At 43.0% G+C, this 130,495-nt stretch overlaps 9 protein-coding genes and 2 pseudogenes across 22 annotated transcripts; 7 read left to right on the top strand and 4 right to left on the bottom strand.

Moving 5' to 3' along the window:
* The first annotated feature begins 2,170 nt into the window (after positions 1-2,170).
* Positions 2,171-15,213, top strand: LOC149753522 (uncharacterized). 7 transcript variants are annotated; one of them, XM_089930803.1, is made up of 9 exons: positions 2,171-2,377; positions 2,492-2,558; positions 2,692-2,763; positions 10,165-10,892; positions 10,979-11,125; positions 11,197-11,320; positions 12,119-12,370; positions 12,454-12,540; positions 12,620-14,204. In XM_089930803.1, exons 6-9 carry the CDS (start codon positions 11,303-11,305, stop codon positions 12,782-12,784), a joined length of 522 nt encoding a protein of 173 aa, XP_089786929.1. In that variant the 5' UTR covers positions 2,171-2,377; positions 2,492-2,558; positions 2,692-2,763; positions 10,165-10,892; positions 10,979-11,125; positions 11,197-11,302; the 3' UTR covers positions 12,785-14,204. The 7 variants fall into 7 exon arrangements, 6 of the variants coding, with proteins under 6 accessions (XP_089786929.1, XP_089786932.1, XP_089786927.1 ...); XR_016413252.1 differs by lacking the exon at positions 2,492-2,558 and adding an exon at positions 14,804-15,213 and having other exon boundaries at positions 2,172-2,377; positions 12,620-12,919; XM_089930806.1 differs by lacking the exon at positions 2,492-2,558 and having other exon boundaries at positions 11,197-11,300.
* On the bottom strand, positions 5,253-6,943 carry LOC149753523 (uncharacterized). Its single transcript, XM_089930799.1, has 2 exons — positions 6,615-6,943; positions 5,253-6,233 (listed from the first exon to the last, which is right to left on the bottom strand). The coding sequence occupies exons 1-2, from the start codon at positions 6,849-6,851 to the stop codon at positions 5,490-5,492; spliced, it is 981 nt and encodes a 326-aa protein (XP_089786925.1). The 5' UTR covers positions 6,852-6,943; the 3' UTR covers positions 5,253-5,489.
* Positions 15,214-28,687: 13,474 nt separating the features above from the next.
* Positions 28,688-31,325, top strand: LOC103722862 (protein DETOXIFICATION 16-like; annotated as a pseudogene). Its single transcript, XR_016395579.1, has 6 exons — positions 28,688-28,815; positions 28,951-29,037; positions 29,279-29,335; positions 29,414-29,668; positions 29,822-29,930; positions 30,064-31,325. The product of XR_016395579.1 is annotated as a protein DETOXIFICATION 16-like (transcript).
* Positions 31,326-32,992: 1,667 nt separating this feature from the next.
* On the top strand, positions 32,993-37,721 carry LOC103722861 (protein DETOXIFICATION 16-like; annotated as a pseudogene). The gene is made up of 8 exons (XR_016413242.1): positions 32,993-33,354; positions 34,315-34,859; positions 35,019-35,105; positions 35,322-35,378; positions 35,457-35,695; positions 35,853-35,971; positions 36,108-36,192; positions 37,543-37,721. The product of XR_016413242.1 is annotated as a protein DETOXIFICATION 16-like (transcript).
* A 711-nt stretch (positions 37,722-38,432) lies between these two features.
* LOC149753521 (uncharacterized) lies at positions 38,433-40,829 on the bottom strand. The gene is made up of 2 exons (XM_089923545.1): positions 39,164-40,829; positions 38,433-38,884 (listed from the first exon to the last, which is right to left on the bottom strand). The coding sequence occupies exons 1-2, from the start codon at positions 40,827-40,829 to the stop codon at positions 38,433-38,435; spliced, it is 2,118 nt and encodes a 705-aa protein (XP_089779671.1).
* Positions 40,830-52,068: 11,239 nt separating this feature from the next.
* Positions 52,069-59,569, top strand: LOC103722864 (protein DETOXIFICATION 16-like). Its single transcript, XM_039128642.3, has 8 exons — positions 52,069-52,305; positions 57,162-57,706; positions 57,980-58,066; positions 58,214-58,270; positions 58,369-58,607; positions 58,772-58,890; positions 59,001-59,087; positions 59,422-59,569. The coding sequence occupies exons 1-8, from the start codon at positions 52,114-52,116 to the stop codon at positions 59,488-59,490; spliced, it is 1,395 nt and encodes a 464-aa protein (XP_038984570.3). The 5' UTR covers positions 52,069-52,113; the 3' UTR covers positions 59,491-59,569.
* Positions 59,570-60,486: 917 nt separating this feature from the next.
* LOC103722863 (microbial collagenase) lies at positions 60,487-64,075 on the bottom strand. The gene is made up of 4 exons (XM_008813562.5): positions 63,808-64,075; positions 63,550-63,732; positions 63,405-63,464; positions 60,487-61,069 (listed from the first exon to the last, which is right to left on the bottom strand). Exons 1-4 carry the CDS (start codon positions 64,009-64,011, stop codon positions 60,788-60,790), a joined length of 729 nt encoding a protein of 242 aa, XP_008811784.4. The 5' UTR covers positions 64,012-64,075; the 3' UTR covers positions 60,487-60,787.
* A 10,060-nt stretch (positions 64,076-74,135) lies between these two features.
* On the top strand, positions 74,136-78,698 carry LOC103722866 (ATP synthase subunit beta, mitochondrial-like). Its single transcript, XM_008813564.6, has 9 exons — positions 74,136-75,049; positions 75,807-75,882; positions 76,002-76,090; positions 76,267-76,384; positions 76,469-76,572; positions 76,675-76,833; positions 76,932-77,156; positions 77,257-77,568; positions 78,366-78,698. The coding sequence occupies exons 1-9, from the start codon at positions 74,582-74,584 to the stop codon at positions 78,477-78,479; spliced, it is 1,665 nt and encodes a 554-aa protein (XP_008811786.4). The 5' UTR covers positions 74,136-74,581; the 3' UTR covers positions 78,480-78,698.
* Positions 78,699-78,840: 142 nt separating this feature from the next.
* Positions 78,841-95,182, top strand: LOC103722867 (FAD/NAD(P)-binding oxidoreductase). Of its 2 annotated transcripts, none has more exons than XM_008813565.6 (5): positions 78,841-82,529; positions 89,949-90,048; positions 90,169-90,264; positions 90,360-90,440; positions 93,070-95,182. In XM_008813565.6, exons 1-5 carry the CDS (start codon positions 81,973-81,975, stop codon positions 93,130-93,132), a joined length of 897 nt encoding a protein of 298 aa, XP_008811787.2. In that variant the 5' UTR covers positions 78,841-81,972; the 3' UTR covers positions 93,133-95,182. The 2 variants fall into 2 exon arrangements, with proteins under 2 accessions (XP_008811787.2, XP_088578179.1); XM_088722053.2 differs by lacking the exon at positions 93,070-95,182 and adding an exon at positions 90,835-90,986 and having other exon boundaries at positions 81,841-82,529.
* A 977-nt stretch (positions 95,183-96,159) lies between these two features.
* Positions 96,160-106,097, bottom strand: LOC103722868 (FAM133-like protein). Of its 5 annotated transcripts, none has more exons than XM_008813566.6 (3): positions 105,985-106,092; positions 101,849-101,928; positions 96,160-97,499 (listed from the first exon to the last, which is right to left on the bottom strand). In XM_008813566.6, the coding sequence occupies exon 3, from the start codon at positions 97,435-97,437 to the stop codon at positions 96,580-96,582; it is 858 nt and encodes a 285-aa protein (XP_008811788.1). In that variant the 5' UTR covers positions 97,438-97,499; positions 101,849-101,928; positions 105,985-106,092; the 3' UTR covers positions 96,160-96,579. The 5 variants fall into 5 exon arrangements, with proteins under 5 accessions (XP_008811788.1, XP_008811789.1, XP_088578180.1 ...); XM_008813567.6 differs by having other exon boundaries at positions 96,160-97,465; XM_088722054.2 differs by having other exon boundaries at positions 101,849-102,530; positions 105,985-106,075.
* A 20,934-nt stretch (positions 106,098-127,031) lies between these two features.
* LOC103722870 (DUF4228 domain protein) lies at positions 127,032-128,044 on the top strand. Its single transcript, XM_008813568.5, has one exon. The coding sequence runs from the start codon at positions 127,182-127,184 to the stop codon at positions 127,671-127,673; it is 492 nt and encodes a 163-aa protein (XP_008811790.4). The 5' UTR covers positions 127,032-127,181; the 3' UTR covers positions 127,674-128,044.
* Positions 128,045-130,495: the final 2,451 nt, after the last annotated feature.

Here is a 130,495-nt window from a genome sequence, read left to right as displayed (position 1 = left end):
CTTTGAAGGTATTAATGATAGAAGTTTCTGCACGAAAGCTCAACTTGTTTAGAGTCTTCCATACACCATGAAGGCACTGCTATTAATAGTGTCGATATTAGTTAGGGGTGGCAATCGAATCAGATCGGGTTGGGTTAAAAATTTGTCAACCCGAATCCAATCTATTTATTAAATAGGTTAAAATTTCAAATTTGAATCCGACCTGTTTCTTAAATAGGCAATCTGACCCAACTCATATAACCCATTTATTAAACATGCTAAGTTATGTTTAAATAGTTCTTTAATGGATTAAATGGATTTAAATAGGTTAAACGGGTCGGGTTAGACATGTCAAAATAAATAAAGCAAGTTTTAAAGAAGTTAAATAGATTTTAAACAGGCTAAATGGGTTGGGTTATTATTAAACGTGTCAAAATGGGTTAAACGGATCAAAGAGAGGAGGAGACTTGGTTTCTCCATCATACCGCGTGCATCATGCATATTATATGCTAGTTCTATTTAACATCAATGTCTATTTGTAGAGAACTGCTCTCTCTCTCTCTCTCTCTCTCTCTCTCTCTCTCTCTCTCTCCTCTCATCGATCCCATCTCATCCTTGGGAGAGAGCAAAGGGAGGTGAGGAAGATGGAGAAACCAAGCCTGGAGAGGTCTTAGCTGAGGTTAAGCTGCCACCATGGTTATTACTAATGATTCTCCAAGTGATACAGTGATGTTTGTTGGACATTTTGGAAAGCTTACTCTCTCGGGTACCTCCATGGCCACTTCCTTTGCCAGGGTCACCGGTTTCAACTTCTTGGTGTGTGGTTTCTTCCTCGCTGTTCTCTTACTTACAAGTGTGCATTAAGAACTAACCATCTTATTGGAATTTGTCAGTGTATCACGTACCATTGTATGTAGTTCTGTCCTTGAGGTGACAAAAGGTTTTTGTCATTATTTGTATATTGTCCGGTGTTGGTGCTCCTTTCGAGTTGTCCGAGCATACCATGGGATCTATTGGCAGAGCCTCATCTAAGTATGGTAGAAAAGAGTGGTGACAAGCCAACTAGTAAAAATAAATGTGCGCGAGCGTGCCACCAATGTTGAATCAATCGGAGAGGTGATGATGATCAAAGGATGGACAGTAGTGTAGATCCAGGTGCTTTAATTTTCAAGAACTTTCGTCACTATTATACCACCATTCAAAGGAGATAGATAGTGGTATAGCACTGAGCTACAGTAGAGAGGTATAATGCTAAGCTACAATAGGAATATAGCATCAGGCTATGATCATAAAAGTTAAGTTACTCCTACTTTTAAGGTACAAATTATGGTAGACTAAGATAAGATAAAATTCATTGAATTGATTGTTGAAAGATCCTCTTATTTATACTAAGATAAGATAAAATATAATTTTTTATTTATTTACACTAACAGATAATAACTGCATACTTTGGTAGTCGCCACCATATCCGGCCTTTATTCTTGATAGTTTTGATATACTGATGCCAATTATCCTCTATCATACACGATCATCAGTTAGATTGCTTTGCATTTGTCGCCGATACTTGCAACCGGTCATAACAATCTTTAAAAATTTTGTAAATCTGGTCACTTAATGTGAATGGAGCTTAATCATAACAATCTTTAAACATTTCAGGAGGTACAAATAGATGCCAGAATCATATAAAAGATGCGATCAACTGATTACAAACGACATATCTAAATGTTTCACGCAGAGAGAGTTTCTCAGCTTGGGTCAGCTACGTATGAAACTTGCGAGCGTACCAAGAAAATTGTGAGCTTATGGCTAATAATGGCAGTGGCGAATGCAAGCCCTTGCATCAAAATTTAGGATTATGATGGCATGGGGAAACAAAGTAATAAAGATTTATACGTATACAAGGTTTGCAAAAGATGTTAAATAGAATTAGATTTGCAATACCGATCAAGTGGCAAGTGGGTTCCCATTTATAGGTAATGCTGGCTTACAAAAAAAGAGAAATATACAAATAAAAAGAGAATTTATGGATGTTATTTTCTTCAGAAATGTACCAAATGAAAGGAACTCCTCTTAGCAGCCTTGTGCTCATATGGGCTGGGCTGAGTAGTCTCCGCGAGCTACTCAGTCCAATGAAACTGTAACGGCGTGAGAATGCCGCTGCTGGCCGTTACACGGTATTCAAAACAAAAAGTAGAAAAAGAGGAGGCTAGGTTAAAAAGTGATGCCAGCCAGAAATTAGGGTTTTACGTACGTCGATGTTTCTCTTTGCCCTCTTCTTCGCCCTAACCTCGCAAAAGAACTCCCGGGCGCCGGCTCGTCTCTCACTTTCCCTCTTCCAAACCAAAGAAATTTTCCAGCCACCGGAAGATCCGCCGCCGTCCGACACCATGTCGTACAGGTAGGGCTCTCCGCCTCTGCCCCTCACAAGCCCTAGCTCTGCTAGCTGATCTGTTCAGTTCGACAAAGATCTGGACTGGGATTCGAGAGATCCTAACGATCTATCGAATATCAGCTTGTCTTTTTGCCCCCAAACTAACGGCTCAGATTTGGATGGTTCTTGATATGTCTATTTCTAGCCGGTATCCTCTTCCCTTCCTCCTCTATTCCATCCCATTTCTTCTCTTTCCATCTCCCATGGTCTCACCTTGTTTGTACGAAGCCCAAGGTTTCATGCCAGTGCTGATGACCATGGATCTGGTTTTTCAATGGCAGGTTCGCCCACCACAGGAGAAACTTCGAATTAGCTACTACTTGATTTGGCTTGGGAGGTATTGGAAAAAAAAGGTATGGTTGATTTTCTTTTTCAATTTTGTGATATATTTTAGGGAACTTTATGAGAAAAGATAAAGATAATGCAAAACAAAATGATGAAAGTAAAAAGTTTTTTTTGTTCAACGGAAAGAAGATGTTCATATCTCAGGCTTCTTGTGGCTTGAATGTGTTTACAGAAGATCCATTATAAATGAATGAAAATATTGAGAAAAAAGTTAGGGGAAATTAACGGCCGGTCCATCCTTGAACCGGACTCTAATTTGGGGAAATTACTGGACGGTCATGGACTCTAATTTGGGGAAATTACTGGATGGTCCAAACTTAGACCCGGCTGTAACGTTTAGTCCCTGTTGACTGCTTTTATAACAAGCGGTTCAGTGGGGTGGTTCTATATACACCCCCCCCTATTGCTCAGGACACCCCCCAAAAATTAAAAAAAAATTAAATACTCTCTACACCCCCCCATTTGCTAAGGACACCCCTAAAAAATTAAAAATTCCTAAATTACCCCCCACCCTCCCCACCCCCTCACCTAAATTGCTCTCTACACCCCCCAACCCCCCCCACCCCGCTCTTCCCCTCCAAAACACCCGCCGGCTTCTCCCTTCCGCCCAAAAAACCTCGCCTCAAGCACCTCGCCGGCGGCCAAACCCCCTCCGTCTCCCTTTGAACTGTTCCGCCCAAAGCACCTCGCCAACGCCCAAAACCCCCCCGTTTCCCCTTCTCCCTCTCGTCGCCGGCATTCTCCCGATCTCCGACCACCTCCCCGGCCATCTCCCGAGCAACGAGCACCTCGCCGGCGCCTCTACGACCACCTCGAGGTAGCTCCCCCCCGCCTCCCCAAATCGTTCGGCACTGGTTCTTTGAACCAGTGCCTTTGGTTCGGCCCCATGGGGCCGACCAAAATACATTGGTTCGGCCCCATGGGGCCGACCCAATGTATCTTGGTCCCCATGGGGCCGAATCCAATTTTTTTTTTTTTTTCTGTTGCTAGACTAAGAATTATTTTTATTCCCAAATTTTAGCCTAGATCACGTCCTTAGGGTGAATTGGATACCCAACATCAAGGACAAGTTTTTCATTACTAGATTAGATAGTAATTTGAGAAGTAGGGATAATTTAGAATCATTATCATATAGCATTAACATGGTGCATCCAAATATGATGATCTTGTTACCTTCATCGATGTCATTCTTGATCTTGGAATGATTATCTCATATCAAATGCTCTATCAAATAATAAAACCACAACATTAGTTAACGAACAAAAACTAAAAACAAAAACTAAGAACTGCGGCATAGTTTTAGGTAAAGTCTATTATTGAGTTATGTCTTGAGTTTACGAGTCGTATACTTTTGAATTATCATTTATGTATGCAATTGAAGTAACATTGAATTATTTATCACAAAACCCAATCATGTAGATTCCAAGAAGTAACTTGTTTCTTTTTTGGCTTGTTTTATCATTTATCATTTATGTATGCAATTGAATTATTTTCTTTGATATAGCCTAACATTGAATTTCTATATTTTCAGACATGGATCCCGGTCCCTCCAGAGTTAGACCTACGGCGTCAGCTAGGAGACGTCGTGCTAGGATTGCTTCTCCCGAGCCTGCTCATATGCCATCGCCCTCTCCTGAGTCAGAGCATGATGATATGCCCGCTAGGGGCGAAGACGATGAGTCCGTTAGACCATGTCCAGGAGGTCCAGAGGATGAGTCCGTCCTGATCAGTTTCAGGACGCATATAGCAGCTTCCATCTGGAGGCAACAGGTATTGTTTATTTGTTATAGCATTATATTTTGTTTATTGATGTTTTATAAAGTAGTAGTAATTATACATTTATATTACAGGAACGGGCTCCACTAAAGTGCATGAACCATACTGCTAAGGTTGGTGAATGGAAGTGGTGGTCTTCAAACCAACCAAATACCAGGTTCAAAGCACTATTGAGGCAGTCGGGCCTCATAGAGTTAGTACAGTGCTCTTATCGATTCACCGATAAGATTCTGATTTCGGGCTTCGTAGAGAGATGGCAGCCCGAGACGAACAGGAGCAGGAGCGGTGGGAGGACCACGTGCTGAGCCAGGCGAGCAGGAGCCACCCAGTTACCCGGCCATCAGACAGCATACCGGGATACATGGAGTGGTATCTCCGTATCACGCACGTTGCAGTTCAGCCTCCTCATCTGCGCTCGAGTACTCATTCTGGAGCTAGGGGAGGTCATGATGATGCTGACATGCACCGGCGGCGTATTGCAGATGCGCTCGGTATCAGTACCGACATTGTACGGATGGGTCCCTCAGAGGCTACGTCACTAGGTGCCGGGCACCTATTTCATGCTATTTGTCAGATGCATCAGTTACTTCTGGGTGATGAGCCTGGCCCGAGTACAGCACCCTCTCATTCGGACGTACAGCAGTACACGCGTCGACGACGGCGTCATAGGGATTGATGATGGAGCCTTTATTTTGATTATGTAGCTTCGACTTTTTTTTTGTGTAATTTGAAACTGTTGATATTAATGAAAAATATATATTTTTGGTACATTTACGTGTAATCTTTGTAAAGCCTGACCCGTTCTATTTTACACAAATATAACAGTGCACATAACAATCAATCTAACAATGCGAAGACAGATATTTTTTGATTTATATTGATAATGGAGTTTCACAGTACATGACTCTAAGAGCCCAAAAAAATTTACAACTTTCAAAAATTGTACATATATAAACAATCAATCTAACTCTACTATCTCGCTAATTATAACATTAGGTGAAGTGCTCTCTTTGAACTGTTGAATCCGGGCTTCATATGAATTTTCCCATCCGGTAGCACAAGGAAGATGATATTTTCGCCAGTTGGTCGCTACTGGCGGAACGGGATGTCCCGGCAACAAGAATACCTTCAAAATTAGAAATAAGAAAATATTAATAGCTACAAAATTATAAATAAGCAAAATTAAATAAGCAAAATTAAATATTCGCAAGTGTTGTGAACGTAGTACCTCAACAAAATGATTTCCATTTACGAATCCGATAGCGATATCTTTGCGGGATAGAAGAGGTACTGGCACAGAACGGAGAGGTAGGAAGGTCAGACATTGTTGCAACGAGAGATGGTATAGGACAACATTATAGCAGGATGCTATAAGATGACCCATGTCCGGCATAGTCATCCATCTGTCATATGGTGGACAATCATCATAATATGATAATGCATGAGTGATCTCAGCAATCGTCCCTTCCACACCATATAATGTGCGATAGTGGTCCGAATGACATTGCAACTCTTGCAATAAATCCTTCCTAACACGCACCCAGTCATCTTCTCCAAATCCCAGTAAGTCAGCTATTGCCCTAAATCCGCAATTCCCATCAGCTTTTACATCCTTGATATGCTGGATGTATGGTCTCAAGGCAGAAGGAATAGCATCAATATAGATAATGGGCGTATGTGACTGGGCTCTAGTACGAAAAACCTGCAAATAATATCAAATGATAGAAAATATGTAACAATGGCAGAAATATCCAAATAGTTATCCGTCTCAGCACATCCCGTACCGGCACGGCACGGCACGTCCCGACATGTCCCGTATCGGCACATCTCGGCACGGCACGTACCGACATGTCCCGTATCGGCACATCTCGGCACGGCACATCCCGTATCGGCACATCTCGGCACGGCACATCCCGTATCGGCACATCTCGGCACGGCACGTCCCGACATGTCCCGTATCGGCACATCTCGGCACGGCACGTCCCGACATGTCCCGTATCGGCACATCACATACCGGCACGGCACGGACCGTCCCGTAGACGTTGTGATACCTATTGTAAGGAAATAAATATTTGGTACTTACCTTTTGCTTGGGCCGCCTCTTTTGAATCTGAGTAGATGGATTGCGGATGGTAACTTTCTCAACACCAGGTGAATAACTATCCTGTCCAGATAGAACCAACTCAAACGCAGACGGGTCACGTCGAGTAGACGTATCAACCTTCATTGAAGCGCGCCCACGTGAACCGGTCTTCCGTTTTGCAGGCTCTAAAAGAGGTGTACTATCTGGACTTGCAATCTCTCGTAACTTCTTGATCATCTGCAATTGAGAAGCCCCATCTAACTTCTTGAATCGTAGCGCAATCAAATCTAACTCTGCATCACAACTCAACTGAATTGGCTGCACGGGGGGGGGGGGGGGGGTGTAGGCACAATATCAAGTTTCCTCCAATGAGGATCTATGCAGTCGAGAGGAATGGGCCGACCTTCCACCCTGTACCGCGCAATCTGGTGAGCACATGGTATACCATGTGTGCGTCGAATAGCGCACCCACAATTTGAATCATCAAACCCAACTGAATTGGCTCGTTTCGATTGGGCGAGGACATGATTTAACGCACTTATAGATATGAAACCTCGCAACTCTTTGAATTCAGCTGGCTTGAAGTTGTGCTGCACTACCAATAAACTCTTCTCCAATGAGGCTTTAACGGAGCTGTGCTGCAACTCAATCAATCCATGTATTCTAGTCCAAGATGACTCGAAACTTCCTTGGCTTGATCCAAGCTGCTTTTTGAGCTTTGCATGTGCACTCTCGACCCTAGTAAACAAATGAAAGTTAGATATAACAATTGAGGCAAATTAAAATTAAATGAGTCTTTATTTGTGATACCTATTTGTCGTCACATTTCCGTAGTGCCTGCATGTATCCGTCCACGCCGCAACAAATCTTTCCTTGTATTTGCTCAGCCAAGTATCTGACACATACTGTAGTGCATCTGGATAGGTACCGAACTCTCTCTGCAGTGCACTCCAGCGATCATTATACTCGTCTTCCGTGGAGGACAGCACTAGTACATTCCAACTCATAATAAATTTATCCCATTTCTCCTTCAATTCGAAAATTTTTTTGCACTTGGCCAAAACATTCCTACTAATATGTCATCTACATAATAAATGTCTAGCAGTAGGAAATACTCTATGAATTGCATTCATCAAAGCCAAGTCTCTATCTGTAACAATCAACTCAGGCAAAACATCATCAGCTATGACACTGCGCAATCTCTCTAATGCCCAAGTATAGCTTTCTTCCCGCTCAGAATTTAAGTATACAAAAGCAATTGAAAATGTCATGTCAGTAGATGTCACCCCCACAATCTCTAAGAGCGGAAGACGATACCTATTCGTCTTGTACGTGCAATCCATTATCAACACACGGGGAAATGCACGGAACAAATCAATGCTGCCAGGGTGTGCCCAAAATAAGTCATGCACAACATCCGTATTAGTACAATTCCTATGCCACTCAATATATTTAGCCTCTAATAATTTACCTAATAGATGTTGCATTTCAGACCTCCCGGCTTTCTCTACAACCTTAAACCGTTGACGTACATTGTAGATAGTCTTGATAGTCGTAACATTGAGGGCATCTCTTTCCTTCAATGTGGATAATATGTCCTTTGGACGAACCAAACTCTTCGACATATCCACTAACAATTTCGTCTCCTGCTCAGATAATCTCCCTGCATATGAGTGCCCCTCCAGATTCTCTGCAGCGGGATGATTGTGCACTCCACATACGACCAGTAATATCCAATCATCCGCAGTATCCAATTTCTTTCCTCTTAATGCAAAAGGGCATCTACACTTCTTTGTCCCACAGGCAGTCTTTATTCGCTTTTCTTTTTTGGTTCGGTACGTCCCACCCCTCTCACAACCTAACGTAATTCTAGGTTTCTTAGAAATGGTACCTGCATCGGATGATTTGATTACAACAACAAAACCATTTCGCCTCCCAGCTTCACGACACCAATTACACAAGTCCTCTCTACTCTTGAAGATCTATACATTAAACAATTTATGTAAGTACACAGTTGTAAAAATAGCTCGCTAAACTAATACAAAATTGCACAATACATTATAATACCTCGTAAGTTGTAAATTCGCTTGTGTAATCCAGTACAAATTCTGATCCAATTATACTCGATTCGGTTGTAGCATAGCCCTACATATAAAATAATTTATCACCAAGAATTAATGAATCAGAGGATCTGTTCGGCACAAAATTCAGCACGGCACGCGATTTGGCACCAGAAGCCTTCTGTTCGGCTGCACAGTGCCGAACAGAAGGCTTCTGTTCGGCTGCACAGAGCCGGACAGAACCCTTCTGTTCGGCTGCACAGTGCCGGACAGAAGCCTTCTGTTCGGCACTGTGCAGCCGAACAGAAGGCTTCTGTTCGGTTGAGGGTTGCCGAACAGAAGGCTTCTGTTCGGCACTGTTCAGCCGAACAGAAGCCTTTTGTTCGGCGATCCAGTGCCGAACGGAGCACGAACCGTGAAAAAAAAAAATTCGAAACAAGGTGGAACACGTACCTTTGCGGCCGATTCTTCGTCCCAAATCACTAGTTGCTTGTCCATGCTTCGAATGGGGCTTAAATCTCCTTCAAAGATCGCCTAAACGATGTAAATGGATCGAGGGGTTTAAGGGGGGTTTGAGGGGTGTTTTTTTTTTTCTTTTCAAAACGAAACGGAGGAGGAGGAAGGGGGGGTGTACTGAGAAAATTTCAAGGGCAATATGGTAATTACACTAAAGGTTAGTTTGGGTATTTTTTTTTTGGTTTTTGGGGGGTGTCCTTAGCAATAGGGGGGTGTATATAGAACCCCCCGGTTCAGTGACATTTCGAAATGTCATTATGAGACCAAAATACCCCTGACCTTTTCGCTCTTTCGCTTGGATGATTTCGCTTACTCTGTTCATTTGAACAAAAATCCTATTTCTTTTCATCTATTCTGGCCCTTGTTTTGTCTCAAAAGTTCTTTTTGTAATCCTCTCTTAGAACGAAAAAAATCCTCTTCTTCTTGCTCGATTCCGCTTGATTTTTACTCCCCTGTTTCAAACCCTACAACTGCAAACCGTATCCCACCGATATTCGATCTTCCTTTCTTCCCCAGTTAAGTCGTTATCCTCATCAAAAAAGAGAACTCTTCTTACCTAATTTTTCAGAGCAAGCAGATATTTTCTGTCCGACCTCGGAGTCGACTTTCGAATCGACTTCGCCCTGTTCGTTTGTAGCGGAAACTTCGGTCGACATTGCTCTTTCCATCCTTCCTTGAGGCTTCTCTACATTCCTTCAACAGATTTGTCAACCGTTGCCGCATATTTTGTTCAATTATTTTTTTAAACACCAACATGTTATGTAGTATTGTTGGGCATTAGTTTTTAAATTGTAGGAATGGTTAGGATTTGCTCAATTAATGGACAGAGAGGTTGTGCTAGCACATTTGAGATATTTGTTATGGAAAAAATATGACAATTCTATGCTAATTGTGTTCTTTGTTATAGTTTTTAAGATTATTCATTTTGAGTTGATATTATTCAAATTTTTTTTGTGAATATATTTGTGATGCAGATAGCTTAGATGGCCCCAAAGCAGAGTAGAGACAAAGCACCTGCTGTTGGCCCTACTAATATGGTCAACGGAAGGTGTTACTTCAGCCACTTTGTCAATTTTATGGTCACCTTAATCCGGTCTACGTATCGTGATCAGAAAGAAAGGATTAGTGGTACTCCTTTTGAGCATATGCTAGGTCTACCATATATAAAACAAAGTAGGCCTGTGTTGGACACATTGCTCTCCTTTTGGGATGATGTTGAGAAGGATTTTTGGTTTGGTAGAGTTCTAGTGCCTTTTATAGGGATTGATTTGGCACTGATCCTTGGTTTGAGTGCGTCGGGTGATGGGGTCGAATTGCATAGAAAGGGGAGGGTTACGTCTGACCTCATCATCCGATTTTTTGAGGGTGACCACAAAAAGGCCGATAGAGATGTAGTTAAAAATAGATTGCAATTCCTTGTTGGTAAGTCTGGATGACAAGATGTAGAGGATTTCATGAAATTATGGGTTCTATATCTCTTTGGGACTATCCTCTTTCCAACCGTACAATACTATGTTCCTAAGGCATTATGTTCATATTTTGATGATTTAGACTGCTTAGGTTCATATAGTTGGAGTTTTGTCGTTTTCTCTTTTCTTCGCCAGCAGATATCTAGTCTAGCCGACTGTTTGAGGACAAGAAACATCACCGGCGAAAGATAAGATCTGATAGATATATGGATGACTGCACGGTCGCTCTGGTGGTAAGCATCTTAATGTTTTTTTTAAATTTCATTATTACGATATATATATTTACTTGTAATTTGATGTTTATAATGGTTTTTGTCAGGTATGGGCTGTTAAGCATGCGAATAGTATTGTTGGAAGCCACCGGCCACCGTTTATGTATCCACGTCTCCTACGTTGGAACAATACCCCATTCCCTCGCAAGGTGGATGTGATTGCCGATGTTACGAAGAACTTAAAACGATTTGAGGTTTGAATGTTAATTTCCTGGATTGCAAATATTTTAACTTATTGCAAAACTTAAGTGTTCGCTTGCTTTAGGTGATCGAGAAGCTACAACCTAGAAAGGAGGAGTTGCACCTTCTCTCGCAAGGAAGGCTACAACTAGTTCGTCCGATAGAGAAGAGTTAAAGAACTGCAAAAAGGTATGCATGTTGGAACTCAGGTATCCGCATACTGTGACTTAGCATTTCTGAAACTTACAACCACTTTTGATTTGGCATGCACTTTTCACATTTTTTTTTTGCTACGCAACTTTCACTTGCCGGCACATAGTTAACTCCATATGACACATTCCTATCTACTATGTACACTTTATCAGTTCATGGTAGAACACATTAACAAGCAATTGGCACACATTTATTCTCATTTGCCACGCACCTATTAGGAACACACTTATTAAATCATGGCACACATTTAGGTATTATCCAGTCACACATTTCAGACTTATTTTTACACAATAAGCTGTGCTTGGAACACACTTTCAGTTATTATCTACACACAGTTAAGTATGTTTCGAAGACACTTTATAAATCCTAGCACACATTTCAAAGTTCTATGCATACATTTCACACAATAGAGTATGCTCCGAACACACTTCTTAAAGCATGGCACACATTTAGTTATAGACTGCACACAGTAAAGTATGCTTGGAACATACTTGTTATAGTTTGGCACACATTTAGTTCTGATCTGCACACAGTTAAGTATGCTTCGAAGACAATATAAATCCAGAGCTGGGTTTCATACTTCTATGCACACATTTCACACAATATAGAATGCTTCGAAGACACCTATGATTTCTTGGCAGCATACATTTACAACTACTTGGCACACACATATCATATATCCACACTAATGGAATTTTTGCTAGCACACACATTTAGTTCTTATCTACACACAGTTAAGTATGCCTACACTTAGTTAAATGCATACACGAAGTTGGATAATTGTGTTGTTTTAGGTTCCGTCATCCAGCTATAGTGATCGACATCCAATGGAAAGCGTACAGACACGTATCACAGTGCTTGAGAGGTGTTTGATAGAACATGACTTTAGTTTACCAGACCCTCAAACTTTTGGGGATGTCGAAGGGAAGGACGATAGTTGCATAGAACTGATCAATAAAAGGGTGTCGCGAATAGAGAAGGTCCTACGAGATAAAAGCCTTCTGGTGGATGACAAACCTAGTGAGCATGCTACAGTTTCCGTTGAGGTAAGTAAAGTTGGACGAATTATTAAATGAACTATCAGTTCAAGTATGTAGTAATGTATGAATTAAATACGACAAATTATTAGGTGAAGGAGCATACTGCAGCTGGTGAAGCTATGGACCAAGCTGCTGTTGAGAAAGATGATATGCAGCATAGTGCAGATTCAGTAGAGGTATGTAATTATTTGGTTTGTATTGTATATGCTTTTAGAATGGTAGTATAAATCGTTATAAAATGCATTTTTCTATTAGGTTATTTGGTCTACTGATGCTGAGGCCAAGAAGGAACATGGAGCTCTGACCAAATATGTTTCCTCCGTATGCAAGCGCGTCAAGTTGGGAGCATGCAAGCGGAAGGCAACAGAAAAAGCTAGGGCCATATCAGAGCTTCCAAAGGCTTATTGGCAAAATAGGTGAAGGTAGTATGACAATTACCATTAAAAAGGAGGATTTGCCCGCTCGGTCAAGTAACTTATTGGAGCCTATCACTATTGCATTAATGGAGCTCCACAAGTCAATTCCAGCAAGGGAGGAAACATCCTCCTGAGAGCGGTATAGAAATGTCGTCTCGTCCTTACGTGATTTTGTGTCCGTATGCAATTTGGTTCCTCTATAAAGTTAACTTTGCTAACTAATAAGTTACTTGTCTTCACCATTTATTCAACTTAGCATTTAGCACTATTCACTAAAGTGGTAGATGTTAAGAGACCAGTGTCGCTAGAGAGGCCAAGAGTGGCACCAAAATATACCTATCACGAAGAGGGGGAAGGTATAGTCCTTATTTACTACGAAGAAGCTATTAATTTTTTCCTTCAAGAATCAGTTTGCGTAAGTTAATTATATTAACTTTTAATACCTCACATTTATCACATTGAAACTAGCTTAAACATTTGAATTATGTAGGGACATAATTGGAAGGACGAAGATACTACCAAACCATCGTGCATCGGTGATGCCTTAGTGCAGCTCCTACATGACAAGCCACTATGCAGTAGGTCTGTTAATGAGCCAAGCCCGAGCCTGGGAGGTGCGGGCTCGGCTCGTTTCACAGAATCTCGGGCTTGGTATCGAGCTCTGCTCGGTCTTGCTTGACAAAGCAAAAGCTCGGGCTTGAGCTTGTAAAGCTCGTTTCAGTTACGAGCCTGAGTCCGGGTTTGCTCTTCCTCCTGTTTCAAATAAAAAGCCTTTCCAGTTAACTGCTTTTGTTTGCGGACACTGTGCTTCTTGAGGCCGCCCTGTATCACTAAGAAAGTTCTCTGATAGGGCTATGAGCAACAAAAATCAAAGAAAAGTATAGGTGCTAATACTAGTACTAGTATTAGTAGTAGTAGGTAGGTAGGGACTGCAAAAGATATAATGGAGGCCCTTTGGGACCAGCCGTATCTGGATCTGGATCTAGAGATAGAGAGAGCGGCTGTGGTGACAACCCCCACAAGAAATGAACAGTCACGTCGCTGTCGCCACTGCCTTTTTTGTGCTTACGGCCTTCGCCTCCCTGCGCCTTTTTCGTTTCGGCCGGGTGGTGACGCCGTCGCATGTTAGGAAGGAGAAACAGAGTTGCTTTGGTTTTCGCTGTGTTCGTCTTTTAAGAGGGGGTTTGATTGCTTTTTGCTACGGCGAGTAACAGTGGCAGATCTTTTGCTTGTGGAAAGAGAAGAGCGCCCGAGTTTCCATCAACATGAATATTGAAGCACTTGTCCTATACGGCAACTGGGTGTGAAAAAAAGCTGGCAAGTGCGCGAGGGGGGAGAGAAGGGGAAAAAAAAGGCAAGGTCCAATGCCAGAACCAAATTCAAAGCGGTGGGACACTGGCTCGGCCTGCACCATGCTTGATACTAGAGAGTTTTAACTTCTACCTCACATAACAGTATATAATTTGGTATTTTGATATGTTTTATTACGTACAGGTAATGAATGTCTACTTTCGCATGTTGGAACTTTTTTCTCGAGCGTATACTGAGATCATTGACAATCCGTGTTTATTTTTCGCTGCGAGATTCAGGTTTTGACTTACTGCTCATCATGAATTTTGTTTATTTTGTTGAAAAAATTCATATACATTTTCCGCCCTAATAAATTGTGCCGGCTGCTGTGGTTCAGCATTTACCGTTGGATTTAGGGATAACCACTGATGTTACGAAAACTATCGTAGATTCATTGCAACCTAGTCTTCAAAAATGGTTACGTGAATTCAGTGTTGCCGATCTCGAAAGGTGTAGATATCTATTCATTCTGATGAATACGGGATGACATTGGTATCTACTTTCTTTTGATTTGAAGGAGCAGCGTTTTGATTGCTACAACTCATTGTGGAGTTTCGACGTTGGGGATGATGCTGTTAGATATGTTGGTATCACTTGTACAATATGTTACACTGATTTTTTTTTTGTAATCATGGGTTTTCCTAAAAATAATCTATTCTTGACATTATTGCAGGCATCTTTTGTGCGATCATGGCTAAACGACTGCGTCGGATACCATATCCTTGAATTAACCTATTATGAAATTTGAGAATGCGCACAACAAAAGCTCGATAGTGTCGATTGCGGGGCATACGTGCTTATGTTTGCAGAGGCATTGACGCGAGGCACCTCGAGACCATTGCAGGAACAATTCAAGGATCCTTTTTTATACAAGAGTTGGTTTGTAGGGACTATTCTGTTAAATTTCCGCTGCATTGCATTTGATAGGTTTTGGTCAATGTACGGACTGAAGTCAAGTAGAAAGAGAGGTTAGACTATATGTTGTAAAAGATGATTGTAAGATGAGTGCATTTTCATTTTTTATGTAATATAACATTTTAACAGAAAAGATGATTATGTTAATTATGTTCATATGATTGGCCAAATTTTCTGCTTCATGTTGTGCTCATTGCTGAAATGCTGAAATGGTAACTTATTATAGGTTCTGAAACAATGACTAAACTGTGCCGGCACACACTTTCAATAGTGTGCCGGTTAACTTTAAACGTAGTTATGCCTTCATAAACTAAAAAAAGTGATTAAATTGTTTCAATACTATTGCGGTAAACTTGAATGTGTGCAGTGTGCCATTTTGGAAATTTAGTTAGGTCCCGCTATCATTTTGGAAATCAATAATTATAGTTTTAGAATTTTAGAAATTGCAGCGTGCCATTTTGCTTAAAAGTGTACCTGAGTTTCATAAAATTCAGCATGCCAATTTTGGTCCATTTCTAAATTTTTGAAATTTCTGAATTTCTAAATTTTGGTCCAATTAACAGTGTTCCGAAATTTCTTAATAATAATCTAGTACAAAAATTTCTGAATAACAATCTTTTACAACAATTTGGGGAATTACATTAAATTTAGTGTGCACAGTTTAATTAACTGTGTTCGCAGTTAATTTAACTGTGTTCTCAAATAAATAAACTGTGTATAGAGTAGGATAAAATGTGTGTACAGTTGAACTGTGTTTCAGGGTAGAATAACAGTCTTCAAACATTGCAATTTTCAAACTTCAACATTTCGAAGCCTTAGGATGAGACCGCACTTGCTTGCAAGCCTCCTCCACATGTATGGTTACGGTGCATTTTTTTAATTGCAAACTTTTTACCATTCCTAAGTCGAGAAGCATCGATACGTCATTCGTAATCTTCATATGCACATTCTACAGTAACTCGCTCACGATCATTCTTCACGAACACAAAATCTTTGCAATTTGCGATGCAGTAGTTGCGAATGGTGTCACGAAAAGTTTCCATATTCATGAACTCTTGACCAACGCCCTCTATACAGCTTTTTCAAGCATCCAACGAATTTGTTTGACTTGGTTCTTCTTCAATTGCAGCTCTTGTTTCTTCAACAACTTGACCAAAATTACTTGAGCTACCCCTGGAAAAATTTTTAGATCTCCAACTAATTTCAGCACAATAGAATGAGCCATTGTCCATACAATAGGATAAATATAATTTTAGCACACTTATTAAAGTCCTTTGTGCTTAAATTGCACAAAATAAAATTTCAAATAGGGAATACTTTTCGATTACCACAACATCACCTTCGATCAAGGTTGGAGAATGAGTAAAAATCATCTCGATCACCGCCGCATTTAAGTTGACGGGTATTTGATGCATGTTACGAACATCCTTATCGCTCATTATCGTAACACGCATTCTAGACTTGTTTAGAATATAAAACTTAATTTCTATCATTGTAGAAGATAAATGTCTCCAGCTTTCAACTATTTTCTTAAAAATTTGATCAAGAATTGTGTCCTCTGAGATGGAAATAATAACAGCTTCGCTACCATAATCAAATGGCCATGAAAATAGGGCTAGTAGTGTTCTTTGAAGCCATGACAATGGAAAAAAGAGGGGGCAATGAACAAGTGATTCCGAATTGCAAACAGAGTTAGGATAGAGTGGAGCAGAGTCTCACAGCACAGAGGAAGAGGGACTCTCAGCGTTCTGTCACATAGGGAACAGGTGGACTCTCAACATTTTTAGGTCAACACAAAGGCTTAACATGCTCTCTCCCTATCCCTCTAGCATCCATCTTAATGGGTGTCTGTCTCTTCCTTGATCAAAGAATCTCCCATGGCAAGGATAAAACAGAGAAGAATAGAGACAAAATGAATAAGATATGCGGGCTATTTTTTCCCCTGTTTTTCCACTTCAAAATCTTCTCCCAAAGGCATCTTTAGTAAACACCTTCCGTGGGATCACCTGGGGGCATCTTCGGTTAACACCTTCTGTTGGGGTCACCTGGGAGCATCTTCGGTAGAGAAGAAACGAGAGAAAACGGATAGGTGGGCTATTTTTTCTCCTGTTTTTCTGCTTCAAACATCTTCTATTTTAAGATCTTCAGTAAATACCTACCGTGGGGTCACTTGGGGGCATTTTCGATACTGTATTTTAAAAGAAATGGTGACTCAGGGACCGAAAATTAAAGAACCCTTTAGTCCTAGACTGGAAGTGCTACATTTGGTCAACGGGGACTTCCTGTTACAAGAGTCATTTGAAGGATGGGGAAGTAATTTCCCTCTCTAATTTTAAGTCTTTGTTGACCAGTTGGTTTTATAACAACCGGTCCAGCATTGTGCCAATATGTAACTAGCTTTATTCTTGAGATGAAAATACCCCTTCATCTTGTGCCCTTCTGGTCTTCCTCTCTTTTCTTGTTTCCAACCCTAAGTCTGACTCTCTAACCCATCGGCAATCCGTTCTCTATTTTTCCACCGTTAATCTGTTTCCCTAATTGGAAGAGAAAACTCTTTCCTAATCAGAAGAGAAAATCCTTCCACTCTCCCGCACATCTACTCTTCCACTCTTCTCGTATTTTCTAGTTTCCAACCCCAATTTTGTGAGTTCGACTCTATTTTTTCTTCATTGTCCGACTGAGAATTAGGACTATATGGCATTCCATCGATGGCTGTTCTAGAAGCTTTCCTTAACGTTCTCGACTTCGCCCGACTCGGTGGTAGCCGAAGCTTCACTCGATATTACTTCCAATTTCGTCCCTGAGTCGTCTCTAGAGCCCTTCAATAGGTTTGTCAACCGTTGTAGCATAATTTTTCCAATTTTTTATCGAACACCAAACTGTTATATAGTATTCTAGGGCATTTGTTTTTAAATTGCAGGAATGGTTAGGATTTGAGAAATTAATAGATAGAGAGGTTAAGATAACATATTTGACATATTTGTGATGGAAAAATCATGAATATCTTTCATTGATAGCTATTCAGTGCTATTTCTATTCTTTGTTATAGTTTTTAAAATCATTCACTAATGCAAGATGGTTTACTCAATTCTGTGTTTCTAATTTTGAGTTGATATTATTAAAAATTATTGTTTGAATATATTTGTGATGCAGACATCTTAGATGACACCAATTCACTTAAGTCTATATCATTTTCTATTTTAACATGTTGTTTCATTAAGTACAGGTCATGAACGTATACTTTCGTATCACAGAGCTTTTTTAGCTAGAGTATACTGAGGCCATTGAGAATCCAGCTTTATTCTTGCGTTGCGAGTTACAGGTTCTGAATTATTGTGAATCATGAAGTTTGTTAACTGTGTTCAAAAAAATGTTAATTGTGTGCCATTATAAATTGTGTAGGCTACTGTGCTTCCACGTCTATCGTGCATTCTTGAGGTAACCATTGATGTTACCAAACGTATTCTAGATTCATTCCTGCCTAGTATTCAGAAATGGTTAGGGGATATACAAGTTGCCGATCTTGAACATTGTAGATATCTATTCATTCTGATGAATATGGAATGACATTGGTATCGAATTGCTTTGGACTTGAAGGAGCAGCGTTTTGAATGCTACAATTCAATGTGGAGTTTTAATGTTGCAAACAACGCTATTAGATATGTGGGTATCACTTGTACAATATGTTACATTATTTTTTTTAATCATAGATACACAAAAAATAATCTATTCTCGACATTCATGCAGGCATCATTTGTGCGATATTGGCTAAACGACTGCGCCGGATACTATATCCCTAAATGTGTCGTTCGTGAAATTCGAGAGTGTGCACAATAGACGCCCGATAGTATGGACTACGGGGCATACGTGTTCATGTTTGCAAAAGTACTGACACTAGGCACATCAGGACCATTGTAGGAAGAGTTCAAGGATCCCTCTTTATACAGGAGCTGGATTGTAGGCAATATTTTGTTAAATGACCTCTGCATTACATATGATAGGTTCTGGTCATGGTACGATGAGAAGTTATATAGGAAGGGAGATTAGAGCATGTAATGTAAAATAGCTTTCTAACATTTTTATTTTGTGTGATATAACATTGAAACAAATAAGATGATTACATTGATTTTTTTGAGATGATCGGCCAAATTATGTCTTTGATGTCGTGCTCTTAACTGGATGTCATGTTGTATCAACTGTGTACTTTGCTAAATTAACTACACCAGGCTAAATTAGACTTCAAAATATATAGATGCTTGCCCTACTGGGGATATTAATTGTGGTTAAACAATCTTTAACAACATCCATGGCACTAGCAGGCCCGCGCGCAGCTCAGCGTCCATGGGCCAGTGCACATCTAGCAGACCCACACATAGGCCAGCATTGAGTGCTGAGTTAACTTAACTGTGTGCAGAGAAGACTTAATTGTGTACCAGTTTCATTTAATTGTATGTAGGTTAACTTAAATATGTGCTATGCTATATTACCTATATACCAAGCTTACTTACCTAATTGCAATGGTGAGTTAACTATGTTCGAGGCTAAATTAGAATATGAGCAACGAGAACACATCTCAAATGAACCACAAATTAAAAAAAAAAGGTTTGTATCGGACCATAGCTTTAGATATTCCAACATGTCGGTGGAACAGTTTACTCCATTTATAACTTCAGCAACAGAAACTTAAAATGTTTACTTGTTGGGAGTTGAGTTTGGAAATTTGTTTCAAAGCCAATGCAATCTTCAGAATTGTACACCAGCGAGGAAAACAAGAACATATGCTTACGTCAAGCTATATTAAGTATGCACCACGTTTTATTAACTGTTTTTAAACCTTTTATAACATTGTGTAGGGTTACATAACTATGTACCAAGCTGAATTGACTAATTGCAATAGTAACTAATAATTGGTATAGAGATAATGTAACATCTGCAGAGAATTTATTATGAAGCTATTGTTATCTTATTAAAGGTACGCCATATCAGACATATATATATGATCCCTAAAGTTCTGTATGATTGTGGCTTCCTACCTGCACCAACAGCAAGAATAAAAACACAAGTATTCCTATTGGTACACGAAAACGATACACCTAAATCTGATGGGAAGAAAGAGAGATAAAGGATAAGTGAGAGGGTGCATGGAAACATAAGCAGCACGCGGACTTCAAAATATGCGGCAGGCTTTTGGCTTTTGTAGCCATACTCTTGACTGCAACTGGACTCTTTTTTTTTTTTTTTTGCTGAAAACGGATGCTTCATACAGTACGGGTACGAATACACCTAATAAGATCAAAATACAATACCTCACGGAGTGCCAATGGCAGCTCCGCCTCCTCCGACCAGAGGGCATACCCCGAGTGGTGGGCTGCATGGGCAGCCACCCAATTGGCTGCCCCATTGGCCTCCCTGAATACATGCTTGGCCAGAAAGGCCCCCTCCTCACACATCATCACAATATCGCGAATCAAGGGATGGTCTGTGCCCTCACCCCCCAATCCCCTCTGTATCCACCGGACGACAGTGGCCGAGTCACCCTCCAAAATAATCGAGCTGGCTCGCAATACTATCCGCGCATGTCGAAGGCCTGCCCAGGCTGCACGCAGCTCTGCTCCAGGAACTGCAACTGGACTCTTTTTTTTTTTGCTAAAACAGGTGATTCATATTAGACGGGTACGAATACACCCAGAAGCGTCTGCAAACAAAATGTCCCGAAAAGCACCGGGTAAGTCATCCTCACCAACCCATAGGGTATCTCCCGAGTGGCGAGCCACATATGCCGCCACCCAGTCCACGGCCCCATTGGCCTCCCGATATATATGCATAGCCCGAAAGGTGATCCCCTCCCCTACTATCGACCCTATATCACGAAGCAGAGGATGCACCCCTCCTCCGTCCCTGTGAGGGCCCTGCTGGGCCCATCTGATGACCGTGGACGAGTCGCCCTCCAGAAGGATAGCGTTCGCCCGAAGCACACGCCGCGCATGTCGCAATCCCAGCCAAGCCGCTCGCAGCTCAGCCCCTGGTACCGAAGTATCAAAGATCTGACACCCCCCTGCTGCCACCATGGTAGAGCTCGGCCCTCTGATAATAAAACCTGCCCCTCCTCTCCTGCCTCCATCCAGGACCGAACCGTCGAAGTTGACCTTGAGGAAACTCGGGGGTGGGGGCTCCCAGGTGAAAAACACCGTATGAGAAGCTGCCGTAGCAGTATGGGGGCCCCAGATGTCCCGGGCTATCAAAGGTCTATCATCCAACCCTGCAGAGAGAAGCTCTGCTGCCTGTGTCCGAGCCCGCTCCATCACGAATCGTGGGGACGGGCGGAGCTCGCCAAATACTCGAGCGTTCCTGGCCAGCCAGATCTGGTACGCTGTGCAGGACGCTCGAATAGCCGCAAGGCGCATCTGAGGGGAGCTAGACCACTGCCGAACCTCCTCCAAAAAACAATCCCTCCGGCTCCAGGCACTCTCCGGAATCTCGGACAGCCTCCAAGTCCGCCTCGCCCAAACGCACTGGAATAGAGCATGATCCACTGACTCGTCCACCTCACAAGATAGGCACACAGGTGGAATGCTGACCCCACGTCGGCTCAAAATCCAGCTCGTCGGTAGACGATCCCAGGCTACCTTCCAGAGAAAAAGTGCAACTCTCTGGTGTAGCCCAAATCTCCAGACCCAGCCACAGTCCCTGCCCCGCTCTGATCCCTGCTGAAGGACCCGAGCAACATCGCCCACCCTGACTCTGACACTGCAGGTGGTGCTCCATACCCTGACATCTGGCCCTGCTGATCCCGGAACAGGAAGGGCCTGTACTCGCTCGGCTAGGTGCTCCCCAAATAACTGGCCCAGCCTATCCACATCCCACTCTGCCTCCCCCGGCATCATAAGGTCGCAGACCCGTAGTCCCTCCGCCCCCTCACCGCTGATCATCGTCGGCCACAAACTCAATGGAAGTGCATCCACCCATGGCTCCTCCATCACGTCAATGCTCCGACCGTCACCAATCAGCCATCTAGTGTGCGCCAGGGCCATAGGCAGATACCTCCCAACCTCCCGCCACATAACAGAGGTCCTACGTCTCCCCACCGCCGGGCCAGCAGGGCCTGCCCGGCCATATCTCGCTATCATAACCTGACTCCACAGTCCCTGGGGCTCCAGAACAATCTGCACTGCCCGCCGCGCCAGGAGCGCCTCCCGCCTCACCAGCAGTGACTGCACCCCCAAGCCACCCTCGCCCAGAGGCGAACAAACTCTCCCCCAGGCCACCAAATGTACCCCATGGCCTCTCCCCAAGGAGCCCCACAGGAAGCCACGCATAAGCCGCTCTATCCCCATCAAAATCGTCTTCGGCACAACAGTATGGGCCATAAGGTAAATAGGCATGGAAGAGAGAACAGACCTGACCAGCGTCAGCCTACCCATCATAGAAAGTGATGAGGCCCTCCAGCCCTCAAGTCTGCTCTGCATCCTCTGCACCAAAGTAGAGCACTCCGCCACTCGCAATCTCCTCCCAGTGATGGGGACCCCAAGGTAGTCCAGAGCTCCCTCCTGCTCCTGCATCCCCAATATCACCCTGATCTCTCGGCGTACCCTCCGCTCCGTGCGTGGGCTGAAATGTATAGATGACTTCCGGAGATTGATCCTCTGTCCGGACGCCCCACAGTACTCAGTCAATACTCTCTGGAGAGCTCGTGCATCCCTCACCCTTGCCCTGGCAAGTAGCAGGCAATCATCTGCAAAAAGCAAGTGAGAAATGGGGCGAGCAGCCGGGGCTGGACTATAGGCATCCAACTCCCGGTTCTCGCAAGCTACACGTAGTGCACGGGAAAGGGCATCAGAGCATAGGATAAAAAGATATGGGGACAAAGGGCATCCCTGGCGGAGCCCCATAGTGGCCCGAAAAAAAGGCGAAGGCGTACCATTGACCAATATGGAGAACCTAGGTCCCTGCACAACGCCAGAAACCCAGTCAATCCAGGTCGGGTGGAAGCCAAAACTCTCCAGTGCCCATCTAAGGAAGGCCCAGCGGATCCGGTCATAGGCACGCTCCATGTCCACTTTCACTGCCATCAAACCCCTCCTCCTCGGGGCTCTCTGTAGGTCACCCATCATCTCCTGTGCCAACAAGATGTTATCTGATATGCTTCTCCCTCCCACAAATGCTCCCTGCTCCTGACTAATAATGCTAGGCAACACAGTCTTCATTCTCCCAACCATAAGCCTCGTCACTATCTTATACAAAGTGGTGCACAAGCTAATGGGCCTATAGTGGCCCGGTTCCGATGCATCCTGACGCTTCGGTATCAGAGTGATATAAGTAGCCTGCCAGTCATCTGTCATCACCGCCCGACTGAAAAATAGCTGCACTGCCTCTACCACCGACCTCCGTATAATACTCCAATATCTCCGAAAAAAGAAGGGTGGAAACCCGTCCGGACCTGGGGCCTTATCCTCTGCTAGAGCCCATACCACCTCTTGTACTTCTTTATCAGACACAGGTCGAATCAATGCTTCATTTTCTGCCTCCTCAACTCTGACCGCCGGCCTGGGAAGCCGGCCAAGCTCCAAGGGCTCCTCTACCTCCGTCCATCTAGTCCTGAAGAAATCAAACAACAACTGTCTCACTGCAGAGTCCTCCTCCACCCGCTGTCCCACTCCCACTCTCAGTGATCGTATCATATTCCTTTGCCTCCTGATGACCGTCGATCGGTGGAAAAAGCTGGTGTTTCGATCTCCCTCTTTGACCCACTGAACTCTCGACTTCTGCCTCCAGAAAATCTCCTGCTGATGCAACAATGAGTGATGGGATGACAGATGTCGTCGTAAGTCTGCCATCTCCTCCTCCTCCAGCTCCCCCTCACGATCCTCCCTTCCTTGGAGATTCGCAATCAACCCCTCCACCTCCTCCAATCTCCGGAACACATTACCCACAACATCCCGATTCCATCTTCGAAGGCGACGCTTAGTAAGCTCCAAACTACGCGACACCCTCTGCATAGCATTTTCCTGTACTGGCACTCCCCAAGCCCCCCTGACCACTTCCCAAGATTGTGGGTATGACAACCACAGCTTCTCGAACCGGAAAGGGCTATAATGACTGGATGTCGAAGCTGTAGAAATCAAAAGAGGGCAGTGATCTGAAGCAATACGAGGAAGATGACTAACCTGGTAAGATGGAAAACGCTGAATCCAATCCGGGGATGCAATAGCTCTGTCAAGTCGCTCCCATACTCTCCCTCCTCCAGACTGATTGTTGCACCAAGTGAACCGCGATCCGGTGAAGCCGAGGTCCACCAATCCATTTGCATCCAGAAACTCCCGAAACTCCCTCCTATCCACTGAGTCAGAGTAGGTCCTCCCACCTCGTTTCTCATTAGGGCCTAATACACAGTTAAAATCACCCACTACCAATGTCGGCACCCCTTGAGTCAGTAAACATGACAGCTCACCCCAAAGGACTCTCCTAGTCCGGTAATCAGTGCTGGCATAGACACCACACAAGACCCACGGGGGTTCATTTGGTTCCGATATAACCATCACCACCTGCTGAGTACAATGGCGGAAAACATCAATAGAGGCAACACCTCGCTTCCACAACATCAAAATTCCTCCAGACAATCCCTGGGATTCAACCTCAAATGAATCCCAATCAGCTGCTAAACGTCGCTGCACCCGACGTAGCCCATCTCCGGACACCCGTGTCTCACATAGGAAGCAAATATCGGGGCAATGAAGCTGAGCTAGTCTTTTGAAGGACGACAAAAAAGAAGGCTTGGCCGCCCCCCCTGCAATTCCATGCTATTATCTTCATTTAACACTAACAGTTAAAGTTTGGCCCAGGCCTCGTGGGCTGCTCACTGGCCACTTCCCCTAGCTTCTCCACCCCTTCCTGAATCACCGCCCGCAGCAGACTCACAACCCGCCCATGATCCTGTATAGGGGAATTAGGACCCTGTCCCGAGCCCCCATGAACTCCTCTCATCACCACAGGGGAGTTTCTGGTAGTCGCTGGCAGGGAACCTTCCCCCATTTCCGATTTCCCCAACCTTCTCAGGCCTGCTGAGGGGTCCTCCACATGTGCCAAGACCACCTCCCGCGGTTGAAAGGTAGACGTCTGCACCTCCTTCGGTCCCTTTCCCTTGGCCAGAGCCGGCTCGCCGCCAGTGGCCACGGCCACCCCCGACCGCTGGGTCCCGCCCTCCGTCACCAGCCTGCACGGCCTGTCTGCACCGCCCTCAACAAGCGGAACCCCGGCCGTCCGGTCAGCAGCGTGAGCACGGCCTGCCCCGGGCCGGGTGGGGGCTCTCGCCGGCGGCAAGGATGCACTCCGGAAGTGCCGTCGTCCCTCCTCTCGCCGGCGTAGATGCGAATCCTCGAGTGAAGCCGACGACGCCGAACGGAGGAGCTGAGTCGGCTCAGTCACCCCCGAGCCCCGTCTCGCCTTGGCCGGGCTTCTGGCCCTCTTCATCGGGCTAGAGCCCAGTCCATGGGCCGTCCCCTTGGCCCCAGTCAGGCCCGTTCCCTCTTGGCCCGGCCCTCGTTGGGATATAAGGTTCGGGCTTGGGCCCGGATCCATTCCCACCGTCTTGGCCCGCCCTGGCACGGCCCGATCCAGCTGGCCCACCTGCACTGTCTGGCCCATTCCCTCAGCAGACACCGTGTCCGACCCGGCGTCTGCTCCGAGTTGAGCCTTCCCAGCGTTCACCGCCGATGAAACTTGCTCCGGTGACCTCCTCCTTGCCAACTTGGTTGGCTTCTGCCATCCATCCGTGTCTAACGGCGACACGGAAGGATTCGGTGAAGCCTTGGGAGATCGCGGCCCCGACCCGCCAGGCTCCCGCACCGGCGTGTGATCAGCCTTCACCTCGACCGGCTTCTTCACCGGTTTGTTGACCTTGGGAGGCCGAATCTTGGTAGTCGACAGCCATGGACCAAAAGGGAGTCGGCACCCCGACGCATTCTCCTCCTCCGACTCAGAGATCGGTGCCTGGGAAGATGCATCCCCTTCGGTCCGCTGGACTTCGGACATCGCCGGAGTCGTGGGGTAGGGACAGGTCCCCTCCCCGTGCCCCAGCCGAGCACATTTGAAGCAAAACCCAGGTAGGTTTTCATCGCGAAATATTTGCCAGTGGAGTTCAGAACTTACTTGGATGAAAGTCCCAGGTCTGATCGGGCTGCCGGCGTCCAGCTCCACCTTGACGCGAGCATATCCCAGCTTCCGGCCCTGGTCGGTGACCGTGTCCAGAGCCAGAGGTCGCCCAGCTTTTGCTGCTATCTCCCAAATTAGTTCCTTTTTCCAGTATTCCGTCGGAAGATTGGGCAGCCTCAACCACACAACAGCTCGGCGTAGTTGGTTGGTCCCCGGAACGAAATTCGGCCGCCAGCGCTCCATGGCTAGGAGCTGGCCAGCCACCAGCCACGGACCAGCCTCCATTACCGCCTCCCGATCCCTCTCACTCTGGAATCGAAACACAACCGTCTCCTCTGCCAACAGGAAGTCCTCAGCATCATAATCAAGTTTCCCGGCCACCCGCAGCTCCTTCTTGATCCAGTCCACCGGCACGCGGCGGCCCAAACTCCGCATGATAACTGCCGTATCTCGCCACGCCGCCCTGGCCGCTTCCATCTTCTCCGGCGAGAACTCCACCACGTCCGTGAACCGCCGCTTCAGGGCCTCGAGCTCCGCCGCCGAGATCTGGTGATTTGTCCAGGACGGCACCCTCGACGGGCCCTTTGCCACATCCGCCCATGTCCGGGCCTTCTCGGCCGCCTTCAGGTGAGGTTGCGTCCCTTTCTCCCCCATCCCCACCTCCGTCGTCTCCGATTCAGCAGGGCCCCGTGCCGCCATACTCCACTGTCACCAAGGTTAACAAGTAACAATTGCAACTGGACTCTTCATGCAGCTGGATTTTAATATATAGATATATATAATTTAGTGTGCTAAAGTTTCATCATTGATCCGACACTATCTCTTTGGCTACGTTTTTTGGCTTATCTCTTGAGTTACCCTTTTTTGTTTTTAGTTTATTTCTTTTAAGCTCGTTGAGTTTAAAGGAAAGCTATAAAAAAGCTGCTACATTTGCACGAAAGTCTCCCCGAACGGGTGTAAACCCTGTAGCACCATGCACCTAGTTAATTAGGGGATAAAATACCAATTATACCCCTCATGGATTAGAGCAAATGCGGCTAAGCATGTCTTGGAAAGATTTTGCAGTAGGATAAAAGTGAACGGGATAATATTTTTTGATCTATTTTTCTATTCAAATTTATTGAATATAAGTAAAAATTTGATCATTCAATTAATATTCATATTCATATTCGTAAAAAAAAAGAGATATAAATTTGGATAGATAACTACTTGATCCGAATTTATTTATAATCCTATTTAATCTTATATAGTATTCATAATTTTTTTAAAAAAAATAAATAATCACATTAATATATTATTAACTTATTTTATCTCATGCTCAGTAATATTTTTGATTTTTATGATTATAAAGTATTTATATCTATATTTTTAGTATTTAATTTGTATAAGAAAATATAAAATATATAAATAAATCTACCTCATCCTATTAGCTTAAGCTTTTAGGACAAGTGGTGATTTCAACATGGTATCAGAGCAAAAGTTCTGAGTTCTAACTCTATCTCTGCACTCTTTAACCCTATTATTAAAAAAATTTTATATGTTGGGCTCATCCATTAAAAGAAAAGTCCGGTCCACATATGAGGAAGAGTGTGAAAAAGAATAAATATATAAATAAATCTACCTTATTTTATTAGCTTAAGCTTTTAGGACAAGTGGTGATTTCAACTATTTGTATATTCATATCCATTTAAAATAAATATGGATATAAATTTTTATGTTTAACTAACATATATATACTATGTGTTTATTAAACAAAATAAATATAAATATTAATATACTAGACAAAGCATTTTGATTCATGCCTCCAATTGAATATAGATATTCAAGTTTGATTGCTCGGATTAGTGTGCTCTCTCTCTCTATATATATATATATATATATATTCTCATTCGGGCAAGCGCCAGGGAGGTAAGGACAAGGTGCAAGTTGGCAGGCCAAAATCTTGGCGTCTTACTTGTGGTCCAAGTCGAGAAAATGTCAGGTACATGCGCAGAAAATTCCATGCCGGCCATGGGACTGATGCACGTTCATGGGCACAATTACATCTTCAATTATAAACATATTACAAGTTCCTTTAAACTAGTGTCGCATGACGACAAATTCCTTATTCCAACATGTCATCGATTCAAAAAGTGGGAGTCAGATTTGAAGTCAAAGAAGTGCCTAAGAACGTATACTCAAAACAAAGGCTACGTCATTTTCTCAAAAATTTCCTAGCCTACCATCTATTTGGCCAAATCAAGCCTCCTTCCTATTTAACGTGCACATCCATTTGTGGACGACTCTCTCTCTCTCTCTCATCTCATGCATCCCATCTCATCAGCAAAGGGAGGTGAGAAAGAGATGGAGAAACCAAGTGTGGGGTCTCCTCTGCTCCTAAGTTCTGAAAAGGGAGGAGGAGAGGTCTTGGCTGAGGTTAAGAAGCAGCTATGGTTGGCAGGGCCTTTGATAGCAACAAACTTGTTACAGAAGAGCCTCCAAGTGACATCAGTGATGTTCGTTGGCACTTTTTGTGAAGCTATCCCCTGATTGCAAGAAGACTTGGACTGGCTTTTCAAAAGAAGCCTTGCATGACATCATCAACTTCATTAGACTAGCTGTTCCATCAGCGGTGATGGTTTGGTAAGCGCAGCGTTCTCGCTTAGCAATTCTAAAATATCTGTATACCTTTTTCTTGCTTTGCGTTTGGTAATTGAAATACCTCTCCCATTAGAAGGTCTTTTATTGCTTTCATTATGCAATTTTTTTTTCGAACAGCTTGGAATTGTGGTCAGTCGAATTGGTTGTACTTCTTTCTGGTCTTCTTCCAAATCCACAGCTAGAGACATCAGTGTTGTCAATCAGGTGAGCATAGGTTTCAAGCTTTTGCATGTTCTTTTTCATTGATGGCACAGACTTATTTGAACTAGGATATTTATTGCATAGTGTTGAAACATTGAATCGATATTTGAGAGCAAACAAGATAGACTAAGAATCAAGTGGTCGATGATAACATATAGAATTTATCTACTAGCACATGTGGCTTTGCTCTTTATAAACTCTCTAATATTCTGCATATCAATACTGAAAAATTTCATTTCCTCAGCCTCAACACTATCTCAATAGTATTCATGGTTCCTTTCGGCTGCGGTGCTGCAGTAAGGTTCGTTGAGCCCAGAGTTTATTCTATCCCCCCATGCATTATCACCTGCATCGTTAGCTTGCTCTAATTTCCTAATAGCACACGCGTTTCCAATGAACTTGGGGCTGGGCGTCCACAAGCTGCTCGGTTAGCAGTACGTGTGGTGGTGTTTATGGCCATTGCACAAGGCTTGGTTGTAGGATCGACCATGGTCTTTGTGCGCAAGCTCTGGGGGTATGCATATAGCAATGAAGAGGAAGTGGTGAACTACGTGGCAGTTATGATGCCAATTCTTGCAGCCTCCAACATCATGGATGGGGTGCAATGCGTGCTCTCAGGTACATAATTTTTCTTGTTCAACATCTATAATCGGTTTTCTTTCTTTTTAATTCTGTGTTACTTGGGCTCCTTCAAAAATTATCGACTCATATTTACACTCCTAGTTTTATATGATGTTAAATGCATGATATTTGGAGGCAATGCTGGTAACATGTAGGGGTTGCTTAGAGGATGCGGTTGGCAGAAGATTGGTGCTGTTGTTAACCTTGGAGCCTATACGTTGGTTTGCATTCCTTCAGCTATTCTTCTAGCATTTGTCCTCCATGTTGGAGGAAAGGTGGGCTTTTCCTCTTCCTCTTCCCCTTTGTTATTCTTACCAGCATAACTGTGGCCAAAGAAAAAGAAAAAAAAAAGGTGCTGTAAATGTTCTCAGCTTATATATGAATGGATGTATGTATGACAAATGACAGGGTCTCTGGATGGGAATCATATGTGGCATCACTGTGCAAGCATTGTTGCTTTCGACAATTACTCTCTGCACCAACTGGGAAAAAGAGGTAATGCTGAGGATACCAATCATCATGAAAATGTGCTTCTTCCAGCAAATTCTCGTTGTATATACAAATGCATTCATCAAGATAGAATTCTGATAAGATATGCCCTCCAATATGTAGTATTGCACCAGCCACGAAATCCTATAGCACCAAGCCTAGTATCAACTAATTGACCCTTCTAACTTGCTCTTCAATTGAGTATCTTCAAGTTCTACCATGTTCTAATTCCCTGTTTAAAGTAAATTTAGCTGTTGATTGCCGAATGTCTGCCTACTTCACACTGACCCCTATTTCATAGAAACCCATACTTCTGCTACCAAGCTAGAAGACCAGGGAACCATAATAGAAGTGAACCTCTATAGCTCGGAAGAAGAAACATAATCCGATGTAGGCAAACTCTGTTAGGTGTTAATATTTGATATCCACTTAGAGTCATTTCAATACATAATTCCAGCTAGTTTTTATCTTGCTTTACAATTTCTATTTTGAGTGCAGTAGAAACATTCTGATATCTACTTTGCTCTTCATTGCCCCGGCAACTAAGCCGATTTTAAAAAGGAAGTGTATTTCCCTCTCTCAAGTACCAGGATATGAAAAAAGATAAATATGAAGCTGCCTATAGAAGGAACTTCATTATATTTTTCCTACAACTTAATTTAATGATGAAAGTTGGAGAGATGACGAGGAAAATTGTTGTCTGAATGTGTTTTATTATGGCACTTTCAGCTTATAAATCAAAACTATTCCCCAGAAGAGTCGCAACAATTCCATATATACGTTTCCTAAAAAGTATCTATATTATGTGAGGACGTATGCGGGCGTATGTTTAGTCCCACATCAGCTATGCATTGATAGATCTTGGATACTTATGTAGGACCAATGAACCTAAAAAAAACCTTTCGACTAGTCTTTATTGGGTGAAGTTTTGAATTGTGACAAGTGGTATCAGAGTGGATCCGGCCCATGATTTATATAGATTAGGGGATACTGTAATATAGGTTCATGGAGGCTGACCAGAAGCTAATCGTAGTGTTAGTGACTAGAGTTGAATTGATTTGGATACTTAGTCTGGCAAAAGGAAAGTATGTGAGGACCCGTGCCACGTCGGCTATACACTGGGTAGATCTTGAGTACTTATAGAAAAGCAAGAAACTAAAATAATATTTTTTTGCTAGCTTTTTTTTTTTGGATGAGATCTATGGTTGTGATAATTTAAGATTTAATTCATCAAGGACTGAATTCTTTAGCCTGCCAGCTTTTACAAACCTTTTTTTTTTGGCTAAATGACGCTAACATATATAATTCATTCTGCATGTGATTCCAACTGTTGTTGTCTGATATCGTTTCAGGCAAGGAAAGCCAGGGATAGAGTGTACAACTCCACCATTCCCATCAACATGGAGACATGATACATCAAGTTGCATAGTATTCTAGATGTAAAATCCCGTCATCGTAAGACAAAGTTGTACTGTTCCCTCATTTTGGCACCAACAATTATATATTTTGGTGAAAATCTCAATTTTTGTATTCAGGTCTTTTTGTCACGATCCGAATTCGGATATAATTTGTCGCGCCCTACATGCGGCCCGTGACACGGCCATGTTCCCACAATAATGCAAAACCTGTGATAACGGTAATTTTTTTATGTAACAAATTAAAATCTGATCATTTTCATTTGCAATTCAAAAGGAAGCAGGTACAAAGCATCTAAATTAAATATTTCAATTTGCAAGATTACAACCCAAAGTTATTAATATGGTTATATCTATGACATTTTATATCTATGCTTCAAATCCTATTTTCTTTTACTTTTTTCGAGCTCCTAGCAACCTTAGTTATAGAAAATAAAATACCAATTATACCCCTGATGGTTTTGAGAAAATATGACCTAGCATGTTTTGGAAAGATTTTGCAGTAGAGTAAAAGTGAACAGAATAATATTTTACCATCTATTTTTCTATTCGAATCTATCAGATATGGTAAGAAATTTAATCATTCGATTAACATCTATATTCATATCCGTTTGGATTTGGATTGATAATTACTTAATCTGTATCTAAATATTCGATTCTTTTTATAATCCTATTTAATCTTATAGTATTCATCATTTTTTAAGAAAAATAGATGACCATATTAATATGTTATAACTTATTTTACCACATGCCCAGTAATATTTTTGATCTTTATGATTATAAAATTTAACTATCTAATTATATCTGTATTTATATCAATATTTGTAGTATCTATTTTGTGTTTATATCTGTTTAAAATAAATATAGATATAAATTATTGTATCCAACTTGTATATGTATTCTGTATTTATTAAATAAAATAAATATAGATATTAATATAGCATTTTTATCCTTGCTTTCAATTTTGATTAGAGTTGGATTGCTCGTGCTCTCTCTCTCTCTCTCTCTCTCTCTCTCTCTCTCTATATATATATATATATATATATATATATATATATATATATATATATATATATATATATATTCTCATTCGGGCAAGCGTCAAGGAGGTGAGGACAGAGGTGCCATTTGGCAGGCAAAACTCTCGGCGCGTGTTCTTACTTTTGGTCCAAGTTAAGACAATGTCAGGTGCTTGCACCGAAATTTCCATGTGGGCCATGGGACTGATGCACGTTAATGGGCACACTTACATCTTCAATTATATACATATGACGAGTTCCTTTAAACTAGCGTCACACACTCGCATGAGGACAAATTCCTTATCCCAACATCAACGATGTCATCAATTCAGAAAGTGGGAGCCGGGTTTGTTGAAGTCAAAGAAATGCCTAAAGAACATGCACTCAAAACAAAGGCTACGTCGTCTTCTCAAAAATTTCTTTAGCCTACCATCTATTTGGCCCTATTTAACATGCACATCCATTTGTGGACGACTCTGTCTCTCTCTCTCTCTCATCTCATATATTCCATCTTATCGGCAAAGGGAGGTGAGGAAGAGATGGAGAAACCAAGCGTGGAGTCTCCTCTGCTCCTAAGTTCTGAAAAGAGAGGAGGAGAGGTCTTGGCTGAGGTTAAGAAGCAGCTATGGTTGGCAGGGCCTTTGATAGCAACAAGCTTGTTACAGATGATCCTCCAAGTGATTTCAGTGATGTTTGTTGGCCATCTTGGAGAGCTTGCTCTCTCTGGTGCCTCCATGGCCACTTCCTTTGCTGGGGTTACCGGTTTCAGCTTGTTGGTATGTGGTTTCTTCCTCTATGTTCTCTTACTCACATGTGTGCATTGAGAACTAACCATCTTATTGGAATCAGTCAATCTTGTACCGTTGTACTTAGTTCTGTTCTTCGGATGATAAAAGGTTATCTTCACTATCTCTTCAGTTTCTTATTACCTATTCTGTTCCTCCTGCAATTATCTTCGTGACCTCACCATATAATTCGGGGTTCATTATATTTACCATCTCAAGCATCATTTAGTAAAAGACAAAATTACATGGCTGAGATATGTTTGAATGCTGGTTTATATTTTCACAAATTACGAGGGTAGCAGAATGGGAAGACTCTCGTTCCGTGTTTTGTAGGCTAAGGAGAGAGGCTGTGTATTGGGACCCTTTTAGCTCCACCAATCCTTAAATTGGTGCTTCGAGGGTTATTCTATTTGGTTGTCACAAGCCATCGTGGAAGAATGGCAATACCATTAGATCAGAATACAAATGGGACTAGATCTCCTAATGCTTAGACAAAGATGTAGTCATGTAAGTTAAAAGGGAAGGGAAGAGGAGGGAGGGTGAAGTGGGGTAAGTGGTGGAATTAAGGGTGGTAATTTATAATCCGGTCCGCGAACAATCCACTTTAAGCAGATTTGGTTTCCATTTCCTACTTCCAAATAATATCCTCAGGTTAGAGACAAAATGTAATCCTTCAAATTAGGATCACTATCTTCACTCTCTTTTCAGATTCTTATTACCTATCCTCCTGTGATTACCTTCATGACCGATCACCATATACTTTGGGGTTCAATGTATTTAGCTTCTCATCTTACGTATCAAAAGATAAAAACAGAATTACAAGGCCGCAATTTGTTTGAGTGCTGGCTTATGTTGTTATAAATTTGGCACTCTGTATTGCCAATGCTTCCTATTCCTCAAGACTCTGGCAATAATACGATAATCTTTTTCTTACTTTTGCCCTCTAACTAGTTGGGAATGAGCAGCGCACTTGATACCTTGTGCGGACAAGCCTTTGGAGCAAAATCATATCGTATGCTCGGTATACATATGCAAAGAGCTATGCTGGTCCTCATGCTTGTAAGTATTCCACTTGCTGCTGTCTGGGCCTATACAGGCCAAATTCTTATGCTCTGTGGGCAAGACACAGAGATAGCAACAGAAGCTGGATTGTATGCTCGATGGATGATCCCAAGCCTTTTTGCATATGGCCTCATCCAATGCCATGTTAGATTCCTCCAGACTCAAAATATAGTCTTCCCAATGATGCTTGCTTCTGGGTTTGCAGCATTGCTTCACATCCTCGTCTGTTGGCTTCTAGTATTCAAGTCCGGCCTCGGCAGCAGAGGCGCTGCCTTGGCCAATTCTTTCTCTTACTGGATGAATGTGTTGCTGTTGGCACTTTTTGTGAAGCTATCCCCTGACTGCAAGAAGACTTGGACTGGCTTTTCAAAAGAAGCCTTGCATGACATCATCAACTTCATTAGACTAGCTATTCCATCAGCAGTGATGGTTTGGTAAGCGCAGTGTTCTCGCTCAGCAATTCTAAAACATCTGTATACTTTTTTCTTGCTTTGCGTCTGGTAATTGAAATACCTCTCCCATTAGAAGGCCTTTTACTGCTATCATTGTGCATTTTTTTTTTTTAACTGCCAAGTACTTATATATCTGAACAGCTTGGAATTCTGGTCGTTCGAATTGCTTGTACTTCTTTCTGGTCTTCTTCCAAATCCACAGCTAGAGACATCAGTGTTGTCAATAAGGTGAGCATAGGTTCAAGCTTTTGCATGCTCTTTTTCATTGATGGCACAGACTTATTTGAACAAACACTGAATCGATATTTGAGGGCAAACAAGATAGACAAAGAATCAAGTGGTCGATGATATCATATAGAACTTATCTACTAGCACCTGTGGTTTTGCTCTTTATAAACTTTCTAATATTCTGCATATCAATACTGAAAAATTTCATTTCCTCAGCCTCAACACTACCTCAATTGTATTCATGGTTCCTTTCGGCCTCGGTGCTGCAGTAAGGTTCGTTGAGCCCAGAGTTTTTTCTATCCCCCCATGCATTGTCCCCTGCATCATTAACTTGCTCTAATTTCCTAATAGCACACGCGTTTCCAATGAACTTGGGGCTGGGCGTCCACAAGCTGCTCGGTTAGCAGTACGTGTGGTGGTGTTTATGGCCATTGCCCAAGGCTTGGTTGTAGGATCGACCATGGTCTTTGTGCGCAAGCTCTGGGGGTATGCATATAGCAATGAAGAGGAAGTGGTGAACTATGTGGCAGTTATGCTGCCAATTCTTGCAACCTCCAACATGATGGATGGGGTGCAATGCGTGCTCTCAGGTACATATTTTTTTTGTTCAACATCTAGAATCAGATTTCTTTCTTTTTAGTTCTGTGTTACTTTGGCTCCATCAAATATTCTCGACTCGTATTTACACTCCTAGTTTTATATGATGTTAAACGCTTGATATTTGGAGGCAATGCTGGTAACATGTAGGGGTTGCCAGAGGATGCGGTTGGCAGAAGATTGGTGCTGTTGTTAACCTTGGAGCTTATTACTTGGTTGGCATTCCTTCAGCTATTCTTCTAGCATTTGTCCTCCATGTTGGAGGAAAGGTGGGTTGTTCCTCTTCCTTTTCCCCTTTTCTATTCTTACCATGCTAACTGTGGCCAAAGTAAAAAAAAAAGAAAGATGGTGTAAATGTTCTTAGCTCATATATGTATATATGTATGTATGTATGACAAATGACAGGGTCTCTGGATGGGAATCATATGTGGCCTCATTGTCCAAGCTTTGTCGCTTTCGACAATTACTCTGCACCAACTGGGAAAAAGAGGTATGCTGATGATACCAATCATCATGAAAATGTGCTTTTCCAGCAAATTCTCGTTGTATATACAAATGCATTCATCAAGATAGAATTATGATAAGAAATGCCCTCCCATATGTAGTATTGCACCGGCCACGAAATCCTATAGCACCAACCCTAGTATCAACTAATTGACACTTCTAACTTGCTCTTCAATTGAGTATCTTCGAGTTCTACCATGTTCTAATTCCCTGTTTAAAGGAAATTTAGCTGTTGATTGCCGAATATCTGCCTACTTCACACTGACCCCTATTTCATAGCAACCCATACTTCTGCTTACCAAGCTAGAAGACCAAGGAACCACAATAGAAGTTAACCTCCATAGCTCGGAAGAAGAAATATAACCCGATGTAGGCGAACTCTGTTAGGTGTTAATATTTGATATCCACGTAGAGTCATTTCAATGCATAATTCCAACTAGTTTTTATCTTGCTTTACTATTTCTATTTTGAGTGCAGTAGAAACATTCTGATGTCTACTTTGCTCTTCATTGCCCCGGCAACTAAGCCGTTTTCAAAAAGGAAGTGTTATTTCCCTCTCTCAATTACCAGGATATGAAAAAAGAAAAATATGAAGCTGCATATTGAAGGAACTCCATTATATTTTTCCTACAACTTAATTTAATGATGAAAGTTGAAGAGATCACAAGGAAAATTGTTGTCTGAATGGGTTTTATTATGGCATTGTCAGCTTATAAATCAAAACCATTCCCCAGAAGCCTTGTCACAACAATTCCATATATAAGTTTTCTAAAAGGTATCTATATTTATGTGACAACACATGCGGGTGTATGTTTAGTCCCACATCAGCTACACATTGGCAGATCCTGAATGCTTTTACGGGATCAAGTAACCTAAATAATACTTTCCGACTAGTCTTTTTTAGTGAAGTCTTGAATTGTGACAAAGGGTATCAGATTGGATCTAGCCCATGATCTATATGGATTAGAAAATATTATAATATGGGTTTATGGAGGCTGACCACGGCCTAATTATAGTGTTAGTGATTAGATTTAAATTGATTTGGATCCTTAGCCTGGCAAGGAAGGAGTATGTGAGACCCATGCCACATCGGCTATGTACTGGATAGTTTTTGAGTGCTTGTACGGGAGCAAAAAAAAACTCGAATAATATTTTTTGACTAGTTTTTTTTGGACGAGATCTTTGATTGGGATGATTTAAGATTTAACTCATCAAGGACTGAATTCTTTAGCCTGCTAGCTTTTTCAAACCTTTTCCAGCTAAATGTCGCTAATATAATTCATTCTGCATGTGATTGCAACTGCTGCCGTCTGATATGGTTTCATGTTGTTTTCAGGCAAGGAAAGCTAGGGATAGAGTGTACAGCTCCACAATTCCCATCGACATGGAGACATGATACATCTAGTTGCATGGTATTGTAGATGTAAAATCCCGTCATCGTAAGACAAAGTCGGACTGTTCCCTCATATTTCAATTCTGCCACCAACTATTAATATATATTATTTTGGTGAAAAACATAATTTTTGTATCCGGGCTTTTTACTCCACGGGGAGGAGGGAACAAGAGAGGCACGGCAGCCCGTCTTCCTCCTCCTCGTCAGAAGGCGGCGCCGCCATCCGATGGCGGAGGAGATGGCGGCGGACACTCGATCTTATAAAAATGTCAACCATCCGATCTTGATCGAGGAGGGACACGGAATCAGCGAGCCCGAGCTCGGATCCACGTTTCGCTCCCCGATGTGGGTACCCGAATATGTTTTCAGAAAGCACGTGCGAGGAGATGCGCATTAAACGACGATACGAGGTTATCTGCGAGCCAATATTTTACTTGCGAACTTACTTCCGCATAAACGTTATATGAGGACAACCTCGATGAAATGCATAAAAAAAATTTTATGCGGATTTCAGGCCGTATGGAAAATGATTATGAGGACAACCTCATGATGACGCATAAAAACTTATATGCGGAAGAAGGCACGAGAGACGCATAAAATGTATATGCGGAAACTATTCCCATACGGATCTAATATGAAGACAACAGCACGCAAAGACGCATAAAAATTTCTCTGAGGAAGATAATCCGCTTAGAATTGACTATGCGGATATATGCACCACCAACGCGCATGAAAATTCTATCTGAAAGTTGATCCGCATAGAATTGACTATGACGGCAATCGTACGGCGGATAGCTTTTTTTTTTTTTTTTTTTTTTGCTAAAAGCGGGTTTTCATACAAAACGTGTACGAATACACCCAATAAAGTCAAAAAATACTAGCTCACGGAGAGCCAGAGGCAGCTCCCCCTCCCCCACCCACAAGGTATATCCTGAATGATGAGCCGCGAAGGCAGCCACCCAGTCGGCTGCCCCATTGGCTTCTCGAAATACGTGCTTCGCCTGAATGGCCACCCCAACCCCACACATCATCCCTATGTCCCGAACCAAGGGGTGGTCTGAGCCCTCACCCCTCAGCCCCTTCTGAATCCAACTGATGACTGTGGCTGAGTCGCCCTCCAAAACAATCGAGCCAGCCTGCAAAGCCTGCCTCGCATATCGAAGACCGGCCCAGGCAGCTCGTAACTCTGCCCCGGGGACCGACGTGCCGAACAGCTGACAGCCCCCTGCTGCCACGACTCTGGAGTGCGGGTCCCGTATCACAAAGCCCGCACCGCCTCGCGCACCTCCATCCAAAACCGAACCATCGAAATTGACCTTAAGGAAACTCGGGGGTGGGGGTTCCCAGGTGAAGAACACCATCTGAGAAGCTGCCGAAGCAGAAAGAGAACCCCAGGTGTCCCGAGCTATCAGAGGTCCATCTGAAGAGGATCTGATCTCCAATGCCTGTACGCGCGCTAGCTCCACCACGAACCTCGGTGACACCCTGCGCTCACCGAGGGTACGAGCGTTCCTTGCCAGCCAGATCTGATGTGCTGTGCAAGTCGCTCGAATAGCCTCCTGACATGTCCGAGGGCGGACCAACCACTGCTGCATCGTCTGTAAAAACTGAGGCCTCCCATGCCAGACCTCCTGCGGGAACCCTGCCCACTGCCATGCCGACCTCGCCCACGAACACTGGAAAAGCATGTGGTCGACCGACTCCTCCACACTGCATGTCCCGCACTCCGCAGGGATCTCACATCCTCGCCTACTCAGCGCTGCTCTCGTCGGGAGACGGTCCCACGCCACCTTCCATAGGAAAAGTGCAGCCCTCGGGTGAAGCCCTGACCTCCAGATCCAAGTGTAGTCCGGCCCTGGCTCATGCTCCTGCTGGATAACACCGGCGAGATCTCCCAGTCGGACCCTGGATCGGCAGGAAGTGCCCCAAACCCTAACATCAGGCCCCCCATAGCCTGGCACCGGAAGAGACCGGATCCTCTCAGCTAGATGTACCCCGAACAGCTGACGTAACCTGGCCACATCCCATGCTGACTCTCCTGGGGCCAGAAGATCAAAAACCCGCAGTCCCTCCGCCGCCGCAGTATCAATCATGGTCGGCCAGCACCTCAGTGGGACAGTGTCCACCCATGGGTCCGCAGTCACATCAATACTCCGCCCATCGCCTACTATCCACCTGGTATTTGCCGACACTGTCGGCACATACCTCCCAATCTCACGCCACATGAAGGAGACTCGCCGCCCACTCCATGCCACCTCTGAGCCGTCACGTCCATATCTGGCGGCCATCACCTGACTCCACAACCCGTGTGGCTCTAGCAGGAACCGAGCTGCATGCCGAGCAATGAAGGCCTCGCGACGCTCCAGCAGGGACTGCACCCCGAGACCGCCCTCGCTGGTAGGCCGGCATACGTGCTCCCAGGCTACCAGATGCACCCCGCGGCCTCCGCCATGTGACCCCCACAGGAAGCACCGCAACAGTCGCTCAATCCTCAGTAAGATCGTCTTCGGAACCACAGTGTTGGCCATGAGATAAACTGGCATGGACCCCAACACTGATCTGATCAAAGTCAGTCTCCCCATCATAGATAGGGAAACTGCTCTCCATCCCTCCAACCTGCTCTCCACCCGCTGCACCAGGCTGGAGCACTCTGCCACTCGTAATCTGCGGCCTGTGATGGGAACTCCCAGGTAGGTCAATGTCTCCTCCTGCTCAGGAATCTGCAAAATCCCACGAATCTCCTGTCTGACCCTGCTCTCCGTACTCGGACTGAAGCGGACAGCTGACTTTTGGAAGTTGGCTCTCTGGCCCGACGCCATACAGTAGTCTGCTACCACCCTACGAAGGACCCGTGCATCAGAAACCCGCGCTCTGGCCAAAAGAAGACAATCGTCAGCGAAGAGTAAGTGGGAAAGAGGACTAGCCCCCGGGGCGGGAATATAGGCCTCCAGCTCCCTACGGGCACACACCCTCTGCAAATCACGAGACAAAATATCAGCACAAAGAATAAACAAGTAAGGAGATAAAGGGCATCCCTGACGCAGCCCCATCGTAGACTCAAAGAAAGGAGAAGGTGTGCCATTGACCAAAATCGAAAACTTTGGCCCCCTGACACACCCCAGCACCCAGTCGATCCACTGCCTATGGAATCCGTACGCCTCCAGTGTCTGCTGAAGAAATCTCCATCTGATCCTGTCATAAGCTCTCTCCATATCCAGCTTAATAGCCATCAGGCTATGTCGCTTCGATGCTCGCTGAAGGTCCCACATCATCTCCTGAGCCAGCAGAACATTATGGGAAATGTTTCTGCCACATCATCTCCTGAGCTAGCGGGGCCAGCCTCAGGTACGATGCCTGGGCCCATCCCCTGCTCGTCAGGAGTGGACTGCATGACTGCCGCCCTGATACGCTGCACGGTAGTCATGTGGTCCGTACCCTCTCCTGGTCTCGGTGGCGCGGCCTGACACCCCTCCGGAAAAGGCCTGAGGTGATCCCTGGCCCTGCTCCCGCTAGAGGAGGCTTCCCCCTGCTCATCCGCAACCAGGGGCAGAGGGCCAAACCGGAAGACTCCATCGGGGCCAGTACCACCCTGCACAGCCCATGGCTGTACCTCACTCAGGGGGGCGTGGCCACCGTGCTCTCCTCGAGAGGGGGGCTGTACCGAAAAGGCCCAGCAGACTCCTCGCCCAGGCCCTGCACCGCGAGTACGGCGCAACTCCCCGGGCCCGAAGCTGGCTGGGCCGTTGGGCCAGCATCAGCTTGGCCCAAGGATGCAACCGCGGGCTGGGCCGGAAGGCCCACCACCCGCGGTTCCACAGCAGACCGCGCGGCCTGCTGGCCGCGCGTAACGTCGCGCGGGCCCAGCGGAACCTGGGCCCTCGCGACCACAGCACCGGGCGGTGCGTCCCTGGATGTGGACGCGCCGATGGCGCGCGGCGCGACAGCGGCGCGTGGCGCGCCAACGGCGTCAGCCGCGCCGAGCGCACGGCCCCCATCTTGGGCCGCCCCCACCGGCCCACGGCCCCGGCCCCGACGCCCGGCCCTCTGGGCCCGGGCGCGCTGGGCTGGCCCGTGATGTTGGCCCCGGCCCACAACGGTAAGGGCCAGTTGGGCTCCCTGCCAAGACTCCCCAGCTGGGCCAAGGCCCGCCAGCGGCCTCGGCCGCTTCTGGGTTAGGACGCGGGCCGCAGCCGCCCGGCTGGACTCCGGATCGGCCCGACTCGGGCCTTCGCCGAGACACAGACTCGGCCCCGGATCCCCCAACTCGGACAGGAGATCGTCCGAGTCAGCTTGGAGGGGGCCGAAGGAGAGCGCCGGGAGCCCATCCCCCCCCCGGCGAGCGGAGACCGGCGGCGTGCCACCTTCGCTGGCTTTTGCCAGCCGTCGGTGTCCGCCGGGGACACTGGCGAAGTTGGGCGAGCCACCGGGGGGGGCGGCCGAGTCGAAGACGAACCGGGCCCCGAGTGCGGCTCACTCGTCTTCCCCGGTCGCGGCGGGGGCTCCCGATGGGGTCTCTATCGTGACGCCATCATCCAGGGACCATAGATCGGTCCCTGCGCCTCCTCCCCACTGCCCGAAGATGGTTGAGCAGGCCCACCCCCCTGGTTCGCCTCCGCCGGGGACGAACTCGAAGCCCCAGTAGCGCAAGGGGTCGCCGGAAAGCGGCAAGTCCCTGCCTGGTGGCCCATTCGCCCGCACCGGGAGCACAGGGCCGAGACACTTTCGAAGACGAAAGGCTGCCATCGCACTTTCGTCTTCCCCTGGATCAGCACTCCCGGTAGCAGAGGCTTGGTCGTGTCGACCACCACCTTCACACGGGCGAATCCCATCGCCTGGCGTTGCTCCGTGACGCTGTCCACGGCGACCGGCCGGCCCGCCCGAGCGGCAATATGGAATATGGTTGACGTAGACCAGTACTCCGGCGGCAGACGGGGCAAGCGGAGCCACACGGTGGCCGTCTGCACAGCCTCCTCCCCTGGTTCGAAATCGGGAACCCATGGGGTCATGGCGAGCAGTTGCCCGGCCACCACCCACGGGCCGTCGCTCAACGCCCGGTCCCGGTCCTCCGTCGACCGGAACCTCAGGGCCAGGTAGCCGTCCGCAAGCGGGATGGCCACCACCTCCTTCAACTTTGAGCAGGCGGCGACATCTTTCGCCACCCACTCTGCTGGGACGCGGCGGCCGAAGCTACGGGCCACCGCCGCCCTCCCTTCCCACTCGAGCCGGGCCGCCGCAATCGGTTCCTCCGGAGGAGTCAAGACCTCCGGGAAGCAGCGGCTCAGCCGCTCCACCTCCGCAGCCGTGGGCCACTGAGTCACCCACGGCCCCGGCCTCGTCCAAGCGTTAGGGCCCTTACTTTTTCCTCTCGCCGGTCCTTCCGTTGCCGTCCCCGCCGGTTGCTTCCCCTTCGGATCCATCGGAGGCCCTGCAAGGAAGAGGAGAGTAAGTAGTAGCAGCCCAGGGATCGCCGAGGTGTTTGTGTCGTTCGCCCCGCCGCCCGAAGACCTTGGGTGGCTGGCCTCCCGCGACACCAGAGAACCCCCGTCGCCTAGCACACCGCCGAGGGGTTCGCCGGTTTCTCAGTGCCCCTGGTCCGCTGCGCCGGCCTCGTCTCAGGGCCACTTTCTCAGAGCCAAGCAGTCGTGTCGCTCGCCCCGCCGCCCGGAGACCTTAGGCGGCTGGCCTCTCGCAACACCGGGGAGACCCCGTCGCCTAGCACACCGCCGGAAGGTGCTCCGGCGGGATACTAGCCGTTGTGAACGTCGGTAACCTGTCAACAGCGGGATAGCCGTTGGCGCTTTCTCAGAGTTTCGTCAGTACAAACAAACCTTCTACGGCGGATAGCTTCACCGTGACGCGTAGAATTGAGGACACCATAGCATCATCATGACGCATAAAACTTCCATACGGACATCGAGGCATACATTAGTTGCATAAAAAATATATGCAGATGTTGATCTGCATAGAATTTACTATGAGGACGACTGTAACATGAGGTGCATTTTATTATTATTTCTACAAGAATATGTAGTCACAACTGTCCCTTAATTACAACCATAAAGCCATTTGTTCCTAAAAGTGGGGAGCGTTCTGATCGTGTGGTTGCAGTTTAAGAGTAGTCAATCCAATGATTGATGGCAAAGAAAAACGTCTTCTCCCTAAATAGAAAGACTATCGAGAAATTTAACTCGCTCTTTAATCTTCTGGTGGTAGTAATACCGAACAATGCTTCTCCTACTGTATAAACAGAACAAGAATGGAGCATTCAGTATGGCATCGTTACATAATTTTATCAATTCTAGGAGTACTTTGTCCGGTCTCCTTAACTCTTTGGAAGACTCCGTCTTTGCTTCAAGAACAAGATAAATTGTAGCCCACAGAAAATTTACCAAAAACTTCAAAAAATGCTTGTCTTGTAAGTTGTAATGAGCCACGGACTTCTGAAAGTTTAGTACATAATTCAGTTTCTTGATGTGGTAGATCTCACTTATGGGTATTCGTTCTCTTAACGTTTGTGGCTCATATGGGAGAGAAGGTGCATGGGTCTCCCTCAATCTAGTTGTTATTATTGTTTTTTTTGTTTCTCATGCAGTTAGTGTCAGATGACGGGATGCATACAAAATCATGATATTCACAATTGTGATGAACAGGGTCATTGAATCGACATAATATGTGCTCTTTTCGTTCAAGACCTTTTCTATGGATTCATTATGATATTTACCAATTGGGAGAAGGAAGTAAGTTTCTTTGCTGCACTGTTTGATTGCCGAATGTCTGCCTACTTCACACTGACCCCTATTTCATAGAAAGCCATACTTCTGCTTACCAAGCTAGAAGACCAAGGAACCATAATAGAAGTGAACCTCTATAGCTCGGCCATTTCTTTCGTTGTACTTTTTTTTTTCAGGCTAGGAAAGGCAGAGATAGAGCGAATAGCACCATGATCCCCATGGACAGAGTTTCATTGCCTGCTTGACATTTTCTTTAGATGATGGAAGCAAATTAAAAATGTTTTCTTTTATGGTAAGGGAGGATGTCAAAGTATCCACCTAGGACTATGTGTATTTTTCATTAATTTAAATTCTGCAAGAGAGCATTCAGTTTTCTCTCACGTATGGTCCATTGAACTTTGTGATTTATTGCATGGAGTAAAGTAAGTTGGGCTGTGATCAGGGCCCGGTCCATTGATCAGCCCACACATAATTTGGGCTGGGTATATATGCAAGGAAAATGAAAAAGAAAAGGTATACCTATAACAAGTGTTTCATGAGGGTTTATATACAAATATTAATTTTGAGAGAGTAATTATGTAAATTCAAATATTTAGGAGGATATATACGTAAAAAAAAAACAAAATTAAATAGAGTCATAAATAGAATCAGATATTCGGATACGGATCGAATATTTATCTATTCATATCCATATTTATTTTTATTTGACGGATATAAATATGGATACGGATATTAGTTGGATGCTCAAATTTTTATCCATATCTAAATAAATTCTGATACAAAAACAAATCCGGACGAATATTAACCGGTCCACTTTCACCCTTATCTTCATATCAGCTTTCTTTTCCGATGGGACAGCTTTTATCCATATCCGGATAGATTCGGATATTAATCTTTTATATATATATATATATATATATATATATATATATATAAAACTAACTCCGCTAGGATTATCCTTTGTGAGCTAAGCTAATATTCTGTCATAAGTAATTTGACTCATGTCATTAACATTATGTTTGTGTATATAAGTGAGCTTAAGTGTATTTGTAAAATTTTTATTTTGTGTTTGTCAAAGATTTTAAGATAGTGCGACTCCCACATAGCCATCCTAACCATGCATAGAGGCATAGGCTATAGACCAAAGTTGGACTACTTTCCACAGCTGACAACTACACCTTCCATAGCAATTCCATCAGGTCATATCATATAGACTTTGTACCAGAGCATGCAGTATTTTGCTGTCCATTTTCATGAACCAATGATCCGAGTCTTATGCCCATTACACTACTATAACAACGATCAAATTAACACCAGTAGCGATGCCCGAGAACGGCTAGCTCTTCATGTTCTAGCAAAAAAAAAACCTTCCATCTCCATGCAAAAGAGGCAGCAGGGCCGGCGGATCGGATGCAAAGAACCGGAGGCCACCAAGATGAGGCTTCCTCCGTCTGTTTGAGTTTTTTCCGTCGTTACGGCGCCATCTCACTTCACTTAGAACTTGTTTACATAAATATTCTCAAAAATTGCTATTTATATCTATACTTTATAAAAAAAATTTGTATGTTTATCTATTAAGAATTTCGTTATTTTAATTTTAAATCACTAATTTTTTTAATGACATGAGTATTATTGGAGGGCGGATAGGGATGCAAATGGATCGGATTATGTTGGGTTCTGAGTGATTTCGACTAGATCCAGTTTTTTGTTTGGATCTGGAAACGGGTCCACACTCTTTATACTTTTGGAAAAGGAATTGGACAAACCTAATTTGGTCATATCATAATTATGAGGTGCTGGGTGACCCATGACTCGAAAGACTTGCAATTGACTTCCAGTCAGAACAGATGACCCATGATTTACAAAGTCGGTCTACAAGCCAAATTTCATATCACACTATTTTTTATCTATATGGCTGATTGGACTGAACTTGGTGTCTCCCAGCTCCCCTCTAGGACAAAAAGATTCTCAGACCATCTTCCAAAATCCAATTCCATTGCAGAAAACTGACAAAAACATACGGATATTAATTGGATGCTCAAATTTTTATCCATATCTAAATAGATTCGGATACAAAAACAGATCCGGACGTATAATATTCGGTCCACTTTTACCTCTCTCTTCATATTAGCTTGCTTTTCTGATGGGACAATCTCTATCCATATCCGGATAGATTCGTATATTAATCGCTTATATATATCATATATATATATATATATATATATATATATATATATATATATATATATATATATATATAACTGACACCACTAGAATTATCCTTTGGGAGCTAAGCTAATATTCCGTCATAAGTAATTTGCCTCATGTCATTAACATTATGTTTGTGTATATAAGTGAGCTTAAGTGCTTTTGTGAAATTTTTATTTTGTATTTGTCAACGATTTTAAGATAGTGCGACGACTCCCACATAGCCATCCTAATCATGCTTATAGGCATAGGTTATAGACCAAAGTTGGACTACTTTCCAAAGCCAACAACTACACCTTCCATAGCAATTCCATCAGGTCATATCATATAGACTTCGTACCAGAGCGTACAGTATTTTCCCGTCCATTTCCATGAACCAATTGTCCGGGTCTTATGCCCATTACAGTTTTTTTCATATCATCATAGCAGCCATCTCATCTTATATGTATATTCTTATAAATTTTTTTTTACATATATATTTATTAAGAGTATTTTTGTTATTTTAATTTTAAACTACTATTTTTTTTAACGGTGTTAAATAACATAAATACATATACGCAAAATATATATATATATATATATAAAATAAGTATTTTATGAGAATATATATATATAAATATAAATTTTAAAAAAATATTTATATAAATTTAAATATTTAGAAGAATATATATGTAAAAAAATTTTAAAATTAAACAAAGTTATCAATAGAAATGGATATTCGAATATGGGTTGGATAATTGTTTACCATATTCATCAACTTTGTTTTTTGCCTAATATTTTTTTGGGCGGCAATGTTAGCAATATATTATCTAAATAAATAAATAAATCTATAAATGTAATTAAAGAAAAATCTTAAAAAAATAATATATACATATATATATATATCATTCGGCATCCAAATAATTCTATTTTAATGCAAAATAAATCTATTCTAGCACAAAATAAATCTATGCATTTAATAAATTTATATCATAAAATTTCAAATCCTACAGATCTACTAATATTAAATTAAAAATAAAGTTAGAAGAAAGTAGCCTGATTGAAGACAGATCGAAGCGCGTAGACGTTGTCCCAAAGAAGTATTTGCCCCCCACGTACGGGTCTCCCGGCAATCCTCCTCTGAGCTACAACGACTTTACAACTTCTTCTTCGGCACGTCTTGAAAGAAGTCAAAGCGAACCCGATTGGACTTGCAGATCCAGCAAAGAACGAAAGTAAAAGAATAAAATAAAATATAAAAGAGCAAGAATAAAAATCACAAGTGGCTAGAAGGAGGAAGAACTTTTCTCCAATTTTTTTTTCATATTTTTTCCTAATTTTTCGTGTTCTGAAAGAGATGAAATTGAAGGGTATACATCGGGATATATGATTAGGGGCAAAATTACCATTTTGCCCCAGTGAAATGCTGTTCTCAAATGCGCACGTGCATGACCGGCCAATTAGAGCCACGAGATGCATGGTCCCCGGCTCAAATCCAAATAACCTGATTTTAAACGCGGAAGCCTACTGGAGTTTCCTTTTTCTCAAATGCGCATGCGGCCCGAGATTTGGCCGCGTGCGCATTTAAGTTTTTTCCAACAGGCGCAGCCTCTGCCGTCTACTGACACGCCTTTTGCTCAGCTCTGTGGTTGAAGTTTTTGTTCCAGTCCTTGCATTCGGGTCGCGTGCGCATTTAAGTTTTTTCCAACAGGCACAGCCTCTGCCGTCTACTGACACGCCTTTTGCTCAACCCTGTGGTTGAAGTTTTTGTTCCAGTCCTTGCATGCTCCTTGACTCGTGTCTAGAGCTGATCAAAATCCGGGCCAGGCCGAGCTCGGGCCGGGCTCTACAGCAGAAATTAGGCCCGATGGCTATGCCCCGGCCCGGCCCGACTGTCGGGCTTAAATTTTTGTCCAAATCCGACCCGACTTTATAAATCTGGTTCTAGGCCCGTCTAGCCCGGCCCGACCCGACAAGCCCGATTTTTTCTTTATTTGGAATCAGAAAATTGGCCAGAATGGCCCAACCAGGCCCGGCCCGATTTTTTTGGTCGGGCCGCTTTTCTTGCCCAGGCTCGACCCATGAGCCTTTTTTTAATGCCCAAGCCCGAAAAATTCCGGGCCGGGCTGGACGGGCTGGACGGGCTGGGCGGGCCAGAAGGCTCGTGATCAGCTCTACTCGTGTCCAAGCCCAACCAAAAGTCCTCTTGGTTACAACCCAACCCCCCCAGTGAAACGCTGTTCTCAAACGCGCACGTGCATGACCGGCCAATTAGAGCCACGAGGCGCATGGTCCCCGGCTCAAATCCAAATAACCCGATTTTAAACGCGGAAGCCTGCTGGAGTTTCCTTTTTCTCAAACGCGCATGCGGCCCGAGATTTGGCCGCATGCGCATTTAAGTTTTTCCCAACAGGTGCAGCCTCTGCCGTCTACTGACACGCCTTTTGCTCAGCTCTGTGGTTGAAGTTTTTGTTCCAGTCCTTGCATTCGGGCCGCGTGCGCATTTAAGTTTTTTCCAACAGGCACAGCCTCTGCCGTCTACTGACACGCCTTTTGCTCAACTCTGTGGTTGAAGTTTTTGTTCCAGTCCTTGCATGCTCCTTGACTCATGTCTCGAGGTGATCAAAATCCGGGCCGGGCCGAGCTCGGGCCGAGCTCTACAGCAGAAATTAGGCCCGATGGCTATGCCCCGGCCCGGCCCGACTGTCGGGCTTAAATTTTTGTCCAAACCCGACCCGACTTTATAAATCTGGTTCTAGGCCCGTCTAGCCCGGCCCGACCCGATAGGCCCGACCCGACAAGCCCGATTTTTTCTTTGTTTGGAATCAGGAAATTGGCCAGAATGGCCCGACCAGGCCCGGCCCGATTTTTTTGGTCGGGCCGCTTTTCTTGCCCAGGCCCGACCCATGGGCCTTTTTTTAATGCCCAAGCCCGAAAATTCCGGGCCGGGCTGGACGGGCTGGGCGGGCCAGAAGGCTCGTGATCAGCTCTACTCGTGTCCAAGCCCAACCAAAAGTCCTCTTGGTTACAACCCCCCCCCCCAGTGAAACGCTGTTCTCAAACGCGCACGTGCATGACCGGCCAATTAGAGCCACGAGGCGCATGGCCCCCGGCTCAAATCCAAATAACCCGATTTTAAACGCGGAAGCCTGCTGGAGTTTCCTTTTTCTCAAACGCGCATGCGGCCCGAGATTTGGCCGCGTGCGCATTTAAGTTTTTCCCAACAGGTGCAGCCTCTGCCGTCTACTGACACGCCTTTTGCTCAGCTCTGTGGTTGAAGTTTTTGTTCCAGTCCTTGTATTCGGACCGCGTGCGCATTTAAGTTTTTCCCAACAGGCACAGCCTCTGCCGTCTACTGACACCCCTTTTCTCAACTCTGTGGTTGAAGTTTTTGTTCCAGTCCTTGCATGCTCCTTGACTCATGTCTCGAGCTGATCAAAATCCGGGCCGGGCCGAGCTCGGGCCGAGCTCTACAGCAGAAATTAGGCCCGATGGCTATGCCCCGGCCCGGCCCGACTGTCGGGCTTAAATTTTTGTCCAAATCCGACCCGACTTTATAAATCTGGTTCTAGGCCCGTCTAGCCCGGCCCGACCCGATAGGCCCGACCCGACAAGCCCGATTTTTTCTTTGTTTGGAATCAGGAAATTGGCCAGAATGGCCCGACCAGGCCCGGCCCGATTTTTTTGGTCGGGCCGCTTTTCTTGCCCAAGCCCGACCCATGGGCCTTTTTTTAATGCCCAAGCCCGAAAAATTCCGGGCCGGGCTGGACGGGCTGGGCGGGCCAGAAGGCTCGTGATCAGCTCTACTCGTGTCCAAGCCCAACCAAAAGTCCTTTTGGTTACGACCCCCCCCCCCCCCAGTGAAACGCTGTTCTCAAATGCGCACGTGCATGACCGGCCAATTAGAGCCACGAGGCGCATGGTCCCCGGCTCAAATCCAAATAACCCGATTTTAAACGCGGAAGCCTGCTGGAGTTTCCTTTTTCTCAAACGCGCATGCGGCCCGAGATTTGGCCGCGTGCGCATTTAAGTTTTTCCCAACAGGTGCAGCCTCTGCCGTCTACTGACACGCCTTTTGCTCAGCTCTGTGGTTGAAGTTTTTGTTCCAGTCCTTGCATTCGGGCCGCGTGCGCATTTAAGTTTTTCCCAATAGGCACAGCCTCTGCCGTCTACTGACACGCCTTTTGCTCAACTCTGTGGTTGAAGTTTTTGTTCCAGTCCTTGCATGCTCCTTGACTCGTGTCTCGAGCTGATCAAAATCCGGGCCGGGCCGAGCTCGGGCCGAGCTCTACAGCAGAAATTAGGCCCGATGGCTATGCCCCGGCCCGGCCCGACTATCGGGCTTAAATTTTTGTCCAAACCCGACCCGACTTTATAAATCTGGTTCTAGGCCCGTCTAGCCCGGCCCGACCCGATAGGCCCGACCCGACAAGCCCGATTTTTTCTTTGTTTGGAATCAGGAAATTGGCCAGAATGGCCCGACCAGGCCCGGCCCGATTTTTTTGGTCGGGCCGCTTTTCTTGCCCAGGCCCGACCCATGGGCCTTTTTTTAATGCCCAAGCCCGAAAATTCTGGGCTGGGCTGGACGGGCCAGAAGGCTCGTGATCAGCTCTACTCGTGTCCAAGCCCAACCAAAAGTCCTTTTGGTTACGACCCACCCCCCCCAAGTGAAACGCTGTTCTCAAATGCGCACGTGCATGACCGGCCAATTAGAGCCACGAGGCGCATGGTCCCCGGCTCAAATCCAAATAACCCGATTTTAAACGCGGAAGCCTGCTGGAGTTTCCTTTTTCTCAAACGCGCACGCGGCCCGAGATTTGGCCGCGTGCACATTTAAGTTTTTTCCAACAGGCGCAGCCTCTGCCGTCTACTGACACGCCTTTTGCTTAGCTCTGTGGTTAAAGTTTTTGTTCCAGTCCTTGCGTTCATGCCGCGTGCGCATTTAAGTTTTTTCCAACAGGCACAGCCTCTGCCGTCTACTGACACGCCTTTTGCTCAACTCTGTGGTTGAAGTTTTTGTTCCAGTCCTTGCATGCTCCTTGACTCGTGTCTAGAGCTGATCAAAATCCGGGCCGGGCCGAGCTCGGGTCGGGCTCTACAGCAGAAATTACGCCCGATGGCTATGCCCAGGCCCGGCCCGGCCCGGCCCGACTGTCGGGCTTAAATTTTTGTCCAAACCCGATCCGACTTTATAAATCTGGTTCTAGGCCCGTCTAGCCCGACCCGACCCGATAGGCCCGACCCGACAAGCCCGATTTTTTTTTGTTTGGAATCAGAAAATTGGCCAGAATGGCCCGACCAGGCCCAGCCCGATTTTTTTGGTCAAGCCGTTTTTCTTGCCCAGGCCCGACCCATGGGCCTTTTTTTAATGCCCAAGCCCGAAAAATTTTGGGCCGGGCTGGACGGGCTGGGCGGGCCAGAAGACTCGTGATCAGCTCTACTCGTGTCCAAGCCCAACCAAAAGTCCTCTTGGTTACAACCCCCCCGCCCCCTCGCTTTGGTGAGATTTTTGAGGGTGCCCTCTCTCTCTCTCTCTCTCTCTCTAGCTTTGGTGAGAGTTTGGAGGAGGGTGGTGGAGCGGGGATAGAAGGCAACAATGGGGAGGGAAGAGGTGGTGGCAGAATTGACGAAGCAACTATCGTTGGCAGGACCTCTCATTGGGACCAACCTCATGCAGTACGTTCTTCAAGCGATATCAGTGATGTTTGTAGGCCATCTTGGGGAGCTGCCCCTCGCCGGTACCTCCATGGCTGCTTCTTTCACTTCGGTTACTGGATTCTGCCTCATGGTATATGGGACTCCCTCCCTCCCTCCCTCCCTCTCTTGAAAGATTTCTATTTTATCTATCATAGCATTGGCTTTGTTCTATCCGATTGGTAAGAAAGGGACTCAAACTGCACTTCTTTGATAGGAGAATGTTCTTTGGGTAACCATGATTGGGCTACACGTATCACCACATTGCTGCATGTCTACATACATTTTATGATGAATTTTCGTATTCCATTTCATATTTGTTTGCCATTTCTAATGTTCGACCTTTTGCTTGTGATTCTTGAAACATTTATTTGAGGAAGAGCGTCACTGTCATTTCCATTACATCAAAATGGAAATGGCTTCTCTTGGCCTTCAACAATCTTTGAGAAACTCATTGGAAATAATCCAGCAAATGACTTCTGTTTAATATGTTTCATTATGTCCCCGTCAATTAATCAATCCAACTCGATATGCATAAACTCAGGCTACTTAATTCGGTTCAAAATATCTATGAAAAGATTTAGTCCATAAAACACTAATTATTTCCTTTTGAAGGTTTAGATATTAATCTGATGATATATATGCAGCCACAAGTTTTAATCTCCTCTGAGATTCTGTGCGTGGTTTGTCCCTGAGGATTTTACTTTGTAAAACCAACTACTTCATCGATTAACCATTTTGGTATTTTTTTATTAACTTAATATTTCGCAATAGAAAGAAGTTAAATTCTAAATTGTCCTTGGGTTTTCTAGCTTATTCATCAACTAATTAATTATGAAAGATTGTAATGCTAAAATCTCATCACCCTGAGTTCTTTAGTTCACTTATATGCGATGCATCAGGGATGAGAGCATTTTGATTTGTTTCATTAATTTGGAAATTTAAGATATTTCATTGATTGAGTTCTATCTAAAGAATGAACAACTAAAATCATATAGGCACCTAATTAGCTGAACTGATAAAGACAATTTTTTTTTCAGTTTTGAAACTCAAATAAAACCCATCAGTGTTCTTCTTTTCCCTACAACAACATGGTTAACTTTACAAGACCAAGTTGTCACTAGCCATCAGTTTTTGATATATGCTTCATTATCAGCGCCTGATGTTGTCGCAGTGGTGCAGCACACCAAAATATTATATGTGCATCAACCTTTTGTCAATGTGGAAGGACCCTTTAAATTGGAACTTGCCCACTAGATATCATCCTTAAATAGAAAATTCGTCTTACATGACCAACATAACTTTACCATCCTTTGAATTTGTCTGTCCTTATTCTCCACCCTTCTGTTTGTATTGACGGTGTAATTACACATGGTTTCTTATTCTTTGGGGTCCATCCTAATTTAAAAATAGAAATTTACTTGTCACCTAAGAAATTCAGGATTTCTCTCGACTAGATTGCATATTAATTTTGTAATTCAGAACTATACCGAAAAAGATTAGCCGAAATGTATTATTTAAATTTCTTGACCTCAAATAAGTTTCCAAGATAAACCTATAGTGTACAGCTGATGTGGGACTAAACATATACCCGCATTAGTCGTCATATGCTCTTTCCATATAAGCCATATATAGTATCCTCACCAGGCTAAAGATCCAAACCTGTTCAAATCCAATCATTCAATCATAAATACCTTGATTAGCTCGTGGTCTGTCTAAATGAGCTCATGCAGCAGTGTCCCCAGTCCATATGGGGATAGGTTGGATCTGCTCTGATATTATTTGTAACAATTTAAGACCTCACTAAAAAAAACTAGCCGGAATATATTATTTGGATTCTTTGGTCTGTATAAATACCTAAGATCTATGCAGTGCATAGCTGATGTGGAACTAAATATACACCGAGCTCGATAGTGTAGGCTTGTAACCCAAGTAGGGACGGCAAGGTGACGACGGTTGTGCCATGCTTAATATTTTATATCCCAAATGGGATGAGTTCATGCTACATGTGAATTGTATATTCCCCATACATGAAGCTAGGAGGATTTGAAAGGCATTATGGCATCTTCCGTGGATCTCCGAAAATATTGGAAAGTGTCCCTCCCAAGATTCCGTATAGGCGAGAAGGAGCCCGAGCTAGCTTTAGCCGAGAACCTATATCTATACTATAGCCGGTCCTAAAGAAAAACGTCCTTCACATTCGGGTGGGCAAGGCTCCAGGCCCGGGGGGGCAAGCTTCCATCAACAACTGATAAAGGAGAGAGCTCAGGGAGCTTCCCTTCATTCGCTTCGCGGGAGTCGCATGAAGAGGAAGTCCCAAACTGGGATCAGAGCTTTTTTCGTCAAACAATCATGACATAGGTCTGGGAGGAAATTTCATATTCGAATGCAACCCTGCCAAAAAGTAGGCATTGGAAAAGAAGCAATCTACACCATTTAGGACGGTCATGGATGTCACTTTCTTTGAAAATCTTTCTTATTTCTTTAAAATGATCAAACTGCCTATAACTTGTCATGGACTCATCGCCTAAAAGCTTAAACCGTTGGGAGCAGGATAAGCCTAGGCTAATAAACCTATGAGGCACCCCTTTGATTAGTCAATGTGGGACTATGACAATCTCTCCCACTCAATCTTGTGACATCTTTATCATTATTGGCTCCTACTTAAGAAAGGAGGGCCCATCCATGGCCCGGGTCCTACTTGACCCAACCAATCCTCCTCAATCCTGCTATCCCTCAATAAAGAGGCCAAAAGCTTAAGCTATTGGGAGGAGGACTGGCCTAAGTTAACAAACTAATGATAATAGAAAGTGATGGTTGTCGAGTTGGGTGCTGTGAATGGCCTCGAAATGGTTCAAGCTGTGAAAGCTAGGTCCCATCCATTTAAAGCGGACCTATGCAGTGAGTTGTGAGGACCCATGTAGGTATGTATTTAGTCTTACATTGACCATACACTAGATAGACCTTAGATACCTATATAACGCTATTGAATACAAATAATACTTTTTGACTAGTCTTTTTAGGTAAAATTCTGAATTGTTACAAATGGTATCAGAGCGGATACAACATATGGCTTATATGGATAAGGGGATAATATAGCATAGCCCCATTTTGGCTTACCACGAGTTGATCGTGGCATTTGTAATTAAATTTGAATAGATTTGAACCTTTAAATTAGTGAAGATGTCAGAATTTAAATGGGGAAGTTTGTGAGGACCGTGCGAGCATGTGTTTAATCCCATATAACGTACGCACTGGGTAGCCCTTGGGTACTTACTTATATAGGACCAATGAACCCAAATAACACTTTCTGGCTAGCTTTTTTGGATGAGATTCTAGATTGTTATAAATTCTATATAATATTTTTTGCTCACCTTTTGACTATATATATATATATATATATATATATATATATATATATATCCTCTTGTTTACTTGAACAATCTGAATTTTTTTCTTATATATATATATTTTGGTGAAAGCTCAAGGGAGCATGATAACATCAAATTACAGAATGTTACAGTTCAACAAGTCTAGTATACAACCTCTAAGCATAAGAAGAAAAACTAGAGCATAACAAAGATATACATAGTCGTAAAGGCTTGGCTTCTAACAAAATCCCATCCTCAGCACCTTCAAAGTTCACCAAAAGGACTCCAATGGGATTATGGGAGGGGGCAGCCAGGAGATACAATGTTGAGATGAAGATTGCTGATAACACAGCATATGCCTACCCCAGATCCTTGATCGAGCGTCTTTAACTTGTGAATTAAGAAGCGAAGAGTTGGAGAACATATCTTGCAGAAAATTCAAACAGAATCTGACCAAAGCAAATGGTGTCGAATGCTGCTGTTGTAAACACTCTCATATTCCTATCATTCCAATTAAGTCAACCCATATAAGCAGTAGCTGCTTGAGACCAATTCTCCACCATGGAATTTGCTAAAGAATTAGGCTGACAAGTAGAATCAGCCAAAAGTGACCAACACTGGACGGCAAAACTGCAGCTGATAATAGCATGTTGATCATCCTCCTCACAGTCGATACAAATATCACAATCAATAGATGAACTAGGTAAATTACCTCTTCTGACCAATAGGTCTTTGCAAGGTAGCTTCAACCATTGAAGCTTCCAGCAAAAATATTTAACCCTTATTGGTACAGTCAACCTCCAAAGCCATGTAAACCGAGCAGCAGAAGAAGTGAACACCTTCCCTTGGATTACATGACCAAAATCCTTAGTTAAAACAGATTGAGATCTAGTAAATGCTCAATCGAGCTTATAGGACCAATCATCATGCGCTACAGGAACTGAAGTTATCTTGGTCATCCTGGCAACATTACAAAATTTTTTTCCGAAAGCCCACTGTTCCGAGTGGAAGCAGATTCAATAAAATCAGCCATAGAGAAACGGTCAAGATCAAATGTAGTATTTGTAAGAGAAGGATAGAGACCCAAAGGAATGTTAGAAATTCAAGGGTCGGTCCAAACATTTATGGATAAACCATTATCCACCAGCCAGGAAAACTGAAATTGAATTTTTTTACCTTGAATACAGATTTTGTTCCAAATAGCAGAGCATCCTTTAGGCCTTATATAATTGGCCCAGAAACCTGAAAATTTATACTTGGAAGAATTTCTAATTTTTAGTTTGACCTACGGGTTGCTTTCACCATTGCCACCACTGATCCGGAGCTCACATCCTAGTTCATTATGGTTGTTAACCCCCTAACATCCACCACCATCCCACAAAGAGAGATTAGTTATCTCCAAAATGCAATGCATGCCGAGTTTCTTACATGGTTACCCAAAAAGAGATTGTCTTGAATATCTAAAAATTACATTTGTAGGATAAACAGAGAGACATCCCTCTCCCTTCACAGATGGACTCTGCAATGCAGATTTTTTTTATGAGATTCTAACCACTACTTCCTCTTTGTCATTGACTAGTTTGGAATGGTGAGTGCGCTTGATACCTTATGTGGCCAAGCTTTTGGAGCAAAGCAGAATTATATGCTTGGCATACATAAGCAGGCAGCTATGCTGGTTGTTATGCTTGTAGGCATTCCCATTGCATTCATGTGGAACTACACAAGCCACATTCTTATAGCACTGAGGCAAGACCCAGAGATATCAAAGGAAGCTGGATTATATGCTCAGTGGTTGATCCCAGCTCTTTTTGGATACGGCCTCCTTCAGTGCCATGTTAAGTTCCTGCAAAACCAAAACATCGTCTACCCCCAAATGTTAAGCTCAGGGCTCATAGCTTTGCTTCACATTCTTCTTTGCTGGGCTCTGGTGATCAAAATCGGCCTCGGCACCAAAGGTGCAGCTTTGGCAATTTCTATATCTTACGGGTTTAATGTGATGCTACTGGCAGTTTATATCAGGTTATCCCCTGCCTGTCAAACGACTTGGACCGGCTTCTCGAGAAAGGTGGTGCATAATATTTGCAACTTCATAAAACTAGCTATTCCACCAGCTATTATGATTTGGTAAGCGTAAGTTTTCTTCTGAAGCATTTATACTAAACATAAGATATTCTTTTTTATGCACTCATCAAGTCAGTATTATCTTCTCAAGACTGCCTTCAGTATTTTAAATCCATGTCTCAGACTGCAAAGCAGAAAACATTGTTCTTTAAAGTTAGCAGTAGGCCTATTAAAATCATGGCTCTTTTTTTGTTTTTGGTACATAAAATCATTGTTCTTTGAGCAACATGGAAGCTTACCCTCAATTAATTTTAGTGCTTTGTTGATTTGCGGCAGCTTGGAGTTTTGGTCATTTGAGATGCTTGTAATTCTTTCTGGGATTTTACCAAATCCAAAGCTAGAAACGTCGGTTCTATCTATTTGGTGAGTGTAGAATTTCTTCTATCTATTTTTAAGGTATCATAGAAAATGATTACTTTAAGATCTACCACTGATTACTAACTACTCAAATTTTAAATAGATATCAATGTTAAACATATTTTTGAAACTAAACGTATTCAATGTCCTCAGCCTCAATACTTCCTCAATTGTATTCATGATCTCTCTCGGTCTCAGTAATGCTATAAGGTTGGTTGTTTTGATTATGTCTTGAAAATAGTCGCTTTGATTATTTCATGTATTATTATGGAAGGAAAATCCTTACGTGTTCTCATATGTCTTTGCAGCACACGTGTATCAAATGAATTGGGTGCCAATCATCCACAGGCTGCACGCTTGGCAGTACGTGTCATGTTATGCCTTGTCACTGCAGAAAGTTTGATAACAGGATTAGCTATTATTTTGGTGCGTAATGTTTGGGGAAAAGTATATAGCAATGAACAGGAAGTTGTGAAAAGTGTGGCATCTATGATGCCATTGCTTGCATTAAGCCACTTGATTGATGGTGCCCAATGTGTGCTTTCAGGTACGAACTTTGCATTTAGATGTCGCCTAGCTTACATTTACATCTAATATATATTTTTACTAAAGAAGTCAGTAGTCCAAATTTTTGGTATTTCTTCACTATAAGATATCTATATCTTTTGAGCATCTTAAAACAGTTCTTTTGATGAAGATTTGAGTTTTTAGGTACTACCAGAGGCTGTGGTTGGCAGAAAATTGGTGCTGTTATTAATCTTGGAGCTTTCTATATTGTGGGCATCCCTACTTCTGTTCTTTTAGCTTTTGTGGTTCATATGGGGGGGAAGGTGGATCTCCTTCAATTTAGTTGTTATTATTGTTTTTTTATTTCCCATGCAGTTAGTGTCAGAAGATGGGGTGTATACAAAATCATGATATTCACAATTGTGATGAACAGGGCCTTTGGATCGGAATAATATGTGCTCTTTTCGTTCAAGACCTTTTCTATGGACTCATTATGATATTTACCAATTGGGAGAAGGAAGTAAGTTTCTTTGCTGCACTAACTTTACATGGAGATGCTTAGTTTTAGCTAATTTTGAATGGAATTCAAATGCATGCATTCAACAAGGGGGGAAGAAGAAAAATTTTGAAGTTGTATGTTGAGCTAAAAGATGCATATATATATGTGATGAAATTAACTAATGTTGAAATATAGCCTGCTATTCTACATGAATGTTTCTAGATATTTGTTCCTAGAAATGGCTAGAATTCTATCAGTGTCACTTTTTTTCCCCTCCGTCTCGATCCTCTTACAGTTTTATTCTGCATGTTATTTTCATTAGCAGCATCTAAGTTTGTTGTACTTTTTTTTTCAGGCTAGAAAAGCCGGAGATAGAGTGAATAGCACCATGATCCCCATGGACGGGGTTTCCTTGCCTGCTTGACATTTACTTTAGATAATGGAAGCAAATTAACAATGGATATTTTTCATTACTTTAAATTCTGCAAGTGAGCAATCAGTTATCTCTCGTGTATGGTCCATTAAACTTTGTGATTTACTGCATGGAGTAGAATAAGCTGGGCTGTAACCATTAAATTATTGAACTGGTCGATTATACAAGTAGTTAATGCCTAACAATGTCCAAGAAGTCCTAAGTCACATTATTTGTGCATTAATATTATCTGAATGTTAGATTACCTCAGTAGCCAAGAAAATTTCAATCTGCAGCATGCGAAACTAATTCTACCACTAAAGATGAAACTAGCCTTCTACTGCCAATAACTGTGATCCATTATGCATTTTTCATTTGATCTAAGGCTTTATGACATGTTAATTATATTCTTAGTAGTTTGTCTTTGGATGTTAATCAGGCTGCATAAATGCACTCGTGAAAGTAGTCAAAAAGCTCTTTGGTTTTATCATTTAGGTTTGGCATTTTAATTCACTAATCAAAGCCCTTGGTTTAAGTAAACTAGATTCTGTAAGAGAAGGGTCAGATAATTTGGTATCTTGGTTCAAAACAGTGCTTTATTGTAATTTCCTCATATCAACACTGCAGTGAAGCCATGTCGTCTGTCTGTCCGTCCCTCCTCCCTCCTCCCTCAGCACCCTCATTATGGGTACTAGCGAACAGATGTCCAAATGTATACATGTGTTGGGATCAAGGACATCTAATCTAATTACTCGCATTGGGTACCTTTTCTACATATTTATGCATTATGCATGTCATACAGATGCACAATAAATCCATGCAGAGATATCTTGCAAACATACATCTCAAACACATAATCTGGAATCAAGATATACGGTCCGCTAGAAGCATGCAGGCACCCAATTCAGTGTAGATATTGCCAATGGAAGGTGCATGAGGGCAGATAATAATGATTTTCAGACATGCATGAGTACAAACAAAAGAGGAATTTGAATTAATGCACATGAATTAATTCTATTTAAAGTATGTAATGCTAAGTTGCTTGAGAATTAAAAGTTTGCTGAAAAGTTGATACATCACAAGGAAAAAACAAGGATAAAGAACAGGACAGATGCCTCATGTCTTGTGAAAGGATGGAGGTGGAACTACATTTGGATAAAGCACCTTTACTTATCCCTTCTCATATCTATATTGCAATACACCACTGAGGTCCTTTGTCATTTTTCACACAAGGCTCTGAATAAAACCAATATACAAGCACTACGTGATGTCCTCACCATGAGAATTTAATTGAATTTTTTTGTAGGAATTATGTGACACGGCGACATCGACACCAGAATGCAATGCCTCCACCTCTGCCTTGAGCAACAGCAATTTCCTCGTCTACATAAAACCAGATGAAGAAGGGATCCTTGGTGCTAGGCTCCCTCTCTCCTCCTCCCAGACTAATTTGCAAAGGACCAAATGGTCCAACCTTTATACGAACACACTCAAAAATGAATGCCAGTATCCTGTCCTTCCACGAAAATTTGCCTTCAAAGGTTAGACAGCCAATGGGCCCTAAATAGACTCCGTTCTCAATCCTCTTTGCCTGATAATCCAAATCAATATTACCAAATCTATCCAAATTCATTGTATCATTTTGCCTCAATGAATAACAATTTCACTCTTGCACCTTACAAAGATAATAATAAAGCCAAAGAAATTAATATGCCGGTTATTGCAAAAATCTGCACCTATTAGTTAAAAATCAAGGTGATCAAGTTTTTGAGCACCTATTAAGTTTTGAGAAACCTCCACAAGCTACCTCAAGGTTGTTGGTTGCTCAAAACTTAATACTCTTACAGATACCTTGATAGATAAAATCAAGGTGTTACACTAAGACCTTGTGTCCGTGGCATGTTCAGAAGTCTTATATGCAACAATATGATTTACCATTTACAGCATGATTCTGGTGTTATGTTCTGATCATCAGGAATGGAAGCCCTAAGCCATCCACTTGATGTAAATGCCATTCAAATGGATCATAGTTCCTGGAAAACAATTGCTTGGAAATGATTGGCATTTGCATCTACAGCAGCTGGAGACAACGTCACAAGAAGGGCATTCTATAACAATTCAAAATTTATTTTTAATCAACTAGTTTTAATCAATGTGCTGTTTTCAGGTGAATATGCCATATAGCTTGAACCTTTTCGAATTGTCAATACATTCATTTTTTGCTAGAGATGCCATGAGAAATTCTAGTTACTGGAGGTTTGAGTAGTCATTGAGGCCGGTCACACTCTCGTACAGTTACAACTTTTAACTTGTAAATCTATCCAAAATGCTTTTATTAACCATTCACTGGAATTATACCAAGATATACCTTAAACAATCTCAACCAGGAAAACAAATCAGATGCCTCGCTTTTTATATTCACATTAAGATGTTTCACGGAATCTCAAATCAACCAGTCATCAGATCACTTATCAGAGAAGTAAATAGACAGATGAGCCGAGCTGCCCAGTTGAATGTTTTAGCGGACAGTAAAAGGTTGTCAAAAATAATGGCAGACAATATTTTTAGAGATTATCCACTGACGTGGAGATTTGGTTTATGGCCCAATCATCTTGAAACAAAGTTTCCTAATGCTATATTTGGTTTTTGCTTAAGTGGATGCAAGAAAATGGAAATGGGGCAGGAAAGATGTTAATCTGCACTTACCATTTCCTTTCCTTAGCTTTCTTAACAAGCAAGGATGACATTTATTTTACTATGGTAAAACCAGACAAGACAATGTGACATTCATTCTCTACATCACATTCTAATAGAAACTGCCTTTTTTTTATTAAAAAGAAAAAAGTAGAAGACTCTACAACAAAGCATTAGGACTTGCTTTTCTCGATTAACACATTAATGGGTTGATCCTCTTTGCTTTGTTACTCAACCTTTCACAACCAGCTTCCTTATTAAACTTCCTGACATAACCAATTCTTATTGCTCAAAGGTGCATGCATATCACATCTGCTGAGACAAAATCAAGCAACTAATGGTTGGTCATGGTAAATTTTCCGTCTATGAGACATTCACAAGTACAAAAAAATAGTAAACTATTGAAAGCTTCAAGGATATAAAGTTGTTATTTTCCAACCCATTTCATCGTTGTTCTACTGATGATGCTGTTATTTGGAACAACACCAACTCCTCAAAGATTTTGGTTTGAAATGCTTTCTCTACCCTTATGCCTCTGCTTGTTGCCGTGTTGAACCATGGGGAATTATATGGAAGCTCAAAGTACTGGCCAAGAACAAACTCTTTATTTGGATTGCATCTGTCTTTCTAATAACTCTCCATTCCACAACCCAATTTTCATGACTCTCACAATCTTTTTAGATCCTTTATTCCTGATAAGTCCAAACATGTACATAGAGAGAGGCCAATCAGGATGCTGATTGGCTTTTCGAACAGGCCATCTTTGATCAGAGTCCAGGATTTTGGATTGGTCCTTTCCCCCAAGGTACTTGTAACTACTGACAATAGCTTGTGATTTAGGCTTTGTCCTTGAGCAGGACCGAAAAAAAAAGAGCCTCATATTGTTTAAAGAAAGCCACTTTGGAATTCTATTTCAATGAGTTTATGATTACCACACTTATACTGAATCTAATCTTCAGTAATGAAGATCATCTTCTTGTACAAATGTAAGTAATGTTTTTTTTATCATACTCATATTTAACTTCCTCTCATCTCATTGCTTTTTTTTTTTTTTTGGTTTTCTCAAATTCATTTAAATTAACAAACTTTATTTATTCTGCATGATCCAAGCTATAAGAGTCACATTGAGAATCAATTGTAAGCCAATCAAAAATTAAACTTTTCCACAGTAAATCAACACCGAGACATCTCTTTTATGAGAAAATAAAGGAAGAAGAACGGAATTAGCTCACCGCAGCATCAAATCGCTGAACAGCAGTAAGAGGGAAATACCGGCCCTTCTCCAACTTACCCTAAAAAGCCCAGAGACCAAATCTCAGTAAGAAATAGAGCTAATAAGCAGGCAAAAAAGAAGCAGCAATAGAGAGCTGCGCTCACCTGAGCGGTGAAGATAAGCATCCAGGTCCTCCCCGGAGACTCCGTCCCGCCGAGGGTCTCGAGGAACGACGAAGACTCCGCCTTGGCCTTCTTGATCGCGGCCAGAGCGTCGAGGACCTCCGCCGCCGGGACCCGCCGCGTCTTGGCGGCGGCCTTCAGCACCTTCACGCTCTCCGCCACGCCCTATGAAGACCACCAGCCGCAAAAAGAGTCAGAAAAGAAAGGCAAAGCGAAAGGGAACGCTAGAATTATACCCACCGGTTCGGGGCTGGATGATGGGCGCTTCTGGTCCCTCTCCAGGGCTCCGAGCTCCGGCGGCGCCGCCGCCGTGGAGAGGAATCGGCGAGCGCGAGTGTCAGGGGTTTGGGGAGTAGCGGGGATTGGTGGTTTAGCGAAGGGATGGCGTTTGGTTGCAAGGAGAGATAGAGAGGGGGAGGGCGGAGAAATGGAAAAAAAAGCCATTTTTGGGGGGCGGCGGCTCCGTTTGGTACTGCCGTCGTGCTCATCCTTACGCTTAGTTAGATGCCGTTGTGGTTGAGAAATTTTGGAGGGACGTAGAGGATAAAATCACTGTTTCAAGTAACGGCTGCTTTACTGTCATACCAGCCATTAAAAACTTAAAATATTATTTGAACATTTTGGTAATGTTATGAATCATTTGCGGAACAAGCTAAATGCTATAATGGCTGTTATATATGGTTTAGGCTGTGTTATTGTGACCGTTATGAAATAGTATATTGCAGTCATTGTATTTGCAGCCCTTTATTTGATATTTTTATTATCTATTTAAAAATAAAAATAAAATAAAAATATTTTCCATATATATCCAGAAACATAATTTTATATTGAATGGAAATAATTTTGTCAAATATTTATTATATTTTGATGTTATTTCCAGCAATGCCAACCATATCAAATAGTTGCAGTTATTATAATAAACTTTCTCCTTGAGCGGTAATAGCCACCATAATATACTTTGCTCTGATGGAAAATGCTAGAGAGGTCATACTCGAGGACCAATTTTCTTGCCGGAGAATATTTTTAAAAATTATTGCATCAATGCAATCTTTTGATAAAACTAATGATGTTAGTATAGTAAAATTATTTAGCAGAAACAAACATGTTTCACATCGAAAAATAAGCAACTCTAGAAATATTCTAAAATGCATGAAGCAATAAGATTCAATAAGATGTCTACGTATGCTTTATTTTTGCAATTATAACCTAATGGCATAGGTTATATGCTACCTAGATGGTATGGTTTGATGATACTACTTCTATGAAAATATTGCCAATTGGAAATGATATTGCTCCAATTATTGGCACTTGATTGTCAAAATTTAGAAAACTAATTAAATATGGTCAGCCTGTAATTTAGGGGACATATGTCATGTTAGTGCTACCTAGATAGTACCCAAACTTCACCCATAATCTAAATTAACATTGAGAAAATTAATGTGTAAGCATTAAAATTCGAGATTCTATTATCCGGCTTGTTTGATCAAGATGTAATTGTAGCATTTGCATATCATCCTCTACAGTATGGACTTAGACCTTGGGAACCATATTTGGTAGGAAAAAAATGATACATGATTGAATTAATTATCGGCAAATTCTCCATCACCATTATTTGTGTTGCGTTGGATTTTTTCAGATATACATAAATTTAAATTAAATTTGTTTTAATACTCAATGTAAAATGCGTTAGTTGTAATAACAAAAATATTAGTTCTCTCTATCTCTCCCTCCCTCCCTCTCCCTCCTTCTCCCTTCCTCTCCTTCCTTCCCTTGGTTTTAGTACTCCTCAAGGTGGTATAGTATGTACCAATATCATACCGAATCAATAGCTAGCCAATATGTCTCCTAATATTAGTTCAGCAAAATTCTGACCTTGACACGAAAAATGAAATACTTTTCATCTTAGAGAACATTATATATATAAAGAAACTTAATGTCTTTCTCATAAATAAAATTTATCTTCCTGGCATATATTGTTATTAATATTCATTCCATTTTAATGTCACAAAGATATTCATATGATATAGCACAAAAGTTACTTTAATGTAGTGACTGATTCAGAATTCCAAACCAATGATTATTTATTTTAGAGAGCAAGAATTAACTTTATAGGTTCATTGAGTGTCCCCTCACCATGGTTTACTGATACTTAACTTTATTACGATCAAGTTATGTATGCTCGAGCTAGACTATTCCATGCTACTTCAGTTCCTACGGCAGAATTGAAAGCGGCTTGGGAGGGTTTTATAGCGACTTTCTTCACTTTGAAATATAGAAATATTATACTTGAAGGTGATTCTAACACAATTATAAGTTGGATACAAGATAGTGCTCTGTTAGGAAAGACCCCTTCACTAGATGAAAACTTTCCTATCTTTGTGTGAGTAGAATGAGAATACCACAATAATTAATCAATGTAAGAACCACCAAAAAAAACAAACCACAAGAAAGAGACAAGAATTTTTAGGTGGAAAACCCTCCAATATGAGGAGAAAAAACCACCGGACCTAAGTCCACCACAAACCTCCACTATCAACAATAATGGGCTTACAAAGTATCTTCTCTAGGCTAAGCTAGAGGATCACATACATCAAGGATCTCTTCCTTGGATCACAAACAAAGAGTTTATATGAAAAAGAGTTTAGGCTCCAATAATAAAATGAGAACAATCTCACCGAGTGTAGGTTTGCACAAGGTTCTTCTTCCTCTTGAAATGCCTTGAATAAGATCTTCACCTCCTCCTTGAGATGGATTCCACAAGCACTTCTCCCAAGACGGCTACCCACTTTTGTTTTCTTCTCATCCACCCTCTAATAGAATAATTAACCCTAACCCCTCTTTTCCCTCTTTTTGTTTCCTTTTTTTTTTCTTTTTTTTTTTATTTAAATTGCTGGGTCCCACCTCACATAAGGTGGGACTCGGCCAACAATTCTCCCCCTCCCATCTTATGTGAGAGGCTCCACCAAGCTTGCCTTAAGCATACAAATATCATGCTTCTTCTTAAGCAAAATTTTAGTCATCATATCCGACCCATTCTCATCGGTATGGATTTTCTCTAGATGCAAAAGCTTTTCTTCCAACACATCCCGAATCCAATGATACCTCACATCAATGTGCTTCGACCTTGAATGAAAGCTGGGATTCTTGCTAAGATGAATGGCACTCTGATTATCACAAAAGAGAGTATACTTTTCTTGTTTCAAGCCCAATTCTTGGAGGAATCTTTTCATCCACAACATTTCCTTACATGCCTCTGTCACCGCAATATATTCGGCCTCTGTAGTGGACAAAGCAACACATTTCTGCAATTTGGACTGCCATGAAACAGCTCCCCCTGCAAAAGTCATCATGTATCCCGATGTAGACTTTCGAGTATCAATATCACCAGCCATATCTGCATCTGTGAATCCTTCTAGCATAGTTTTTCCATTTCCAAAGCATAAGCAAGCTTTGGAAGTACCTCTAAGGTATCTAAGTATCCATTTGACTGCAGCCCAATGTTCTTTGCCAGGATTCGAGAGAAATCTGCTCACAACACCAACTGCATATGCTATGTCTGGTCTTGTACACACCATGGCATACATCAAACTTCCTACTGCTGAAGCATAGGGTACATTTTGCATCTCCTCTTTCTCCCTTTCATTTGTAGGACATTGCTTGTTTGTGAGTTTGAAATGATTTGCAAGTGGAGAGGAAATCGGTTTAGCCTTTTCCATATTAAACCGCTCGAGCATCCTTTCAATATACTTTTCTTGTGATAGCCAAAGCTTCTTGATCTTTCTATCACGAGAAATTCTCATGCCAAGCATTTGCTTTACGGGCCCCATATCTTTCATGGCAAACGATTTGCTTAAGTCTTTCTTCAACCTATCAATTTTGTTAGTATCACGGCCAATAATCAACATATCATCTACATAAAGCAATAGAATGATAAAATCACCATCACTAAACCTTTGCACATAGACGCAATGATCAGATTTTGTCCTCTTGTAGTCGTGGCCCATCATGAAAGAATCGAACTTTTTATACCATTGCCTTGGTGCTTGTTTAAGCCCATATAAGCTTTTCTTCAACTTGCAAACAAGATGTTCTTTGCCCTTAGTTTTAAACCCCTCAGGTTGCTCCATATAAATTTCTTCCTCTAGGTCTCCATGCAAGAAGGCTGTCTTCACATCAAGTTGTTCAATCTCAAGGTCCATACTAGCTGCCAAACCCAATATAATCCGAAGAGATGACATTTTCACAACCGGAGCAAAAATTTCATCAAAATCTATACCTTTCTTCTGACCAAAGCCCTTCACAACTAATCTTGCTTTGTACTTAGGTTTTAAGCCGCTCTCATCCTCCTTTAATCTGTATACCCATTTGTTCTTGAGTGGTCTCTTACCCTTAGGAAGCTTTACCAAATCAAAAGTATGATTTTCATATAAGGATTTTATTTCTTCTTGCATAGCTTGAAACCATTTATCCTTGTCCTTATGATTCTGCACTTCTAGGATGCATTCTGGCTCCCCCTCATCTGTAAGAAAAACATACTCTGAAGCAGGATATCTAGATGATGCTCTGTGCTGTCTAGTAGACCTTCTGACCTCTGGTTCTGTCATTTCAGACTGACTTGATAGTTCACCATGTTCTGAAGCTTCACTGTGACCATTATCACCTGTAGAACCCTCACTAGCACCTGTATCACTATGCTCACTGTCATCCTACACATCTCCCCTATCATCATCATGGACCATAGGTGGAGGAACTGGATCAAGATTAATTGGAGAACTGTTCAAATACTTCGGCTTCTCTTGCTTTCCAAAGTCTTCAATAAATTGATCTTCAAAGAAGACAACATCTCTACTCCTGATCACCTTTTTGTCTTTTGGATCCCACAACCTGTATCCAAATTCTTCATGGCCATAACCTAAGAAAATACATTCTTTAGACTTTCCATCAAGCTTAGACCTTTCATCTTTTGGAATGTGAACAAATGTCTTGCATCCAAACACCTTCAAATGACTGTAGGATACATCTTTTCCTGTCCAAACTCTTTCTGGCACATCACCATCCAAAGGAGCCGATGGAGAAAGGTTGATCAAATCCACTGCAGTCCTCATAGCTTCACCCCAAAATGGTTTTGGCAACTTTGCATGAGAGAGCATACATCTGATTCTCTCTACAATTGTTCTATTCATTCTCTCTGCAACTCCATTTTCTTGCGGTGTTTTAGGAACTGTCTTTTGGAGCTTAATGCCATAGTCTTTGCAATATTTTTCAAATGGCCCTCTATACTCACCTCCATTATCTGCCCTGATGCACTTTAGCTTCTTGCCTGTCTCTCTTTCAACCATGACATGAAAGTGTTTAAATATATCCAAGACTTGATCCTTGGATTTCAAAGCAAAAGCCCATACCTTTCTAGAATGATCATCAATAAAAGTAACAAAATAAAGTGCACCACCAAGAGTTCTGCTATCCATCATGCATACATCACTATGTATCAAATCTAGAATGTTAATTTTTCTAGATATAGGTGTTCTATGAAATGCAACTCTATGTTGTTTTCCGGCTAAACAATCAACACAAGTTTTCAAAGACACACCTTTAGTATTTGGTAGCAACTCCTTCTTGGCTAGAATTTGAAGTCCTTTCTCACTCATGTGCCCAAGCCTTTTGTGCCAAAGCTTTGTAGAGAAATCATCATCAATTGTATTCACCTCTCCTTTCTTTAGCTTTGCTTGCATCATGTAGAGAGTATTATTTTTCTTTCCTCTTGCTATCAACAAAGAGCCTTTTGTGAGCTTCCATTTTCCTTCACCAAAATGATTGCTATAACCTTCATCATCAAGCTTGCCGGTGGAGATTAAATTGAGGCGGATATCCGGAACATGTCTAACATCTTTGAGTAGCAACTTGCACCCTGTATTGGTCTCTAAACATACACTCCCCATGCCAACAATTTTGGATAAACCATCATTTTCCATCCTAACACAACCAAAATCACCAGAAGTATAGGATGTGAAGAAACCACCATGTGGAGTGATATGAAAAGAAGCACCAGAATCAATCACCCAGTTACTATCTTCATATGCAAGGTTGACACAACCATCACTAACAACAATGACATCTGCATCAGCTGCAACTGCTGTAACATCCTTTTCCTCTGTCTTTGCTTCACCTTTTTCTGTGTTCTGCTCTCTTTTCAATGCTCTGCACTCTCTTTTCATGTGTCCTAGTTTGCCACAATGATAGCATTTTATGCCTTTCCTTGACTTTGACCTGCCCCTGGATTTATCTCTATTGTAAGGATACTTGCTTTTGCTTCTACCTCTTCTTTCTGTCACAAGAGCCTCAGCTTCAGGAGATATTCCCTGTTCCTTTCTTCTAACCTCTTCATTTAGCATGCTATCCTTTACCATATCCAAAGTGACCTTGCCGTCAGGTGCAGAATTGCTTAGAGACACCACAAGAGTCTCCTAACTGTCTGGCAAAGAACTAAGAAGTAACAAAGCCTGCAACTCCTCATCTAGGACAAGCTTCATAGTAGTCAACTGATTCACCAAGCCTTGGAAGTCATTCAAGTGTTCTGTCACACTTTTCCCATCTTTATACTTCAAGTTGACAAGCCTCCTAATCAAAGAGGCTTTATTCTGTGCAGTCTTTCTCTCATACATGGCCTCTAATTTCTTCCACAAAGAGAAGGCATTGGTTTCTTGAGCAACATGATGAAACACAGTCTGATCAACCCATTGTCTCATTTGTGCAACTGTCTTTCTGTTCATTATATCCCATTCCTTGTCAGTCTTCTCTTTTGGCCTAGCCTCATCTCCATGGATAGGTTCATACAAATCCTTACAATAAAGGATATCCTCCATCCTAGGTTTCCAAATGGCATAGTTGGAAGATGTCAATTTAATCATGCCTCCCATAGAATCCTCCATTCGAGTCACACAAGAATTTTATCAAACACCTTGTAGGCACAAAACCTTGCTCTGATACCACTTGTTAGGAAAGACCCCTTCACTAGATGAAAACTTTCCTATCTTTGTGTGAGTAGAATGAGAATACCACAATAATTAATCAATGTAAGAACCACCAAAAAAAACAAACCACAAGAAAGAGACAAGAATTTTTAGGTGGAAAACCCTCCAATATGAGGGGAAAAAACCACCGGACCTAAGTCTACCACAAACCTCCACTATCAACAATAATGGGCTTACAAAGTATCTTCTCTAGGCTAAGCTAGAGGATCACATACATCAAGGATCTCTTCCTTGGATCACAAACAAAGAGTTTATATGAAAAAGAGTTTAGGCTCCAATAATAAAATGAGAACAATCTCACCGAGTGTAGGTTTGCACAAGGTTCTTCTTCCTCTTGAAATGCCTTGAATAAGATCTTCACCTCCTCCTTGAGATGGATTCCACAAGCACTTCTCCCAAGACGGCTACCCACTTTTGTTTTCTTCTCATCCACCCTCTAATAGAATAATTAACCCTAACCCCTCTTTTCCCTCTTTTTGTTTCCTTTTTTTTTTCTTTTTTTTTTATTTAAATTGCTGGGTCCCACCTCACATAAGGTGGGACTCGGCCAACATGCTCATCCTAATCTTAATCCATTGTCGTGGACATTCGGCATTTTGCATCAACTTTGGACTTCTTCAAACCTGAACATGCTTTCAGGAAAGCCAATTACCTTGCTGATTGGCTAGGAGTATTTAGATAGATTTCAGGATGATGATATTTTGCCTCCTGAACTGGCACTTCTCCTAGAGATAGATTCCATGGGCTTCCACTATCTTCGGCCTCTTTGATTTGTTCTTCACTTTGTACTCTGGTTTTAATTTTTATATTGTTCTCCCTATGTGGATCTACAAATAAAAAAAAAAGAAAGAGAATTCAAATGGGTGATAATACTAGAAGACATCATTGTAATCTTTCTAATCAACATTAATTAGATATACACGCCATGCATAAAACCAACATTAATGATTGAATTATTGCTAATTGTCTTCTAGGCATAAATTCTTCCAGCAAAACACGATCCTAGCAGTGGCACAGTGACAATACAAAAGGTTAAGTTTATGAATTTACACAGATATTGTATTATAAGACAAGTGTATGTGCACCACAACTTTTGATTCCAAAAGGCTTCAGACTTTCCAATGAAATTATGAAAAATAGGACCAACATGCATGAGCTTATCATAACTTATCAATAGCAAATGTTATAAGTCCTTAGAGTGGTCTAAGATCGTCTTTCGGGCTTATTTGGTTAGGTGTAAAGTGAGCCGAGAGAAAGATTACTTCACTTAAATGGCCTCGGTTCTCCTTGAGCCAAGATCACTTCAAACTTATTATTATTATTATTTTACCAAATTCGTGAATCATTTCATAAACCACTTGCATCTCTATTTCAAACTAACCAAACATCTTAACTAAGTTCTAATTTGACTTAACTCAGTCTAAATATCCAGTTAAACATGATAGTCACTTGAGGGATGGTAACTTTCACATTCGGCCGCATGGAGAATCAAACATGCCGTAACCATGGCTTTGGTCCTTGTCGCAGAACAAAAAAAAAAAAAAAGCCAATTTTGCACGTACTCTTGCAACATTTGCAAAACTCCAACCGGGGGTATAATCCAGGGTTCATGAATTTTTTTAGATTTTTCGTAGGTATATTTTTGTAAATATCTGAAATTGTATGAATATTTTTGCAAATTTACTATTTTTATGTGTGCTATTATTAATTATTCTTTTTGCATGTATACTCTTATAAATATCTAAAGCATGTATATAGCCTCACAAGTTTACTATTTATATGTATACACTTATAAATTATTTATTTTTGCAAATACACCTTTGCAATTTACTTCATTCTGCATGTATACCCTAAACTTTTAAAAAATATATATGGCAAAAGAAATAATTTATAAGGATATACAACAAACAGTAAATTTGTGAGAGTATATACGCAAAAAGAAAAACTTTATAAGAGTATATGTGTAAATAAAAAAATTATGAGTGTATACATGTAATTTTAGATATTTATATTAGCATATGCATAAAATGAATAATCTATATATATATAGTAAATTTTCAAGGGTATGCAAATAACATTAGATATTTATAAAAATATATACACAAAAAACCCTAATTTTTTTAACAAGTCTAGCACTGTATATTTTTTGGGATGTCAATGAGGATGGATACCCAAATATTTTATCCATCCTTGTGCCGAACCGGATGGTTTTAATCAAAATTAAATGGGATTGGCTTCGATGATAGGTTTAAAAATTAAAAATCATTCAATTTGGATTTTAGTTATGATGTTGGTGATTCCTCAACTCAAAACTGAATCAACCCAAAATTGAACCTAAAACCAAACCCAATACTGAACATGAAACCAAATATATCTGATATTTAATACCTTTTATATCTAGTGTAAATTCGAATTACTAACTCGATTAGACTGGCCATTCTTAACTACATACTCAATCTGGAATATCCATAACTACACTGCCACAAACCCTAGCACGAAAAAAGGAAGGTTTTTCTGATGCTCCACCTCTCTTCAGCTCTTCATCTTTGAGTTTCCATCCGTGGCTCCGCCTCTCAAAAAATCCTAGCCCCTCTTTCACCTTGATCTAGACCTCTCTTCACCTCGCAACCGTGACCTCTCATCGCTAGTTAGCTTGCCTACCTTCTCCCTCGGACCTCCACTTCAATCCAAGGACGGTGCCACTTGTTTCTATTGAGATTGTCGTCGTTGCTACTGCTGCTTCTAGTTCTTATTCCCCACCAGAAAAATCATGGGCCCACCAGGCAATCCACCTCCATTGCCTTCCTCCTCCTCCTACCTAGCAACTCCTCTACCCATTTAAAAAAAATTAAATGATTTTTAGTTTTTTAGTTATGATTTTGGTTTTGTAGGTTTTCTCCGGTTCTGATTTTTCATTTCAAAAACTATTCGGTTTCATTTTTGGTTTAAATTTCGATTTTTTTACTAGCCGCATTAAATTCTCCCCATTGACATCCTTATATATTCCAAATTACGGAAAAACCATTTCAACCTCCCTCGACACCCACCTAAATCCTTTTGCTGAGCTTATAAATGCTCGATAAGGGATAAAAAATGATATATTTCGATTTCAGGCTTCACAATTATGGTTAGAAGATGATTTAGCTAAAGTAATTGCTTCGATTATATACACCAGTGTCATTGAAAATTCAAGCTAATCCTCTTCTGGATGATATTGTGAAAAGAAGCTTGTTTACATTTTTAAGCCACCCACATCCATGGAAAAGGTAATAGCGCAGCGCATTGGGCAGCTATCAAGTCGAGTGTTTGTGGTAGATGGATAGCATCAAGTTTTTTTGATTTTTGTTGTATTGTGTTTGCAGATGTATATGATGTATTTTATAATTAAAGTTGATCATAAACTGGATTTGAGCATATAAATTATCAAATTTCACATAGATCCAGCCTGAAATTTGATTATAAATAAATAAATGTAGGTCCGAGACCTGGCCATCATCAGCTCTATTTATGATAGACCGTAGCTAAGTTGAACCTCCTGCTTGTACAAATGAAAAAACGCAACAGGGTGCTCCAAATCCGGACTCAGAATCCTCCCAGAACTCCAGCGGATAAGATCGTCGACGTCCGCGTCCGCCCCCTCCCGGCTCCCCCACACAGCAACCAATCATTGAACGTCCCGCATATAAAAGTCCTATACGGAGCCTTCATCCGCCGTCCCACTTCCTCATGGAATACATCTCGTCCTTCCATATGTATTTGGACGGTCCAGATCTTCTTCCGCATAAACAGTTATATAAACTTCGTCCCAAGATTAACGTTGTCTCCGCCCCCTCCTTTCCTATTTCTCTCCACCTCCAATAAAAGAAGTCCGAGGAACTGCAATCCGGATTCTTCCCCAATAACGATAAAAACCCTAGCTTTCCTCAAACCCTAGGTCCCATTGCCGCTCTCGGTCCCCAAACCCTAGCCCCCTGATCGGCCCCATGGCCTCCCGCCGGGTCCTGTCCTCCCTCCTCCGCTCCTCCGCCCGCCGCTCCCCGGCGGCGCGGGCCGCCCTCTTCTCACCCCGCCCCCCGATCTCCTCTCCGCGTCCTTCCCCCATTGGCTTCCTCCTCTCCCGCGCCGTCGAGTACGCCACCGCCGCCGCCTCCTCGCCGGCCCCGCCGCCGACATCTCCTACCGCCGGCGGTACTGGAAAGATCACGGACGAGTTCACCGGGAAAGGCGCGATCGGCCAGGTCTGCCAGGTGATCGGTGCCGTCGTCGACGTCCGGTTCGATAACGGGCTGCCGCCGATCTTGACGGCCCTGGAGGTTTTGGACAACTCTATCCGGCTCGTGCTGGAGGTGGCCCAGCACCTGGGGGAGAACATGGTGAGGACGATTGCCATGGATGGGACTGAGGGGCTGGTTCGTGGACAGAGGGTCTTGAACACTGGCTCTCCTATCACTGTAGGTTTCTCGCCCTTGCTATTCTCTCATCTCTGTTCAAAATGAACTGCTTTGTTATTGAGTTGAGAAGAAGATTTCTTTACGCGAGATTTGTTGTAGGTTCACCTAGGTTTTCTGGATTTGGATCTGGTATAAAAACCGATGATGTTGGAAATTCCTTTTCAAAGTTTTGGGACATAAGGCAGCTAGAAGACAAGCTTTTAAATCTCATATTCTGGACAAGCTGGTTCGCATCCAGCACTATCTAATAATCAAAGGTTTAATTTTGATGGTCATGAGCGTGAGTGAATAATCTAAACTTTATGTTTTGGCTTTCGAGATTATAGTTTAGTATGCAATAGTTTTGTGGGTTATTGATGTTTATAAATCCTTTGAGTCCGTATGTCTTAAATTCCAATGTCTCATTTGCGTTATTCATTGTCATTTTTTTTAAGTTCATCAGTATAATTGAGGTCCCAAATATTTTTTTTTTACCATCTAGAATATATATTATTCGAGTAACACTTTCTACTCTCATAACTTAGAGGCAAGGACATAGGTGTAGAATTTAGGGAAATTGTTCTATTTGTGTTTGATTTGACGGTCATCAACCCAATTGGTTATATTAGAATTTCTTAATGAGTTGATGGACCTGTTTTCCTGTCACGATCGTTTCAGCAGTGAGTTGAATTACTAAGTTTATTGTGTTTGTTTGTTCATTGCCTTTGCTTCTTCTTTTGTTTGATTGACTTGATTGTTATGCTCGTTTATATATTAGGTGCCTGTCGGTAGGGCTACTCTTGGACGCATCATCAATGTTATTGGAGAGCCCATTGATGAGAAGGGTGAATTAAGTAAGTTTACTGTGCTTATTTTCCATATCACATCGAGTTTAGCTGATGATTTTGCTTTAAATTTAGTAAATTTTTCCAGTTTATTTTTTATTTTGGTTTCATTTTTTCCCCCTCAACAGAGACAAATCACTACCTTCCCATCCATCGTGAGGCCCCTGCTTTTGTTGATCAGGCAACAGAACAACAAATTCTTGTTACGGGTATCAAGGTACAATAATTGATTTTGTACCATCTAGAAAGTTCAGTCCATAGTTTATATTGGTTGTCGACTCAAATTACATGTTTAAGAACTGAATTATGCTCTTCTTAAGTTTGCAATGTTTTACAAACATTTCAGTGAGTTCCATTGCACATTACTGAGATGGCATATGCTTCTATCTACAGGTCGTGGACCTTCTGGCACCATACCAAAGGGGTGGAAAGATTGGACTTTTTGGTGGTGCTGGTGTGGGGAAAACCGTGCTTATTATGGAGCTGATTAACAATGTTGCTAAAGCCCATGGTTGGTCATGAGGAGAGATTAATAATTATATATATTTTTTGAATTCTTATTGGTCCTTCTGTTCATTGTTTTTCTACCTGCCAGGTGGTTTCTCTGTCTTCGCTGGTGTCGGAGAACGTACTCGTGAAGGCAATGATTTGTACAGGGAAATGATTGAGAGTGGTGTCATCAAGCTTGGTGATAAACAGGTTCAAGTTTAAGTTTTTTTCTCTCCTTTTATTTTGTTGCCACTGTCATTGGGGTCTTTTTCCCCCAATCTTAGGTCTCACCCCAATGGAATCATCTTGCAGGCTGAGAGCAAGTGTGCACTTGTCTATGGGCAAATGAACGAGCCTCCTGGTGCTCGTGCTCGTGTTGGTCTGACTGGGTTAACGGTGGCTGAGCACTTCCGAGATGCTGAAGGGCAAGATGTGCTTCTTTTCATTGACAACATTTTCCGTTTCACCCAAGTGAGCTCTCAGGAGTCATATTGTTTTTTCAATATAGTGAGAAATAGCAATATATTTCCTAGTTGCTTATTTTTTTAACATTTTTCTGCATTTTCTAGGCAAATTCTGAAGTGTCGGCGTTGCTTGGTCGTATCCCATCTGCTGTTGGTTACCAACCAACTTTGGCCACTGATCTTGGTGGGCTTCAAGAGCGTATCACAACAACGAAGAAGGGTTCTATCACCTCCGTCCAAGCTATTTATGTGCCAGCTGATGACTTGACAGATCCTGCACCTGCAACTACCTTTGCCCATCTTGATGCCACAACTGTGTTGTCACGACAGGTGTGCTTTGACCTGGTTATGTCCTTTAATACGTTACAAATTAAATTATTTTCTTTTTCTATGTTTCTTTTTGCTAAGATGGAATTGTTTTCTTTATTAGATCTCTGAACTTGGTATATATCCTGCTGTTGATCCTCTTGATTCAACATCTAGAATGCTTTCTCCTCATGTATTGGGAGAAGAGCATTACAACACTGCTCGTGGTGTTCAAAAGGTTCTTCAGAACTACAAGAATCTTCAAGATATTATTGCAATTTTGGGAATGGATGAGCTCAGTGAAGATGACAAATTGACTGTGGCTCGTGCTCGAAAGATACAACGGTTCCTGAGCCAACCTTTCCATGTTGCTGAAGTGTTCACTGGTGCACCTGGAAAATATGTGGAGCTGAAGGAGAGTGTTGACAGCTTCCAGGTGAGTAAAATCTTTCTTTTTTCTATTCAGGAAAAAAATTGACCTTATGATGTATTTCTCGTATTTTATAGCATTTAAGTAATTTTATTTATAATGTACTAAAAGGTCCTGTCTGTGGAGTATCGTTTACACAAATTCCTTGTACCAATTTATTGCATGCTACTTCTACTTTCATCTTCTTGAATCGTCAAATTATGTTTCAAATGAGCAAGTTGTATATAATGAAGTGAACTTACAAAGGCTTGTTGAAATGCTGTGAGCTCATTCTTTCCTCACTCTTTAGCAGCAGTTTAATTATTTTGTGCAGTCCCTTTTTCTGTTATCTTCATCTAGTTGAGAAATAGCATTGCCACATTTATTGTATGGTTTGCTTCCGTTACCATCATCAATTTGAGAAATACCTTTGTTGCATTTATGGTCAGCCTTGGGGATCATGGAGCAGCATGCCTCTTTATCATCTGTTGCACTTTGTTGATAAGAATGAAGCATAAGCCCACTTTGATGAAACAATTTGTTGTTGATATTGAAATAGTTGTTGCTAACCTTTTCTGAGTTTTTCTGTAGTTGGGTTAAAGTAGCAATGATATCTTACAGTATATTGACTTGTGCTTTAATTTAATTGTACATTTGACTGTCCATTGTAGAATAATGTACTATCACTTTTATATCTTTTCTGCTTGTTTTTTTCTTTTTGGCTGAGGTGCTCTGATAATGGAATGTCAGTTTAACCTCAATCTAGTTTGATCTTTTATGTGCACTGTTGATGAACACTGAGTTATTTTTCTCCATGGTTGCAGGGTGTTTTGGATGGGAAGTATGATGACCTTCCTGAGCAGTCATTTTACATGGTAGGAGGGATTGATGAAGTTATTGCCAAGGCTGAGAAGATTGCGAAGGAATCTGCCTCTTGAGCACAAATTTAACTTTATTTATAATAATCTGAAAGATGCAGTTAATGATCCCTGCATCTGAAAAAACACATTTTTGGAAGTCAACAATGTTTTATGCCAACTCTTGGCTGGAGAATTTCTGTAGGTTTTAGGAAAGAGCAAGTGTTCTTTTTAACGGAATAAACAGTGTTGAACATTTGTTTAATCTCTTGCAGTTGGATACAAGCCATTTCTACTCAATATTCGACTTGTTTTTGTGGACTATTTACACCATTATCACTTGTTTTGAACATGGAATTTATGCTTTGCAACATGTGTCTGCCATCCTAATCTCTTTGCCCAATGTCATCCATATTGGATTCAGTGTAGATTTATGCCTTCCAGTGGCAAAGCAAACCATGTTTATGTTGGAGGCTGTTCAAATGATGCTGTGATTTTGCATTTCTTTTCAAGGTTTACAATGTTTATGACTTTATGTAATTTCCTTTATTTTAGAGTGTAAAGATTGCATGACTACCCTCATTTGTATCTGGAAGGCAAACATCTTCAAGCAGTTTTCTTTGCCTCCAGTTTTCCTGCTCCTTGGTATGATTTTCTTTTTTCCTCTGAGCCTCAAATTAAGGAGGCAAATGAAGTGGTGGATTCCCTCATGATTGGTGCTTGATATATCACCTAGTCCCCTCAATCTAGTAGTCTCTTGCTACTTTGAGCTTCTCCATGTTAAAGTAAATGTTTGTTTCACGACATTAAGTAGATGCCTCATCTTATCCTTTTGCTTGTCAAAGGATCTCCTGATGTCTTTCCTTTCTAATTTTATCTTCATCTGTAAACTTAAATTCTGCCATTATGCATTGCCCTTATCTGGGATTTGGTCTCTGGCAGGTAGATGCTGATAAAATTTGGTTGGGCATCTTATTATTAGGCTCTTTGCTTATGGCTTTCAGTTTCTCGTTATGCCATCTCTTATAATGCTCGGTCCTCAGCATCATGTGATTTCAGAGTTTGTTTTATGGGACATTTTATTTGAGAACTTGCTAAAGAGATGTTTGTATAAATAGTAATCATTATTATATTGATGTTAGATAAGAATGTTCTTTTATATGATTATCTTTAGAAGCTTCTAACGATTATCACATTGATGGAAGTCTCTTTCTTTTTGGTGGTTAATGGAATCCATATTTGCTTGGTCTCGTCTTATATTTTCTTTGACATTGATTTCTGGCTTCTAAAATTAGACATGCCAGTTATCCTTAAAAAAATTTACTTGCCAGTAGGAGAGCACATAGCAAGACACAAGAAACTTGCTCCATTTAGCAGTTCTGTTAAATTGGTTTTTAAACTTTGCCATTTGTGTTTAGCTTTGGACAGCTTGGGTGTTGAGTTTGGTCTTCGCTTTTTGTGCTTGTTTGATTGGTACGAGTTCGGCTCGTTATAATCATGCTATATTTACCTTCTTTCTCAATTTCCTGCTGCTCTACATTTTATATTTTAGTTTTTTGTCAGTTTCATTAGGTTATTCTCGAATTTGTCAGTTTATGATTGTTCAATATTCAATATATTGGCAAGCTATCAGATGCTCTCTATTTGATTCCTGCTACAAGCTTCCTTTTATTTTGTACTTTCAGGCTTTACTCAGCTCATAAACTGTTTTTAAGTTATTAACATGCCGGAGCTGCTTCTCTGGCATTCTACTCAACCATATAGTGCTTTTTTGCCCTTCCGTAACAGCGACTCTTCTAGGTATCAATGGTTTTACATGATTAATCTATAGCTGTCAATTTTAGACCATAACTTTGATTTGCCCTGGTGGGCGTCGGCTATCTTCAGGACACCATGTTATCTTATGTGGAGTAAAATCTATCCTTCTGATTGGCCTTGCAAAACCAAATTTCTCAAGTTGAAATCTTACACAGGTGAATGGAATACGTTTGTCATGGAGGAAGTCGGCCTAGGCTGGCACCACCTGGCTATCTGGTGATTGTGATCATGGCCGTGTTTTCTTGGAGGGAGATCCTGAGATTTGTGAATGAAAGCTATCAGGCATCTTTCATGGTCACATATTCGACAACAACCAATTATTACAGTGTGGCATCTTAAGCACCTTGTTTGGTCTTGCTAATAATATTGAACTGTCTATTAACTTTCTACATGCTGGTCATCTCATCTTGAATTATTAATTACATCAATGCTATGTTGAACAAGTGAAGCTTATTTATTCCCGATCTTATATTCTCCAACTATACCATAAGCTATGTTGATATATTAATCTCATGCCAACATATGTTTGTGCTGATACTGTAAGACTACCAGCGGACGAGGTTGGGATTCCAAATATGAAATCAATATCTAATATTCAAGATTAAATAATGTATTTAGATTGGATTCTTTATTATAGGGAAATTGCACCTCATTATTTAGAGATCCATATGAAAACTCGACTGTAATAGTATATGCTACTGTGTATTTATGTATTGTATTTTTTGTGTAGACAAGCATTGTATGTAAATGAAGTTCTATTATGATTCTATCATTAATGATAATAATAACAAGCTGAACACTAATGTTAAATTTTTAATATTTCGTTTCAACATTTTTAACAAATTTCAATTGAACTTTGATTTTGGAGACTTAAATTTTGACTCTACAAAATGTCCATGATGATATACATAGTAAAGTCATTTCTTGGCGAATAGGAGAGAGCCAAAATCTTCTGAAATAAACATCATTCAGAATCTCACACCCTGCTAGGACTAACGCTCGGGTAGGAAGATCATTTCGAAGCATTCAGATTAGGCCCCCTCCATCATATTCAACCAATATATTCTAAATCCATATTAGAAATTTTATAGGATTAAAGCCATAAATACATGCTCTGGTGCACATCATGCATTAGACATCTCAAATAATTCATAAAATTGACTAGGATCTGATAGCAAAATGGGTGCTCCCAAACATTTTTCCATGCATAGGATCACAATGAAATACTCCTTGAATATAGATTATACTAGGTAATAAATAGTTGATGGTATGCAACTATTTTCTCTTTTATAATTGTACATGACAAATAATTTATCAGACTAAAAATGATCACCATTTATGAGATAAGAGTTATCCATTGCTACACGTATGCAGAAAAAGTTGTCCTAAAACAATTTCCTAGCAAGAGTTTTTTCTGTTTTTTGGGAAAATTTCGTAGCCAGATTCGGTTATTGAGGCTCGAACTTTTGTTCATATGCCAACGGAGAACCTTGGAACTCTTATTCTCATGCACCCCAAATAGATAAAATAAGAGTAGCACAAAACAGAGAAAAGTATAGCCACACGTATATCACTTTATATCTCCCAAACAATATATATTCTGAAAAGAAGAAATACCTAATCTGATACTTTTCCGGTGCTTTCTAAGCCGCGACTCTCTCCCCGTTTGGCGGCTGCGACGACCGATCCCTGCTCCCCTCCAACCTTTTCGCGTTCTCTTTCTTGAAATAAAAGGCGAAGCAGTAGAGGAGAAGAGATGGTTGCCGTCGCCCTGTCTTCCCCTCCACCTCCTCTGCTCCGCCTCCCGCCTCATGCCCCCTCCCTCATGTCCCCTCTCCCCCTCCCCCGCCTCCGCCCCCTTCGCCTTGGCCGCCGCCACCTCTCCTCCCTCGCCGCCGTCGCCGCCGCCGTTCGGCAGGACTCTGCCACCTGGACCCAGGCACCGCTGACGCTCATCGCCCCGGCCTCCCGCGACGCATCCCTCTTCCACGTCTCCATCGACGTCTCCGACGCCCCCGACCTCGCCGCCGCCCACACCGCCCCCGGTCAGTACCTCCAGCTCCGCCTCCCCGCTGCCCCCAAGCCCGTCTTCCTCGCCATCGCCTCTCCGCCCGCCCTCGCCGCCGCCCGTGGCGAGTTCGAGTTTCTCGTCAAGCGCGTTGCCGGCTCCACGACCGACCTCCTCTGCGGTCTTAGAAGAGGGGAAGTCGTCGAGCTCAGCGCCGTCATGGGGAGGGGCTTCGAGGTGGAGCGGATCTCGCCACCCGAAGCCTTCCCGACCGTGCTCATCTTCGCCACTGGATCTGGGATCAGGTACTCTTCTCCCTCCCCTCTAATTCCCGTCTTCCCTCTAAATTATATTTATTTATTGTAATCTAGGATTCTTTTTTTTGCGTAAAAAGTCAAATTAATTTGTTGATTTTTATTTTAAGTTGAGAATTTAAGTGAGATGAAGGATTTATAATGACTAAAATCGTAGCTATTCATTGATGGAGATGGAAAAATTACTGGACTAATTATCGAACATCCTGTGGGCTATCCTTTGTTGTCGATAAAACTGATACCGACCGAGTTCTAGCTTCCACCTGGGACAATCTTTGAGAGTGATCGCAACATTATATTGTTTCTTTCTTAATATCTGCATATATGTTAACTGATGACAAATTGGCGAATCTAAAACTTGCATCATAGACCTCTTCTTACTTATCTCTTTTTCTTATTACCCAAATAATGCAGAATTGTGGGTTGATCATAATTTTGGAGTGTTTCTAAGAACTGCCTGTTTTTGGCTTCAGCAAGTGGGCTAGGTGAATTTTTTGCGGTTTTGAGGTTTTAAAAGCTTATTGAGACTCTGCTAACATTATATAATCATAGTTTGCAGCAAAACTCCAGGAGGAAAAAGAAGAGGCTTCTCTTTTAATTGGTTAGCATCCAATTAAGATATGCTAATGCATGTACTGACACTAACTTTGCTAGAGTAAGACTACAGACAATAAAATAGATTATGTAAAGAATATGGGTAGAAAATTGCACAATACATAAGCTAATCTGTTTGCTAGTTGCTCGACTATTTGAGATTGATGGCAATGTCCATATTTACTTACATTTATAAATGGCAAAAAGGAAATGCTGCATGTCTCTCACATAATAAGTAAATGTGTGTTTTCTTTCTTAATAGCTGTGTGGTAATCTATATCATTGAATGAATCTTTGTCATAGAATTGCCAAATGTGGAACTTAAGAGAATTTTGAACCTTATAAGGGCCTTGTTATGGGAATGCTATTGATAGGTTTTTCCATGAATGGTCAAAAATTTGCAGATAACACCATCATTGGTGATCTATGCTGAAAGGAAGATTTCTAACCATTTGGAACATTTTTAACCTGAAAGTTTCACGCATCTTATCCTAATGGTTGGCAATGACTATCAACTGACTATGCCCATGGACTGAATTAAGACTATGGACTGACCATGGACTGCATGAGCTATACATTTAGTTTCATGTTTCACTATAAAGCCCAAAAATACTTAGAGATACATGGACTAGTGAATCCACCTAGCTTATTAGCCTCATTCTTTGACGTTAGGATCATTAAGCAGTTTGCCAGCTGCTTAAATAAGGATTCCATGAAGTTCTTTTATAGATTTTTACCTAAAGGTGACTATGCCGTTTTTGTTCCTTCTAGATAGCATAATCATTCAAACTTTGCATTAAGGAGAATTCTAATAAGCATGGTATGATGAACCGACCGGTTCCGGTCGGTTCAACCGGCACCGGTACGGTACGGCGTATTATTTTGGTTCCAACCTCTTCTGAGTCGAAACTGAATGGTTCCGTACCCGTACCGGTGCGCACCAGCCCGATTCGCACTGGCCCAAGTGCGGGTGCCCCGCGTGCAGAGAAGAGCGGCCGCACGGTTTTCCGCACTGGGAACCGCGCCTGCGAGCTGCCCGGCACGGGATATTCAATGCCACAATTAACACGCGCGCGTCTGCGCGGATTTTTTTTTCTTTTGGTCTTCGCCGGTACAGTATTGGTTCGGTTCGGTACTGTACCGATACCGTATCGGTACCGACCTCCACCAGTAAATCGGTACAATCGGTATGGCGAACCTTACTAATAAGCTTCATAGTCATACTAAAAATTGACCAAACCATGCAAGCTCGTAATTTGACATGATTGAGAAGCATGATGGACAAGTGTGCCCAATGTATGGGAAGTGTGCGCGCGCGCGCATAAGTGTTAAGTCAAAACACAATTAAGCACTTCCCATGGAGTGATGGTTTTGGCGAGTATGGCTTGTAGCAAGACTATCATCTTATTGCACTTCAACCATATGTTCTTCCAAATACTTCAACTTGTTTTCACAAATATCTTATCTTTTAAAGCCGACATATAAAGGAAGATTCTTACATGTTATATCGCATTAATCAACTTTGAAAACCTTAAATGACATGATCTATCATCAAGGGCATGTTCTAGCATCCAATATTAGAATATTGTTGTCGTCCCCTCCAATCAAGTGGATTAGATGAATTGAGGATGTATCACTGATAAAAGACCACAGACGCTTCTTTGAAGATACATCATAACCAAGAAATGCCGAACCGGACCGTACCTTCTGGTTTAGGCCGCGCCGAGCCGACCCGGTCTCTGACCAAGTTGGTTCGAGCATATAAAATGGTTCCAGCCCCTACGGGGCCGGAATCGGTCAGTACAAGAGCAAACGGGATGCAATCAGATCGGTTCGGCCAGGACTCGGTGTCACAATGCGCGCTGTGGCATTTTTGGTGACCGGTTTGGTACCGATTCGGTCCGATCCGAACCAGTACCGAACCGGACCGGGTGCCGATTGGTACGGCACCCAATACCAGTTCGGCAATTCTTGATCAAAACCATCTAAGACTGTGGTCTCTTCTTGGAGAAATTGAAGGATGCGATTACCAAGGATAGGACATGCGTCTAGCTGCTTTGCTATAGGGACCAACAAGTTATGTATACATAGGTTTAGAGAGGAGATGTGAGTCTCGTGTCTTAATTATGCTAACAACTGATTACTATCAATTCCAACAAGATCTTTAAATGGAAAATTAGATTAGTTGAAAAGCATTTTAAGTACATTCATGTTGAATCCTTCTGCCAAATCTTGCCCTTTAGTGATGTTACGGATAACGACAAAGGTACTGCCCAACCTATAACAATTACTAAATCATGGCCATTAAAACCCCACATCCAACAATATGATCCTCAAAGGAAAAACCATGATAAATCCTTTTACAGTATTCTATAATAATGTACATTCCTATGGGATTGTTTAAGCTGATAAAATACATAAATCCAGACAATTACTTTTCTATCCTAATGTGAACAAATGCTGAAAATAGATACCTTATTGGATATCATACTACCTCTAGAGTATTGCATGGCTACTTTCTGTTCCATTTATTTTACGATAGTTAATATCATGACACACCCAAAAGTTACTTGTTTAGAACATTACTAGATAGCAGTGTTCTTAGGTCAATAAAGTGGTACAAGTTCATGAAGGAACGAGTTCTACACCTCATTTTACTAACTATTGCACCTACTAGTTGCAAGGTTCTTCATCAGTAGTTTTAGGAGTAACTACTCTGGTTGCAAAAAACATCATTCTAGCAATCATATAAAAGCAACGGCCAGCTTACCGATGGCTTTGAAGACTGTCGTCTCAGCCTGAAGCTAATTGGTCATTCCAGGCATCAAAATTTACATACTCTTTTATGACTCTAGATCAATGTATGGTAAGAAACCTCATATTTTTATTGATCCATAATCATGAAAAATATTGTGAATAGTGGTTTATAATTTCATTGATAAAATTTGCTTTTATTGCTAATCAAATATTTTCATACATAAATGGTCTTTGTCATTACTTTTTGTTTAACCAGATCATGTATCCATTGTCTGCCTATTTAGATTATTTGAATAAGTTTCCGGTTCTGCTTATGTCTTTCCCCAAATGTTATTATTTTTCTTACTTGAAGCAAAATTTGAGTATAGGAGTCCTAATAAAATGAGTACAGTGCTGATCAAGATTTTGGCTAATTTGTCGAAGTGATGGTTTCTTTGTATCAAGGACATAGACTGTTAGTATGAGACTGACATTCATAAGAACTATGGGTTCTCTGTCTATTCATTAGATTTGTTTTAGTTTTTGATAATTTTTCTTCTGTCTATTTTTTTGATAATTGTTAGTTCTTATAACATTAGTATTAAGTTGGCCCACATTATTTAAAATCAAATAATTTCAGCCATTTTAAGAGAGAAGGTGTCTGTCAACAATGTTAAGAAAGACATGCAAAAAGTTTTCGAACTGTATCTTTCTGAGCATTTTGAGGTTATAAATCCAGCCACTTAACTTGTTAAAAAAAGGGCCTAGTAACTTCTACTTATAATATGTTAAAAGAAAGGGCTCAGTTAGAATGAGTATTTGCACACATCCCTTTGGATTTTTTTCCCTCCTTTTTTGTAATTGTTTATAGCTAGGCACATGCAATGCATGTAAAAAAAGATGTTCTAGAGGAACAGGAGGCGCGAAGTCATATTCTTTGAGAAGGATAATTTTGAAATATTAGCAAAAGTGGAATTGCTCAAAAAGCATAGTGTTTGTAGCATAGATATTTTACATACAAACGCACACACACATATCCATTTTTGCACCCACAAGATGCACATAGAGCCCATAAAATTTTTGTACCCACTTTATGCGCGGGTTAGAGACTGCCAAAACTTATGATTTTTACATACAAACGCACACAGATATTTTACATACAAACGCACATAGATATTTTACATACAAACGCACACACACATATCCATTTTTGCACCCACAAGATGCACATAGAGCCCATAAAATTTTTGTACCCACTTTATGCGCAGGTTAGAGACTGCCAAAACTTATGATTTTTGGTTTCTAGGTATTTTCAGTTCTATAGATTATGACTAGTAGTGTGGATCTCCAATATGAAGAGTCCATTATTGATTCTGGATCATTAATTTATTGATTTAACATTTAATGTATACATGCATGTATGAAGTTGAGGTCAAGAAGGAACAAAAAGAGATTTGCACAGACTGAAGTATGTTAGGGGCAGTTTAGGAATTAAAGAAAGCAGAGTCAATTTTAGGGGGCCGGTGTTGCACCTCCCAAAGTTTGTATTATATATAGAGAAGTTTTGAAGGAGTTTAAAAAGCTGCCTAAGCACCGCATGGGTGTTTACGTGTAGTTGGGTATCACAAAATAAGTGGCAATATCAACTATCTCGTGAGTGTTGTTTGTCGTATCTCGAGTACTGTTTTCCAGCCATCACAAGGATAGAAAAAACCTTCCGATTGGTACGATATTTGGTTTCTAGGTATTCTCAGTGGTATAGATCATGACTAATAGTGTGGATCTCCAAGTTGGAGAGTTCATTATTGGTTTTGCATCATTGGTTTATTGATTTAGCATTTAGCGCATGCATGCATGTATGTAGTTGAGGTCAAGAAGAAACAGAAATGATTTGCACAGACCAGTATATGAAAGGCAGTTTAGGAATTAAAGAAAGCAGAGTCGAAGGGGGGGGGGACGGTGTTGCACCTTCCATTGCTTTCATTATATATAGAGAAGAAGTTCTGACAGAGTCCAAAAAGCTGCCTAAGCATTGCATAGGTGTTTATTAGAGGTGATCAAAATCCGGGCCGGGCCGGGCTCGGGCCGGGCTCTACAGCAAAAATTAGGCCCGATAGCTATGCCCAAACCCGGCCCGGCCCGACTGTCGGGCTTAAATTTTTGTCCAGGCCCGACCCAACCTTATAAATCTGGTCCCAGGCCCGACCCGACAGACCCGACCCGACAGGCCCGACCCGATAGGCCCGACCCGACAGGCCCGACCCGACAGGCCCGATTTTTTTTTTTTTTTTGGGAATCTAGAAATGGGCCAAAATGGCCCAACAGCTTAATGGGCTCTCTAAAACTGGATGTATTTTTCTACCTTTATTTTATTTCTCCAATTATTAATTGGTTAATGTTAAGCATATAACTAGCCTATTTCAAATAGATAGTGTTGGTGGTGGTTTCAAACTTTGGAATTTGGATATATCTACAAACATTAAAAAAGAAAAAATTTGCATCTTCAAGCCAATAGAAAGAAAATAAAATGTATGAAACATTATTGTCCAGCTGAAAATTACAACCCAACAATAAAAACTACAAACTTAAACAATTACATATTTAGACAAAATACAAATTACATTGTCCCATTAACATTATAACAAACATCCATCTTTGTGCATTCAAAAGTAAATGTAATCATAATTCTTGAAGCCACTTCCATAATAGAAAACTGTAGAAGAACATCCTTGCATCTTCTAACTCTCAAAACCTACAAATACAAAATTGAAACATTAGCAATTGGGCTGGTAGTATTTATCATAATAAAAATAAAGCCCCATCCAACCGGCAAAAAAAAAAAAAAACAAAAAAGGGAGATCAGGAGCCCATCTCAGCCTGATAGCCGCTCCCTGAGATTCTCAGGTCAGGGGAGAAGAAACCGAGAGGAGAAGATTAAAAGAATCTCCACCCTCAAGAAGTCCATCTCCAATCCCCCGATCTTTCTTCCTGATGGCCCAGCTGGAACCGGAGCAATGTGAGGGAAGGAAAACCAAGACCAAAACCAAAAAAGAGAAGGGATGAAAGATCACTCCCTTCCTCATAGTTCAGACGTGTGTATCAACTATCAAGCCAACCAAATCCCTCCTCCCTCTTTCTCTCCAGTCTCCACCGGTCCACCCAAAACAAAATCCATCCGGGATCGAGCTCGAAGAGGAGGAGGAGGAGGAGAAAAATCTTACCGGTGACTGTGAGTCGGTGACCGGAGCCGCGGAGGTTGCCGTCCGGGGGAGAAGGACGCGAAGAGCCGCTGGTCGGTCGTTGAAGAGGCGACGATACCGAGAGGAGGCGGCGGCTACAGGGAAACCGGCTACAGGGAGCGGCTATCAGGCTCTCAGCGAGGGAAGGGGGGGGGGGGGTCTCTCAGCGAGGGAAAGGGAGGGGGGGGTTTGGGGGGGGCGGCGGCTCTCAGCGAGGGAGGGGGGGGGGTGTTTGGGGGGGGGGGGGCGGCGGCTCTCAGCGAGGGAAGGGGGAGGGGGGGGGTTTGGGGCTTTAGTTTTAGGGTTTCTTAAATTTTTTTAATATATTATATTTTATATCAGTGTTTTATAGCCGGGCCGGGCCGAATCGGGCCATTTTTAAAAGTGTCCAGGCCCGGCCCGATTTTTTTGGTCGGGCCATTTTTCCTGCCCAGGCCCGACCAATGGGCCTTTTTTCAATGCCCAAGCCCGAAAAATTTCGGGCCGGGCTGGGCGGGCTGGGCGGGCCAGAAGGCCCGTGATCACCTCTAGTGTTTATGTATAGTTGAGTAATGCATAATAAAGTGGCAATATCTAACATCTCCTAATTGTGGTTAGCTGTATCTTGAGTATTGTCTTCCAACCATCACAAGGATAGAAAAAGCCTTCCAATCAATGTGTTTTGAAGAAAATATCCTGCACTTCTTTTTCTCTGAAATTTTGAGAGCGCTTCAAGATGAAGTTGTGTTTTAGGATACTGGCACATGCTGTTTAGAATCTCATCATAATATTTGTCAATAATCTAATAAAATTTACTCACTCTTATCAACTTGTTTGCTTCCCTCTTACTTTTCCATGGCAGTCCAATTCGCTCGCTTATTGAGTCCGGAATCAATGCAAATAAAAGATCGGATGTGAGGCTTTATTATGGAGTGAGAAATCTTCAGAGAATGGCTTATCAGGTCTGCAAGATAGAATTCATATGCATTACAATTTATTGTATTACAGCTCTGTTTGCTGTAATGGTCTGATCAATTAAGCAGAAACCTTGTAACCTTTATAGTTCTCTTTTACTTCTTTAGGATAGGTTCAAGGATTGGGAGTCTACTGGTGTTAAACTTGTACCTGTTTTGTCACGGCCAGATGATAGATGGAAAGGTGAACAAGGCTACGTACAGGTAATGCTTTAATTTTTTTAAAAATGTCATAATTTGTTAGAAAATTCAATATTTCATATATTTTTAGCTTACTAATTTCCATGAACTTCTTGTAGGCTGCATTTTCTAGAGCCAAACAAGTGCTAAATGCTTCATCGACTGGGGCAGTGCTCTGCGGGCACAAACAGATGACTGAGGTATGACATATTTCTGATATACTAGCAATTATGCTGTTTATATTCCCTGAGCAGCTGCAGCAATTTCCTATTCTCCTGCTATCTTCGCGGCAGAAGATGTTGATTAAGGGCCTGTTTGGATGCCCATACAATTTATATGATGAATATTTCCATTTATTGATAAGGTTCTGAGGAACATGGCCAAGCGGAGAGTCCCTTTTTTTCCCCTTTGCTCTAGGAAATCCTGGGCTCTTAAATCCTATAATTTAGGAATAGTGAAAGCCACCTTCTGAGGGGAATCGATTATCCTAAAAGATCGAGATTGTGGGTGATCAAAGAAATCATAACTAGAAATATTCTTTCTTTTGCTCTCATTTTAGAGATGGCGACAGTCAGTCCTTTCTTTCCCTTGCAGTTTTATGATGGCGACAGCTAGAAATCATTACTTCTCTGGAGACTAATTATCCATGCATCCAAACTGGCCCTAAGAGCAATTATTAGTGGGATCTATACTTCGTATCTGAGTAACAGCACTGGAACTATTTCCCTTTATGATTTTTAGAGTGTGCTATTTGCATCTGCTATGCTATATATATGCTCTCTCTCTCTCTCTAAAGGTGTCTCTGCAGAAAACCAATTATTCAGTAAATCATCAACAAGGGTTTCTCCATAAAACATCAGGAACTGTGGTCCTAGAGTTACCCAAATTCTGTAATCATAGTTGTCTTGAATTGGAGATCTCAGTGAAACCACTAAGCATGGTCAATCCTGTGCCTCTCAGGTATTCTCCACCCTAACCAAAATGTTTATAGCTTTCAAATATCCAAGGTTCCTTCTTAACAATACTTCTTGCCCCTTGGAAAAAAAAAAACCTTTATCCATCCTCATGATCTGATCCTCCAACCTTACTCTCTAAATTTCTGTTTGTTCCATTTTCTGTGATCATTTGGTCTTCTAAAGCTAAGGTTTATGAAATCACCAATCTTTAGATCCTTGCCTTACACAGCTCCATCTACTCTATTTTTGCAGATCTGTCACAAGGTAATAGCCACCTCAATCTGTGCTTAAATCTCTCTCTGAAACACCTCAGTTCATTCCCTGAAGCTTTTTCAGGAAACAGTCGATAGCAAATAGCAAAACCTTCTTGACATGCTCTGAGCATGGTGTGAGATCAGCATCACCATGGGATGTTCGCATCAAATGTGCCTAATTTCCTATACCCTAAAATCTGTTCCACAGTTATCTGTGGACATTTAAGCATGCTCTTGGTGTATTGTTGGTAATTCTGACCTGAACCTTCTCATATATGTATTCCGATACCCTTAAGAGTAGTTAAATTTTCTTCCATTATCACCACAATTCCATCCAACTGCTAAAGCCTGGAGCAGACAGATGCAATTAGTGCTTTCAGGACCAGAATTGAATCTCTTCTTCCCAAAGCTCATACAAGTGCATCATTCCGCTTCACAATCATCTGTGCGCATTTCAACATTCACCTGGTGCAATTGCTTGCTAACTCCGGCCTGAACCTGCTCGCGTGTATATAGTCTTAAAGGTAGTGTAATATTCTATCATAATCACCATAATTTTGCACAACTGCATAACCCAGAAGTTGAATACTGTTGAAGGTTTTGAGAACCAGAGTTGCAGTCATCTGATTAACTTATTCAGCTTGCAGCTTTTAATGCTACGCTGCTTAATGGATCATGGTGAAAGAAGGATGAGCACTAGGACTGCAGCAATATCGGGCTTTAGTTTTTGGACTTCTGTTCTAAATAAAAATTTATGAATATACTTGGAATGAGCTTTGTGGTTACCGGGTTTTGTTCTCTCATGAACACTGAATAGTTCTTTGCCCAAAGGTTAGTGAAACATTGATAGGGAAGTGAGAACATGCAAGAGAAAGGAGCTTGAGCATAACATTTAATGGTTGAAGTCAGCCTGTCCGTCCAAGATGGATAAGGTACTTAGATTACACTAGAAAACAAAATCAGGATATCAGGAAAAGCATCATAAATGAGGCAAGGTGCTTCAGAACAAAACAAGTATGTTTTGGATAAGAAATTTAATGGTTGAATTTCAAAAAACAGAAAAAACAAATTGAGAAGAAATATAACTCTTTCAACCTTACAGAATTAGCTTTGAGGTTGCAGATTTATCTGATGAATAGTCAATACTGGCAGAATAGTGCTCCATGAATGCTGAAAGATATTATTATCAGCTTAAAATTGAAATTTTTGCTGATTGCTTCATGTTGACTTAACAAGTTCAGCAACATTTTAGGTTCTTATTTGATGTTGGATTTTGTGCCTTTTTACATAGAAATAAAGCTCTAATTATAGAAGACATGGTAGTATTTATGTAGTGACCAGTCTAAATTTGTAATTTTTTTTTGCAAATTCTAACAGCTATAATGGTAGAACCACTCGAGGTCACTATTGCTCCTATGAAATAGCCTTATTTATATGTTCTATGTTGCATTTGTAGACTACTTCACACACGTCTGCTAAATTTTTTTTTTGACACTACATTAAAGACTTTGTAGTAATAGGCATTAGGGATTGGTATTATTTTTGGTATGTAATAGTAGTCTGGCTTAATTTAGACAATGTAGAACTGATGTTAACTGACGTCTATGATCACATGGCAGGATGTTACAACTGTGCTTGTGGCTGATGGTGTGCCAAAAGATAAAATTCTGAAGAATTTCTAATGGTGGACATGGACTCCTGTTTTGTTGTAACATTTTTGACAAAAAACCATCAGTTATTCTTTAATCACTAAGCCACAATCATTTGATTGAGCTTGGATAGATTAGGAGCTAATAATTTATCAAATTTTGACATTTTTCCTATGTCGTAGCATATAATACCATAGTAAGTTTGAAATATTTAATGATTTAATATCACTCAGAGAACCAGGGAACTGCATACGCAAACACAACCTTTTCATGGTTGTCAAGAGTAAACTACTTGTTTGAAGATTCAATGACTGCCTCTGTTTTTAACTATGATTAAGCCAATGATGTTTTAGGTTATCCTGCCCATTTCTGTTATTAAGTTTGCAGCTGAATAAATTATTATTAGGCTCAAATTTACCCCTTGAGAACTTGGAAACTACCTCAATTTTGGCCTGCTTTGCATCTTTGGTTGAATTTTTGGCCCTCTCTCAGCTTGATGAAGAATATATGAAATAAAGGAGGTAATGGCGGCTATCAAACATTCTGATCAGTGTTAAAGGGCTCCAGATGTGTGAGATGATGATTCAAATGACCAAGGGATATAGGATGACCTTGGTACAGGCATCTAACATCTAGTTGGAGCATGCTTTCCGGTGTTTGCTGCTTGGAATTCTTATGATGCTCATTGGATCGCTTAACACCATTTGATCACTCCTGAATTCCAAACACAGAAACACTAGGATTATGCTTCATACAAAGGATGGTGCTCCCAGAGATCAGATGGATGATTAGTGATGGACGATCTATTGATGTACTAGAGGATGCTTGGATAACTGAGCAGCCATGGGGGAGGATGCCGATGATAGTGGATTCGGTGAGGTTGTCAGGGTGCAGGATCAGCAAGCTGATTAGTGCTAGCAGATGGAACGAGGTGCTGGTCCGGGATGTGTTTGTGGAGCAGCTTGCCGAGAGGGTTTTGGAGCTCCCGATCCTTGGTGGGGAGTCGGTGGACAGGTTGGTCTAGACTCCGACAAGGAGGACGATGTTGCGTGCTAGGGATCTGCAGGCATTGATGGGGAGGGAGACCACCCGATGGATAGAGGGTGGGTAGATCTGGAGGTTGTGCGTCCATCCTCGAGTGGCGTTATTTTTATAGAAAGTGGCTTGGGGCTGTCTTCTGACTTGGAGCGTATTGGCTAGGCGGAGCGTCAGGACTATCCCCATGTGTGAGGACTGCCCTGATGAGGAGGAGACCATCACTCATGCTCTTCTTTACTGCCCTCAGGCTATACAGGCATGGAGGAGTGCAGCACCATCCTTGTCGCGGGATTGGGGTTCGGCAGAGGACTTGTTACATCATCTGAGGGTATCCATAAGGAGACCAGAGTTGGTGGAGTGGGGTGTTACTTGTGCCTACCTAGCTTACCACGTATGGTTAGACCAAAATGCTGGCATCTTCGAGGGGAGGAGGGCACCCCCGCGAGCTGTGGTGGACAGAGCCTTCCGACATGCGGCCAAGTTCATCTACTTTATCAGGAAGTCTTCACTTGGAGGTACTAGGGATACCTGGGGTTTCCACATCGCTGTCACAGCGCCCAGAGTCACTTTTGTCATCTGGGAACCCCCAACCCCGAGGTGAACTTCGACGGTAGTGTGCTAGCTGGAGGAGATAGAGAAAGGACGGGATTTGTGATCCGTGATCACAATTTTAGATTGATTGCCGCAGGAGGGTGACACATCGGCGGCACGACAGTCTTAGGAGCAGAGCTCAGGGCGGCATGAGAAGGCATCACCTATATGAGGAGCGTCCTAGAGGTTGGTGAGATCACCTTGGAAGGAGATTCCACTATGATGATCGATTGGCTTCGGGATGCTGAGCGACATGTAAATGACCATTCTTTTCTTAGTAATATATAGCAGATGGTGAGAGACTGTGACTCTTTTCAGGTTGCTCATGTGTATCGGGAGGCAAATAGGGCTGCTGATTGGGTTGCTTTCTTTGCTGCCCATCACTCCGGAGAGGTCTTAGGGACAGTTTGAGATTGTACCCTCATTTTTATGCAACGTATTGTATCTTGACTCAGTTGGTTGCACTCACGCCAGATTAATGTAAGCAATCGTTTTATCAAAAAAAAAAAGAAGAAGAAGAAGAAGAAGAGAGAGATCACATAAAAAAAACATCAACAAATTTGTAGGCGATTCAAATATGATAAAATCTTTGTGCGCTCTAAATCCAATTATTCAGATGCTCAGAGGCCTTGAAAAAAAGGTTGAATATATAATTTCTAGTTAGCGAACACTCTTTTTTCCTATTATTTTGAAGAGATGCATATCATTTTCGTGCAGCATGATGTATGAAATGCATATTTACCTCCACCTCCAGACATATGTTTGTACCCAGTTCACGTGGACCTCCTCTACTTGATGGGAGTATTCATCACGACCATTCATTTCAGACCTTCGAATCAAAATGCAACATGAGGTCCAGAGTTACATGAACGATGTTTAACAAAGCACCGGTTTTACTGGTCATCCGGTCACCTCGCTTGTTTCTATAATAATGATAGCTGACATGGAGATGCATATTTCGCCTAATTAGAGCCTGTAATTAACATCCTTGTATTTACATGTTTAAGAGCACCGTCAGAACTATAGCTAGCTATTCTGGAGATCCCAGCTTAACAAATAGGAGTTCGATTACTGCAAACTGCGAAAAAACTAAACAAAGTCACCGTATCGTTCCATTTCAAAGTATCAGTTGGACCCGGCAAAATTTACTTTCAAATTCAAATCAAGGACACCAAAAATTTGCTAGCAAAACCCTTTTTTAGATGCATACACTGCTAGTAAAACTTGCTAAGAGTGGTGAAGTACAACCTTTTTCTCGTCATCACATCAGGATCCACAGAACCAACATTTCAACCACGGGATGAAGAACTTTATCCCAAATGTTTATCACCCTACGAATCTTAAATTAAAATATTAGAAATTCCGAGACACGGTTGAGGCATATACCAGGTGCCATCGTCCCCCAAAAATCAAAGGTTACTGCCTCCAAAGTTTAATAACAAGCCAATAACAGAAGATTTCATATGCAACTTGAAAAATAAGAAGTTCCGCTTAATACAGTTGCAACGGTTGATTGGTTCTAGCCACATCAGTCTGGAATAACCAAATTAAACATTTGAGAAAACATAATTTGAATGGAGTCATCCAAGGCCACCCAAGTTGTGTCAGAAGCAACAATAGAAGTTCCAGGCATGCAGGGCACCAAAGAACAGAAACCAAAAACAGTCACAAGTTTACTCATGCAAAACATGTGTTATGTGAACATGCCCAAATCATCAAGTAAACCATTCTAAATCAGGTCTTGTCATCCCCTGCCCACCTTGAACTCGTAGGTACTGTAGCCTTCCACGTCCAGCATCCAATCACTTCCCAAGCAAAAAGAATGATGGATGGTTGGTACTAAAACCAATCTCAACTCCTGTCACCTGCATCAGGAGATTGCTCTCTTTCATTCTCTCCCTGCTTTCCATTTGAATCCACTGAATTACGATGATGATCGTGGTGGCGATGGTTGTGATGGCGATAGTGGTGGTGGTGCTCGTGCTTGTGATGAGGCTGCTTGGGATCTTTTTGCTTCCCAACCTCCTCCCAGTTGTCATCTGATGACTTCCCCACAGAGTGGCTCCTATCATGCCTGTGATCATCAGAATCCGACATGGAATCATCAGTACTTGACCTATGATGGTGCTTCCGCTTCAAGTGAGTCTTCCTCTGTTCAGAGTCTGATGCTGAGTCATCATCTTTTGATCTGTGGTGGCGCTTATGGTGCCTAGAGCGGCCCTTTCGTACTCCTCTGACTTCTTCACTACTTGATCCAGAGCTGCTGGACTCTGTTCTCGAAGAACGACGTCCGTGCCTCCTCTTCTTGGAGCATCTCTTCCTCTGATGATCTTCCTCAGATCCACTATCATATTCATCACTGCCGCTCTCACCACTTGAGCTTGTGTTCCTTTTCTTAGATCTGTGTCTACGTCTCCCAGTGTCTTCCGAGGAGTCAGAGTGACCATGTTTCCGGGGTTTTTTGTGAGTCTTCTTCTTCCTGTGCTTCCTGTCAACGTCACTGTCATCAGAATCACTGTCATAATCAGATGCTGAATTAGTCTTCCTCTTGTGCTTTGTGGCCTTCAGCTTCCTCTCCTTCGTTTCGGCATCAGCTTTTGCCTTGGCTGCAGCTTCTAGCTTCTGTTCCCATTTTAAAGGGGCTTCTTTCTTCTCCAGGATTCTCTTTTTCTTCTCTTCAACCAACTGCAAAAACTTCTTGCTATCCATTTAATATTATAAAAATCTGACCTGACACCTGCATATCGGTGAGATGATGCAAGGAAGTGCATCTCACAAAAGAGAAAAATCAATGTTAGTTCTTCATGCATCCAATAGTTGGTAAGTTCTGATATATATTTCTGAACTCTAAAGAAAATACTAACAAGTCACACACTCAGCATAGCAATTATATCAAGTGGTCAATCAAATTTTTATTCAACCTTTTAGAATTATAATTGCTCATTTTTGTTTGATTTAACAGAAAAAAGAATATGAATTGATAATATTACATTCAATTCCTTCCTGAAACCTCCTAAGGAAAATCTCGAATTGGATCCAAAACTGACAGGTTGGTATGAGCTTATCCCAAGTAGGAATCAATTTTCTTAGCTCTTTCTATCCAATATACCCCCTTTGGCCTTTCCCATGACACAAAAACAGATTCTTTGGCGGCAGTGGCACTTTCAAAAATCGGATTCCCATCCACAATGGATAGGGATAGGCGAGCACTTAAAGATAGGCATACCATCAACGTAGAAGGAAGAGATCCATTTTTTACAAAGATAGTCGGGCCTAGCTAATCCACTCACTTAGAATAAGAAAGAGCAGCCGAACCAAAATCTGTTGAAAAAAAATGATATATACACATATAGATACGTGTATGTATGTGTGTGTGTATATATATATGTGTGTGTGTATGTATGTATGTGTATGTATATGTATATGTGTGTGTATATACATGTGTGTGTGTGTACATATGTAGGCACATACACATATTATGTATATATATACATATACACATACACATTATATGTATGTATTATATAGAAGTCCATCTAGGCAGTTTCTGACACCAAAAATGTTAATAGGAAAATTAACAGCAGTTGATGATATCTTCAATCTTAGTTGCTGCAGAATAATTAATGGACAGGAGGTATCACAACAAGTGGCAATAACGCATGAGAATCTGAAACCAGTCACCTCCAAAGCACATGAAAAAAGAGGCAACATCATGTACAGTCGTCTGCCAAAAGTTACTTGCCAACCCAGGAGTAAATGGACAGATTTTAAATGCCAAGATGTGGAAAAATGACAAAGGGGTGGCAAATGTGTGTGGGAAAGCAGTTGCGTGAGAGGTGTAAGATGAAGCAAGACTCAACCACTCAATACTCATAGCATTGTCCACCAAGTATAATGTAATGCCAACTAGATCATGTAACCAAAAAGATTCTAAGGGTCAGACAATCACATGACGTGAACTTACTGCCTAGCATCTAACACAGTAATGAGACATTTTTCTTTCAACCACAGTACTCTAAGCAGAGTGAGAACTGATAAGCCATCTGTGCAGCACAGAAATATAAAACAAATGCAAGATGTAGGCATACAGCTTAACACCATAATTTAGTGGTGCCTACTTTTAAGGACTGCATAATATAGGCTTACCGCTTGGCATCCAACAGAACACAAATGAAGCTATTAACAATTATGACCACTGTTCATGCAAGTGAAAAGCCATCTAGACAGCACAACCAAAACATCTGAAACAAATCTAGGTGGGGCTACTGGTTAGCATCTGAAAGAAACTGCCAGCAACCACCTTTCGTCTAGAATCTATACAAGATAGATAAAATTTTTAAGATGCTCGTGGCCTACAGATCATTAACCAGCAGATCATTAACCAGCGGTGAGAGAACTCAGATCCTGGACCCTCTACACATGTAGGTTACAATAAGAATGCACAGGTAAAAGGTCGAAGGATCTAGAAAAAAAAAAGGACAGAACTGTTTCAGGACACCTGGCCTCCAATAGGAACCTATGAACAACATATCTTGGATTTCACTCAAGCGGCTAATAGTTTTTTTCACAGAAGCAAAGAATAATGTACTTCACCATTCTATGTACAATTCCTAGAACACGCACTCAATCGGGAACTGCACCTCGCACGGCGCCAGCGGAGACGGCAGCAGCGAGCTCAGGAAACTGAACAACAAGGAAAGGGAAGAGAAGGATGGACGCAGGAAAGGACACGCAATAGAAAAATACTAAATGAAGAAACCTTGGCTAGACAAAGAAAAGACAGAAGATAAAAAGCTAGGAGCCGGACTCCCGCCAAATAGCTTGCCCTGGTTTTCAGCATGTTACCTCGCAGTGGATCGAAGCTGCCAATCTTCACATGAATAGCTAAGGATCAAAAAAGTCCAACATTGATTCCTTTCGACGTGTCAATTGTACAAATACTGGTGGCTAAGATGGGTATATCGTATTCAATAACTAGCAGTTCACCCCATCAATCCTCCAGGACCCAAGAAGGCAATGAGTTAATGGGATTTCTATAGTTCTACCAACTGCAGATGAATGGGAAGATGCACACAATGAAAAGAGAAAGGATGTGACTTTGCACCATTAATGAATATTCTTAATAATTGGAAGGATGTCAATGAACAAACACATTTCAACTAGACAGACGAAGCTTATACTTGCATTATGCCAAATGATTTTGTACTTGTGTTATTACAATCTAAACTAAAAACATAGTTAATGGTGATAGCATAAGAATATCAAATCATATCATGTAATAACAATAATTTTATATTCAAAGGCCTATCATGCCATTTCTAGTAAAGTAGTACAGCAATAAAGACCAAAGCATATGTTCAAAAATGCAGGAGTAATGCTAATAAGGGACTGACTAATGGACTAACAAGAGCCTATTAATTCCACTCCCTTGTCTCTTACAATGTTTTAAGATGCACATCATTTGTCGTAACAGAATGACAGGTAAGAAAAAACCCATGCAACTATAAGTGGCACTTGTGAATAACTCCGTGCAACCAAAAGAAAGCCCCAAAAATTTGACCTGCTTCAAAAAGTTATGAGCTCGATGTGTTTAGGCAATGATATCATATAGTACATAGTGAATAATTATCTGAGTTGGTTCCCTTCGACGATTCTCTAGAGGTCCAAAGAATTATTCCATGAATCATCACTTCAAAACCATATGTTTACGATGAGGAGTTTACCACTCTCTGTCTGCACATCAATAAACCATGTTGCAGAGAATTTTTATTTACACCAGTGATTGTCTCATACCAATTATGTATCTTTATCAAAGGGTACATACCTATGATTCTAGTACAGCATGACAACCAAATGCAGATGGAGCAAGAAAAGAAAAGGATAAAACATGACTAGATACAATTTCCATCTAGAACCACAGCTTGACAAACTTTCGTGACCAATAAAATGATCAGTAGTTGGTAATCCTGGGAACTGGTCCAGCTGATTTAGCGCTTCCACAAAACGCAGGTGTGAATGCTTGTCCCCAACTCCTAAACAACAAACATTTATGCTGGCATTCACAAAATCAGGTGAAAAATTCTATGGTTAATCCAGGCAATGAGAGCCCTCCCTCTTTTTTAAAAAAATAAAATATGGCAGCATTGGATCTTCTGCTTCTAGTTCTAAGAAGCTAGTCCGAAGCATTTTCATGGCTCTAAAATGCAATGCATATGCGGCCGCATATGCTGATATCATCCCTTGACTAAACCAAATTACCTATATGCAGTTACTATTTCCAGCCATATCCATGAGGGCCAAAAAGGCAGTCCACTTAACATTGTGCGACTAGATATGTGTTGGACAGGATGTTTGTATTAATAATGTTTATTAATTATGCTATCACTACTAACTATTAGGTATCAAGTAGTCAACACCAATTGTTAGCTATTATTGCCATTAACATTGCTATTATTTATCAAAAAATCACAATTGTCGTTTTGTTGTATCCGATATTAATTTATCTTTAAAAGGTCAAAAAAAGTTACTAATCATATATCCATCTGCATACGCAACCTGTCCATCGGCATATGCAACCTGTGTACTGCGCATGTGCTACATGGTCCCTTGACTGCCCGCATACTGCATCTGTCTATTAAAGCACTTGGCATGGTTTCTAAAGAAATTTTCCTTAAGGTAAATGCACAGATAAATCAGTTCTACAGATAAGCAGAACAGCAAAATTAAAATGAATTGAAGTGGTTCAGAAATAATAATACATATTAATCTTAGCTTTCTTTTAAGTGGCAGATTTGTTGATTTCCTTGGTTCCTGTACATTTTACTTACCTACGGTCAGGCTCAGTTCTTGTAGTCAAGGTTGATTTTTATGTATGAGCTAATTCGCATATCCTGTAGAATAAACATGGTGCATGATGCTTCTGCAAAGGCTGGTACTCTCCTATGAAAACTCTCGATCACTAAGAATTCATGTGTGGTTCGGATACATTATGTTCAACTTTTCAATAATAATGATGGGGTGGTCTGGATCATTAGAATATGAAAAAAAAAAATACAACCAAAAAATTGTAGTGTCGAGAATGAAAAAACAGGAGGAAGAACCACATGATCAACATTCTTACCTTATGCAAAGGCTTCTGGAAAGCAGGCTCAAAAACCTTAAATCAACAGGAAGGAATCTTTTCTCCTTTCCAATTGGAATCTGAGAAAGGAAAAGAAAATTTAAAGTCAATAACCATAATGATTATATCTAAAAAGATATTTTTTTAAAAAAAATGAATGGGAAAAAACTGATGCAAAAAGAAAGGACAACCAAACTTTCAACCCAATAGGCTAAAATGGCAGAGTGCTGAAAATAGGGGAAAAAGGAAATGAGGGAGGGGGTAGTTTTTGGCAGTTTCAATTCATAACAAGGGCGTAAAAGTAATGAAGAACTACTTAATCACATCAACATTAGATATAAGTCAGACACTGCAATCACAAAATTACATGTTACAAAGAAGCTGAATCACCATGCATTTAACTCAAAAGGCTCAAATCAGATCATGCATAAATGCCGTTGACAATCCAACAAATAAAGAAGGACTAGGCGAGACATATTTATACAGTGGAATGTGCTCCACTATATGTGCTTCTGCAAACTACGCAAGACATGTTCCAAAATCACATATGTTTGAGTTTAAGGCGAGGTTCACAACTTATCATCTCATTGCCACTTTCCTCATAAAGCTAGACTTCTATATTGTACCTCCCCATCCTACAATCTTTAAAAAGAACAACGGGACATCCATCGACAAAAGCACTCTGCAAGGACATCAAAAATTCAGGCTAATCATCATAGCTTCATGAGGCTCAAGTTCATATTAGACAGAGATAAGCCTTCTTACTGCTGTATATGCCTAAATTTAAGTTAGAATTTTAACCCAAGTGTGAGGGTAAAACTCGCACGTTATCAAATTCTAGTCGCAACTTAGGACCCACAAGCTTCAACCTAGGGTGCATTTGCTCTGATGCATAATCATATATAACAACTCAAGAAGCATCAAAATAAGAAAGCAAGAAATAAACATCAGCATCTTTAAATACTAGGTGATTCTACCTCTACAAGATTAAATAGAAAGTAGAAAATAAATAACCATATAAGAGTACTAACGTATAGACAAAAATAAAAAATAATAACTCCAAAATAAAAAAAAATGAACATTAGAAAAAATGTAAGATTCAAAAAGCGAGACAACACATATAAATAAGCAAAATAAAATATAAAGCAAATACAGAATGAGAATGAAAACAGAATATGTGGAACTAAATGTAGAAAGCAGAACATGCAAAATGGAGACCACAAGAGAAAAAATAAAAGCAATACATGAAAACAGAAACAAAAAATAAAGAAAAAAACATTTAATAGAATGCACAAACTGAACAAAAAACAAAAAAAAAAAAATACAACATAAAAATAACTGAAAAATACAAAGCATGCATTAAAACAAGATATGGAAGTGCAAAGCAGAACAATAATAAAACAAGTGAACTAAAACACCACACAGATCAAAACAGAAAATGCAATAAAAAATATGTTAAAAAAATCAATAGAGATACAAAAGACAGAATGAACTAAAAATCAAATATATATACATATTTATAGAGAGAGAGAGAGAGAATAGAATGCAGCACAGAATATACAAAACACGAAAGATTAAGCAACCAGAATTGATAAATGATAAGTTAAACATACAACAGATGATTAAATACATATAATATGAAGAAAAATAAAAACTAAATAAAAACATCAACTGAACAAACAAAATAGACAAAAAAATAAAATAACATAGATTCTAAAACTTTAAAATATAGAAATAAAAGAAAAAATACCCAGCATTCACAACCGATCTAAAAAAAAGGTGTAAAGCAAAATATAAAAAACATAAAAGTTGAGGTTAAGATTAATTAATATATAAGACAAAGAACAAGAGAACAAAATTAAAACAAAAATGAAAAATATAAAAACAGAATGTGCAAAGCAGAAAGTGCAGAACTATATGTGCAAATAATAGACATACAACACACAGTCCACAGAAAATAAAGATAAAATTAAAATGAGCAGAAAAGTCAAAATACAAAAACAAGAAAAAATCATAAATCAGAAATAGAGGAAAGAAATATGATAGGCTACAAATATCATAAACCACAAACGTACAACAGAAAATCAAAATCATCACAAACCTCATAAAAAATACCAAAAGTATAAGCGAATCCTCTCAAAATAAAGTACAAAAGAATAAAAATAAGTTAAATAAAAACTACAGAACATAAATAAAAGCACAAAATATAGAACTAACAAAAGAAAAATTGCAAAATATAATAAATTATGTCAAACAAAAAAAATGCAAAATCAGAAATATAAAAAGTAAAATAAGCAAATTACAGAACAAGAATTTAAAATTTTAATAATTGTATATATGTCAGATACAAATGAATAGGGGCGAGCCTTGGCGCAACGGTAAGATTGCTTCATTATAAACTTAGTGTCACCGGTACGACATGCAGAAACCCGCATGCAAGGGTAAGGCTGCATATATCTGACCCTTCACCAATCTTGCAATGGCAGGATCCTCATGCAATGGTCTACCCTTTTTTATCATATGTAGATGGGTATAATCATGAGTGTGAATAGTATTTGTTGGTTATCTATTAAGCTTGCAATTTGGATTAGCAATTCAGTCTAACTTAACCTTCAACAACATCAATAATGACATATTTAAGGGAGGATTCTTTCCAAGCTTCACTAATATGATTCATACTCTTTCTCCAAATTTGCTCCCAAAGAAAGAATATAATAAACAAGAAAAAGGAACCAGCCGAAATAACTTCAAGAATGAGTCTATTTTCCCACATACTTTCAACAGAAGAAACAGAGGAATCTCGAATTAAGGTAATACTATATCAATTCCCCAAGATCCACGATATAAAAAAAAACTACTGATCAAAAAATCAACCCAGAACCTCTGTAGAGACAAGGCATTGACAACTTAAGGACCACATCCAAAAAAGATATTTTCCAAAGATTCAATAGAATTGATGCCCATAATTTGTTCCAACTGTTAATGTATCAAACAGCATATATTTTGTAAGCAGAGTAAGTTAGTTACCAGGTCATACTGCTAGGAGATTATAAAAACAAATTATGCAGTTCATTCTGCCAGTATGAAAAATTCTATATGCTGCTGCAATATAAAAACGTCACCAGTGTGATCATAGTCTGACCTAAGAAGTTAATGGCGATGCCATAGTTTCCAAGTACAAGAGTCATCAATATAAGTACTTCAGAATAAACTCAGGGAACAACAAAAGAATCAAAAATAAGGATAGTAGTACTGCAGGTCAAACACAATCTATCCTGGCAAATAAGGATCAGCAGGACACAAAATTGCCCCATCATGATCAAATACAATAAACAAGAATCACCTTATGCCAGGACCAAATACACCAATTCAAAGTTGCTTAAAACCCAAACAAGAAAGCTTCTTTACTCTCCAGAAACTTGATATGGGAGAATCTAGACCAAAATTTATAATTACAAACAAATAAATACAATAAAAAGATAAGCATATCAGAAAAGCAACATTAATTATTGAAAATTAAAACTAATTAGGTGGAATCAAACACATTACAAGACAACAAAAAAAATGTTAATCATCCAAAATTTCATTATCATCCAAAATCTTCACAGGTGAAGATGCAAGAACAAACAGATCTTGGTCAGGCAACATACCTTTAAAGGGGGAAAAACCCTTAAAAGAAACACAAAATGAAATACAGCAGAGAAAAAGGCAATACGATCTAAGATTCAAGCCTAAAAGCACGTATCCAGAGAAAAGTGGGGAAAACCCCTAAAAATCATGGTTCCAATTTAAACACACAACTAAATATAAGGAGAAGAACCAGTTGAAATAACACCAAACCCTAAACAAGCCCCACGACAATGACGCCAAAACCCTAAACCCCGAACTCCGCGAAGAAAACCCTAAAGAAGGGCAAAACCCAGCGCAAAACAAGGATAACACCTCCCTAAATTCCAAGATCCGGACTCCACTACAAAGAAAACGGATGAAATAAAAAATAAACGACATCCCAACCAAAAAAACCCTAAAAATAACAAAGGAAAGGAAAGAGAAATAGGAATCCGAGATCTACAAGGCCCTCGATCAAAAGAAAGCGAAGATTAGAGGGAAAAGCAATTAAAGCCCTAATATCTTACCAGACGGACAAGAAGAGAAGCAGGAGGAGCAGACGCGACGAGGACGCGACGAGAGAGACGAAGACTCCTCCCACCCACCTCCTCCGATAATGCGAAGGGCGCCATAGCCCGGGCGGGCCCGTATTTATAGAGACGTGTATATACGGTGTTAGACTGTACATACTGTCGGGTCGTGTGTAGACTATGATCCACGGCCGTCCAAACCAATATTGGGCGGTGGTGAGTCTTTGCGTGTGCGCTTCACACTGGAATGCCGTGTACCCGCCCATCTGGTTCTTGACTGCCGCGTTAAGATTCGCAACGAAGCATCTGGTGAACGGCTCTTATCCTCTTAGTTTTTCAACAAAGAGTTTTTTTTTATTTATTTTGTAAATAGCTTTGTAAACGTTGACATGATTAAATAGCACCATATTTTTTTTCTTTTTATGCTACATAAAGTTTTGCTGTAACAGTTAATTAACGGGTCTTAGGACATTTATTATTTGATTCCAAGGTAATCTTGGTCCAACACAAAAAGAAAAAGGCATATAATAGTAATCAATCTTATAATGGAAAATCCTAATTTAATTTGATGTGGGGTTTGGTATAGGAGAGACACTAGCCTCGTTAGGTATTTTAAAAATGGATCAAATTTAGAGGCATCATCCAAGGCTTCATGATAAATCAAATAGAAATAAAAAAAAATCATACAAAAGCATGAATATTATACTAAAGTTAGCTAATCAAGTTGTTAAAACTCCTCATAGTTAGATCTAGTGATTTGGAATCATCTAATTATTTTTTGAAAAAATGTTAAACTTACATAAGCATGCATTCTTTATGCGTGCCTTTCTCATGTGGCATGAGAGCCGAGTTATGAGTAATTGATATTTATGAAAAAAAGAACATGTAAGTTGCATGGTACAAGGCAAGCTAGGGTTCTTATCCAGCAAATAAGTTATAATTCATAGCTTTCTTGGTATCTAATCCATGGTATATATTCTCGATGTTCATATATCTCTAAATAATATATATTGAGAGTGAACCCTTAAAAAAGAAAGTGCAGTTAAAAATACTTTTTCTGCTTTTCATCTCAATATAATTTTGAAGATCATATAGTTGAATAGGATCCAATGGGAAATAACTTTGTTGAAGAAACTAGGGTTATAAATTAAAGCTAAATATAGATCGAATATTATCCAACCGAATCTATTTCAATTTAGATTTGAATAGATATTCTTATGTTCTAATATAACATGCATACTTTTCTAGTTAAACAAGTCCACAAACACCTATAATAAAGAAAAAAAATTTTAATATAGATCTATACAAATAATCAAGCTGAAATCCTCCCAGATTGTTGCCTATTATTTAGACACTATAACAACATTAACTTCTTGTATATAATTATGCTTTATTATACTTATTCAAAATTTATTCACATTGTAAAATATGGGGATTTCAAATATATTGTGATATTTCATGTTTTAATAAATAATTATTTTTATAAAACATTCAATCCTATTCCTTTTATCAAAAATAAAAATTAATAAATTCAACTTATTATTTATACTACTTTGAATTTTTTTATTAAAATTTAAAAAATATCAATAATTTCAATATATTCCTATATCTGTATATATTTTTTGTGAAGTTCTTAAGAATATATAATTCATGATTCTTTTTATTCGTATTGCTACTAAAAAGTAATTAGGGTATTTAATATAGAAAACTTTTAATACTTTATATTATATTTTTTATCTAAATAATTTTAATTTTTAAAATATTTTTAATACAAATCATGTTGTATTAGAGATCCATCACCCTTAGTCAAATTGGTGTTTTTGCAAGTTTAATAATGCATCTTAAACCATTATTTGATTAGGGTGCATTAATTGCAATCTTGACAGTGGTTTTTCTATATATCCATCCGTTATGATTATATCATTTATTTAGTTTTCATAATTACATTTAACTTGATATCCGACTTATATCCAAATAATATCCAATTTATATCAATATTTAAATAGAGAAAATATGGATATGTCTAACATTCGCCTTGTATCTATTTCCATTTAGAATAAACATGAATACTATATATTGGTATCCATTTAATATCCATATCCAAATCTGTATTTATTGAAAAATATGGATATAGTGGTATCTATTCATACCTGATTTGTTTTCAGCACTAGTATAGATTGATTATTCACGATAAAAATGTCATGCTAAAGAAGAAACTTATGCAAGTTATGTCAAATAAGTTGGTAGAAGAAACGGCATAAGATATTCAATGCCATTCAAAATCTACATGAAGCAATGACAAAAAAAATAAAGAAATGACAAATAAAAATTTCTCCCGCTATTCCTCCTCCCCTTCTGCTCATCTTTATTTACACTTAATGAGGTATGATCTCTATGCTTTCTTTCTTCATTTGATAGGATGACTATAGTGGCAATTAGGGACGAAGCTGTATTATGATGGTAGTTATTATGCTCATACTGGAACATAGAATAACAGAGTTAGATGAGAGTATTTGTCCACATTTCACATTATAGGTGTGTATAATTCTTTGAAAGAAGTTGGTTTAAAAAAAGCAATTGAAATCAAAATGAATAGAAAATAGCCAAATACTATATGCATGAAAAAAAAGAAGAGAAGGTGGGAGCAAACACGTGAGGATCATTTTAGAACTTTGCGGGATGTTGAATTAATCTATAACACAAATTTTTTGATTATGTGGACATAAAGTAAGAATTACCTCGTTTCATGAATTGCATAAAAGCGGGTAAATGACACTTTGCTCATGGTTTCAGTTTGGTCCTTTGCCTTTCTCATCAGCTCTTTTTCTGCAAAAGAGCATGTTGTGGTGATATCAGTTATAGTCTAATATCATGACCTTCTAGTACACCTCAAGTGCGAAAGTGACGCATGAAAAGAATACAAGGCTGTACAATTCTAAACAACATCATTTGTAAGAAGAAAGAAACACTTTGATCTACATTGTTCCCTGAGGTAGCAAAACAAGACATAACTTTTTAAGGGCATTCTCAAACTCTAGAATCTCTCCTTGTTATTTCCTTGCTCTCCAATATGCTCTTCTTCTTTTTTTTCTCTCTCTTCTTTTCTTGCTCGAGTTCAAGCAATGTTCATACTGTCTTCATATTTGGAGACTCCACTCTGGATGCTGGAAAATTTCCATTGATCAAAAACTGCTCAGTGCAAGCAAATTTCCCTTTGTATGGGCAAAATTTCTTTCATCATCCCACAGGAAGATTCACCAATGGAAGAGTGTTTGTCGACTTCATTGGCGAGTCTTTTTTATGCTCTCTCCCTCTCTCTCTCTCTCTCTACATCCTAACATTTTATAGAAATGCTGTCCTATATACAATTGATTGCAGCAGAGGCTCTCAACATAGACTTACAAAAGTCATATCTAGAAGTAGAGCTGTTGGTGAGGAGTAGGAAGTTGAAACCCAACAAATGGCATCAACTTTGCAAGTGCCAGAAGTAGAATGCTGAGAGAACAAATGAACTGATTGTAGGCAATGATCTCTTACAAGTACTGTGTCACTTAATATTTAGTGCAAGGTATCTAATTTCTTATTTCGAGAAGAATGGCATCTAATTCTTTAGTTTATAAGTTGACTTGGACTAACAAAAGAATATTATTGCTTAGTTATTGGCTTTTTAGAGTATGTGAGTTGTTGAATCATGATCTTGTAACTCTTGTTGTGTATATTCAACAAGTACACTTTAAAACATTTGCAATCTAATATTAACTGCCATGGATGTCTGGAACCCATCTCTCTTCATTTTTTTATAAGTTTGGCACTAAATATTTTTTAGGCAATTAATGATGCTACGTTAAGTCAATCTTCATTTGGACAAGTAACATATTATTTCATGCTTTATTCTCTTAAAATATTCGGTGCTCCTTAGGGCATAAGACTGCTGCAAATCCAAGTATAACTATTGGAGATCCTTGTGAAGGAAAACAAGATCAGCAAGAAACCTGTTCCTGATGGTTTCATCAACATCATGCTATCAGTGTTCAGAGGGGTAGTTCAGCAAGTTCATGAACTGGGAGCATGCCGAATAGCTATTTCTGGCTAGGTCCATTGGCCTGCATTCCAGTGAGGATTACTTTGCCTGGGACAACTGCTGAGCAATGTTGTGAAGATGAATGAGAGGGTGGGTTGGAGTTTATGGGGCAACAATTAACATTGACAAACTTTTCACCAAACAAAAGAAAAAATTGTCGAACTCTTTCTTTTCTCTCCTCAATGATACAGTAAGTTAAAAATATTAAGAAAATAACATATGATGCCCTGCTCAGTATAATTACTGCTTAATTCATTCTTGGAGTAGCAAGGCAGACCTGGTTTGCTGTTAACATAGCAATGTTCAGACACAGACATCCTTCCATAACGGCTAAAAAGAAGCGATTATGTGTCCTTGAAGTCCTCCGTGGACCAGCACTATTTTTGTCTTGATTTTCATCAAGGATGCTCATAAGACATCTAGGAAGTTGGTAACTGACTGAAAGTTTTCATGGCTATGAAATCTTATAAACAATTATTGTTATCATCCTTAATATTAAGATTCAGACTTGAATGACACCATGATACCTTTTTTTTTTCAAAAAAAAAAAAAGCTGTTACTAGGGATGGGGATAATATACCTAGGGGTGGGGGTTTAATTTGTATCACAGTGATTGTACACCCAGAAACTGAAAGACTCAACCTAGAATATTTCATATGAATCCTATCTAAAAAAAAAAAAAAAAAGAGTTAGGTCATAAACTTATTTTTAATAATTTTAGAATATAGTTCCATAGTTTATACTATATAAATAATGATATTTTGACAAATTTGATAAATTAAAGAGATGCTTCATTAGACCTAGATATGGGACTTGAATCGGCTCAAAGCTACGTACGTTAAGCTACGCAATTGAAAATCATAGCAAATATAATGAACTTCCTTGGAGGAGCAAGTCAAACCAACGCACCTAAGTATGTCATTTGCTTTGTGATTTTTAACCGAGTGATCATATTCTAAAGTTCATCTTCAATTGATGACTATATCTGAAACACCTAATCCTTTGATTCCTGGTCATACTATCAGTAGATTAATATTCTAGTTTATTTGACAGGTGGGATAGAGCTAGGGAACTGAATGTTTTATACCATTCTAAAGGTCCTGGAAGATTGAAAACTCTATTGTTACTTTTTTCCAAGTGCTTGTGGAAGCTTAACTAATGGCTCCTTTTAGTTACTTTTGTCTTTCCTCCAGACTACATTAATGTTTAAAGTGCTTGTTGTGGTGGTGAGGGTACGCTTAAGAGGAACAGCACAGTGTGGAAAAGGGAAATATGAGTCATGCAGCAACCCTGGTCAATACATATTTTGGGATTATATCCATCCAATAGAGCATGCCTATGAACTCATTTTTAAGGCATTTAGGAATGGCAAAAGTTTAAAAACTTCTCGTTAAAAATACACTTGCTTTAGTTTTGTTTTTGATTGAAGGGGAAATGACTTCAATTGGTCATTCAAAAAAAAAAAAAAGACTTCTATTGCAAAAGTCTTGCAAGGATGTCCATAGTATTGCAGGTGCTTTTTTTTGGGTACAAACAGTATTACAGGTGTTTATGAGCTTATTGATGTCATGTTTCCCTGTTATGTGTAGGAGATATGTTCCAAACAGGGCAAAAAAAAAAAAAGATTTAGTTTTTAGTCATTAATTCTCTTTAAGCAAATTTGCATATATAAAAGGGAAAATTTTAGCATCTTATTGTGCAAATAATTTCAATCTCGAAAGTAATTAAGCTGGACGGCTCATGGGAAAGATTCCTTTGGGAAAAGGTCTCTCTTTCTCTAGTTTTTTTTAATAATATATTAAGAAAACATGTAAGCAATGATTATATAAAGAATACACAGTTGCTAGACTCAAACTAAGAGCTTCCCTTTTTAATGCTAATCAAACTTAGATGATATTCTTATTAGATATTCCTTCGTAATGTGGTATCTTTTTTCTGTGATGACATTATTCGTAAAACTCTTATTTTTTATGGTGGAGGCTTAGAAAATATTTCAGGAGTTGGCTTCTTTTACACTGCTGCAGGTTGTGCAGGACTGTAAAAGAGGGAAAATTGCCAACATATGCTGCTGTGATCATAATTATAGTTGTACTTCCATAGCCAATCTGAAATACAGTACTGTTACGGGGGAACTTAGCCACCATGCCCCACGTGACCGGCACGCGCGCCCAGGAAGACTACGGCTGCCCCTTGATCCAGCAATCCGACCTCGGGTCGGATATCTTCGGCTCCGCAGCCCGACCCCAAGTCGGCTGCCCCTTGATCCAGCAATCCGACCTCGGGTCGGATATCTTCGGCTCCGCAGCCCGACCCCGAGTCGGCTGCCCCTTGATCCAGCAATCCGACCTCGGGTCGGACATCTTCGGCTCCGCAGCCCGACCCCGAGTCGGCTGCCCCTTGATCCAGCAATCCGACCCCGAGTCGACAATCTCTCGACAACAACAGACTGTTCCTCTGAGGCACGCCGCGGCCCCCTGCTCCACTACTCCCTGCAACGGCCGTATCCGGCGCTGCCCCACGATCCCCTGTAACAGCCGTACAAAGCGGAGCTCCACTATGCCCTGCCATGGCTGTACCCAGCGCTGCCCCACGACGCCCTGTAACGGCCATGTCAGTGGCAGCCCCATCGTGCCACACGATGACGAATCCCCGGAAAAACCCCCCAGCCTGATATATATGAGGCTGGGGGGGAAGGGGGAGGGTAAGATATATCTTCCAGAGTATCATCTCACCTGCTACCTTCTCCTTCTCCTTCTCCTTCGATCTCCTCTGACTTGATTGTCGGAGGGCCCCCACTACCCCGGTGGTGGTGCGAGGCTTGCTTGCAGGTTTCACGACGGAGGGCGGAGCGCAACCAAAGCAACTCAAAGGGAACCCCGTTCACACCGCTGTGCCAATCGTTCTCGGTTTGGACCACCAGCAACAGTTGGCGCTAGAGGAAGGGCCGGATCTCAGAGCGATCATAATGGCACGGCGAGGTGGTCGTGGAGCTTCCAATGCTTCTGGTCGCGGGGCCTCTCGCGCCTCCGGCCGGGAGGCCGCTGCATCTCCAACACACTCTCAGCAACACTCCACCACCCCACCGCCCATTCAGACGGTTGAAGCCGCCCAGTTCGACCAGCTAGCCCAGCAGGTTCGCACCCTCGCGGAGGCGGTGCAGAATCTGCAGGGTGCGATGTCCCGGGCGCCGCAGCGGGCTCAGGAGCCACTGCTCCCTGAGCGCTCGCCTGTCCTCCTCAACCCGCGCTCCTTCCTCTCCCATGGGGAGGAGCGCCGGCGCGAGGAGGATTCTCGAGCACGGTCTATTCTGCCGGGACCTTCCCATCGGAGCTGCGCGGGGTACGAGAGGCGGGCCCGGGCGCGTTCCCAGACCCCCCAGTCCTCGAGGAACCCGCGCTCCAGTCGGTCCCCCACTCGCCGCTCCTTGTCTCCCACCCACCGGTCGCGCTCCCTGGACCGGCGGGTGGACGATCTCCACCGACAACTCCAGGTCCTGAAGGGCCATTCCAAAGATCCCTTCGCCGACTTAGAGATCTCCTCCCAGCCGGCGCTTGCCTCGAGGATCCTGCGGACTCCGAATCCGCCGGAGTTCAAAATGCCGGCGATCGAGCCCTATGACGGGGCGGCGGACCCGCGGGATCACGTCGAGAGTTTCAGGACCCTTATGCTCCTCCACGGAGCATCAGATCCCCTTCTCTGCAAGGCTTTCCCGGCAACCCTCCGTGGCCCGGCGAGGGCATGGTTCGCCGGGCTGGAGGCTGACTCAATCCGGTCCTTCGACCAGTTCACTCGCCTCTTCATCACTCATTTCGCCGTCAGTAGCCGGCGGCGACTGGTCTCCGACTCCCTCTTTGATGTCCGACAAAACGAGGGAGAAAGCCTGCGGGATTATCTTACCCGCTTCAACAGGGCTACGCTGGAGGTCCGGAACCTGAGTCAGGAGGTAGCTCTTTCAGCCCTGAAGCGTGGCTTCCGGAAGGGCAGACTCACCTTCTCCCTGGACAAACGCCTGCCGCGGAGCTTCCCAGAGCTGTTGTCCCGGGCGAACCAGTATGCGGACGCCGAGGAGGCGGCCGCCCACCGGAGCAAGGAGGCCGCCGAGATCCCACAAAAGCTTGGGAAGAAAAGGCGGAAAGAGGCACGCCAGAGGAGGAGCCCGACGCCCCAGCGTCGGTGCAGAAGCCCGTCGCCGGCGAAGAACCACGGCGCCCCACGCCCTCGTTCTCCGCCCCGACGTTTCAACCGGTACACCCCTCTCCTGACTCCCCGGGCCCAGATTCTTATGGAGATCAAGGGGCGGGAGGACCTCCCGGCCCCGAGACAGATACGAAGGATCCCTGGAAAGAGGCCCTCCCGGGCGTACTGTGAGTACCACCGAGACCACGGCCACGACACAGAGGACTGCTTCCAGCTTCGAGACGAGATCGAGGCTCTTATCCGTCGGGGGCGTCTCGGTCGATATGTGAGCGACCGACGTCCCCCCGCAGACCCGCGTCCGGCCGACCCGGCTCCTCCGGAGCCTCGGGAGCAGAATCGACCCGTTGCGGGCGTGATCCACACTATCACTGGGGGCTGCTCTCGGCCCGTGAGGAACGCAGGGGGCTCGACGGAAGCATCAGGGACGGCCGTCGTAAAGAGGCAGAGGGTCGGCAATGTAATCACCTTTTCTGATGAGGATGTAAAGGGGGTTCAGACTCCCCACGATGACGCCATGGTGATCTCCCTCACTATGGCAAACTATGATGTAAGGCGTGTTCTTGTGGATAGTGGAAGCTCAGCTGATATTTTGTTTTACGAGGCCTTCCAAAAGATGAGCTTGTCCAGACAGTTGTTGCACAAAATGTCCACCCCCCTCGTAGGATTCACTGGTGACGCTGTCCCGGCGGAAGGTGTCGTTGAGCTGCTTGTGACTGCGGGCGTCGCACCCGCAGAAGCCACGGTGCGACTCGGGTTCTTGGTCGTCCGTGTTCCCTCGGCCTACAACGCTATCCTCGGGCGACCCGGGCTGAACGCCCTTCGCGCGGTGGTCTCCACGTACCACTTGCTCATGCGGTTCCCCACGGCGGTCGGGATCGGAGAGGTCCGAGGTGACCAACCGACCGCACGGCAATGTTTTCTAGCAACCCTCAAAAGGAAGAAGCCCGTGGAAGCCCTAAGCGTCGAGTCCCTTGATGCCAGAGACGAGGTGGCCTTGCGGCAGGGGGAGCCGGCCGAAGGTGTGGTCGAAGTCCCCCTTGAGGAAGGCCGCCCCGACCGGGCGGTCCGGGTCGGCGCCAATCTCGACCCGGGAGCTCGGGCCCGGTTGGTGGAATTCCTCCGAGCCAATGCCGATGTATTTGTCTGGTCGGCGGCCGATGTACCTGGGATCGACCCGGAGGTCATTTCTCACGCCCTCAACGTCGACCCGACCCACCGACCAATAAAGCAGAAGAAGAGACACTGTGCCCCGGATCGGATCCGGGTGGTCGACCAGGAGGTAGACAAGCTCTTGGAGGCAGGATTCATAAGGGAGGTAAGCTACCCCGAGTGGCTGGCAAATGTTGTACTTGTCCGGAAGGCGAGCGGGAAGTGGAGGATGTGCGTCGACTATACCGACCTGAACAAGGCGTGCCCTAAGGATAGCTTTCCGCTTCCGCGAATAGACCAACTGGTCGACGCGACTTCCGGATATCAGCTGCTGTCTTTCATGGACGCCTTCTCCGGTTACAACCAGATAATGATGGCCCCACAGGACGAGGAGAAAACTGCCTTTATAACAGACCGGGGGCTGTACTGCTATAAGGTAATGCCCTTCGGTCTGAAGAATGCTGGCGCCACTTACCAGCGCCTCGTCAACAAAATCTTCAAAGAGCAAATCGGCCGGAACATGGAGGTGTACGTGGACGATATGCTGGTGAAGAGCCGCCATGCAGACCAGCACATCGCGGATTTGGAGGAGACTTTCACCACCTTGCGGAAGTTTCGCATGAAGCTGAACCCAGCGAAGTGCGCCTTCGGCGCTTCGGCCGGGAGGTTCCTCGGTTTCATTGTCAACCAGCGGAGTATCGAAGCCAACCCGGACAAAATCAAGGCCATCCAAGGTATGTCCCCTCCGACCAAAGTAAAGGAGGTTTAGGAGCTCGCTGGAAGGGTCGCCGCGCTTGGACGATTTGTGGCAAAATCGGCCGAACGCTGCCAACCATTCTTCAAGGTGTTAAAACGCCCGAAAGACTTCCTCTGGACGGCCGAATGTCAAGCAGCATTCGACCAGCTCAAGGAATACCTGGCGTCTCCTCCCCTACTGTCCAAGCCGCAAGAAGGGGAGATGCTCTACCTCTATCTGGCGGTCTCCCCAACCGCGGTCAGTGCGGTGCTGGTTCGGAAAGAGGCAAAGCTCCAGAAGCCTGTGTACTACATCAGCCGGGTCCTACGGGATGCCGAGACGCGGTACACGAAGGCTGAAAAGATCGCCTTCGCGCTGCTGACCGCGACCAGGAGGCTTCGCCCCTATTTCCAGGCTCATTCGGTCACCCTCTTAACCGATCAACCACTACGGCAGATCCTCAGCAACCCCGAGAATGCGGGACGACTGGTGAAGTGGGCAGTAGAACTCGGTGAGTTCGACATCCGCTACCAGCCTCGACCCGCCATCAAGGCCCAGGTGCTCGCGGACTTCCTCGCTGAGTGCACGGTGCAGGAGGCGGAACCTAGACCGCCAGAAATGCCCAGCCTCGACCTCCCGATCTGGACGCTTCACATCGATGGGTCGTCGAACCCCGAGGGTGGAGGGGCCGGGCTGGTCCTTACCAGTCCTGATGGAGTGATAGCCGAGTATGCCTTGAGGTTTGGATTTCCAGTGACCAACAACGAGGCGGAGTACGAGGCCCTAGTCACGGGACTCAAACTCACCAGGGAGCTCGGCATTCGGCGTTTGAAGGTCTTCACCGACTCCCAGCTGGTGGTCGGGCAGGTTCGTGGGGAGTTCGAGGCCCGGAGCCCGACCATGCAGAACTACGTCCGAAAGGTGCAAGCACTCATTCCCGACCTCGGCAGTGTCGACATCCAGCAGGTCCCCAGAAGCGAAAATGCCAGGGCCGACAGGTTGTCCCGCTTGGTGGGCACAGAGGCGCACAACTTGTCGAGGGCAATCTACCTGGAGACCCTGGATGCCCCGAGCATCGGCGAGGCTGGAGCGGTGATGGCGATTGATCCGGAGCCGTCTTGGATGGACCCGCTCGTCGCCTACCTCGCCGAAGGGATCCTCCCTGAAGACGAAGATCAAGCTCGGCGACTTGTCAAGAAGTCCGCCCACTACGTACTCTATGAAGGGAGGCTGTATCGGACCTCGTTCACCGCCCCCCTCTTAAGGTGCCTCCGCCCCTCGGAGGCGGCCTACGTCCTCGGCGAAGTCCATGAGGGCGTCTGCGGATCGCACTTGGGGGCTAGGTCCTTAGCGCACAAGATCATGAGGCAAGGCTATTATTGGCCTACCTTGTTGGAGGACTCGAAGGATCACGTACGGAAATGCGACGCCTGCCAGCGCCACGCCAACGTCCAGAGAGTCCCTTCTGTCCCCTTGGCACCAATCACCGCGCCCTGGCCCTTCGCACAGTGGGGAATGGATATCCTCGGACCATTCCCCGTCGCTTCAGCCCAGCGGAAATTTTTGATTGTTGCAATCGACTACTTCACCAAGTGGGTGGAGGCAGAGCCGCTGGCCACTATCACGGAGGCGCAAGTCCGGAAGTTCGTGAAGAAAAACATCATTGTCCGATTTGGGGTACCTCGGGTCCTCATCTCGGATAATGGTCGACAGTTCGACAACAAGCATTTTCGTGACTTCTGCGAGGAGTTCGGGATCGAGCATCGGTTCACATCTGTGTCGCATCCCCAAACCAACGGTGAGGCTGAGGTCACAAATCGGACAATCCTCCAAGGAATTAAGGCGCGAATCGGTCGGACGGGGCAAGCTTGGGTCGAAGAACTCGAGAATGTCCTTTGGGCGTATCGGACCACGCATCGGACCCCTACCGGGGAGACGCCTTTCAGCCTAACTTATGGCACGGAAGCGGTTGTTCCCGTGGAGCTCGGACTCCCCTCGCCCCGGATGGCCGCGCACCGATCCGAGGCCAATTCGGAGCAACTCCGAGGGAACCTGGACCTCTTGGAAGAAGCAAGAGGAATGGCACAGGTTCGAATGGCGATGTATCAGCGGAGGGTGGCCCGATATTATAACTCCAAGGTCCGACCGAAACTTTTCAGAATCGGAGATCTGGTGCTAAGGCGAGCCAAAGCATCTCAACCCGCGGAAGGTGGGAAGCTGGCGCCAAATTGGGAAGGCCCGTATAGGGTTCGCTGGGTAAACCGACCTGGCTCCTACCAGTTGGAGGCCCTAGATGGTCGAGAAATTCCGAGGAGCTGGAATTCCGCTAACCTGCGGGTGTATCACCAGTAGAACGACAAAGCCAGGAAGACAGTTCGAAAAATGTACAATTCTTTTCATTTCAATAATGCCTGGTTACAACGGTGTGTTCGTGTGATTACAAAGAATTCCCAGAGGAAAATTGGGGAGTAAAGAAAACAAGGAAGAGGTGGAGACTCCGTGGAGCTGAAGATCTGGGATTCCGAACCCTCCATCCGAAGCAGCTGCAATCCCACCGGGCGTGGGCGCTTCTCCCCGGAGGCGCCATCGACGCCTCACGCAAAAGACGAAGAGCCGGCGCAGACGAAGAAGGAGTTCACACTGCTCCTAGAGGAACGCCACCTCCAAAGGATATTCCGGCCCTCCCCAAGAGAAGGGGAGGGAAGGAATACAAGGGAGAAGAGCGCGAGGAGGCGCGATCCCGGATGAAGCGTCTGGCGCAAAGCTCAATCGGGAGGTGGGACGGAAAAGAGGGGGGGTGTGATCCCGGATGAAACGCCTAGGGCGGAGTTCCACCGGGGAGAACCTCCTTGTTGATCCCAGATGAAACGGCTAGTTGGCGGAAGTCGCGAGGGGCGCGCCTCCCGTTCCTCCGGCGGGGGTTTCCCAGCCACACGCCGGAGAGGAGGTCCACGATCCATTGCAACCTGAATAGCTCCGGCTTGGCAGGCTCCACCGCGCCTGCACTTATATTTATAGCCAAACTGTGGCCCCCCGGTCGTTCCGATGCGGGTGGCTCCAATAAAGGCGGGCGCACCGAATCCGGAGCTGTTCCAGCTCTCGAGGCGTATCCTCCCACGATCTCCTAAGCGTCGTTCTCCTTAATTGCGTTCTTCATGCAGGACACTCCGGGCGGTGTGTATCCCACGGCCCACGTATCTCCGCTCGCGCCCAGGCCGCATCCGCCTTGAAGAACGCGCGTATCGCGGCCGCTTAACTGACACTCCTTGCAAGCAGCAACTGGCGATCCGATTTCCCAGGTAACGCCTCAATTAGCATTTAATACCCTTCTGGTGTTCCCCAGGCGACGCTTGGAGAAGAGGAGAAACACGATCGTAGCTGGCCACGGAGAAATCCCGTCGAGCGGCAAGCGACAGGCGCGTGGCCAACGAGCGGAATTTCCCGAGGCTCGGCCCTCGGATGCCAGGCTAACCCGATGACCATCCCGGGAGCAGACTAGCCTGAAGCCCCGACCGGTCGCCTCGGCTTGCGCCAGCCTTGGCCGACCAACGAGCGGAATTTCCCGAGGCTCGGCCCTCGGATGCCAGGCTAACCCGATGATCATCCCGGGAGCAGACTAGCCTGAAGCCCCGACCGGTCGCCTCGGCTTGCGCCAGCCTTGGCCGACCAACGAGCGGAATTTCCCGAGGCTCGGCCCTCGGATGCCAGGCTAACCCGATGATCATTCCGGGAGCAGACTAGCCTGAAGCCCCGACCGGTCGCCTCGGCTTGCGCCAGCCTTGGCCGACCAACGAGCGGAATTTCCCGAGGCTCGGCCCTCGGATGCCAGGCTAACCCGATGATCATCCCGGGAGCAGACTAGCCTGAAGCCCCGACCGGTCGCCTCGGCTTGCGCCAGCCTTGGCCAACCAACGAGCGGAATTTCCCAAGGCTCAGTCCTCGGATGCCTGGCCTAGCGCCGGAAGAATTTCCTGAGGCCTAACCCTCGGATGCCTAGCCTAGCGCCGGAAGAATTTCCTGAGGCCTAACCCTCGGATGCCTGGCCTAGCGCCGGAAGAATTTCCTGGGGCCTAACCCTCGGATGCCTGGCCTAGCGCCGGAAGAATTTCCTGGGGCCTAACCCTCGGATGCCTGGCCTAGCGCCGGAAGAATTTTCTGAGGCCTAACCCTCGGATGCCTGGCCTAGCGCCGGAAGAATTTCCTGAGGCCTAACCCTCGGATGCCTGGCCTAGCGCCGGAAGAATTTCTTGAGGCCTAACCCTCGGATGCCTGGCCTAGCGCCGGAAGAATTTCCTGAGGCCTAACCCTCGGATGCCTGGCCTAGCGCCGGAAGGATTTCCTGAGGCCTAACCCTCGGATGCCTGGCCTAGCGCCGGAAGAATTTCTTGAGGCCTAACCCTCGGATGCCTGGCCTAGTGCCGGAAGAATTTCCTGAGGCCTAACCCTCGGATGCCTGGCCTAGTGCCGGAAGAATTTCCTGAGGCCTAACCCTCGGATGCCTGGCCTAGCGCCGGAAGAATTTCCTGAGGCCTAACCCTCGGATGCCTGGCCTAGCGCCGGATGAATTTCCTGAGGCCTAACCCTCGGATGCCTGGCCTAGCGCCGGAAGAATTTCCTGAGGCCTAACCCTCGGATGCCTGGCCTAGCGCCGGATGAATTTCCTGAGGCCTAACCCTCGGATGCCTGGCCTAGCGCCGGATGAATTTTCTGAGGCCTAACCCTCGGATGCCTGGCCTAGCGCCGGATGAATTTCCTGAGGCCTAACCCTCGGATGCCTGGCCTAGCGCCGGAGGAACTTCAAGAGTCAGGAGTCGGCGAGGCGCTACCGAGAGTTAAAAAGAGGAAGGATGAAAGTGAAATGAGGAAACACTCTGTTTGCATTAACTTTCGTTGCACCAGGGCCGAGACCCATACAACATGGCAAAACGCCAACATACAAAGAAAAGAACAAAGAAAAATACAGAGGGTCAGCTTGGAGGAACCCCTGGGTCGGGAACGGCGAGCACACCCGCAAGGGGTAGGGAGACAGTTGGAGAATCAGCAGGCAATGGCATCGAAGGGGAGTCGAGGAGGGAGACCCCACTCAGGTCAATTTCGGGGTATCTAGCGGACACCCTCGCCAGGCCTTCATCGAAGCCTAAGACAAAGGAGTCGGACCCCGCGTCCGACATGTCACGGATGAACTCGGCGGACTGACGATAGGCCTGTACCGCCTGACGCCCGATTTCCGCGCTCTTCTCGGCCAGCGCCGCCTCCGCTCGCTCCGTAATCTGAGCTTTCGCCTCCATGACCGTCGCCACAATCCGGTCGTCCGCCTCGGAGGAGACCCTCAGCAGATCGGCCCGAGCCTCCATGTGCTTCGCCTCGGCAGCAACGCGAGCAGCCTCAGCCTCCTCCAAGCGCGAATGAAGCTCCTGGTTGCTCGCGCGGGACTCCTCCAAGGCCGATTCCAATTCGGCCAGCTTGGCTTCAAGAGATCGGGCTCGGTTGCGGGCGTTGTCGGCTGACTGCTGGGCCTTCTCCCACCTCTCCCGGAAGTCGGCAGCCTTCCGGGACTGCTCTTCGGCCCGCTCCTCCGCCTTCCTGATCTCGCCTTCGAGACCCGAGGCAACCTTGAGTTGCTCCTGAGTCTCCAACAGTTGCCTCTCGAGGGCGGCGAAGCCGAGTACCCGCTCTTCGGCCACCTGGAGCCTCGTCTCGAGGTCCCTGGTCGTCCTCCCTGCCGCAGCCTGGCCTCCCTCCTCTACAGCTTTCAGTCGGCTCTCGGCCCTCGCCAGAAGCCTCGCCTGTTCCTCGTGGCTTTTCTCCAGACGGATCATGTACTGGGCGAGCTAAGAGATAGGAAGAATGAGGGCGTCAGGCGGGGATCAATAGAGCCTATAAATGACGAAAGCGGCCAGAAGAACACTCACCGACATGAGACAGACGCAGCTGGCAGCTCCGACGTCAGGGATCCCCATCTGCCGGACCCGCCTACGGTCACTCTCCAGCAGCACCGTCTCGATGAGGTTTCGGGCGCCGGCGAAAGTGAAGGCTGACCCCGACTTCGCCCCGGAGCCGGACGGTGGTTCTGCGGCCTTACCCTTACCCATTGCTTGGGGGAGAGTCATGCTGACCGTGCTCGGGGCGGGGGCCGCTCCAGAAATCGACAGGGTCCCGCTCGGCCGGGGCCTCGGCGCGCTCCTTCTCGTATCATCCGAAGCCGACCGAGTCGAAGGCCGGGCTGGGGACCGATCGCGTCCGACCCGGCCGTCTCGGGCGTGCCCGGGTGACGCCTCCGGAAAAGCGGTAGTCTCATCACCGGAGGGCTGATACGGCGTCAACTGTCGGTCCGAGCCCGCGGCGCCCCCCTGATCGGTGGGTCCGGACCCGTCTGTCGGCGTCGGAGTCGCCTGCTGGCGGGACTTCTTCGCCGGTGGAACCCCGCTCGGAGGAGTCCGTTTCTTCCTCCGGACCGCTTCCAGTAGGGACGCCCTACTGACAGCCATCGCCTTGTCCGACCGCATGACGTCGTCGATTTCTGCAAAAAGGACGAGATGGTCGGAGACTGAGAAACTGATGGAAAGAAGAAACGAAAGAGGAGAAAAGAGCTAAAAAAGAAGTGGTGGCGGGCTCACGGTCGGCGGGGACCGAGCTTAGACCGACGTTCACCAAGGCATCCTCGGAAATAAGGCGGGCCACCGGGGGAAGCCGGCCCTCGGCAACCAGCCCCCTCAAGACGGCAACGCCATCGGACTCCTCCCTCGACAACCTCGATAAGCCGATCGGGGACTTCATCGGCGTCTCCCAGGTTGTCCCGATTCCCCAAGAGGGATCTACGTCAATGAAAAAGAAACGCTCCTTCCAGCCGTGAATGGAGGAAGGAGCATCCTTGACGAGGCCGCACCCTCGCCGCGCCGCGAAGCACCACCACCCTCTGTCCCGGGGGTGGCCGTTCAGGCCGTAGCATTCCCAAAAGACATTCAGGGTGGCGGGAACCTCATGCATGCGGCAGAGAACCTGGAAGGCCGTCAGGATGCGCCATGAGTTCGGCACCAGTTGCGTCGGCGCCTTTTACTCTTAAACCCCGAAGCACCTGCACGACTAAGTCCGAGGGGGGAAAGCGGAACCCAGCCTGAAGGATGTCCTCATTGATGGCGACCTTCCCTGGAGGAGGATGGGACATCCTCTCCTCAGGCCCCGGGAGCGTAATGTTGCAGGCTTCGGGAAGGTGGTACCGGGCCACGAACCTATCTAGGTCTTCAGGGACCAGCTCCGACTGAATGCGGTCCGCCCTTACTTCGTCCATCCCTAATGGCCAGTGAACCTACGGTCAGGACGGGGTCAAGAGGGGGGAAGGCACCGGAACGACTGGAGTACACTAACACGAAAGGAGAAAGTACGGAGAGCCCTAAAATGAAGAGTGGGGCAACTCACCGGAAAGAAAGGAAGAACGGCTCCGAGAGCGTCAAAGGAGGAGCGAACGAACAGTTCGGCGGCAACGGCAGCGGCACAAGGGAGAAACTTGAAGATGCCTGTGAAGAGAAAGGCGGACGGGGGAGGGCCCCCCGGTTAAATAGGCGGAAAGGCGGGTGACGCCTCGGTGACGCCAGAGGACGCCTGGCTGCCGAAAGTTTGTTCGCGCCCCAAAGGCGAATCGACGCCATTAAGGAAGGATGTCCGCCGAAATCCGCAGACCGCCAGATCAGCGACAACTGCCATACGCCATAAAGAAGGCGGGAAGCTCGGAGCGCGCGCGCCTTTCCGAGGGATGGCGGCAATCTCGAAGCATCACTCCCTTCACCCGTTCCCCTCCTGGTTCCAGGCTCGGGAGTGGGGGGCTACTGTTACGGGGGAACTTAGCCACCATGCCCCACGTGACCGGCACGCGCGCCCAGGAAGACTACGGCTGCCCCTTGATCCAGCAATCCGACCTCGAGTCGGATATCTTCGGCTCCGCAGCCCGACCCCGAGTCGGCTGCCCCTTGATCCAGCAATCCGACCTCGGGTCGGATATCTTCGGCTCCGCAGCCCGACCCCGAGTCGGCTGCCCCTTGATCCAGCAATCCGACCTCGGGTCGGACATCTTCGGCTCCGCAGCCCGACCCCGAGTCGGCTGCCCCTTGATCCAGCAATCCGACCCCGAGTCGACAATCTCTCGACAACAACAGACTGTTCCTCTGAGGCACGCCGCGGCCCCCTGCTCCACTACTCCCTGCAACGGCCGTATCCGGCGCTGCCCCACGATCCCCTGTAACAGCCGTACAAAGCGGAGCTCCACTATGCCCTGCCATGGCTGTACCCAGCGCTGCCCCACGACGCCCTGTAACGGCCATGTCAGTGGCAGCCCCATCGTGCCACACGATGACGAATCCCCGGAAAAACCCCCCAGCCTGATATATATGAGGCTGGGGGGGAAGGGGGAGGGTAAGATATATCTTCCAGAGTATCATCTCACCTGCTACCTTCTCCTTCTCCTTCTCCTTCGATCTCCTCTGACTTGATCGTCGGAGGGCCCCCACTACCCCGGTGGTGGTGCGAGGCTTGCTTGCAGGTTTCACGACGGAGGGCGGAGCGCAACCAAAGCAACTCAAAGGGAACCCCGTTCACACCGCTGTGCCAATCGTTCTCGGTTTGGACCACCAGCAACAAGCACCACTAGTAAGATCATGATCACTGTTTTAATTTTATGTCATACAACATTACATGATTAGCCGTACCAATATCTTTCGAACTCTGAGATGTACTTGTTACATAATTGTGTGCTTGGCTTGGACCAAAATGTTGGCTCAATATGTATTTTTAAATGTCAGTGGAATAAAATGGCGCTTCGCCAACAAGTTAGATGAGCTAACGAACTTGGATGATAGAACATCCAGAAAACAGGACAAGTTCCAAACTTAAGAACAAGAATTCTGCATACAAACTGGAATTGATAGATATGGCTGCTAGAACTAGTTCATTATAAATCATCAACATCTAGGACTTCTTCCCCTATTTTTGCTAGATCTCTACAGTCTAATTGGTTTCCCATAACATAAGCTTCTTTTTTATAATGTCATTTCAAGCTCCATATCTTCATTGGGTCCTCATTACTATCGAGTGAAGCACCTCTTCTTCAATATCAGCAGCATCAAACTTCAAATAGAATAGGTCAATATGGCCATTATAAGCCATCTTGGTGGTTAGGGACAATAAATTGTCATTATTTTAACTGATATACCAGTAATTACAGAATATGTAAAAGTAGTGTGCAAAATCGGTATATCAAAATCTCTTATAACAGTCATAATAAAAGATATGTATGTTTTATGTGTAACTCCATCAGTCCATTGTAATGGCAGTCTTACAATGGTTGTTGCAGCTATGATTACTGATCTTTGTAAATTAGAGGCCAGAGGCAACAGGCCAAAAGAAATTCCGAATTCACGCAAACTTGCTGAAATTACTGCACAACTGCAGCATGCCAAACTCTAATTGTTTTGTTCTTTATGTGTATTGTTGTGGTATACTGCTAAAAGTTATATTACTAGGGCAAAAAATACTAAAGGAATGAGTGTCCTCTATGAAGAAAGAAAACACCGACTCTTACTCATCAATGAGAGTGGAAAACCAAAAAGAAGGCTAAGAAAAGAAAATTTTAACCGGATTTCACCTCCAAACTGGAAGAAAAAACATATTATGAACATTGTTTATGAAAGAATGTATCTGAGCCTTGACGTATTGATAGACAACCTGAATTGTGATGACATCATGTAATTACCAACCATTTGATCAGAAAACCCTCCTTATATTTGTTTCTTTCCTCCTCTCTTGAGGTAAAGACCCCTCTCTCTCTCCCACAACTCCCCCCCACCCTATTATTCTCACTATTCATATGTTCTATTGACAACTTGCCAATCCTACCTACAAAATGTTCCTATCATATTTGTAAATGGTTCATCAGGTTGGCTTTAAGATTCTTCATATGATTAGCTAATATCTTTTCCAAACCTCACAACCACTAGACCTCAGATTTATAAAATAATGAATTACTTTATAAGATAATAAATTGCATTAGCCAGCAACTAACAAAGGGTTGTTCTGATATGGTACCCTAGGAGGAACCTTAGTACGGTCCAACCTTCTGGCCTTTCGCCATATGATTATAGTTGCTCTCCTTGCAAGTCTGCCATTGCAACTTTCTTTTTCCACTGTTTGTTCTGTTCTAAGACTAGAATTACAAGTAACCACAATTTCAGAATATAAACCAACAACTGCAGCTGCTAGAACAACCAAAAGCTCAATATGGATTCTTGCTGTTTAAACAAACTCCCTGGGGACCTGATCACACTTAAGACAGAGTATGTTCGTATCTTGGTGGACCTGAACCATATTCCATATTGCACTATTTGTTATAGACAGGTTAAGGGAGCGACAGGTGTCACAAATTCAACCTGGTTGGACTAGCAATTTCCCCACCAGGCTCTAGCCAACATCTTTCAGCATAAAGTATGGAGAAGATTTAGCCCGAGGACAAGAAAACAGACAGCTTGCAAGCTCCTTTCCATCGGTGAGACAGGGAGAGAACTTTATCAGATAGTGATTGTGGACGGGGCCAAAATCATATTCTAGACGAAAGCAAGCTGGATTCAAATGCCTAGGAGAGGCAACTGATATTGCCTACCTACCTAACAAAAGCCACAACATATTGTACAGAAAAATAACACTGTTGAGACCCATTGAATAGTGTTAGGTGGCTGCCGAACCAAGCTAATGATTTGGTGTTCTTTGATGACTCTCGTTTTCTTTTACGTTGGTTTGTCCACTTCCATGCAGCACCAAACTCCTCAACTCCCAAGCCATGTGCCCCTCCTGATAGACTATCCCCACCAAAAGCGACCGCTTGCCAAATCTCTCTCCCCCTCTCTCCATGTAGCCTTATATCAGCATCCACTTGCCTTCTTCCCTCTTCTTATAACCTTCATCTTCTCATGTCAACACTCACCAGCTTTCACAGACAAGCAAGTCTATTGCTTGGAAACGTATAGAAAACCTCCCTCCCTGTCACTCATGGGGAACGCCACATCATGCACACCTTATGCTGTTCCAACAGGATCCATCAAGGTCATTGATAGCAACGGTGGAGTTGAAGAGTACATGCACACAGTGAGAGCAGCCGAGCTCATGGTAGAGAACCCGGGTCAATTTGTGTGCGACTCAAACTACCTCAAAGTGGGATACCGAATCCCCGGTCTTGTGGCCGACGAGGAGCTCGAGCCGCACCGCCTCTACTTCCTTCTGCCCATGGATATGCTCTACTCTGTGCTCGCCGAGGAGGAGGTGGCCTCACTCTCATGCAAGGCATCAAAAGCAATGAGGAAGCGTGGAAGGTCTAAGAACATTGGAAGAAGAATCCTTCCTGTCCTCAGTGAATTCTGCTTGTTCCCTACAGAAGACAAGCCGGTGGCAGAGCGAACGAGGAGTGTCAACAAAATGTGTGGGAGGATGTCGAAGGAGCGGTCTTGGACGCCGGCACTGGACACCATTGAGGAGGTTCCATGAATGAAGTGATGCGGAAGTGTTGGTATTGCAATGAATGGAGTGTTTTATATCCTGTTTTCCAAGAATTCCTGTGAGATTTTTTATTTCCAATGAGGAGTTTTATTAGTCTATATATGTAATCTTGAAACTTAACTAACATTTTCCTGGCTTCATTTGACTAAGTATATAAAGAAGTGTTCCACTGTTGTAAAATTTTCATCTTTATCACAGCCTATGTTTTTTCATCATAGCCTATGTTATTTTCGGCTGGGAAGCATTAAATAAACAACCCTTGCAACCTAATTTTGATAGATCGTAGGGAAAGATTCCTTCTTATTAGGCCACGTGTATGTGAACAGAAAGCCAGAGGAATAAATGTTGTTTTCGGGCTAATATTGGCATAGGTAATTGGTATTTCTTAACCCAAAAAATAAAGAGGAAATGGTATTTGCTTTGTGCTTGGGTTTAAAATTTAAATATCACGGTAGCAAATCTTAATGTAGACTAATTATAGCTGCGTATCCATTCAACGACAGTATTTCTATTCAAAGCAGAACAGCAAATCCTGTTTCCTAATTGGATGGTCAAAGCGTGACTAAAGCATAGAAGAATCCATGCAAATGCCCATTCTACCATTCATGATGTCCGAGGTACACATCTTTAGCCAAGCCAATTATATTTATGCAAGGTTTTTAAAGATTGAGCTATTGCAATTGTTGCTGCTAGATTCTGAGCTGAGGTCGGTCTTTGCATGTTGTGTACTATGGTCGGTGAAAGCCGAGGAGAACTGAGATCGGGTGAGACCGAGGAGAACTAGGACTAATTGTAGCTGAGACCAACTTGCAAAAGATCCACTTGTTGGAAGGTTTTCGGTGGAGGACTCTTCGATGTCTAAGTCAAAAACTTAGAGAAATAGTGGAAGGGAGAAAATACGTTGAGAGGAGTTTGTGTGAGGCTACCTGAGATCCCTAGATTACCCCTTTATATAGGGTTAAGATAGGCGTTCGTTACCTGATTTGGCACGACATGCCTTAACTATGTGGTAACGATCAGTTGCGCGTTAACGACGTGGTAACCACTCTGTGCGAGTAGCATGCGGCGAAAATCATGCTGATTATACCTTAACTATAGTTCTGGCATAATTGTTAATCTTTATTGCTTCGAACAAGGTAGTGCCTCAGTCTACTCCAAAGTCAATCACCTCGGTTACGACCAAAGTCAAAGAGATTAGTTCAAGCGAGGTCAAAATGTCCAATATTCTCTCCATCGACAATGAATGACCAATTCCAAAAAGAACCAAGATAAAATATCAAAAAACTTTCTAAAAGAGTAGAGGCGTTCTGCAATTTTAGTACAATAGATCATCTTATTGAAATAATGACCAATTAAAGTGTTATTTTAGCAATTGATTTTAAGTTTTAGTAGCTGAAAATTGATTAATTGAACCGTTGGAAATAGGAAATATAATAGTCCAATATTCTGGGCTAATGGACCAGCTTGAAGAGGCCAGGCCCATTAGCATTCAATCGTGGTTGACCGATTGTGGTCGATCGATGGTAGAGAGGTGGAGAAAAAAAATCCAACCCCCCACCCCCCCATCACATCGAAACTCTACAGTTTTAGGGTGATCCAAAGACCGCCAAGAGATAGTTAAGGCTCCCTCCTCCTCCTTTGAGTTCCATCGACGAATAACCGAGATTATACCGCCGATCCTAAGCTCTTCTTCGAGTTTTCTCCTCCGATTTTTGTCGGAAAGAGTCGCCGGATCTTCGTCAGATTGAGATAGGACTTATTCTCTTCTTCTTTCGGTCTTCTAGTTATGTTTTGCCACGTTTTGGGCTTGCAAATCGTCGGAAAACCATCTGAAATAGGGGTGCCCTGTTTTGGTCTCTTCTTTCATGCTCATCGTCGACGGCCCCCGGATTAGGCCGAGCCTTACCGCTCCTAAGGTCCTCTGAGATCATGTTTAGAGAAACAACCATGGTTTTGGCTGAATTAATGGCTTGCTTGGTGTCAACTTTTCTTCTTCATTTTGCACCGGCTGGCCACCATCGCCGGCTATGATAGTGGCTGAGGTCGGTGGTGGCTACATCATCGGGGCTGACCACCATGGCTACCCCTGCTGCTAACCAAAAGGGGAGGGGGAGATGAACTTTCTAGTTCAAGAAGAGAGATTCTTCTTCCCTCTCTTTTCTTCCTTCTTTCGTTTCTCTCTCCTCTCTCTATTCCTCTCTCTAGTTTCTCTCTTTCTTGGTGTCTTCTCTCTCTATAATTGACCTTGGTAATTAGTAGAAGAGACTCAGAGGACCTAGTAATGGACCTCGGTGGATGCCGGTAGGCAATCTAAGTTGCTAGTTCATTGTATATTTTTCTTTTAATAATTGAGTTTGATTTTGTAAGGAGAGAATCATCTGTGCGAGAAGATTCTGATCGAAGTACTCTGTACCTCAACTCGTAGATTGTGAAGTGGGTCAGTAATTGCTGTGTTTAGTCATTTTCGATAAAGATAAGGATCCCTATATTTGGCTTCCATTATATATATATATATATACATGTTATTGGTTTATATTGCTGGATTTGCATCATGATCGATAAATTTGGTTTGACATATGATGGTATAATTTATATAATTTATAGTACGAATATACTTATATGGATATTATATGTATCAATTAATGAAAGCATGATTATGTGAACAATGATACTTTGAATTTGAGATAAATGCCCTGGGTAAGTGAAAATTGATTTAACAAGAGTAATATATAAATCAAATGGATAAGATATGGTTTGGACTAACCTTGTTATGGAATAGCCTCCATAGGCTTATGCATGCGATAACGTCC

This window comes from Phoenix dactylifera, chromosome 5 (genome assembly GCF_051530095.1).
Source record: "Phoenix dactylifera cultivar Ajwa chromosome 5, Ajwa_hap1_PhDact_Kaust_v1.1, whole genome shotgun sequence".
Classification (NCBI taxonomy): domain Eukaryota; kingdom Viridiplantae; phylum Streptophyta; class Magnoliopsida; order Arecales; family Arecaceae; genus Phoenix; species Phoenix dactylifera.
This window is presented reverse-complemented; position numbering and strand designations above follow the sequence as displayed.

Bases quoted from the DNA above. Each gene is read 5' to 3' on its own strand.
- LOC103722867 (XM_008813565.6), top strand. From the start codon at position 81,973: ATGGTTGCCGTCGCCCTGTCTTCCCCTCCACCTCCTCTGCTCCGCCTC. The intron at 82,530-89,948 runs GTACTCTTCTCC...TTTCCATGGCAG, and splicing joins GCCACTGGATCTGGGATCAG to TCCAATTCGCTCGCTTATTG. The intron at 90,049-90,168 runs GTCTGCAAGATA...TTACTTCTTTAG, and splicing joins TTCAGAGAATGGCTTATCAG to GATAGGTTCAAGGATTGGGA.
- LOC103722863 (XM_008813562.5), bottom strand. From the start codon at position 64,011: ATGGCTTTTTTTTCCATTTCTCCGCCCTCCCCCTCTCTATCTCTCCTT. The intron at 63,733-63,807 runs GTGGGTATAATT...TGGTCTTCATAG, and splicing joins CATCATCCAGCCCCGAACCG to GGCGTGGCGGAGAGCGTGAA. The intron at 61,070-63,404 runs GTGAGCTAATTC...TTGGATTATCAG, and splicing joins TTCAGCGATTTGATGCTGCG to GCAAAGAGGATTGAGAACGG.
- LOC149753522 (XM_089930803.1), top strand. The intron at 12,371-12,453 runs GTAAGTAAAGTT...ACAAATTATTAG, and splicing joins ATGCTACAGTTTCCGTTGAG to GTGAAGGAGCATACTGCAGC. The intron at 12,541-12,619 runs GTATGTAATTAT...TTTTTCTATTAG, and splicing joins ATAGTGCAGATTCAGTAGAG to GTTATTTGGTCTACTGATGC.
- LOC149753521 (XM_089923545.1), bottom strand. From the start codon at position 40,829: ATGGCTATTAAGCTGGATATGGAGAGAGCTTATGACAGGATCAGATGG. The intron at 38,885-39,163 runs GTCAGGAGGCTA...TTTTGGATGGAG, and splicing joins GTTGGTCCGCCCTCGGACAT to GTGCGCGAGGCGGTGCGGGC.
- LOC103722864 (XM_039128642.3), top strand. From the start codon at position 52,114: ATGGGGAGGGAAGAGGTGGTGGCAGAATTGACGAAGCAACTATCGTTG. The intron at 57,707-57,979 runs GTAAGCGTAAGT...GATTTGCGGCAG, and splicing joins CCACCAGCTATTATGATTTG to CTTGGAGTTTTGGTCATTTG. The intron at 59,088-59,421 runs GTAAGTTTCTTT...TTTTTTTTTCAG, and splicing joins TTACCAATTGGGAGAAGGAA to GCTAGAAAAGCCGGAGATAG.
- LOC103722868 (XM_008813566.6), bottom strand. From the start codon at position 97,437: ATGGATAGCAAGAAGTTTTTGCAGTTGGTTGAAGAGAAGAAAAAGAGA.
- LOC103722866 (XM_008813564.6), top strand. From the start codon at position 74,582: ATGGCCTCCCGCCGGGTCCTGTCCTCCCTCCTCCGCTCCTCCGCCCGC. The intron at 76,091-76,266 runs GTACAATAATTG...TTCTATCTACAG, and splicing joins TTCTTGTTACGGGTATCAAG to GTCGTGGACCTTCTGGCACC. The intron at 76,573-76,674 runs GTTCAAGTTTAA...ATCATCTTGCAG, and splicing joins TCAAGCTTGGTGATAAACAG to GCTGAGAGCAAGTGTGCACT.
- LOC103722870 (XM_008813568.5), top strand. From the start codon at position 127,182: ATGGGGAACGCCACATCATGCACACCTTATGCTGTTCCAACAGGATCC.
- LOC149753523 (XM_089930799.1), bottom strand. From the start codon at position 6,851: ATGATCAAGAAGTTACGAGAGATTGCAAGTCCAGATAGTACACCTCTT. The intron at 6,234-6,614 runs GTAAGTACCAAA...TATTATTTGCAG, and splicing joins AGAGGCGGCCCAAGCAAAAG to GTTTTTCGTACTAGAGCCCA.